Source organism: Jaculus jaculus, chromosome 1 (assembly GCF_020740685.1).
Source record: "Jaculus jaculus isolate mJacJac1 chromosome 1, mJacJac1.mat.Y.cur, whole genome shotgun sequence".
NCBI lineage: Eukaryota > Metazoa > Chordata > Mammalia > Rodentia > Dipodidae > Jaculus > Jaculus jaculus.
The window spans coordinates 148,167,470-148,297,076 of NC_059102.1; the positions used below are offsets into that span (position 1 = coordinate 148,167,470).

The following is a 129,607-nucleotide window of genomic DNA, read 5'->3' on the forward strand; positions in this document are numbered from 1 at the left end:
GCTCCAGAGGCGCTGAGCGGGTTAAAGTGTGCGCCAGGCCGGCTGCCGGCGGGCCGGGGCGGGGGAGCGGCCGGTGGGAAGTGTGAGTTCCTCCCCGTCTGCCTGACAGCTATAAAGGCAGCCGTGGCCACAGAGCCGCCACTGGGCTGCGCGCCCCCTCCCGGGAACCCCCTCCTTTGGATGCTCTTTGAAGTGGGAGAGGGAGCCGGCTGGGGAGGCGGGACAGAGAGAGAGAGAGAGAGAGAGAGAGAGAGAGAGAGAGAGGCAGAGCACTGCACGTCTCTGCACAGCGCCTCCCTGCAAGGCACACCTGGCCGCCAGCTCTCACCCCTTTCCTGGGGAGGACAACCTGCTGATCTCAGGCCAGGTAGGCCACCAGATCCCAAGCCTTGCTCACATTGCAGTCTCCTAGGGCCACGAACTGCAGCCCAACCCAGATCAGCCCGCTGCCCAGAATGGGGCTGGGGTCTGTTCTACCCCTCGGGGGAAGCATTCAGACACAAAGAAGGCAGGGTGTGTGTGTGGGGGGGGGTGCCAACATGTAGGGCACAATATAGGGTGTCACTAAGGCTCCAGCCTCAGATGCTGCCTGAGCTGCAAGTCTCTTTTGCTAGTTAGTCCCAGGTTGTGGACCCCAGGGAGGGATGGATCCTGCATAAGCTGGGCCTGGCTGTGAGCCAGTAGTGTCTGGGAGCCTTAATGAAAACCAAGTGTGAGGTCGGCTAGGCACCTGTCTTCAGCGGGAGGCAGGGGCTGGGACACCGTGAAGCCAATGGGACTGAGTGGGGTGGGGGCTCCGTGCTGGAGTGAAAATGGGGCTGCAGATGGAGACCTGCCGGGAAGGAATGGCCAGCTGGGCTGGGGTAGGTGGTGGGCAGCTGGTGGGATTGAAGTCCCAACGACGGTGGTGCTCCACTCCGTATGGCTGGCTTGTCTATGTGGGTGCAAGGGTGTGGCTGGCCTAGTTCCCACACACCTGCAGGTGCTTGGGGAGGGAGAGATGGGGACAGCTCTGCAGTTGGCTTAAGGGCTGTAAAGATACAAGCCATTTCTAGCTTTCCCTTCTGCCCTGGAATTATTAGATCTAGGAGTAAGTCCTTGAATTTGCTCTGGGGTAAGGGGGCCAATGGACTGCTTTGCTGTATGGCTTTCGGCAAATTTGTTTTCCTCTCTGGGCTGGGTGTTATCTTTTCTTAAAAAATAATATTTATTTACTTTGAGAGATAGATAGATACATAGACAGATAGAGGACAGAGAGAATGGATATATTAGAGCCTCTTGCCACTGCCAAAGAACTCCACACACACACACTTCGTGCATCTGGCTTTACCTGGGTTCTGGGAACTCATACCTGTGTCATCAGGCTTTGCAAGCAAGCTCCTTTAACCACCGAGCCAGCTCTCCAGTCCCAGGACTTGGTGTTTTCTGAAACCCCTTCTCTAACTTATTGGCAAGCTACACTCACCTGAGACAAAGCTTGGGTAGAGGCCAGGAGCTTGATCTTTCAGTCCAGAGTGGGGTCTGGGCTAACGCGTGGGGGATAGGACTGAGAGCTTGAAGGGCTGGCAGCACCCTTTGATTTAATGTGCTTTGACACCTGGTGAGTGTTTGGGCTGGGGGTGCTGCCTTGTCGAGAAGGGGTGAGCAACAAGGCTCCCAGCCACTTAGAGGCTGCTCCCTCCTGCCCCTTCCCCAGTTCCATGTCTCTTAAGAGGGAGGGGCCCAGACATCTAGACTAAGCTTCACCTGAGTGCCACACTGCTGGCTGCCAGGGTTGTGGGAAGGAGAGGCTGCCATTCCTTGAGGGCCATAGGGACCCAGGTGGGGGGGGCAAGCTAAGGCAGGGAGGGTCCTAGGTTCCCCTTCTGCAGCTCATACATCTAGGGGAGATCATTCTCCCAGGTGGCCAGCAAGCACCAAGCAAGGAAACCTCGTAAGGTGCTCTGAATGGCACAATGGGCTGAGCCTAAGCCATGGCTCCTTCATCCGTCTTCATGATGACCTTTCCACCAGCTTGGACCTCCAACTGTCCCTGGTCATCACTGTCATTCTCCAAAAAGCTTAGATAAGCAAAGCTTAGCAGAAGCCTTCAGATCAAAGGGGTCCTAGGCTTCACCCCTACCAGTTCTCTGTGGCTAAGCCTGGACAGACATCTGTAATTGCACACTGAGCTGATTGCTAAGCCTAGTCCCTCCCAACCTGCAGCCACTAACCATAGGATTCTAGATAACCTCACTGCCTGGGGCATGGATGAATCTTGAGAGCATGTCCTCAGTGTTGGGCCTGGGCCTGTAGTGACATTCGGTCTTGTTTCCTAGAATGGATGGCAGATGGCAGCATTCACGCTGGGCCTGGTCCTTGCTGGCCATGGCAGTTGTGACTGGGGGTACAGCATCTACTGAAGCCTTGGTGAGTAAATTGTTATTGTCCAGGGTCTTCACCAGGTCCCTCCGCTGCATACACAGCTCACTCTCAAGGGGACTGACTGGAGAGGCTGTCTGGCAGGCATTGGGCATGTGCCTGGTGGCTCTGGGGGCTCTCCCTCGGCTCCCTAGAGCTTGTTAGCAGAGCTGGTCAAACCTATCCTCCACCTGGAGCTCTGGCCACTCCAAAGCCCCTGACCAGATGGCAGGAGAGCAGACGTGTGTGGCCAGGTACCTCTTTTCCTGGCAAAGGCCTGGAGTGAGGTGTGTGTACAGGAGGTGGGGAGGGGTAAGTCCTGCAGACACAGGCATTCCAGGCCGTGTGGGAGAAAGCAAGGCTGCTTAGATGCAGCCTCAGGAGCCTTCCAAGCCTGAGATCTGTTTTGTTTGTTTGTTTGTTTTTCAAGGTAGGGTCTCACTGTAGCCCAGGCTGACCTGGAGTTCACTATGTAGTCTCAGGGTGGCCTTGAACATGGTGATCCTCCTACCTCTGCTTCCCGAGTGCTGGGGTTAAAGGCATGCACCACCATGCCTGGCAACTGAGATCTTCTTCTTTTTTTTAAAAAAAAATATTTTAATATTTATTTGAGACAGAGATAGATAGATAAATAGAGAGAGAGAGAGAGAGAGAGAATGGGTGCACCAGGGCCTCTAGCCACTGCAAACGAACTCCAGATGCATATACCACCTTGTACATCTGGCTCATGTGGGACCTGGAGAATTGAACCTGGATCCCTAGGCTTCACAGGCAAGTGCCTTAACTACTAAGCCATCCTTCCAGCCCCAAGCCTGAGATCTTAGGAACAAGGCAGATCTACAGTCCTGGCACCGATGGAGATGATCCTTCCAGGCCACAGGGAAACCAGAAGCGATTCTGGTTTACTCAGCTGACAGACCTTTCACGAGGCTTCATCCTCCCATCTAGCTGATGAGGGTGGTAGCCATGGGCTTGGGAGGCAGGTCTGCCTTTGGAGTGCTTAAGCTTTCTGTTCACTATCTGGGGGACTCCCACTCAGGATAACAGCCCCACATCCAACAGCCTGGAAGGAGGTATGGACGCCACTGCCTACTGGTGGGGGGAGTGGACCAAGTGGACAGCGTGCTCCCGCAGCTGCGGAGGAGGGGTGATGTCCCAGGAGCGACACTGTCTACAGCAGAGGTAAGAAGTTGGCATGACCTCAAGGGTGGCCTGAAGACATCTAGGTGGCCAAGGGTGGTGGTGGGCAGCCTGGCCTTTGGCTTGGTGGCTTCCCATCTTTGGGTGGAAGGAGGCAGCTTGCATTTGACATACATGTTCTTTTTTTTTTTGATTTTTCGAGGTAGGGATCCCACTCTAGCTCAGGCTGACCTGAAATTCACTACGTAGTCTCAGGGTGGCCTCCCCAGTGCTGGAATTACAAGGGCATTCTGCCATATCCAGCCCTTTACATGGGTGTTGGGGGGTCCAAGCTCGGGTCTCCATGTTTGCGTGGCAAGCACTTTACCCATGACAGTCCTTCCAGAACCTTTTATGGGAAATCAAAATCCATTTCTAGAGCTCTCGTGTCCAGGGATGAGCCCTTCTGGCCTGCTCTTTTGAGATCCCAGCTGCATCTGCAGGGGTTTTGATGTGAGTCTGGCCTCTGCTACTTCCAAATTATGTGACACTGGGCGAGTCGCCTAACCTCTGTGAAGTTTCTGGCAACTCGTGACACCATGCGTGTTCACATGAGCATGAGCATGGCTTGTTACTGTTCGTGCGTCCGCACACTAAGACCCTGTGCTGGTACTGAGAACATACAAGTGAATCAGATACCACCTCAGGGAGCCAGAGAGGCTTCTGGAAGCTCTTGCATCCTGGAACAGGTGTCAGGGCCCACGACCCCTGCTCCAGCCCTGGCTCAATGCCACATCTCCCCGCCAGGAGGAAGTCTATTCCAGGTGCGGGCAACAGGACCTGTGTGGGTACATCCAAACGGTACCAGCTCTGCAGAGTACAGGTAAGGCCAGCTGCCTGGTGAGCTTGACCTGCCTGCCCCTCTTCCAAGGCAGATCCCACCCTTGGGCCCTCAGTCTGGTCCCTGGACTCCAGCATTCTATGCTGAACCTTTCCCTTTGGGAAGAGCCCGGAGCAGGCTGGCTGATGCCCAGGCTCAGACTGAAGCCATTTGGGCATCGGGTCACTAACGGGGCTTGTCTTGTGCATGCTGGGTGGACTCACTCCTAGCCTTGGAACAATTGTGGCCTAGCGGTCTGGGGTCTCTGCCCGAAGCCTCACCCTACCTCGGACATCTGCATACCAACTGATGACGCCATGCTGTTCCCACCTATGAGACAGTCCTACTGGGCCTTTCCTGCCCTGGTCCTTTGGTGCCCCAGTGTTACGTTTTATTGCTAGCCTCCCTCAGCCTGACCCCAATGTTGGGGAGGCTGTGAAAAAGACATTGACTCTAGCTGTTATGAAGACTGTGGTTCATGGGACCAAAGTTAGGTTGATTGAAAATACCCATCCTAGGGCTTCCGGGCTTGGGGTGGAGATGCTGATTCCCTCAACCTCCTCTGACTTGCCTGGGCCTGGCAGCAGAGCTGCTAGGGTCTCTGTCCTCATGTATCTAAGACATATGTGCATGCATGTATGTGGTGGTGGGGGGCTGCCAGGGGTGAGTGACTACAACTTGTCATGATGTGCCCTGTCCAGCTGCCTTCCCAGGGATAACACTGCCAAGGTTTAGTGGACGTTTGTGGAATCCTGAGGTAGACAGACTCTAGCTGAATTTTTGCCCTAGCATGGCTAAACACAGCACCTTAGATGATCTTTCCCTTGGGCTTTATTTGCATGCAGTCCTATCTTCCTGATTCAGTTCCCAGGCACGGCCATCGACTGTGCTGGCCCTGTGGCGGGCACTTTGGTGACAGGTGCACACATGCAGATAGGCTCTGCCAGAGGATGTGAGTCGAATAAGCAGAGAGCCATGGCCGTCCTGTTTCTTGTGTCATATGGCCGGGGAGAAGGCCATACTGGTGGAGGGTTATGTCCAGAGCACGAGGGGTCTGGAAGTACTGGGGGGCCAGTCACTGCCCTTCCCATGTGGAAAAACGGAGGGAGATGGAGCGAAGGCACTAGGAGGTGGTGGTCCCTGAGGGGCAATTGGCTGCTACTGTTTCCTGCTCAGCCCCTTCTGGAGCTGGCCTGCCTTCCCCTTCCCAGGACTGTCCACCGGATGGGAGGAGCTTCCGCGAGGAGCAGTGTGTCTCCTTCAACTCCCGTGTGTACGACGGCCGGGCCTACCAGTGGAAGCCTCTGTATCCGGGTACCTGGACCTGGGGCGCTGAGTTGCTGGGGAGGGAATGAACGGGGTGGCTCTTCCAGCAGCCAGGATTGAGCCCTGTGGTAGGGAAGGCAGGTGGAGAAACTGAGGTCCAGAGGTCCTGACAAAGGTCAAAGTAGCTGGTTGCAAAGCTGAGAGCAGACCCTAGGTCTTCAGCAAAGAGGGTCAGAGTTCTGGCCCCTCCCCTATGCTCCATGACCCATAGCTCCCCGCGGGACAGATTTTTAGGGTTGTGTTCACTGCAGGCCTGCTGTCTGAGCTCAGGGTTCTCCCACATATCAGCTCCAGAGCTTGGACAAGAACCAGCCTAGACAACCCCAAACTAGGGGTGGACCGCGGTCCCATGGGGACCCAGGGTGTGATGCGGTCTCTTTCTTTCTCAGTCTCCCTGTTCCCCCCACCATTCTTGCTGTGTCTCTCCTGTAGAGAGAATAAGCCAGTTGTTCAGGCCACAGTGTAAATGAGATGGATACTCTCTTCCCACCCCTGGAGAAGTGCTGGGAGCTGGGGTACTTAGACCTTCCATAATGGGGGAAGCCCCTGTGTGAGTCTCAGGACTGACACCCTCTCCCAAGGAGGCCAAGGTTGAAGCTCACCAAGCGTGGGCTGGGCCAGACCACCTACATCTTGCTCCATTTCTGTCAAGACTTTGGGCAGGTCTCACTTTCCCCATCTTTGTAATGGGAAGGGTGCTGTTCTTGGCAGGATGGGGTGCAGCGGCACCTCTGCTCACGCTGAGACCCTTTACCTCACCCCCCAGATGACTACGTCCACATCTCCAGCAAGCCGTGCGACTTGCACTGCACCACTGTGGACGGCCAGCGGCAGCTCATGGTCCCCGCCCGCGACGGCACATCCTGCAAGCTCACCGACCTGCGAGGGGTTTGCGTGTCTGGAAAATGTGAGGTTGTTAAACGTTGTAGCACAATATGGCTGTCCTCACTAAGCTAGCCGCCTGCCCGCTCGTCCCATCTGAGGCAGTGGCACCCCGGGGGCGGCCACAGCGCCCTCGCAGCTGCCATCTATCTCCCCTTGCTTCTTACAGCCCATCGGCTGTGATGGAGTGCTTTTCTCCACCCACACACTGGACAAGTGCGGCGTGTGCCGGGGCGATGGGAGCAGCTGCACCCACGTGACGGGCAGCTACCGCAAGGGCAACACTCACCTGGGTAAGGGCGCACTTGGGAGCCGGGACGCTTTTGTCCCTGCCTGCTACTTGTGTGGCGTCTTGCAGCAGCTCCTTCCTCTTGCTCCCCTCCCCGCCCTCCACCCAGACGCAGGTGGGCTGGACAGGTCGTGTGTAAAGCCCCTTCCCACCAGCAACAAGGAACAGCTCTGTCTTCAGCAGTTACTGCACACCAGAGGGGCCTTAGCATGAGAGCACATTTAGCTTTTGAGGAAGCCTATGGCAAGATGGGAATGCTGGGTTTTTTTTAAAGGGGGAAACTGAGAAGCCAGATGTGATGGCGCAGACCTTTAATCCCAACACTCGGGAGGCAGAGGTAGGAGGATCGCTATGAGTTTGAGGCCAGTCTGAGACTACAAAGTAAGTTCCAGGGTAGCCTGGACTACAGCAAGACCATACCTAAAAAAAATAAAAGAAAGAAAGAAAAAGCAGGGCGGTGGGTAACTGAGGCACGAGTCTCAGGGCTGTGTGAGCCTGGAGTTTGGGCGTGTCAGATCCTCTCTTTCAGGTAGTGGCCGCCCCTTCTCACAGCTGCGCTTGTTGACCTCGTGTTTGGGTCTGGCCATCTGTGCATGTGATCAGCCTTCATACTTTTGAAAGCGTGTCACTTCTAACACCCAGTGTTCAACTGAATGCATTCCTGCTGTCTCAAGAACTGTGTGGCCGGGGGGTGGGGGGGGAGGGGTGTGCTGAACTTGATTATTGTGACTTCCAGATTAGGGAAGAAAAAGCTACTGGAAACCCACTTCGTAGATGAGAATATCAAGTCCCCATGTGGGAATGCCTGCTCAAGGTCTTCTGGTGAGGCTGGGGAGGGGGTTAGGACTAGTATTAGTCCTGATGGGACCACTGGAGGGTCCAGGAGGCCAAGAACACCATCAGCTCCCCACCCCCATGAGGGACAATCATGAAGTTACTGTAGGCTCCTAGAACTCTAGCAGGGGGTGCCAAGAAGAAAGACATGGGTGGGGGACTGAGAATAGAGACTGGCAAAGGAAGGTGTGGGCATTTCAGCTGGCTGGGCTGTGAACTGTGCATGCCAAGTGTCTCTCAAGTGTGATGGGCAGAGGGTTTTTCTTTGGGGGCCCCCTGAGGGGGGGTGATTCAGCAAAACCATGGCTGTCTGCTTATCCCTCCTTTCTTTCCACAGACCTGCTTGCCCAGATCTCTGCTGGGTTAGGGGTGTGGAGATGAGAGTCAGGGTTTAGGCAATGTATCTCTTCAGAGCATACAGCATGTGCTGGGCATCTTGGGCTATAGCAAGACCAACCAGACAGGAGCTTTGCCTTGGTGGAACTCCCTGTGTGGGGGGGGGACTGGAGATGATGTAAAAATGACCCCAGTTAATTCTGTGGTGGGGGATTCCTGGGCTAGGCACTGAGCCATGTCTTATCCATACTAAATCACATCTAGGGACATTGTCACAAGGCAGGTACTGCTATTGCTACCCAAAGCTTCAGAAACAGCAGAGGGGTGAACTGACCCAAGGTGCCATGGCCACAGGGGACTGAGTGGGCTCTGAACCTGTGTAGCCCAGCCCTGAGACTTATTCCTAACCACTGAGCCTGACACTGTGCTCACTGACAATGATAAAGGCCAGGTCACAGTAAGCAAGTGTTCATGGCTTGGGAATCTTGTGAACTTCTTATTGATTTAAACATTAAAACTGGGACTACAGAGTGAGTTCCAAGTCAGCCTGGGGCCGGAGTAAGACCCTACCTTGAAAAACTAAAAGCAAAAATACCCAGCTGGGCTGGGGAAATGGATCAGCAGGTGATAGTATTTGTAAGCATGAGGACCTGAGTTCAATCCCTAGTACACACACAGAAAGTCAGATGAGGCCATGCATACCTGTAACCTTAGTGCAGAGAGGGATGGAAGTCCGAGAATCTTTGGGCTCACTAGGTCAGCCCAGTCTGACCAAAACCAGGGAGCTAGCTCCAGGCTCAGTGAGGGATTTCCTCTCAAGGGAATAAGGTGGGAGAAAGATAGCAGAAACATCCGATGGTCCACATACATGTGCACTGGGCGTGTGCATCTGCACATATCCCATACAGACACCTTACACACCACACACACACACACAAACACACACAAATAAAGTTGGGCATGATGATGTGCTCCTGTAATCCATGCACTTAGGAGATGGAGGCAGGAGGAGCATTGCAAGTTCAAGGCCAATCTATTCTATATAGCCAAGTTCCAGGCAAGACAGGCTACCCAGAAAGACTTTGCCTCAGAAAGAAAAATAAAATAAAATTTAAAATTGTAGTTATAACATATATATATATCAATCTATATTCAAATAAGTTTTAGTCAAAACAAAATGGTTATTTTTCAATCCTTTGCCGTCATGAGTCCCTTTCCTGCTCTTTCCCTGGGACATCTCGAGAACAGTTTGCAGCATGTAAGTAGGCCAGCGCTACAAATCTGAGACCCTCACTCCTAGACCCCAAAGAGCCTGGTACGAAGCACTTATCAGAGCTACAGCCTGTGAAGGCCCGCTCTGGCTCTTCAGGGCCCTAGAAGACGGGGCTGAGGTCAGGGAGAAGACAGGGGCATCTGGCCACAGCTGATCCACATACACTCTGCAACCTTGCACAGGGAGCCCACGACAAAAGCACCGTCCCCCAGCAAACCCTCAGTTACTGAAACCCTCTTCTTCCTCCAGGAGATGGCTTTGCCCTGGGACTTATTGAGTCTCTTCCCTCTACTGCCTGCTGGCTACTTCCTACCCACCCACTCCCCCCCCCCCATCCCCTTCTTGGTCCCTATTTTGTTTGAAGGACTCTGGCTACCACTAGTGGGATCAGGGCTTGGATGATAGGGTCTGAGTCTGCTGATGGTGCCCTCCTGTAAGGCAAGTGCCCGGCTAAGGCCTAACAGAGTCCTCAGACCCTATTTGCAGTTTGCCCTGTGCTTTCTCATCTGGTCTTTGGATGCAGCAGGCCTTGGCAATCAGCATGATGCTGTGACAAGAAGGGATTTAACAATAGAGCAGTACCCAGAGTCCCTAGACACACGCTGCCTCTGTGACCAGATAAGAAAGCTATAGCAGCCGCCCAAGGCCTGTCAAATGATAAGGCAGGGCATGACTAAAACCCACAGACTCCTGTATGTTTAACATACCTCATGGTCCACAGTGACCCTTGGGAGGGGCTGGAACAGACACCCAGATGGGACATGCTCCTGGCCTGGGTGAGGAAGGGTACACACTGAGCAGGGGAAAACATGACAGTGAGCTTCTGGGACAGCACAGACATTTCGGCAGGCCCCACCCCCAGGTGAGCCCACGCAACTGTGGGTGGGCCAATTCCTACGCTGATGCCTCTCACCTACCTAGAGCTCAGTGGATGTTGCTGCCACCTAAGGGTCTTTTTACTGGAGAAGTGGCAGCTCCCACGGTGTCTCCCCCCTTAACCTGCGTCTGCTCACTGAGGTTCCTGTGTCCCCAGGTTACTCCCTGGTGACCCACATCCCAGCTGGTGCCAGGGACATCCAGATCGTGGAGAGGAAGAAGTCGGCTGATGTGCTAGGTACGTAGGTGAGACTTGGGGTTTTTTTTGTTGTTGTTGTTGTTTATTGAGGTAGGGTCTCACTCTAGCCCAGGCTGACCTGGAATTCACTGTGTAGTCTCAGGGTGGCCTTGAACTCACAGCAATCCTCCTGCCTCTGCTTCTCGAGTGCTGGGATTAAAGGCATGCCCAACCATGTCAAGCTCAGGGGTTTGCATTAAAAAAAATATTTTGTTTATTTTCTTTTTTGAGAGAGAGAGAGATACAGAGAGAAAGAGGCAGATAGAGAGAGTGGGTGCACCAGGGCTTCCAGCCACTGCAAATGAACTCCAGACACATGTGCCACCTTGGCTTACATGGGTACTGGGGAATTGAACCTGGGTCCTTAGGCTTTGCAGGCAAGCACCTTAACCACTAAGATATTTCTCCAGCCTGAGTTTGCATGTCTGGGGAGAGAAGGGACGCCTGACCCTTGATCCCTTCCATGAAGAAAGGGCCAGGCCAGGCGATGCAGGCATAGCTTCAAAAGTCATGCGTGAGTGGGAATCACACCCCACATGGAAGGTCCTTGACCTTGGAGCTGTTGGACATGGGATGGGCAGGTGTGGCATCACTACAGAGCTGAACGCAAGCTGGGGAGCCAGAGGTAGGCTTCCTTCAAGGGTGTGAGGAGTGAGTCTTAGAAGGTGATGGGCCAAGACAGATCTGAAAGGAGGTAGGTGACCAATCCACGGTTGTTAGCCAAAGAGGAAGGGTTTGGGCTCAGGTCAGGCTCTCATGCCATCCTGTCCCCACTCAGTCTCCAGTGGAAGTTAGAGTTCAGGAGCGGAAGCCGCCACCTTGAGCGTTCTGGAGTTGTTACACACAGTGACAGAAGGGATGAGGCCCTGTCTCCATGACAATCTTTGCATGGATTATGTGCCAGTCTGGAATGGCGGCCTGACCCGGTGGCTGAGGCTCTATGCCGAGACAGGCAGGTGTCAGTACCACTGAGCCACTTTGCTCTTAACCCCACCCTGGGTGAGCATGCCAAGGGCTCCGACTGTTTTGGGGAGCACTTTTCCGACGTGGTCTCCGTCTCCATCCATGACATTGCACCCCCTTCCTCCTGCCCCCCCCCCTCACAGCTCAGATAGCTGAGAGGGTTAGACCTCTCCACCAGGGGGTATGGAAAGGGTGTGAGGCTATGCCTAAGATCTGAGGGTTGAGTTCTCCTGCCCTCTGCCAAGCCCTCAGGGCACCGGAGGGCCCAGTCCCAGCAGGTCTGTACACGGCTGGCCACAGTCCCGCCCTGCTAGGGAACTTCTGTGGGCTGAGCGTGGAGAGCTGGGCCTCGGGCCAGGCCGGTGGCTCTGCCGCCTGCCCGCTCGCTTACTCGCCGGGGCTGCAGGGAGGCCAGAAAACGCTGTGTTCTCTGAGCTGGCTGCAAAGCGCTCATTCTTGAAGCAGACGCTGGAAATACCGAGGGCAGCCTGAAGTGCTGGGAAAGCCACAGGAAGGAAGGTCTTCACTGTCAGGAAACAGGTTTTGGATAGGGGCCTTGAGCTGAACTCTGGACGCAGGACCTGGAAGCTGAGCCAGGACAACCAGCCCCCGCCCCCCCCCCCCCCCACAGAGCTTGGACTTGACGATATTTTCTGACGTGATTACGTGAAGCGTGTGTTTTTGGGCAGACGCGTCCTGCTTGTTGCGTCTGTCTGATAATAAATTAATTGCCCCGGCTCCTCCGCTCGTATTGCATCAGGAACTCTGGAAGCTAGACTCTCTCCTCTGGCGGGCCAGTTCCAGGAACTGGCTTTAAGGACACCCTCTGGAAGACAGAGTGTCCCCTCAGCGCCGCGTCTGCCTCCTCCCTCCCTCCTTTCTCCAACCCTGGAGGCTCTGGGGGCCTCTGAGCAGCCTCCACACCTCCAAGGAGGACCAGCTTCTAAGCCAGCATTTGGTCTCTGGGGGTGGGGGGGGGGGGGACAAGGGGGCAGGGAAATGGGTCTCTGGGGAGTGCTGTGGGCAAATTCTTTTCTGTCCCAAGCTTCCAGCTGTTTCATGCATGACCCTGGGAGTGTCCACCCACACCACCTTAGAAGGAGGGTGACAGTGTGCTCAGGCCTCACTTTTCCCTAACGGGTTCCCCCAGTAGGTTCTGCTCATTTCAGTGGGGGTGGGGTGGATTCACTGAAGCCAGTGAAGTCTTTGCTATCATTGAGAGAGCAGTGGGTTAGCTCAGGGTGGTCCCGCGAAAGGCCTGGTAGACAGCATCAGCCAGACCAGGCTGTAGTGTCCCTCACTGTGGACCCTGCATGAGACACCGAGGTCCCATCCTTATGTCCAGTTGGGGGACCCGAGGGTAGTTCTGCATCCAGGGTCACATGGTTGGATACATGGCACAGCCAGGCTGAACCACCCATCCCATAGCTGACTGCCACCTGCTATCCACAGGTTCCAGACCCTCCTGTTCCAGACTGGCCACTTGGCCATGGCAGTAGCTCATCATCTTGCAGCCCCTTGGTCCATCTGAGGCAAACAGAAGGCCAGGGCCAGGCGTCCCTGCCAGCTCTTCCAGCCACCCAGACTGGACTTGTTTATTTTGGGCTGATAGGAAAGTGTGTTTGTGTCTCCTCAGCCTTCACTGGTCAGGGCCACATGCTGGCCCCAGGCAGAGTGTCTGTCTTATTCCCTGTGACATCAAGCTTCCTGTCTCTGAGGCATTTGGGGGAGGGAAGGACAGGGATGGTCCTGTTCCCTGAGCTGCTGGTTCTGGCTCTTCCCTGTGCCTCTGTCCCTCCTGCCTGGCAGGCCTGGCCACATGACTGGGTGGTTTTGCCTTTTCAGCTCTTGCAGATGAAGCTGGCTTCTACTTTTTCAATGGCAACTATAAGGTGGACAGCCCCAAGAACTTCAACATTGCTGGCACTGTAGTCAAGTACCGCCGGCCCATGGACGTCTATGAAACCGGAATTGAGTACATCGTGGCTCAAGGGCCCACGAACCAGGGCCTGAACGTTATGGTGCGTGCACTGTGGCTTTGGGGACGGTGGGGACTGTGGATGCTGGTTCTCAGAATCCAGCCACAGGTGTGTGTGTCGGGGGGGGGGTGGACCTTGAGGTGGGCATGCACACTGTAGCATATTTCCTGCCTCAGTAGGTCTCTTCTGTTCAGCCTCCTATTTATTTGCTGCTCACTTTCTCATTCATCCATGCACTAAGATATTTCTAAAAATAATTTTTCTGGGCATGATGGCATACTCCTTTAATCCCAGCACTCGGGAGTCAGAGATAGGAAGATTATCGTGAGTTCAAGGCCACCCTGAGACTACATAATGAATTCCAGGTCAGCCTTGTGAAAAAAAAAAAAAAAGGTTGGAATCTTTAACATCTGAACCTACTGTAAATTGGTCATATTCCTCCATTGGGTTATCCTCTGGTGTGCCTTCTCCCTCATAGTCCACTGAGGGCTCTCCTCAGTGGGGTTACCCATAATCACTGTGGGGTCATGAATACAACAGTTGGCTCTAATGGGGAGGACAATATTTCATGGTATATTTTCCCAACCTATGGTTCTTACATTCTTCCCCTGGCCCCTCCACAATGTTCCCTGGGCCTTGGAGGCCATATTGGAAGTCTCCTTTAGTGTTGACCTCTTAGCCACCTTCTTATTTTCTGCTTTGATGAGTTTTGAGTCTCCTCAGTGTCTACCGCTGTCTCCCCTCTGGCTAGCAGTGAGAGCAGGACTCATATTTAACATGCCACTTCCTCTATGTGTTCTGGGCCCCTGTGGGTGTGGCAGGGGTGCTTTTTACAGTGCCAGGAAAACACTTGGCTTTCTCTTCTTGTCGTTTGGATGGGTCTTGGGTCTCCCTGGCACGCTCTACCATCTGGGCCCTAAGCAGCCTCGTCCACCTGTGAGCAGGGCGGACCTACACACAGATTGTGATTTGTTCACTTAGTTTCCCATCAACTCGTTCATTCATTCATCTACCCAGTCATGTGCTTAGTTCCCCATCTACACCTTCACCACCTGTGACGAGTCATTCGTTCATTCATTCACTCATTCTGCACTCAGCATTGCTGTAGCTCCCCTGTGGACTGGCCTCATGGGAGACTCTGCGACAACCCATTCTGGGCTCCCTAAGAACCTCATGGAGAGCTTAGGACAGAAAGCCAGAGTCACTTTCCACTCCTCGGTGGGGGCTTGATACTCCCCCAGGTCCACGCTGTCCCCTTGATGCTACAGGGTTCACACTCGAGTCCTAAGGCCAGGGGTCCAGGCCAGTGCTCGTGGTCCCCATCCGTCCTTTACTCCTACCTCTCCAGGATGCTCAGGGCCCCCAGGGGCATTCTGAGCAGAAGTTGGGTTGATTAAGTTAGCCACGAGTTCTCCTGTGACTGCCACCAAGAAATGCATGCTGCCACAGCTTGGTACCTCAGAGGGCTTGTCTCTGAAATCAAAGCCATTAATTAATCTGGGCAGTTCTAGAGATCTTCAAGTCCTGGGAGATTTCCAGAAACCACCACAATGGGCTTTGTAGCCTCTTGCTAAAGTTGCAGAAACATGGGCCCAAGGAGAGAGTAATGTGCCCAGTCACACACCTGTAGGTGGCATGATTGGGGCTTGAAGCCAGCTCTTGTCTATTTCCTTGCTGTGCTGGAGGCACCTGCAATTAGGGCGCTGCCCCTCTGCACGCTGCCTCTAGGCTGAGGGCTCTCCTGGCGGCCCCAGCATCTCATGGGTCACTCTGCATTGGTGTCTGTATTACTCTGCCTTTTCCTAAAGCTGCCTCCTTGGGCAGACTGCTCCTGGCTGAAAGGTTGTGCTACAGGTCATTTTGTCCAGAAAACCGGTTTTGAGGTGGCCCTGTACATGCCAGAGAGACTGCTAAGAAAGGGTCTTGGGAGCGACATGGGCTCAGAGCCAGCTGAAGGATTCAGAGAAACTAGCTAGCCAGCAAGCCCCAGGGCTTTCCCCGTCTCTGCCTTCCCAAAGCTGTGATTGCAAAAATAGCCCACCATGCCTGGCATTTTATATGGGTTCTGGGGATCCAAACTCAGGTCCAGATGCTTATGGGGCAAGCACTTTACCCATCGAGCCATCTTCTCAGCCCTGCTATTGATCTATTGGCACAAGGTACCCTAAAAGGCCAAGTGTCTTGTGTGTGTGTGTGTGTGTGTGTGTGTGTGTGTGTGTGTGTGTTTGAGACAGTCACCATATAGCCCAGGCTGGGCTTGAATGAACTCAAGATCCTCCTGCCTCAGCCTCCTGAGTAGTGGAATTATAGACCTGTCCACCAGCCATGGCCATAGCTGACATTTTAAGGAGTGCCTCACTGTGTGTTTTGGTGAAAGTGGTCCCTCTTCTGTGGGATTGGATCTTGGGACCACAAACCTGAGAACTGGAAAGGATAATAAGCTCAAAAACCACAAGTGAGGCTAAGGATGTAGCTCAGTTGATAATTGCTTGCCTAGCATGCACAAGACCCCAAGTTCAGTCCCTAGCAAAACTAGCTATGGTGGTTCATACCTATATTCCCAACACTCAGGAGTTAGGAAGATCAGAAGTTCATGGTCATCCTCATTTACATAGGTGAGTTTGAGGCCAGCCTGGGCTGGATAAGACCATGTCTCAGAAAAAAAAAAATCCCTAAGTGGCTGCTGGGACTGCTAGCCCCGTCTACTTCTGTCTGCTCTTTCTTATAGAGTCCAGACAATGGAACCCAGCACCTTGTCATAGCAATCGGTTTAGGTGTGTCCATCGTGGGCAGTGCCCCAAGATCTGTCCCCTTGAAGCTACCACACAAGTTCCCCTTCCATTGCTATTGGATAGTGTATTCTTCATGTTGTAAAGGCCTGGTGGATCCCATTGCCCTGGGCCTTCTGTGTGGCAAGTGGATCCTCATCCCCTGGCCGCCCTGTCTCAGTGGGTCAGGTCCTCTGAGCCCTTGGAGACCAGAGCTGGCCTGTGTGAGTCTGCAAAGCCATTCTACATATGACCTGGCTTCTTCATGCCTCTTACAGGACAGAAGGCACTAACCAGTGTGTCCAGGGCTCCTTGTTTATGTCACCTCTTCATCCTGCACGAATCTTTTTCAGACCTCTTTCCCAGTCTTCTTATCTCCAACCCCCACCCCCCACCCAGGGCTCCCGACCAGTCAGCTAAGCTCTTGCTCACTCATGTTGCTGTCATCTAATTTTGGCCACACTGCACTCCATACAAAGGGGTTGATCATGCTGGGAGGGGTTCCCCTCATTGTGATTTTTTTCAAGACTGCCCCTAATGTGGCCTTGACGAGGCCCACTTTCAGCTCACACCCTGATGTCAAGCCAGTTGTCCTTGAATCATCTGGACATATTTCTCCACCTTCACTTTATCACTGGACACTTCCCTCCTTCCTCCTCTAGGGTACAGACCCCACTTTGAGCACAGAGGCATGCTGGTGCAAGAGTCTCAGATAGTGGCAGTTTAAGTCACCTGCTGGTGCAGCCTTCTTGTGCATGCTGGCCATGATGGTGATGCATGTTGCCCTGGATAATTCCAACCTGTGGTTGAAGGGAGCTGATAGAACTCACATCATGAGGTTGAGCTGTAGTTGGGAGGGTCGTCTGGCATCCTGGGGTCAAAGATTTCCATTCTTGGGCAGGCCCAGCAGCTCTTCATCAAATGATACGTGTTTCTTGACTGTAGTTGGCATGGTCTGGCCCCAGAACCCTGGGGCTGTATGCTAAAACCCCAATAGAGCACATAGAAACTCCATGACACCTCTTCCTTCCCACCCACATGTCCATCTCTGTCATTGTAGGGTCTGTGGCACCTATGGCCCAAGGGGAAAGCGATGTATAACATGGTCTAGGCCTGCACAGAGCTTTTTCTGCAGCATTCCAAGAAGAATTGGCAGGTGTGTGTGTGTGTGTGTGTGTGTGTGTGTACATGTGGAAGCCCGAGGACACCCTCAGGAATCAACATTAGGAATATCATCTTCCTTTTCTGATACAGGGTCTCGTACTGGCTTGGGGATCACCAGTTAGGCTAGACTCTAGGCTGGTCAGCAAACCCCATGGATCCTTCTGTCTCTGACTCCCTAGTGCTGGGATTTCAGGTGCAGGTGCACCCCACCCTGCCCACCCCTCCATGCCTGGCTTTTTTGCATGGCTCTGGAGGTTGATCTCTGGTCCTCAGGCTTGTCAGGCAAGCGCTTCACCAACTGAGTTCATCTCCTCAGCAATCAGCTTTTTAAGTCCCCCACTGTGATAATTGGACTGATATTGATATTTCTAGAGGTGGAACATGCTATGTCCATAATTTTCTCTCTCTCTCTTTTTCTTTATTTGAGGAAGAGAGAGTATTGGCGTGCCAGGTCCTCAGCCACTGTAATCAAACTCCAGACGCTTGCGCCACCTAGTGGTCATGTGCAACCTCGTTCTTGCCTCACCTTTGTGTGTCTGGCTAAAGTGGGATCTGGAGAGTCCAACCTGGGTCCTTAGGCTTCGTGGGCAAGTGCCTTAAGCACTAAGCCATCTCTGCAGCCCCCAGAATTCTTTCTTGTGGAGAAGGCTGTGAGCTGTAATAGTTTCCCCTTAGAGGAAAAAAACAAAACAAAACATAGTTATCCTATAGAATGTTCTAATCCCTTCAAAGTATAGTGTTCCCTGGGTCACGACTGGGCATGTATACTATTGTCTTCCCAGATGAATGAAAGCTGCCTCTGGGTCCCACCCTGGTAGGGCTAGAATAGCAATCTTTTCCAGATGAGTGGCTACATATGCTCAACCCAAGGCCATGTTCTTTGCTCTGGAAAAGTTACTGTACCAAAGGTGCAGGAGGGGGAATTTAGCTTGGTTGGGTACACAGTACCCAACTGTACTCTGATAACAGATCTGGTATGAGAGGTCAACTTGTATCTGTCAGGGAAAACTGTGGACTGGATGTGGGTATGAAGGGCTCTTCACCTCTGTGTGACTTAGGTCATGACATGTGGGTCTGTGATGTCAGGAGGCAATGCTGTCTTAGAGCTTGTCTCTTGGACGAGGCAGGGGCTTCCACTGAGGTTCACCCACAGTGACAGTTCTGGCCCCAAAGATAAGGGTCACACCAACAACCCGTCATGCATTTGGGGATGAGGTATACAGTGGACACACTGTAAGTGAGACCTGGCCACCCTTGTGATTGTTACCTGCCGCCCAAATGCTTGCACAGCAATGGGGGAAATGATATTTAGGATGCCCTGTCAAAAGTGACAACCCAGACCCTATTCCAGACTGCCTGGCCCTCTCTCCAGGGGACAGTTAACCAAGTAGACAGCTGTGGCCCACTGGGGAAGAGTTCAGACTCATCACTCACTGAGTGGACTTTGGGTCTGTAAACTAGCCCAGAAAATGGGGTGAGGGGTTGTATCCCTGCTGTCTACTCCTCCAGCCTGGCTTGGGCCCATTGAGCAGGACCTTTTCAAGCCCATCTTTCTCTTTCCAAAGGAATTTTCCCTTCTGTTAGCTGTGTGTCTCTATGGGTGGCAGTGCATCTACCTTGCTAAGGATTTTTCTTTTAATTTTTTTTTGAGGTAGGGTCTTGTTCTAGCCCAGGCTGACGTAGACTTCACTATGTAGTCTCAGGGTGGCCTTGAACTCACGGTGATCCTCCTACCTCTGCCTTCTGAGTGCTGGGATTAAAGGAGTGCACCACCATGCCTGGTCCTTTCTGTCTTTAAGTTTCAGGACACCAGTTTCTTTTCTTTGAAGACCCCTCTCTCTCTCTCTCTCTCTCTCTCTCTCTCTCTCTCTGTCTCACATGTGTGTAAGTGCAGGGGTGTGTGTGAGTGCAGGTGCACAACAGGGAAACTTTGAATGTCAGTCTTCACCTCCCACCTTGTTTGAGGCAGGGTCTCCTGCTGGCCCACAGACTTCCAGGGTTCTCCTGTCTCTGCCTCCTATCTCACTGCAGATGCACTGGGATTACAAATGTGTGCAACCATATCCAGTTTTCTGTGGGTTCTGGAGATCTGGACTCAAATAGTCATGCTTGTGTGGCAAGGACTTTTGCCCACTGAACCATCTCCACAACCCACAGAGTTTCTTCATGGACCACCACGTCCATTGCCTTCTAGCCTAGCCAGAAATGGATCCACCTGTCTCTGCCCTCCCTCTGCCTCCCCAAAATTACAGGTGTGCACCACCATGCCAGATGCTTTTATGTGGCCTTTGGGGATCAGAATAGCCCCTCTTTTGTGGTCTTTCTCCAGTGCAATGTCTTTCAAAGTGCCCACCTGTGGTAGTGACATTCTCATTGCCAGGACAAAACACTCGACCAAAAGTAGCTGATGGAAGGAAAATTTTTATTTTGGCTTACAGTCTCAAGGGGAAGCTTCATGATGAAGGGAAAAGGATGGCAGGAGCAGAGGCTGGACATCACCTCTGCCACAGCAGGTGGAAAACAGCAGCAGGAGAGTGAGCTGAGTTATGGCAAGGGGGAGCTGGCAATAATAGCCCTAAGCCTTCCCCCAACAACACACCTCCTCCAACAAGGCTCTGCCTCCCAAATTGCTACCAGCTGGGAACAAAGCATTCAGACCACTTACGTTTATGGGGGATTTCTGATTCAAACCACCACATTCTGCCTCCCAGCTGGGCTGCCCTGCAAACATTGATCTTGTGTCCAAATCCACCTTAGAGCCCATTTTCAAGGATGCTCCTAGGTCTTAAGGTGGTGTCTCTTGGCAAAGTCTTTGAAGTCTTTTCCTGGGGAGGGGGCGCAGCAGATGTCAGGGGAGAGGTCAGACTGCTCTGTCATCTTGGCCGAGGCCTCCATCATTCCGTGGGAGCTGGGTGGTTAGCCGACATGCCAGCACCGTCCTGAATTGAGGCCTGCGTCTTTGCACTCCACGCCAGTGGCTCTGGGAGACTAAGCAGAGAGCAGTGGGCCCGGTTTGGGATTTCCGGCCCATGATGACAGTGACAAGCATCCCCTACTGCCCCCAGTGTGGTTCATCCCTTTTTGATGCGCCACTGTCCACAGTGCCTGGACGCAGCTGCTCCCGGGCCCTTGCATGAAGCCACGTTCTTGGATCAAGTGTGAGTCCCTGGAAAGGACTCAGCTGGGGCAGCTTAGTCCTGACGGGCTTTCGATGCGAAGGCTGGAGGGACTGAGGAAGGGGCCAAAGTCCCACTTCTCATCCTTCCCCAGGTTTGGAACCAGAATGGCAAAAGCCCCTCCATCACCTTCGAGTACACGCTGCTGCAGCCACCACACACGCACCGCCTGCAGCCGGTCTACTACAGCCTCTCTGAGCCAGAGCCTGCCTCCGAGAGCGCCGAGAGCACAGAGGACCACGAGCTGGACGGCGCTGGGCTGCTGGGCTTTGTGCGACACAACGGCTCGCTCTATCGCCAGGCGTCCTCGGAGCGGCTGGGCCTGGACAACCGGTTGTTTGGCCCTTTAGGCCCTGAGGTGGAGCTGGGCCCAAGTCGGGGCCAGGAGACCAATGAGGTGTGCCAATCAGCCAGTGGTGGGGCCTGCGAGGGCCCTGCCAGGGGCAAAGGCCTCCGAGGTAATCAGGAGGAACCGAGGGGCGGGTGGGGGCAGGGTGAGGGATTCCTGGACACAGAGGCCTGGGGTCAGGGTCATCAATCAGTTCTCTTTGAAGTCTGCGGAAGAGGTCAAGAAGTGCCGAGGATTTATACATGCTCTCTGGGCAGGCCCAGTGTGAGCTCTTTGAGTTCTGTGAGTCCTCTTGGATACTAAAATGCTCACACACTCAAATCACTTGTATAAAGTGGTCTAGTACACTTGCATAGACCCTCTACCATCCTAAATATAGGTGACCTGAAACACCTGACCCTGTGCATGTACTGAGTAGTTACTACACTGGCTTGCTTAGGGACTGGTGGCAAGAAAGAAGAAGTCTCTACATGTGACAAAAAGCTATGGATCTGCTCCACACAAATGCAATTCTTTTCCAGTTTTTAATTTTTTAAATATATTTTCCCATTTTTGACATTATCACACACACACACACACACACACATACAATTTTTTGTTGTTTGGAGGTAGGGTCTCACTCTAGCCCAGGCTGACCTGGAATTCACTATGTAGCCTAAGGGTGGCCTCCATCTCACGGTGATCCTCCTACGTCTGCCTCCTGAGTGCTGGGATTAAAGATGTGTGTGTGCCACCACACCTGGCTTGTACATGTATATTTTGATCATATCCTGTCTAATCCTTTCCTCTTATCCTTCTCTCATTAACACCTTTCTTCTTTCCCATTAATTGCCATCTTACTTTCATATCTTCAAAAAAAAAAAAAACAACAACATTGAGCTAAATTAGGGTCACTTGCATGATCATGGGTGAAGGTTATTTAGGGGGTGGGCAACTTCCCAGTGGCTACACCAATGACAAACCCAACTCCCCTCTCCCAGCTACCACTAGTTGCCGTTAGGTCGGCTGGGGGGCCTGTCTTGGAATCACATATCCTTCCCCCACTGACAGGGAAGTATTGGCAGGCTCCATCTCGTGCTAGAAACCACAGGTGCTGTGAGTTGATGAGTGTAATGGCCACATCACATTAGATGATAGCATCGTGCAGCCCTCCTCCCTATCCTTCTGTTCCTATGTTCTTTCTGTCCCCTCCTCCCACAAGGTTCCCTGAGTCTTGGTGGGGGTGGTTTAGATGTCCTGTTTGAAGCTGAGCACACAGTAGTCACTTATTCTTGTCAACTTTTGCCAGCTATGCATCTCTGTGTTAACCACTGCCCACTATAGTAGAAACTTCTGTGAGCATGTCTTTAAGCAGGACTAATCTATGGGAACAAATAGAGACAATTCAACATGCTGTCCAGTTTCTTTCTAATTCATTTATTTATTTAACAAAGAAAGAGGGGAAGAGACAGAGAAAGAGAGAGAGAGAGAGAGAGAGAGAGAGAGAGAGAGAGAGAGAGAGAGAGAGAGAGAATGGGCTTGCCAGGGCCTCTAGCCACTGCAGAGGAACTCCAGATATGTGTGCCCCCTTGTACATCTGGCTAACATGGGTCCTGGGGAATTGAGCCTCGAACTGGGGTACTTAGGCTTCACAGGCAAGTGCTTAACCGCTAAGCTATCCCTCCAGCCCCTCTTTCTTCCTTTTTTAATGCTTGACCCTGAATCTGAGGATGTAGAGCCCACACTTGCAGAGGACTGACTGTCTAAATGGTTCTCTGAGTCTGAAGGAGGAGCAGACTGAGGCTCAGAGAGGAAGTGACTTGTCATTACATCTACCTTGAGGATTTGGGCCTGCCCCATGGCTCACTTTGTAGGGCACTGGGCTCTGGGTCCCAGACACAGCAGGGACAGGCTAGTAGTCAACCCGGGGCATGGTGGCTTGGCCATGCATCTCTCTTCTGGGCTGCTCCTCAAGCTCCGCATGTCTGTGTTCACTCTTAGAAGGACACCAAGTCATTTAAGGTCTACTCTAAATCAGATGCATCATCTCGTAGAAGGATCCTCTTTACAAATTACTTCATATACTGAGGTTGCAAGTTGGTGTGGATTCTGGGGACCCTATCCAACACATTGTAGTAGCTTTTAGATTACCTTCCACTTGATGTTGGCCAATTCATGTCTTGTGGAGTAGAGCCTGACCTTGGGAAGCTTCCTGTTTTCCTGGTCTCATGAAGACATTCCCATGACAAAGCTCACCTATCATACATAGGATTTGTGAAGAAAGTAAGGCAGTCAAGATGAATGTAATAGCAGCTATTCAATGTTGAAATAAATACCTGTCTTTCTCCACAGATCACAACACCACTGGGCCAGCTCTCTCAGGGGACAAGGACGACCAGGAGGAAGATGTTCATTTCACCTCCCAGGAGCTCCTCTCAGCCAATGCCATCTCTGACCAGCTCCTGGGCACAGGGTCCGACTCAAAGGAGTTCACTGTCAACGAGACCATCAATAGCATCTTTGCCCAGGGCGCCCCTAGGAGCTCCCCAGCAGAGAGCCTCTATGTGGATTATGAGGAGAACGAGGGACCTGCTGCTTACCTGATCAATGGGTCCTACCTGGAGTTGAGTAGTGACAGGGTCACCAACACCTCCTCTGAGGCTCCGTTTCCCAACATCAGCGCCAGTCTCCCCACCTTGGCCGGAAACAGGACTCACAAGGCTAGGTAGGAGGTGCTTTCCCCAGGGTACTCTGGGACAAGGGTCACTAAAAAGGGTTCTGGCCAGAAGGGACAGGGACCTGGAGGTAAGTGCAGAGAGCTACTCCACCCTAGGGTGCCCTCTTTGGCTACCCTGTGGATCTGATCATGAAGTCAAGGGCGTGGACTGTAATGAATCCTGAAAGTTAGGTCTTTGGGCTTAAGTTTCCCTAGCTATAATTGCTGGGGGAAGGGAGGGTTACCAGAACAAGTCCAGTTCGTGGTGCTGACCCTGAGAGCAGGGTGCTAACAGCCTCCTGAGCCAGGGATGGAGCTCAGCATTTTATTTAGTGATTGTTTTTTATGCATGTGTGTTGGTGCACATTCATGCATGTGAGCATGCTTGCAGAGGCCAGAGGATAACCTCAGGTGTCATCCTCAGGTACATTGACCACCTTTTTAAGAAACAAGGTCTCTCCTTGGTCTGGAGCTCACCGATTAGGCTAGACTGTCTGGCCAGTGAGCCCTAAAGATCTGCCTGTCTCTGCCTCTCTAGCGCTGGTATTACTAGCATGCACCACCACACTTGGCTTTTTCTTACTTGGGTTTTAGGGATTAAACTTGAGTCCTCATGCTCACAAGACAAGCACTTTACCAACTTAGTCATCTCCCCAGCAGGGGTTCAACATTTTACATGCATAAATCATGGAGTGGTCACAGAGATCCTTAGTATTAGTCCCTGGAGGCTCAGAGGGGCAGTGACATTTAGCTCACAGAGCCCGAGGATTTGGGTTCCCGTGTCTAAGTCTGGGTAGCCATTGAACACATGGCCATTAGGTGTTAAACGGGCTCCATACACAGCAACCTGGATGTGGAACCTCAGTACCAGACTTCACCCCAGACTTCACGTAGAGATGGTGACAGCAGAATCTGTGGGCTCCTCCCCTCAAGGGCAGGTCCTGATTCAGGGGTTAGGGACAAGCTGGAGCTGTGATGGTCCTGTGAGAGTGCACCAGGGTCAAACCTCAGAGTAACCACAGCTGGGACCATGAATGGGGACCATGGAAATTCAGGATGAGGACACCTGGAGAGTTAGGGACAGAGGCCTGGAGAGTCAGGGCTACGTGTAAAGGAGCCTGAGGTCCCAGCCTCCCTGTGTCAGGGTTGTTTGGGAACAGGTGGTCTTGACTGTTTTTAACAGCATTGAAAGGAAGATCCTTGGTTTTAGGTGCATGGGTGAGGGTGACAGCCCCTCTAGGTGCCAGTGCTTTTGTGTGCAGGAGCCCAGGTAGGCAGAAAGGCTGGTATAAACAACTGGAGCCCAGATCTTTGGCCTCTGGTGGTGGGTGGGGATTGGAGGTAAGAACTGGCCCACTGGCTTTTGTTTTACTCCCTGGAAACTTTCCTAAAACCTTGAGCTGAACCCCAGCCAGAGCAGGGGAAGCTGAAGTTGGAATATTTGGAGGTCACTCTTTTTTTTAAAATATTTTACTTATTTACTTATGAGAGAGGAAAAAAAGAGAGAGACAGACAGTGGATGCACTTGGGTCTCTAGCCACTGCAGACAAACTCCAGACACATGCATCACCATGTGCATCTAGTTTACATGGGTTCTGGGGAATTAAACCCAGCTCCTTAGGCTTTGCAGGCACATGCCTTAACTGCTGAGCCATCTCTCTCCATCCCTGGGGTTTACTCTTGAGGTGGTTGTGGTTTGGATCACCTTTTCTCCCATCCTCAGAGGCTGAAAATGGCAAAACTAAGAACCCTAGGGCCGCCTCCCCTCTGACACTGCCTTCTGAAACCTGCTTCTGAGGGCCAGCCAGGGCACATACCTGACTCTGCTGGCCAGGCTCTGGTGGAGTTCTTACCCTAGTCCCACGGGGCTGGATGCTTACCCTGATCTTGGCACCTTCAAAGCTTCCAGGGAGCTCTGCTCAGATTGTGGGACCCAGTGGATGGGAGAGAATGACACCCTTTGCCCTGGTGGCATGAACTTTGAGTGTAACAGGGGTCACAGACAATGGACATGGGCAGGAGGGTTGGGGTCAGTGGTTATCTTCTGTGTAGTCCTTTTCCTGTCCTGGATAACAGTGCATCTGGGTATGATGCTCAGTAGGGGCTCGAGACACAGAGGTTCCCAGTGAGACACTGAGCCTCCAAGGTAAGGGAAAGACTCAAGGTCCAAGCAGTCATGTGGCCGGTTCCCTGGTGCCCCGTGGAGGTTTACCAGGTGACCCAGAGGTCTCCTCTTTAGTTTGGCTGGTAAAATAGCAGTGTGGGTATGTGGGCCTTTGTGTGATGGAGTGGAAAGGCCTCTGTGGGAACTGAACACATCCTCCTCCTCTGGGCCTCAATTTCCCCATCTTTAAGCGAGGAGCTTATCAGAAGTCTGCCAGCCCAGATATGCAATGTTTCCCAAGCCAGGGTCATATCTAAGCCACATCTCTAAGTGCCTGCTCAGTCTTACCTCCTCTCCTTAGCTCCCGTGGGACATATTGGATTCCTAAAGACTGTTGATGAAATAGGTTGTCAGTACTCAGAAAAGCCCCCTCTCAGTGAGAGGCTACCAATGCCCTAGGCGGCTGCCATCAAAGGATGCTGCCCAGTTGGGACCAAAGATGGTCTGGGAAGATAAGGGGCCCAGGGAGGCCACTGGGGAAACTACCAGGCTGAAATAGCTACGTCTAGGCGGGTTGTCCAAACACAGGAAGTCGCGTCTGCTCTGGGAGCAGGCAGAAATCAAAGGGGCAGCCTAGAAAGGAAAGCTATTTTCATCTTCCAGAAATGCTTCAAACAATCCAGGGAGGGGCCGTCACCAGACTGGACTTTGGGAACCAGCCTCTGGATGCAGAGGCACAGATCCCTCTCTGAAGCCTTGAGGGGGCAAGAAAGGAAGAGGGTTTCTGGTGTGTTTATAAACAAACAAGGTCGTTTCAGAGCTTCTGCTGCCCAGGGCTTCCCGTGTCCCATCAGGTACAGGGCAAAGACCCCAGAAGCAGTGGCAAGCAAGCGGAGCCTCTCACAGAAGCAGGGTAGTTTCTAGGGTGTCACACTTCTTGGTGTGCCTTCCAACAAGGGACTGCACGGTTGTACAGATCTATACACAGCTTTGTTTGAGCAGTCTGCGCTTTTGCCCACGCCCCCACACGTGCTGGAGCGTAGGTGTAGACAGCCCCTCCAGAAATACCTTTGGGAATTAAAATCCAAAGGGTTATTTTGAACCTGGCGGCTAGCTCTTGAGTCAGGAATGAGTCACAGGGCCTGTGACAGGGAGTGTATAATTACATAAACATGGTGGAGCTTCTGCTCGGGCGCGGGGTGGAGGTATAAGGGTGAGATCTTTTCCTCTTTTTTGTTCTTAGGGAAAATTTAAGACGATTGCAAGCAGGGTGGGGGAACCCAATTGGGCAGCTCCACATCGTCTGCATTGAGCACTGGGGACTGATTTTTTCTCCCCCCGCCCCCCCCCGTTCTTCTCCGTGGGAGATTAGGCCCACCCTGAGTGTCTTAGATGCCTCTCTCTGTTAAAGCTTCATTTCATTTGTAACCAAGGAGAAGAGAAGAGGTTCCCTTCCCAGAGCTCAAGAGCTGGAACAGATTGACAGCTGGAACCCTTAGGAGAGGTGGCCCAGCCCCCAGCCCCCTTCTCTTCAGCCCACACCCCCACCTCCCCACAAAGACTTCATGGAGCCACATCAGTAAACTCATTACTGAAGCTCCCTGTGGGTGGATCATTTCCTGGGTTCTCAGTGTGTGAATTGCTATCAGGGAATGTTTTATCCCTAAAGCACCCTCCTGGGAAACATGAGCCAATCCCATCAAAACACCAGAGCAATCTTTATCCACTTGACTAACAAACAGTAAATTCCCAGTTCAATTCCAACTAATGTCTCTACCTCAGGATCAGCTAGAAAGCCTTTTAGCATGCAATGCTCTGCAACACCCACAGCCCTCAGATGACTGTGGTCGCCAGGAAAGAGGATGGTCCAGGTTTAAACCCTGTGAAGGGTGTCAACACACACCCTATGTTACCCAGCCCTTGTGGGCCTCAAGGAAAGTGGAGTTGGGCCATGTGGCCTGCTGCAGTCTCTAGCACAAAAGGGAAGTTGAGTCAGGAGGAGCTTCTGTCAATGGGGCCAGCTCCTCAGCTACCCTCTGGCTCTGGGGTGGGGTTTCACAGGACTCCATGGCTGCTTTCTGGCTGGCTTGAGTGGCTGGGTTGTGAAGCTGCTAGCCCTAGGATGAGAGAATAATGACTACAGCCACTTCCTCCTCCCCCTGCTGAGTCCCAAACAGTCCGCCTGAGGGATGCTGAGGCTGGTACAAAGAAGCCAGCAATCCTAACAATACTTGGCTGTGGTCACCTGAGTTCTGGCCAAGAATCATAGCTGGTGACTGGCTGGACCCCAGTGTGCCTCTTCCCGTTGAGCCAGCCTGCGCAGCTGCCGCCAAGTTGAACTGCGGTGTGAGGCATGGCCACTCTTTCGTCGGTAGGTGGGCTCTGTGATTTCTTTGTTTTGTTTTGCTTTTTGTTTTTCGAGTTTTTCAAGGTAGGTTCCCTTTCTGGTCCAGGATGACCTGGAATTAACTATATAGTCTCAGGGTGGCCTCAAACTCAGGGTGATCCTCCTACCTCTGCCTCCCGAGTGCTGGGATTAAAGGCGTGCGCCACCACGCCCGGTGGGCTTTGTCATTTTGATAACTGGAGGCAGAATGACTAGGGTCCCCATTTGATTAGAACCTCATTTAAGCAATAGGAGAGGATTCTTGAATAACTGAGGCTCTAAGGGCCTTCTGTGGTTCCTTATGGGGTGGAAAGAAGGAATCCGCTAGCCATTGTGAGAAGGCATGGTGAGGAAGTCTGCGTGTGTTGACAGAGCAATTGCAGTTCCCATTTTGCAGCACGGCCACCCTCCCTCCAGAAGGACAGCCTTCCATCCAGCCTGCTTAGCGGGGGCCAATGAGATGGGACATGCCTACAGCCGTTCAGTGCCAACACGTGTGCAACGCGCAGCCATTCAGTGTGCAATGCGTGTCCTGTCTGTTCCCGAGGGCAGGAGCATTGGTCTTCTTGAAGCAGGGTTGGAAGGCTGGGAGGGGGTAAATCTCTATAAAGATGCAGGGGATTCCCCCAGGCCTGTGAACCTCAACTTCGGGTCTTTGCCCAAGTTATCAAAGAATTGCAAATGCGGACTCAGAGAAGGGTAAATTATGAATGATGAGATTCATTTTAGGGAGAGTTAGGGTGAAGAGGGTAAGCAAAGCAGAAGGTCCCAAGCGAGAGAAATAAGGGGGGACCAAGAAACTCTCCCTCACCTAGAGAAATGTCTCTCTCTGAGGGGGAAGCCTCTGGGGAACATGCGCGCGCACACACACACACACACACACACACACACACACACACACACACACAGCATCCAAGCCAAAAGGGGGAGGGGAGACTAAGAAGATCTCCCTCCCTCTCATAGGGGCTAAGAGAGCACAATGAGAGGGGTCAGGGGGCCAGGAGAGGTCAGAAGAGCCAATACTTTCCAACAAAAGAGGGTTTATACATGTGGCCTATTTACATGAAACAGACATCCAGTTAGAAGGAGCCTCTCATCAGACTCAGGTGTGTAAGAAGAGACCTGATTGGTTGTGACTCCAAAGGCTGACTCAGGCAGGGCCAGCGCGCAGGTGTGCTGAGCCCAGCAAGAGTGGAGGAAGAAACAGCCGCTGCTTGTAGTCATGGGTGAGACTGGATCAGGTGCGAGTTCTCTCCTGCCAGAGCAGGCAAGGTGGTGATATGGGGGGGCTACAAACCCTTAGTTCATGTCTGCTTTGAAACCAAGAATTGGGTAAGACGGAGAAGGATCATGATTAAATCATATTTATTTACCAAAGTACAAAATCAAGAGAAGGAAAATAGATACACCCACGTGGTCTCAGAGCCCCTGTGGTGGGCCTGGAAGAAATGTAAAAAGAGAGTTAGAAAAGAAAAAAATAAAAAGTACACAGGGGCTGGAGAAATGGCTTAACGGTAAAGGCGCTTGTCTGCAAAGACTAAGGACTCAGGTTCAATTCCCCAGGACCCATGTAAGCCAGATACACAAGGTGGCACATGCATTTGGAGTTCATTTCCAGTGGCTGGAGACCCTAGTGTGCCCATTCTCTCTAACTGCCTCTCTCTCTCTCTCAAATAAATAAAAAAAATTTTTTTAGGAAAGAGAGAATAGAAAGTACAAGAACTCCTGCCATGTGGAGAGCAGAAGTGGGTAAAGAGCCCATGTAGGAATAGGGGTCAGAGGGAGACTCACCAGAACCTGGAGGTTCTAGAGTGGTGAGTGGGCCGCCAAGAGAGCTTTCCCTCCACTCCTAACTGTATTTCTAACCTTGTGGTGGTGGGCCCTACCTTCTGGCTCAGGTGAACCAGAGGCCGGCTCAGGAAGAGGCTAGCCACAAGTTCTGGGGGCTGAACTTGACCAACCAAAATGTCAGGATTAGATTTAAATTCTAGGAAAGTGGACCTCCCTCTCAGGTTGTTTGTGGAAAAACATATCTAGAGAAGAGATAAGAAGTTAGATCAAGCCGGGCGTGGTGGCGCACGCCTTTAATCCCAGCACTCGGGAGGCAGAGGTAGGAGGATCACCGTGAGTTCAAGGCCACCCTGAGACTACAGAGTTACTTCCAGGTCAGCCTGGACCAGAGTGAGACCCTACCTCGAAAAACCAAAAAAAAAAAAAAAAAAAAAAAAAAGAAGTTAGATCATACTTTGATTTCTAGCAAAGTAGAGACTGCAAGGATAGGCCCAAAGATATTCCTGGGTTTGGTTTTGTTTTGTTTGTTTTTCCTTCAGGAGCCCAGTCACCCTAACTGCTTAACAAAGCTATTTCACTCCCTCCAATTGGCATCCGTGTTTCTGTGAGCCAGTTCCCAGCTAACCACCTATCAGAACAAAGGCTACCTTGCTCCTTATCCGTATCATTCCCAGGCGGGTTCTGCCTGAAGCACAGGCAAGTGTGTTGTGTCAACACAAAAGACACAGCTCTCACCTCAAAGGGGACAAGAGACAGTTTACTCTGGAGCCAGATATGAGTGACCACGGACCAGGAATACAGAGTTAGGTTACCCCAAATTCCGTGTTCCAATGTGTTAACAGTTTCATGAAGGTTTTACAGTGACAGAACAAAAGAGAGTCATAAATGAAGGCACTTTTCAAATGCATTGGCTGACCATCAGGTAGGTGGGTTAGAGGGAAGTCTCCACCATAAGCCTCAGATGCCATCTGATGACATTCTTAGTTCTTGGATTGGTGGAAGCTGGGGGGTCTGTTCTTACATTCCAAAAAGGATTCCACCTCATCAACTGATAGTCACCAGGATGTTAGTTCACATGCGGAGGTGGGCAATAAATGGCTATTAAGGGGCTGAAGGCAGCCTGAGGTAATTTGGCTCCGACTTGCAACATTCCATCTCTCTTGTGATCACAGGGAGTTTTATCAGTCCATTCAGCCTTGCTGGAAGTAGGTGCAGCAGACAGAGCTGTCTTCTGGGAACCTTAGTTCACAGTTGTGAGGGTGAATGAGCCCTCAGGAGAACTGAGCACCCAGCTCTCTTACCGCCCTCTCTGCTCGACTTTGTTTCAGGACCAGACCCAAGGCGCGCAAGCAAGGCGTGAGTCCAGCCGACATGTACCGGTGGAAGCTCTCATCCCATGAGCCCTGCAGCGCCACGTGCACCACAGGTACTGGGAACGGGGGCTACTGGACACCTGCTCTGAGCCCACCTCCACGGTCACTGGGCTGAGCGCCGACGCACGGGCTTACGGCTCCAAGCCCCTGGGCTGCGGTCAGGTCCGGGTTCCTGTGGCCATCTCCAGCGTCCCAAATGCTACCTCTTATGGTACCATTTGTACCTCTCTCACTGGGGCAGGTGTCCTGAGGTGCAGGGAGAACTATCAGGTGCTGAATTTACTTTTGTTTATAGCAAGCGCTGGAGGGGAGAAGTAAACCCTGTGGTCCATCTTAGAGAGGAAGGGATAATCTGAGAACCTTATTAGCAGGGGAGAGACGAAGAGGCCCTTTAGGGTGTTCAGACAGATAGGCGGACGGACACATCTGGTTAGTGGGTGAGGAGGTAGGATTTGGGTCCCCATCTGTCTGGCCAGCCACCTGACAGTGTAATGCTCTATTTGGCCACTAGGGGCTACAGCTGTATCTGCTGCTTCTCTGGTCCCTCCCTGGAGGATTCTTGCTGGGTCAGAAGTCAGAGCCCAGTGCACTTGGGGTACTGGCAAGGGGGAAAAAAAATCAGGGAGATCTCAGAGGCCACGCTGTATCCATACTGTGGACTTCATGTTTGGACTTAACTGACACCTGGGTTGTCCATCAAAGTTTGCGATCACCTGGGACACCCAGCATTCCCCTAGCCAGCCCAGGTTTTGGATGCCCAGTGAGCATACCAGACAATGGGGGGGGGGGCGGGTTGTGTATCTTGGGAGAGGGCCCCAGCTTTGAGGTTTTGCTCATACTGGCCATGCCTCTCCGAGCCCCTGAGCACACAAGGCCCTGCACCTGTCATTTGCAGGGGAGCCAGCAACTTTGTGGGGAGTGGTGTGGTAACTATTTGAAAGGGGGCTCCCAGCAAATTGCTTCCATTGTCTGCCTGTGAATCGGAATGTACCTGTCGCAAAAGTGGCTGTGGACCAATGTGGAGTGCCAAGCAACCTGCCTGGTCGGAGCTCAGCCAGTGAGCACCCTTGGTGCATCTTCTCATGCCTCCCTCCCGATACAAGCCCACAGTGAGCCCAGGAGTAGCCCATCCACCGGCCATAGCGGGAGGCAACCCTGCTCGGGGCTCACCTACAGGGGGACAGGACTGAAGGCGGGCACTGAGGCACTGACTTCTCAGAACTTGTTGAAGTTGGATTGGGCTCTGGATTCCTCCAGCCATCCTGGCCTTGGAGTTGTCGAGGGGTCGGGGAGGTGACATCACTTGAGATGTCTCCAGGTCGAGGTGGCCTGATAAGATGAGCCCTGGTGAGTGATGTCTCCAAGGAGAACATGGCACCCCCCCCCCACTCCTCAACACCTACAAGAGCGTGTGGGACGGATAGCAGAGCTGTTCACTGTGGCCCACACAGCAAAGCAGGACACAAGACATGAAGATAGGACAGGCATGACACCTGGGCAAATGTGAGCCTTGCCTTAGATGAGGCTGTCAGGGGTGGAACACAAACATGGGCTCCTACCACTGGTGGCATGGGGCCAGATGGCAGATACAACAGATCCCATTCTACATTATGATGGCTTTCTGCCTTGGCTGCTCCTGGCCCCCCTGCTCCTCGGGCTTGTCTCTGCTGATCATGCTGCAGCTTTGCTGAAAGCCCCACATCAAGATGGCTGAGGGCAGGCCTGGGGGTATGGGGTTTGCCGGCATGTGCGTCACATGGAGTCGTCCAGCGTGTCATATAGGGTCATGGGGGCAGAGCAGCCCCCACTCCCTCCCCTGTGCCAAAATCCATTATCAGGAAGTGGGGCAGGTGGCTCAGTTGGTACAGTGGCTGGCGTGCAAGAATGGTGACTTGAATTCGACCCCAAGAACCCACATACAAAAGCCAAGTATAGTGGTGTACACTTATCATCGCAGCCCTGGGGAGGCAGAGACAGGTGGATCCCTGGGACTTGCTGGCCAGCCAGTCTACTCTTATGTGGTGAGCTCAAAAGAAAAAAAAAGTCTCAAACAAAAAATGGAGGCTGGAGAGATGGCTCAGTGTGTAAGAGCACTTGCTACACGCATGAGGAGTAAGTTCAATCCTCAGCACCCATGTAAAAAGCCAAGCGTGGCTGCACACATCTGTAAAACCAGTGCTGAGGAGAGTGGAGATGGGATCACCAGGGTTTGCCATTCAGCCATTCTAACCAAAAAAACACAGGGAGCTCCAGGTTCAGTCAGAGACTGTCTCAAGGAAGTAAGGCAGAAGAGGGATCGAGGAGGATGTTGGATGCCTGACTTCCTCCTCTGGCACAAGACATGCACATCTGCACACACACATACATATGCTGAACACACACACACACGTGCACACACACACAAAGCAAGACAGCAAGACAGACATTTCCTCACAGCAATGATACCCAAGGTTGTCCTCTGGCCTGCACATGCATGATCACATATGTGCATGTGCACCCATGCACACACTTGCACACACACAAGAACCCATTCTCAAGTTGTCAGGGAGCTAGCTAACAATCTTTGCTTCCCGTCACAGTGGGGCTTTTAGTTGTTTTATTTTTCCTTTTGGAGAAGAAGTGCCAATAGATGAGTTTGGACTCAGCATGAGTGTTAGGTGGTGGCTCCCAGATGGTCCCTCAGTCCCCAAAGCACAGCGGTATGGTGCAGGGAACCTGACAGGACCCTAACTTGGGAGGCTCAACCAATCCTGTGTGTGTCCCATATTGGGGTTCTCAGAGGAAAGGGTCCCATGGCTGAGAAGGTTTGAGGAGTTCTCTTCCCAAGACTGGCCTGGTAAAGAAGTACCCAGAGAACTGACACGTGACCGCTTGCAGCCTCTCTGGAGATGAGCAAGCAGGGGCTATGACGAATGTGGTGACCCTGCCAGGTGGGACTTGAATTCCAGTCTGTGTGATTGCTCTCCGTGACAAGAAGCCAAGGAATAATCAGACACTTGGGGGAGAGTCTGCAAGTCCCCAGCCCTGTCCGTTCCTCCCTGGGCCCCAGGACTGGTGTCTCTGAAGCCTGAAACATTCCAAGTGGACTGGCCAGGAAGCTGCCTCCCCCTTGAGGGGGCTAAAGACCGCACAGCCCAGCACTGGCAGGGGTAGGAACAAGTAATTGCAGCCTGGCTTGGCCTTCATGGAAAAAAGAGGAAAGGCTCCACGTGCGGGGCTGCTTCCCAGGCGCTGTGGTTTCGTGCAGGGCCAGGGGCTTCTGGAGAGACAGCGGCCACTGGCGCTTAGGTGTGCCTGGGATGGTAGAGACATCAAGAGGCTTGGTCTCACTATCAACAGCTCTGTTCTGGACTTCTCCCAGCTAATCACGCTCCTGACTCATCCTGCCCCCTGGTAGGGGCTTCCCACCCTTTAGTGAGCCCATGTGAGGGCTTGCCACCAGGTGAAGGGAAGAGGCCCCGGGAGGAAGGAGATGAGGTTCAGTGAGGGAATCCACACTTAGAGGAAGGCTGTCCCATTATCAGTCATCCTAAGTGGGAGTTCAGAGTCTGGGCAATCTAGAGAGAGCAGCACACAGAGACGTTCAAGACATTGACGAGTGCCGGTTAGGGGACATTGGCTAGGGGACGTCCCCCTAGACATCCGAGAAGACTGACAAGGGCTGCAATGATTAGATTTTCCACGCACACCTCTCAGATGGGGCTGGCTCAGATGACCGTGCATCCGTGGCACGTGGCTGCGTCTAACTCTGCCTCTGCAAGGCTGCTGTGGGTTTGTGTGACAGGTGACCTGGTTGCCCAGCCTGGCCTGGAGGGGGTGGGGTGGGGTTGGGTTCTGAAGAAAGTGATTCGATCTGGGACTCTGAGGGGTCATGTGACAAGGTCACAAGGTCACAGGCCTGTCTGCTGGTGTCCAAGGTGCTTGCTGCTAACCACACGGCTCACAGGCCCTTCCCTCACCCTGAACCCAGGGGTCATGTCCACGTACGCCATGTGCGTCCGATACGATGGCATCGAGGTGGATGACAGCTACTGTGATGCCCTGACCCGTCCTGAACCCGTCCATGAGTTCTGCGCTGGAAGGGAGTGCCAGCCCAGGTACCTGCGCCTGGGCACCCAGCCCAGTGTCTAAGTGTGCATGTGTGTTTGTGTGCATATGTACATACATGCACATGTATGTGCATGGCTGGGCTCTACTTTTTGTCTGCCATGGGCTGGGCCATGGGGGGTTCTGTGGTGGGAGGCAAGCAGAGAATACAGTCGTGCTCCATAGAGAACTACCATTGTGTTAGAAAGCCTTCTTTAGGACTGGAGAGATGGCTTAGTGGTTAAGGCACTTGCCTATAAAGCCTAAGGACCCAGGTTCAATTCTCTAGGTCCCATGTAAGCCAGATGCACAAGGTAGCACATGCGTCTGGAGTTCGTTTGCAGTGGCTGGAGACCCTGGTGTGCCCATTCCCTGTCTCTAACAAATAAATAAAAATAAGAAATATTTTTAAAAAAACCTTCTTTACATTATCCTACATTCGAGAGCTATCTTTGCCTCCAGGCCAACTTGTGCAGGTAGGATCTTTAGACATCAGTGAGGATTATCCCTGAAGCTCCTGGGGACTGGGTCCCTGGAATATTGGTACAACCCCACTTTTCTAACCCTCGAGCCTCCTGTCGTATCTTCAAGGCAATCGAGGCAGAGTCTTGTGGGGGGGCCACGGCCACCTGTGTGACCCAGCAGGACAAGCGGGGGGTCTGGGACTCTAGGGCACTTTGGCATGGTCTGCAGCGTTGGCATGTGGGGAGGAGGGCAAGGGAACGGGGCGAACAAAGGAACGAGACTTCAAGCCTGGGTTACCACCCACCCCCATTTAGGTAAAGCGTGTGGGTCTGCCTTGACCGCAGTCCCCACAGTTGGTTCCATGCCCTTCCTGTCTATATCATAGCCTGTGTGGTTCGGGGCCTTTGGGATGTGAGGATCCTCGCCACACAATGGGGCCATTGAGGACTGTTCTCACCCCTGAGGCAGGTGGGAGACCAGCAGCTGGAGCGAATGCTCGCGCACCTGTGGTGAGGGCCAGCAGTTCCGCATCGTGCGCTGCTGGAAGATGCTGTCCCCCGGCTTCGACAGCTCTGTGTACAGCGACCTGTGCGAGGCTGCCGAGGCGGTGCGGCCCGAGGAGCGCAAGACCTGCCGCAACCCGGCCTGTGGGCCTCAGTGGGAGATGTCCGAGTGGTCCGAGGTGAGCAGGCGCAGGCAGCGCTGGGGCAGAGGCCAAGGGCCTGAGCGTGTCCCCCACTGCCCCTTTACTCTGGCTTCCTTGCAGTGCACAGCTAAGTGTGGGGAGCGCAGCGTGGTGACCAGGGACATCCGCTGCTCAGAAGATGAGAAGCTGTGTGACCCCAACACCAGGCCCGTGGGCGAGAAGAACTGCACGGGGCCACCCTGTGACCGCCAGTGGACTGTCTCAGACTGGGGACCGGTGAGGGCAGGTTTGGGGACATGAGGCTAGTAATGGGATCAGAGCGCTCTGCCTTGCTGGGCCTTAGTTTCCCCATCTTTCTAGAGCAAAGATATGAGGGAAGAGGGTGGGATTGGCTGCCCTCCTATGATTATAAGGAATCAAAGCTCCACCCCAAAGCAACAGCTGGCGTCGCCTTTCCTTGTCCGCCCTCTGTGTCTCTCCTTGCATGTCTCTCTGTGTCTCGCTCTGTCTGCATTCATCTCTCCTTGTCTTTATTTTCTCTGTCTCTGTCTCTCTCTCTATGCCTTTCCTCGTCTCTATGTGTCTGACTCTCTTTCTCTCTCTATCTTTGTCTCTGTCTCTTTTCCCTCTCTCTCTCTCTCTGTACCTCTGTATTCGTCTCTCTCCATCTCTGTGTAGCTGGCTCTCTTTCTCTCTCTATCTTTGTCTCTGTCTCTTTTCCCTCTCTCTCTCTCTCTCTGTACCTCTGTATTCGTCTCTCTCCATCTCTGTGTAGCTGGCTCTCTTTCTCTCCCTATCTCTGTGTCTGTATCTTGGTCTGTACCATCTCTCTTTGTCTCTATGCGTCTGTCTCTCTTTACTCTCCCTGTCTCTGTCCCTGTCTCTTTCTCCTATCTGGAAGGGAGCCGCTCGGAAGCTTGCTGGGGTCACCTTGGGTGGTGAGGGTGCATCTGACCTTTGAGCTGTGCTTTTTTGTGTGTTTTGCATTGGGTCTGTTATTTCTGTAATTAGAACAGAAAATGTTCCTTTTAAAAGTGGTTGCCACAGCAACAGCTTCCCCACACTGTCCTGGGAGCTGCTCCTCTTCCTCGGGGATGACGGGGGTTGGGGGGCTTGTAGAATGGCCCCTCTGACTCTGTGCCCCCCGCCATCCCTTCCTGCAGTGCAGCGGGAGCTGCGGGCAGGGCCGCACCATTAGGCACGTGTACTGTAAGACCAGCGATGGACGGGTGGTCCCCGAGTCTCAGTGTCAGACAGAGACCAAGCCTTTGGCCATCCACCCCTGTGGAGACAAGAACTGCCCTGCGCACTGGCTGGCCCAGGACTGGGAGCGGGTGAGTGTTACCCAGGGTCTGCACAGGGTCTCCCTGTGTCCAGAGCACATGGGACCAGACAGAATTGGCCTAAGAGCCTACTGGCTGGTCACAGCGTGGAATTCATGAAAAATTACGAAGAACGATTGACCAAAAATTAACTTCAAAAAAGCTAGAAAAGCAGGAAAGCCCTACCATCTCTCAATCTAACAGCTTCCTCACAGTGATGTCTGCAGAGTCTCCAGCACCCTGTCACTGAGTCCAGTTCCCAGGGGACACAAAACTAAGGACAGGACACGTTGGCTGCAGGCACTCTCCACCAAGAGGGTCTGGACAACCTTTTGTTGTCATGGCCCATCTGTCTTCTGTCCCAACCTGTCATTGTTACCAACTTGCCATTTCAGACAAATTATTCTCAGCCAATTCTTTGGGGCAGACAACTATTAACCAAATCATCTTGGGCCAAATTGTTTTCTGTTGAATTGATTTTGGCCCAATCATCCTTGGCCAAATTGCATTAGCCAATTTGTTTCAAAACAGATGGTATGGGGCCTAATTGTTCTTGATCAAATCCATCCAGGGCCAAGTGGCTATTGAACAAATCATTCTCAGCCAATTTGCCAATTAATCTAAGCACTTGCAACCCAATTGCCATTGACCAAACTTTGTCACTGGAGACATCTAGTCAGGGTGTTGGCCTTTCTGGCCTCTGGCCAGTGACCCATCCACCTGCCCCCTCTCAGTGCAACACCACCTGTGGGCGCGGTGTGAAGAAGCGACTGGTCCTCTGCATGGAGTTGGCCAATGGGAAGCCGCAGACGCGGAGCGGTCCTGAGTGTGGGCTGGCCAGGAAGCCCCCTGAGGAAAGCACATGCTTTGAGAGGCCCTGCTTCAAATGGTACACCAGCCCCTGGTCAGAGGTGAGCATGTGTCCCCCTCTAAGGCTGCCTCAAGCCAGGTCTGACCTCTGATCCCACCTGGAACCTCTCTCCAAGACCCTGTCCCCCCACCGCAGCCCCCAGCCTCTGTCAGTCAGGACATGTGTCCCCGAAAAGTAGTTCAGTGAAGCCTTCTCTCTGATCTCACCCCTGAGCCTGGTCACTTCTGGTCACTAATTGCAGCCTTTAAAGTTGTCTGTTTGGTGGTAGTGTGTGCCATCACCTGTCTAACCACAGGTGTGTACTGGGGGTATGCCTGGCTGAGGCTCAGCCAAGGAAGAAAGGAACATGAAACTTAGAGATATGGGTATAGGATGTGAGTTCTGGGTCAAGACACTGAGCCAGTGGGCAGGGTAGCAGCTCTCCTGTCACGGGCCTGACCCTTGCTTGGTTCTGTGGGTTCCTTGGGTCACTGGAATGGAGCTAAAAATCTCATCTTTCTTTAGACAGGAGTGGAGTCCTTACTGTTGCCCATGTAGGCAGTCCAGGCCCACAGCTTGGCCCTAGGTCTCTTCCCTCCCAACTGCACCCCAGGGAGGGGCTCCTTTTCTTTTCTTTAAGCTTCCAACTTTAAAAAAAATTATTTATTTATTTGCAAGGAGAGACAGAGAGAGAGAGAGAGACAGACAGAGAGAGAATGGGCACACTAGGGCCTCCAGCCACTGCAAATGAACTCCAGACGCCTGTGCCCCCTTGTGCATCTGGCTTATGTGGGTCCTGGGGAATTGAACCTGGGCCCTTTGGCTTTGCTGGCAAATGCCTTAACTGTTAAGCCATCTCTCCAGTCTGAGGAGCTCCTTTTCCATTACTCATACTGGAGACTGTTAGACATGGAAGCCCAAACTTCCAGACATGGAAGTCAAACCCAGGGGCTGAGGAGTCTACAAAGGGATTGGAGGCCATAAGCCATCTCTTCCCAGGAACCCTAGGCAAGAAGCTCATGGGCAGGTGATGGGTGGTCAGCAAGGCAGCAGGGTGGGGAGCCCCCACCCCTCCAGTCTCTGGCCAGCAAAGCAAGATGACTGAATCTCAGCTTCCTACCCCCCTGCCTCAATCCCTCCTGCAAAGGCCACCCCAGAGCCCCGGGGCTTGTCAGCGTCCTGAACCTTCCTACTGCCGCAAAGGCCATTGCACCTACACATCAACTTTCATCAACTCACGTCACTGTTTACACTCCATCTCCTCCTCATCCCCTAGCAGTGGCACCACTCCTGAGCAAGGCCATAATCCCTCAGAAGAGGATGTAGGAAGCCCAGATGTGGCTCTGAGCATTGCTTGTGTGGGCCCTGAAGGACAGGAGTCCTGTGGCCGGGCTGGGCAGTCCAGAGACTCCGGCTGCCTATGGCTTCAGCTTCCATGCAGGCCAACTTTGAATGTTCAGTGACGGTAGGGGAGGGTCAGATAGGACTTGATGCCCAGAGTCTTTACTGATCCTTTCGATGTCCCAGACCCCAACGGATGAGGAGGTCTCCCTGGGCTCGACTGCTCCGGCTGGGTAGGTGTCAGATTCCAAAACCTGAAAACTCAAGGGATCTGCAGGATGAGTTCCCAGCTGCTTTCTCTTCTCAGGGCAGGCTCGGGATCTATAGGGCTCTCCTGGGTGCTATTGGCCCAGGCCTACATAGGACCCTTGCTCTTACATATGCTTGTTGAGAACACACAACCCCTTCCCCAGGTTAGAAGAAATGGGGGCAGGGCTAGGGTCACCCAGAGGAGGAGGTAGGGCAGAGCCAGTGCCTGAGGATCAGTGGGGGAGGTAGCTGGAGAGAAATTGAGGTGTGTCTGACACAAGGATTCCCCTCCGGTCTGGCTGAGCCCAGTTGAGACCTGACTGAGACTCGGGGAACCCAAGGGGACTCTGCAGAGATCTTTGCCTAAGGAAAATCGTCCGCCTCAGATAGGAGGGCAACTGTAGGGCCAGGTACCATCAGCAGAGGTACCATTCTAGGTGCTGGGCCATGGAAGGGAAGAGAATGGGAAGGAGGAGGAGCCTCAAGGTAATTGTAGGGGAGACCACTGAGGCAGGAGCAGATGGCACATGGGATTCCACCCCTTCTGCCCCTGACTGGGACAATGCCCCTTCTCCAGGGTTAGTCCCCACCCCATGATGCTGCACATCACAGTAGTACTTGTTTCTCCAGCCACTCCAGCCCCATCCACGACCCAGGGACAGAGGGGCGGGTGCCGGGACCTGCTGGAAGCCCACCCGTCTACAGGAGCACCTGTCAAAGGCAAATTGTCCTCTGGTTGCTGGTGGCAAGCCAACCACTCCTCCCCCACCCCAGGGTGGGAGGCCTCCCGCAAGCCTCCATTGATTCACCCCGTGCCTTGCGACCAATCTAGGGATGAGCTCAGGGTGGGGGCCTTCCTCCACCTCAGGGAACCCGAGGCTCAGGTCCCAGATCTACCCGGGTGATGTAGGGTCACTGCATCAGGGAGCCACCGCCTGTAGGATCTTGGAAGGAGGACAGTGGGGGTAATTTGGGGTCAGCAGATGTCTCTGGTGTTCTGGGCAGCTCATCAGGCTGGAGGGTGGGGCAGTGGCTTTGAAACTGCACTAATCGGCCTTTAGCAAATGCTTAGCATCAAAGACCCAGGACAGCTAGAACCATAGTATACCCACCAGGACACAGTCAGAGGAGGGGCTCTCAATGCAGTGCCGAGGAAACTGAGGCAGGGGTGGGGGTGAGAGCCAGTGTCTGACAACTGTCAGTGTCCTTTTCCTTTTCTTTTTTTCTTTTCTCTTGGTTTTTCAAGGCAGCGTCTTGCTCTAGCTCAGGCTGACCCAGAATTCACTGAGGTCTCAGGGTGGCCTCAAACTGACGGGTAGGAGGTTTCCTACCTCTGCCTCCCGAGTGCTGGATCAAAAGCATGCACCACCATGCCCAGCTTAGAAGTGCCCTTTCTCTCTGTGCTCAGCCTCAGCTATGGGCTCTAGGTGCCCAAGGCCTTCTGTGTCCTGGGAAGCCTGTGGGCTAGATGAGACGGGGAAGGGAAAATGCCAGGTGGTGAGGCTCCACCTTCGCCATCACGGTGGGAGCCTCGCCACGTGCCCGCCTGTGTCTCTCACATCAGTGCACCAAGACGTGTGGAGTGGGCGTGAGAATGCGAGACGTGAAGTGCTACCAGGGAACCGACATCGTCCGTGGCTGTGACCCACTAGTGAAGCCCGTCGGCAGGCAGGCCTGTGACCTGCAGCCTTGCCCTACAGAGCCCCCAGGTGAGTGAGAAGGGCGGGCTGGGTAAGGCCTGGGGTTGCCCAGAGGAGATGCGGCTGAAGCCAGGATGTGGTGGACCAACAGGCATCATTAGAAGAGGCAGCTGGAAAGACACACAGATGTGCCCGGTGCAAAGGTTCCCCTGCGGACTAGCCAAGTCCAGCCGAGGCCCAGCTGGTGCTCAGGGACAACAGGTCACTCCGCCAAGACCTGTACCTTGGCAAGAACATCTGTCTCAGATGAGATGGCAACTGTAGGGCCAGAGACTAGGTTGCTCCAACCTGAGCAACAAGGGTTGACTCTCAGGAATCATGGGGGTCAGATGGGAGCAGCAGGGTCTCTGGCTTGGGCACCCAGAAGACGGGCAAGGGTCCCGCTTCTGAGCTGAGTGCCAGGTGCAGGGGCACATAAGTTCTAGTTTGTGCATATTGAGTCAGGGGGAGGCATCTGCGGGCCCTGGGGATGTTCAGGTTTCTAGGAGAGAGAGTAGTGACCTCCTCCCACCAAATCCTTGCCCCTCGTATCTCACCCCACTGGGCGTGAGGATTGACCCACTTAGTGGGGATGCAGAGCTTTCTGGGCTGGGGCCAAGTTGGGGAAGTAGCGGCCAAGAAGTTGAGCTAGAGACCTACAAATGGGGAGCCCCTGGTCCCCGCATCTGGACCGGGGCTGAGGGGCTCACCTGTCCACTTATCCACAAATGGCATCACCCGGGGCTGCCCCAGCGGAGGAAGCTCCTTTCATTGGAGGGATTGTGTGGAGTGGGGACCCTGAGAGCTGTCTCCCCTCCTGACGCTCCCTCCTTCCCCTGCCCCCCCATGCTACGTTTCTTCTCCAGATGACAACTGCCAGGACCAGCCAGGCACCAACTGCGCGCTGGCCATCAAGGTGAACCTCTGTAGCCACTGGTACTACAGCAAGGCCTGCTGCCGTTCCTGCAGGCCTCCGCACTCCTAGGCCGGTGCCGTGGCCCCTGGGACCCAAGCCCCTCACCCTGTGGCTCTCCCTGTGACACCTGCCCCACAGGACATCTCGGGCTGTGAAGAAATGACACTGGGCCTCTGCTGATAAGAAGGGACTCTCATGCTGTGACCCTTGGCTCTACCCGGAGGGAGAGCCCTCAGTGCCTTGCTGGCCCAGCCCCAGACAGAGCCACCCTGCCGTGGGAGCCATACATAGAGCCCCGAGGAGCCTGTGTTTGTGCCTACCCCCGAGGGCCTTGAGCCCAAAGCCCAGGGCAGGTGACAACCCCCTCCCCCCCCACCCCCCGCCAAGGCCCAGGCCCTTCTCCAAGATGACAAGGTGGTGCAGCCCTTCAAGATGACTTGCAGATGGCTTAAGGGCAGCACTCCCTCCTTCAGCTGTCTTGGGTGAGGAGGGGCCTCGGGGCAGCCAAGGAGCCCAGGCTGCCCACCCTTCCCTGCTGGTTTTAGGGCGTATCCCTTCATGGTGCCTCCCTAGTGCCACGGCTACCTACCATACCTCCTTTCCCGGGGCTCTGTTGCGGTTTAGGAGGGGACAGCCTTCCTGCCATCCTCGCGGCGTCTGTGGTTCTGAGCAGTGGTGTCCCCGCCATCGTTCACGCTACTCACTGGTGTATGTTAATAAAGTGACTGTATTTATGGCGGCATCTGGAAGGGTCGCAGTTGCTTTTGGCAGCAGGCGCGAGGTGGCCCTTTCTCTCCCTTCCCCCTTCTTCCCGTTCCTGTCCTTCCTTCTTCCTCTTTTCCTTCCTCACCCACACTCCTTTCTGTATACCTTGGTTACTACATGCCAAGCTCTGTGCCAGGCACTTCACCAGCACTGACTAGTTTCAGCTTTCTGAACGCCCCATGATGTGGGTGGCATGACCGCCCTATCGTGTCGACGTTAAACGAGACCCAGAGGCTGTCAGCTACTTGCCCCAGGTAACCCAGCCCGTCATCCCTGATCTGCTGTCTGGATTGGTGGAAGCCATGGTGGGCACTTGTGGCAAACTGCTGGTACCCTTGCCAGAAAGCTGCTCCCAGGCCCTTTGGGGGAGAGCCAGACCTCAAAGCTGGTTTGGAAATTTGGATTCCCCCTGACACTGGGGTGTCTCCAGGGAAGATTTGTGTCTATGGGGACCCAAAAGATAAGAGACAAGAAATGGTGGTGTAGGAGACAATTTTATTGGCTTTTGTTTTTCTTAAGGTGCCAGACGGCTCCCTAGCACATCCCATGGTGGCACTGAATGAACTGAGAGGGACGGATGCTTTATTCATTTCAAAGAGGTCTAGGAATCTATACAAAGAGGGCGGCGGGCAGAAAGGAGGCTGGAAGACGAGACAGAGCAGCCCAAAGCGCCCCTCCTGCCCTCACCCCACCCCACCCCCCAAGCAGATGCGAGGGACAGACTCTAGGGGATGGGATGGCCCAAAGGAAGACAGGGAAAGGGGTGGGCCAGAGCTTCTGCAATTCTGAGGCTGGATTCCGTTAAGTAGGAGGAGAAAGGAAGAAAAGAGAGAGAGAAAAGGAAAAATGTCAAAGACAAGGCCTACCAGCCCCATTTAGCTGCCTGTGGTAACGTCTTGGCATTTTCCATTAACAGCCTGGAGTGTCCTATTGAGGCTATCCATTGGGGGGGGGGGTGGCTAGGACACTGCTCTTGTCCTATAGGATGGCTCCTCCCTGGGGCTCCATGGCAGGGCCTTGGAGCAAGACCCCCTGCGGGGAAGAAGCTGTTGGGGTCTCACAGACTAGAAGCTGCTTCTGCTACCCTCCCGGCGGCTTGGGGCATCTCTCTGGAGTGGCCACTGGGCATTATTTCCTCAACTGGCAGAGGATGTGGCATACCACGGGCATAGATGAGGCCTCCGCACAGTGGGAACAAGCTCTGGCCGCCTGGGCCCCTCAGGGTGTTGAACAGCAGCCGGGGCCAGGGCCTCGCTCCCAGCAAGAAGCAGGTGGAAGGGAGTGACCCACAGCTCGGTCTCTCCTGAGACCTCAGTTTCCCACTGAGAACCAAAGCTCAAGGTCTTCCTGCAGCCATTCCTTTACCGCATGGATGGGGATACAGGCCCCGGAATGAGAAAGCCTAGCCAAGACTCATGGCTCGTCCAGGGCCCAGGAACCCCTGAGCCATAGCCCTGGACCCTCTGGTGCCTCGGCAGCCTCTCTGGATGTGTCTTCCAGCATCAGCCCTCTAAACAAGGTCCCCCCCCCCCACCCCATACATGTCCTAGCGCCTCCCTCTCTCAGCAAAGGGCAGACAAAGGCAGCTGGGGTTGGGGGGGGGGGCAAACATCCTAACAATGCTGCCTCCACCTGACCTCTGCTCTCCAGGAGGAGATGTGTCCATTTGCAGGAAGCTCAGAGCAATGGGCAACTCAGGCCTGCACAGATGCTTGGCACCTGGGGCCAGGAGTCTGACTGAGATGGGCTGACGGGGCGGGTTGGCAGGAGGATCAGAGAGGGTTAGGCCAGAGAGCTAAGGAAGGGGAATGGGGAATGGGAGGCTGGGAGAATGAAGGCTTGGAGAAGCAGAGGAGGGAAAGGAGGCCCAGCTCAGGGAAGAAGGGCAGAATACTTGGCTCGTCGTCTTCCAGGGCCCTGGTCCCATGGGAGCCACCTCTCCCTCAAACAGGTGGGAAGCCCAAGGCCTGGGGAAACAGTGACAGGCTGAGGCCATGAATCCCGAGACAGCCAAGTTACTGGGGTTGTCAGAGGCCGTCTTCGCACTTCCTGGACATAAGACCTGGTCCCTGTGGCCCAGCACAGTCCTGCCTTATTTTACCAATCTCGCCAGCCCCCTCATCAGGCCCACCCCTCTGCCTTCATGCTGTCCCACCCTACTGTAGCCTCCTGTGCTCACTGGCTCTTACCCTTGCAGAGGGTCCAGGGGCTCCCCACACCCGGGCCCCCCAAGACAGAGATGTAATGAAGGCTTGGTGGAGCCTGGGTTTGGGTGTGGGGTCAGGGTGCGCCATGGGGACCCTGCCATGGTCTGGAGGGCCTCCCGGGGCTCGTCACACATCAGTGCTGACGCTGCGGCTCCTGGAGAAGGCCTCGCGCATGGCAGACAGGCGGTTGGGGTTGAGGGCCTGCAGGCCCCCGAAGGCCCCGGGGGGCAGCTCCACGTCCTCCTGGCTGATGCTCTTGTAGGCCACGCGTCCCCCACCGTTGCGCACGCCCTCAATGTCGTCGTCCTCCGGCTCCTGCAGGAAGAAGGTGGGGGGCTCGTAGTGGGAGCAGCTGCGGCAGAGGGCACGGGCCTGGGGGGACTTCTGGCTGAAGGAAGTGGCGGCGGCTGGGTAGAGCGCCGGCCCGTTGGTGAGAACGAGGTTGCGGTTGGAATGCAAGGGGGGCAGATGCGAGTGGACGGCGAAATCAGGTTCCTCCTCGTCTTCCTCGGACTCGTCTTTCTTGCAGCAGTAGTACTGTGGGCAGAAGGCTGGGTGACTTGCACTGCTCCCACCGCCCAGCGCCGGAGAAGGAGCCCTAAGATCACAGGGTGGCCCTGTCTGGGCATCTCCGCTTGCTCCGCCACCACCTAGGATTCCCTCAGCTCGGCTCTGCGCTGAGCTTCCTGTGGCTCCTCACTCATCTCACCCAGGGGCAGGGGCAGTTCTCACCTCCATTACGTAGGTGAGGAAACTGAGGCACGGATGGGTGGGCAGCCTGCAGGCGGCGAAGCTGGGTAAGGTCTGTCAAAGCCTAGAGTTGAGTCACAGGCGCTGGGTTCGCCCTGCACGCGGGCTTGCCCTGCCTCTCAGGAAGGTTTGGGGCCTTTGGTGGAAAACAGGACCCTGGGCGACCAGGGGCTTGCTGTTGCTCTCTCTACTTACTGCTGACTGCCTGAGTCTCAGTGGGCGGCTCATATTTGAGCCTCACAGGCAGGGGACACCGTTTCTGCCCACGGCTATCTGCTGAGCATCTCCTCTGAGATCTGGCTGTCTTCTCCCCTATACCATCCTGGACTCTGGCCCTCTCTGCTCTCTTGGGGCGTCTCTGCCTTTCTTCTTCCCTCCCTGAACAGACAGCTGCTCTTGGCACTCTGCCCAAAGGCGGGCAGTTACCTGGAGCCGACAGTAGCACAGAACTGCAATGATGCAGAGCAGAATCACAGTCGCCAAGATGCCCCCAGTGATGACCACGGTCCCGGCTGTCATCCGCCCACTTCTCCATCAACAGCCTGCAAAAGATTAACCTACGTCACTGGCTGCAGCCTTGTCACAGCCCCTCTGCAAGAGCCACTCAACCAGCTGGAAGGGAGAAGCACGTGCACACCACAGGCAAGGGCTCGGCCAGGGATGGAGCTGAGGGCAAGGTCCAGGCTCCGTTCAGCCTCAGCCAGCCTTGCTCTGTTTCCTAGCCTTAGTTTCCACATCAGATGCTAATAGCCTGGCGTGTTGTGAAATTTCTTGAGCATGCCTCTTAGCACCCTCTCAGGGAATGGAGGACAGAAACTCTTCCAAAAGTCTGGCTGAACAGGCTCATGCTTCTAAATATGTACCCAAAGTTAGGCATGGTGGCCCAAGTCTGTCATCCCAGAAGGAGGTTAGGAAGGTCAGGAGTTCAAGATCATCTCCACCTACATAGTAAGTTGGAGGCCAGCATGGGATCCTGTTTAAAAAAAAATCCAAGAAATGTACCCAAATGCAATTCAGCAGTTCATCTTCCTGCTTCTTCACCTGATATGAACGCCCTTATTTTCCAATCACTCTTCTGCAACGCAACTTGACAATATCACATTGCTTAACACAATCACTTCCTTTCTGTTACATATTTAGTGGTAGTAAAATGTACATCAGCCGGGTGTGGTGGTGCACACCTTTAATCCCAGCACTTGGGAGGCAGAGGTAGAATGATCGCCGTGAGTTCAAGGCCACCCTGACACTACATAGTGAATTCCAGGTCAACCTGAGCTAGAGTGAGACCCTACCTCAAAAAGCCAAAAAGTTAAAAATAAATAAATGAAATGTACAACACATGAAATTTTCCATTTCACCATTTTTAGACATTTACTTAAGAGAGAGAGGGGGAAAGAAGGGCACACCAGGGCCTTCAGCCACTGCAAATGGACTCCAATCGCATGTGCCACCTTGCGCATCTGGTTTACGTGGGTCTTGGGTAATCCGACCTGGGTCCTACGGCTTTGCAGGCAAGTGCCTTAACTGCTAAACCATCTCTCCAGCCCCCCTTTCAGTATTTTTACTGTATGTGTGTATATCTGTATATATGTGGATGTGTATGGTGTGTGTGTACAGATGGCATGCGTGTGTCATGGTACGTGTGTTGAGGTTTGAAGATAACGTCGGGGTGTTTGTTATCTTTTTTCTTTACTTTTGCTTGAGACAGGGTCTCCTGTGTGTGCGCTTGTGTGTGCATGGGTCAGTCTAGCTGCCCCACAGCTTCTGAATTCTTCTGGCTTTGCCTCCCATCGCTGTGGTTGCATTGGGATTACATACACGTGCACCACTTTCGGTCCAGCTTTATGTGAGTTCTGGGGAATCGAACTCAGGTCAGCAGGCTTGCAACCAATTACCGTTAACTTGAACCCATCTTCCCAATCCCCCTTTCACCATTTTTTTTTGTAAATTTTTTATTTATTTATTTGAGAGACAGACACAGAGAGAAAGACAGATAGAGGGAGAGAGAGAATGGGCGCGCCAGGGCCTCCAGCCTCTGCAAACGAACTCCAGGTGCGTGCGCCCCCTTGTGCATCTGGCTAACGTGGGACCTGGGGAACCGAGCCTCGAACCGGGGTCCTTAGGCTTCACAGGCAAGCGCTTAACCGCTAAGCCATCTCTCCAGCCCCTTTTCACCATTTTAAAGTATCCAGTTCAGTACCACTACGTCAATCAATTTGCTCTCTAGTACTTTCTCATCTCACGAAGATGAAACCGATTTCTTTTTGGTATTTAGGAAACTTATATTCAGCAGGGCGGGGGGGGGATACTTTCAGGGATGCTATGGGGAAGTGATAGAGACCCCCCCCCAGCATTACAGAACAGACCTCAATGACTCTTTTCAGGATAAATTCTCAGAGGGGGTTTCGAGGCTCATGGCCTGGTCTGTGTGTGCTCAGCACACAAATGCTGAGTTCATCCTTGTTGGGCCTGTGCTGACTTCCAGACGTCATCTACAGTATTTGCTTAGTTTTTACAGGGTGGACATTCCTGCCACAGCTAGATTCAGTTGAAGCAAGCCTTGACAGCCAGCCTACAGCCTGTCTTCCAGGGCCCGGGTCAGCACAGGAAGTGGGCGAGCATATCTCTTCCTCCACTTCCAAGCCTTGCTTTTCTTGTTGTTGTTTTAAATTGGGGGAATGGATGTTGAGGAAGTGATAGGAACATTACTTTTGAGGCAGGGTCTCAGTCCAGTTCAAGCTGACCTGGAACTCACGCTGTAGCCCAGGCTGACCTTGAACTCATGGTGATCTTCCTTTCTCAGCCTCCAGAGTGCTGGGCTTAAAGGTGTGAGCCACCATGCCCGGCATCATTGCATTTATCTTACAGAAATTTGCCCTTTGCCTCCTATTCCCTCCTTCTTGTGTGTATGCGCGCATGTGTACACGTGAAGTGGTAAGTGTAAGGTGGCATATGTGGTGCGTAGTGTAGGCACCTGGGTGTGCAGCTGTGCACACCCCACTGATACCGCCATGCATGTCTGTTTCCTCAGTCTACGGGGTGATGGGCTGAAACTAGGGTGTCACTGGGGCTCACTGATGGACAGCAGTTCCAGGCTGAGGAACAGACCCGGGCTCAGGTAACGACGAGGATGCGTGTCAGGACAGCCCCCATTCTGGTTTCCTCTGGCCTCCGCACTTGTGTGCACATGCACACACTATAGACGTGCACACGCCACATCTCACACACACAGGAAAAGACAGAACTAGGAAGAGTAAAGCACAAGTTCATATTGACAGCCCCACTTCAAATCGGGGATTGAGTGGGTCCCTTGTTAAAATTTGATGTCTTTTACTTTGAAAACTTTGTCTCTTGACATTCTTATTTGCTGTTTCCCTTGCATGTGTAGTATGTAACATTGCCAATATTTCTACTGACAAGTCTTCTGAAAGAGACCTCACATTTTTCTCTCTTCTGCTTGTTTTCACTAATGTAGGGAGAGTCAAAAGACTTTCAAAGTCACTAAAAGTAATTCTTTCTCCACCAACTCCTTACTCAAGTTTTGTTGCTGGTTGTCTTAAATTTTCATTTATTTATTTTTTAAAGAGTGAGAGAAAGAGACACACACAGAGAGAATGAATGTGGGTGCACCAGGGCTTTTAGCCACTGCAAACGAACTCCAGATGCATGCACCACCATGTGCATCTGACTTATGTGGGTACTGGGGGAATCGAACCCAGGTCCCTTGGCTTTACAGGCGAGCACCTCAACCATCTCTCTAGCCCTTCTGATTTGTTTCATAAAAAATAATTAAGGTTTTATTTCTTTATTTGCAAGAAGAGAGAATGAGAGAATGGTTGTGCCAGGGCCTCTAGCCACTGCAAACAAACTCCAGATGCGTGCACTACTTAGTGCATCTGACTTTACATGGGTACTGGGGAATCGAACCCAAGTCCTTAGGCTTTGCAGACAAGTGCCTTAACTGCTGAGCAATCTTTCCAGCTCTAAAGTTAGCTTTTTTTTTTTTGTTGTTTTTTGTTTTTCGAGGTAGGGTCTCAGTGTAGCCCAGGCTGACCTGGAATTCACTATGGAATCTCAGGGTGGCCTCGAACTCACGGCGATCCTCCTACGTCTGCCACCCGAGTGCTGGGATTAAAGGTGTGTGCCACAGCGCCCAGCTAAAGTTTGCTTTTAAATTATAGAAAGTGTTTGGTCCCATAGTCCAGAGCATAAATCTGGGTGCATTTAGTCTAGCTTATGTTCCCACTCCCCACCACTCTACCCCAAGGCAAAATTCTGTCTGAGTTCTGAGTTTATCCTTCCATAGTCTCTTCCTAAGCCTTTGAGCAGCTATATTTTCCCCTTCACTTGTAAAAGAAAGTGCATTCAACATACGTTTCTGTATCTTCCCTTGCACGAGGTGGCTGTGTGACCCTAGGTGCTGTGACAATGTCCTTGGGGTGTCCTCTGGGGTTTGTCTCCGTCCTCTGGTTGTATTGTGACCTTTCGGGTAGAAATGAACCCCAGCTCTTCCAGCCGGACCCCGTGGGTGGGCATGTGTGCCATTCCCCTCCGCATTTTGCTCTCTTACAGAATTGTACAAAGAGAAATGCGGCAGGGTGCACATTTCTGAGTTTGCTACACCCTGCCAAAGACTTTGCTAGTATTTGGGCCGATTTATCCTCTTCCAGGAATGTGTGAAACTGACAGACAGGGTATCGGTTCCAAGACTCAAAATCTAGGTGGGGAGGCAGGGAGAACGTAGGGATGCACCTGCATATCCCCACAGCTAGACTTGTGAGGGTCCAGTGGCCTGACGTGCTCAAGCAGGTACCCTAGTAGAGAAAGAGGGGACGTGGATGCTAAAAGGGAGAGGCTTGGTCAGATCATACTGCAAGTCAGGGGCAAACCTAGGACTAGAAGCAAGTATCCTAGTAGAGAGAAAGACAGATGGGTCCAGATAGATTCGAAGTGGCATTACATTGGGCAGAGACAGACAGAGAGACTGTTCCAGATACAGACAGATGGAGGTGCAGACAGGCAAGTCCAGACAGTCCAAAGCATGAGACGACGGGGTGCAGACACATTGTCAGACACAGACAGACAGACAAAGAGCCCCAGGGACCCTGCACATTCCTGGGCGCTCTGCCTGGCAGCTCCAGTCTCCCTCAGACTCCCCGGGGTGGCTGAGGCCAGCTGGCCCTGCCGGGGCTGCAAGCCTGTGGGGCAGGGACTAGGGGCAGGGGTGCGGTGGAGGCAGCGGGTGGGGGTGCCGTGGGGTCAGCAGGTTGTCCCAGTGCATGGAAAGTTTCTCCCGGTGAGATGCACCTGAACAAGGAGCCACCGTGGGCCCCGCTTTCATCATTTCTTTGGGTGATAAGAGATATTCTTGGGGCTGTACAAGGGATCCCGGAAAGCCCTCCTGAGTAGTCAGGGCAGCCTGGGGAGGTCAGAGCAGATGTTGAGGTACGCTGCAGGGGAGAGGACCGAGCCACAGGGCCTGGCAGGGACTACCCAGCACCCCATGAAGGCAAGGCTAGTATATGTGTGGCCTGTCTGGTAGCTGAAAGTCATGACAGCAGGGATGGAGTCCTACTGCCTGGGGGGGGGGGGGGACAGCACCTGCTAGACAAGGGTGCAGCTTCATCCTGCCTGGCACTTGTCACACAGGCCTTTCTCTCTGAGACTTGACACCAACCACCATGGCCACCTGCCTTCAGTGACGCATAAGCCATGGCCTGTGAGGAGAAGTGGCTTCCCGGGCCCAGCCCCAGAAAGACTGTGATAGGGTCAGAATGGAATCTGCCACTTCCACCCACTTTGGGGCAGGAAGGTGTCCTCCGCCGCACCCCCATGACTCTGAGCCCCAAGTCTCTTACATCCTATGGCATTCTCATGGGCAGGCATACTGTAGTGGGTGGTTTGGGGGTGCTGCCCGGCCTTGCTCCGGCCTTCCTTTCTGTGCCCTGCCCCTGAGCCAAGAGGCTGGTGGCTGCCTTTGTAATTCTCCTGCTGCCCTTGGGCCGCAATCTACAGGGCATGAAGTAGGCATGCATCTCAAGGTGGAATGGAAATGGAATTGAGACCCAAGACACCTGCTAATTAATCCCTGTTGGCCAATGGCCTAGGCAAAGATCTAAAAAAAGGCTGCAGGTGACGGGGAAGATGTGGAGAAGCCTCCCCCCCGCCCCACCCAGGGTCCTGATGGAGGTTCCAGGACCCTCTTAGTCTGAAGATGGCATTCTGTGTGTGGTACTGCTCTTCATGCCCAGAACAGGTCATTACAGCCTTACAGCCCACTGTACTATATTTGCTGCACTCAGAGAAGCCAGGCCTGAGTCCCCGGAGTGCTGCAAGTATGAGCAGGGTCTGAACTCGGTGCTCTGCAATGAACCACCCGACTACTAAGCACGCCGGGCCTCACAGCCAGGCTCACTTGCAGCTGTGGGGCTCAGGCCATCTTCCTGGGGCAGCATTACGCCCTGGTTGAGGGTGTCCATGGATTCTGGACCCAAGGGGAGAACAGAGCCTGCAGGATGTATGGCAAGGCCAGGGAGGGCGTGCCAGCCCGGCTCTGCTCTGGTTAGTCATAGGATGGTCTCTAGACCCCTCCATTTCTCTGTGCCTCAGTTCTCTCTTCTGTAAGCAGGGAGCTTTGAGGAGCAGGGTGGTGTCATGCTGTGACCTTCCTGGATCTGTCCTTCCTTAAGTCCTCTGAGGAACCTGTCCGCACTCACCACTGAGCCTCCACCGGGTCTGAAAACAGCCAGACATCCCTTGCTCTGCCTTGCCCCTGGAGCCCAGTCCATAGTTTGCTGCTCTTCAGGGCCTGGGACCCCTCCAGAGGCAGGCAGCCTGGCGGTGCGATGGGAAGGGTGCCAGCTCAGGCCAGGTGCCCAGGGCTGTCAGCAGCCACTGCTCCAACACCCGGGCTGTCCAGCTGGAGCGCCTCAGCCTCGCTTTGGAGATACACGCACGCCTGCGACAGGCGCCAGGTTCCAGGGCCCGGCCCAGCACGAACGCACACGCTGCTCTGCTCACGCCCAGCCTGACATCATCCACTGTTAACTCCCAACAGTCATGAGGGTGACCAAGGCCTCCCTTGGCCCTCCCCTCCCCTCTGCTCTGGCCGTGCCTCACCCTCCGGGATGCTTTTCGTCTAGATTGATGCTGCTGTCGAAGGCTGACATGCGCCTGTGTCCTCCCAGAAGCCTTTCAGAGCGTTAGCGCATATGCAGAACCGCGAAACGCCGGTGCTTGAAAGGACCATGTTGTGATCCTCCACCGGACGGGAGGCTGATTCTCTCTGCCTACATGCCGCTGCCTTTGAACCCTCCTTTCCACTTCCTCTTGACAGACAGGATTTTATGTAGCTGCACCCCCACCCTCACCCCGTACACCCAAAGTCCTCCTGTCCCCTTGCTGGTGACCTCAGTTCAGAGACCTCACCTCAGGCTTCGGCTTCCTTGCCCATAGTGCCAATATGGCAGGGCTCAGCCAATGACTCCCACCCACTCCACAGCGTTGGCATTTTTTTTAGTGTGTACATGGTGTGTGCACATGGGTACACGTGTGCATGGGTATGGGTGCGTGTGTAGGCCAGAGGCTGGCGCTGGGTGTCTTCTTAGATCACTCTGTGCTTTATTTACTGAGGAATGCAGAGTTCACTGATTTGGCAAGACTAGCTAGCCAGTTTACCCCAGGGATTCATTCCTTCTCTCTGCCTTCCTTAAGCTGGAGTCACAAACGGCCACTACACCCATCCAGCCTTTGTGGGGATGTTAGGGGTCCAAATGCTGGTTCTTGGTCTTGTGTGGCGAGGACTGTACCCACTGGGCCATCTCTCCAGCCCCAGTGCTTGTGTCTTTAACCAACCTTGCAAAGGGTCTTGGTGGTTCAGACGCATAGCCAAGTTTGAGGATCACGAACGTAAGAAGTGCCAGGTGGTACGTCTGCCAGGGAAAGCACCCCCATATGGGTTCTGAGAACCACCAGGCTATGTGCCCGAGAAAACAGGAGGCCTCTGGGGCTCAGGGATGAACTCAGATGGTAGCCAGTGGGAGAAGGAGTCAGGAGGCCTGCGGGGCGTGGACTGAGGCAGAGGTGGCCCAGGCAGGCCCAACAATCCCCTGGTAGGGGCCACCCTTCTGCCCGTCTGTAACCCCAAGGCAGTTCTGAAGTCTCCTGCTGCTGCCAGGCAACACAGTTTGCTGAGGCGCTCCCTGAATTGTCCATCACTCCCTCCACCCACCGCCACTACCTAGGACCACCAGCAGTTTTCAGAGCTTTTTAAAGAGCTTGGCTTCCCTTCCCCACCCCTGATTTGTTCAACAACACGCTGGGAGACAGGGTCCTCTGAGCGCCCACACTCGGGCCCTGGTGCGAGGCAGCCTTCTTCCCATAGCTGATGTCTCAGCAACCGTCCTGGAGGGTAGCCACTGTTGTGAGCAGTACGGGGTGGGGGCAGGGCAGGAAACACCTGGCTGCAGAACCAGACGTCTCTACCTGCCTCCCCCATGGAGCCCCCTCCCCTGGCAGGAGCCCCCCCCCCCCCACACACACACTCCCGCCCGCCTTGTGGCTGCCATCTGGACCACATGTCCTTTCTTCACTCCCTTCTCTTTGTCTCCGCTCTGCCCACTGCACCCGCTTTGCCTTAACACCTCAGTACCTGGGAGCCCTTGTGCCCCCAGAAAGGCTTGCTAAAGGCTTCTGTGTGCCCCTCACTGGAGAGCCCCATCACTCAGTAGGAATTGAGGAAAATCCCAGCTTTATCCCTCCAAGCAGTTCAAGCCAGCTGCCTCCCTGAGCCCAGGGACTTCCAATCCCAGCAGACACCAGCATGGAGGGACTGGTAGCTATTCAGGCCACAGTGGGGCTGTGTGGACCCTGGGACCTGCTGGGTGGTACTGATCACATTTCTAGACTGGGAAACTGAGGCTGGGACAGAGAGGGTTGGCTCTGGCTGGAAGCCCAAGCTGGCTGCCTTGCAGCCTGTTTCCTGTGCCAGCGTCTGGGCAAGGGCTTACGGGGACTCAGAGCCCTTTTCCTCCCCAAACACATCTGTCTGGTTACAAATGCTCCCACTACCTGGAACCCCGAGGGCCCCGCAGTCCTGAGCCTAGCGGAGAGAAGCCTGCAGAGTTCCTGTCTAGACCTCCTCCACATTTGTTCCTCATTTCACGCTCTGCGGGCTCCCAGATTCCTGTGTTCGGGCAATAAATAGACAGGGAAGTGCTCAGCGGTACTGTGCAGCCTGGTTGGTCTCGAGACATTATCCAGAGCCGGCTGGGGGTGGGCCGGTGGGAGGTGGCTGGCTGGAGAGCAGCTCCCAACAGCGCTGGAATGTCTCCTCCAGGCGCTGTCCTTGGCCCAGCACCCCCTCACCGCAGCTGAGCCCTGCCAGTACCTAGAGGGTCCAGGCAAGTTCCCAGAGGTTTGCAACTGGTCGGGGACCCTACCAAGTCGCCTATAGCAGGGGTATGAAAGCGGCCAGGTCCCAGGTACGGTGGGAACACACTAGCCCAGGAAACATAAAGATGCTCTGAGCTCGTCTGTTTAGGGGCCCAGGCTTCCTGAAGGTCCCCCAGGAGGAGGATAGAGACTCAGACATTCCCCCAGCCAATTCCACCAGCCATTCCCAGGGCACCGTAGTTGTGTGGACACTCTTCCCGGACTCCAGCTGAAGAGCCCCAGGCCAACCCCAGAGTGCGGAGTCTCACCCACAGTGCAATACCCCTGGACTGAGCCCACAGTGTGTGCACAGCATGAGAGCATGTGGATGAATTATTTCTGAACCTTCAGCTCCAGGTAAGTCCCACCATGGACCCAAGAGAGCTGAAGGAAGGGGGCTGGGACCCCAGCAGTGTCAGGGTTGATGGGAACAACCATGAGCTCTCTGTATCTCGGTGCTGGGCCTGTCTGATGTGAATTCATTTTATCCCAGCACTCCCTCTAGGTCAATGACCTTCCCTGATGGCTGACTCAGGAGACAGACAGACACACACACACACACACACACACACACACACACATCCCTTTACAAAGAGATGAACTGACTCACATTCTCAAAGAGTAAACTGAGGCCAGATGGGTGAAACTACCCACAGAACAAGCAGAAAAGCTCACAGATGATGCTGTGTCCCAAGGAAACTCACTGGAGCTCACAGCCAGCCACCACAGTGCAGAGTCCGTGCTGAGAAGCCACATTCTAACTAGCTCTAGCTGGCTTGATGCCAGAGAACCACACCGCCACAAGAATCCCCAGGGCATAAGCCCTTTCTGGCTCACATTGGTACAGCTTAAGCTGGGCAGGGGAGCCTTGAGGGAGATGCAAACGGGAAGGAACATAGCCCCAGCAGATGCCTGGGCCGATTGAGAGAAGCCAAAAATAGATCGGAGCAGGTGTCTGCTCACCTGGACTGGCCAGATACCTTAGCCTTCCTATTGCCTAAGCCCCTCCCCTCAGCTAGGGGCTGCTCCATACCTCCTGCAAGGTCACTGCCCAGTGTGGCAGCCTCTATCCTGCTTGGGCCCCTTGATCAGACTTGGGCAGCAAATCCCACAGGGCCACTGTGTCAGGCCCAGGCTTGGGTGCAGATGGAGAGATAGTTGGTGGGGTGCAGAGGAGAGCAGGTCACTGGATGAGGACTGCTGCCAACTCCCTGAGCCTTCTGTTGTGGCCACTGTTCCCAGAGGCACAGCGCGAGCCGGAGATGTCTGTTTGAGGGGCTCACCCCAAGAGTCAGCAGGTCTTAAATCTGAGCATCTGCCTCACCTAGATGTCAGTTTCCCAGACTGGAGCCTTTATAGTCTTCCCTGGGTTCTCTCTGGGGAACAGAGAAGGAAGGGAGAGGTCAAAGCAGTGGAGGTAGGGAGTAAGAGGAAAGGGGAAATATGGGCTGTCTCTCCCAGGGTCTTCCCACTGCACACGATCAGGGGAAAAGGTGAGAAGATGAGAAGCCTCCGCACATTAGTGACATCACACAGAGTGAGGCTTTGAGATAGAAAGATCACTTGTTGGGCTGGAGGGATGGCGTAGCGGTTAAGGCGCTTGCCTACAAAACCAAAGGACTCAGGTTAGATTCCCCAGGCCCCGCGTAAACCAGATGCACAAGGTGGCGCTTGTGTCTGGAGTTTGTTTGCAGTGGCTGGAGGCCCTGGTGCACCCATTCTCTTTCTCTGCCAAGTAAATAAATAAATAAATTTTTAAAAATATTTAAAACAAGAGAGAAGTTGCTGGGCATGGTGGCTCACGCCTTTAATCCCAGCACTTGGGAGGCAGAGGTAGGAGCATCGCCATGAGTTCAAGGCCACCCTGAGACTACATAGTGAGTTCCAGGTCAGCCTGAGCTAGAGTGAGACCCTACCTCAAAAAGCACCCCCACCCACCCAATGAAAAGAGAGAGAGAGAAAGGTCCTGTGTTGGAGCACCTGCTACAAGGATGAATCAAGTTGTTGCTGGCCTCTGATTGAGGGATCAGCCTGGGCTCCTCTTGCAGGGCTCGGTGGCCCTGGGAGGGTATAGTAGTAGGTGACCCCCCCCCACCTCCCACAAAGAACACTGCTTCACAGTGACAGTTATGGTGTGAGGACGTGCAGGGGAAAGCAGGGTGGGGCCAGGCTTCTGGAAGCTAGGCTCAGCTGTTGCTCATCGAAGTAACCAGACACCTCCTTGTTCCACTCCTGTTCTGAAGCACTCATGTCCGTCCACGAACAAGCACGCAGTCCGCTCCCCTCTCTATGGCTGACCCTCTGATCCCAGTCAAGTGAGAGCCATTCTTCAAGAGAACGATGCTCAGAAATTTACCAGCCCTGTGTAAGTCTCCTGACCAGGCGCTCCCGCACCCTGCCATCCTGCGTTTCTCCCTGGACTTCCTGAATCCTCACGTCGGAACAGGCCATAGTTTCACTCAAACACCCTGGCTGGCTCGCCAGGTTCTTAGTAATACCAAACGCACATCCTGTAGCGAACCTCTGTCCCAGAAGGGGTGTGACACCCTTTAACTACATCCTTTAGTCCCTAGGACATCCACCCTGGGCTTTTTTTTTTAAAATTAATTATTTATTTATTTGAGAGCGACAGACACAGAGAGAAAGACAGATAGAGGGAGAGAGAGAGAATGGGCGCGCCAGGGCTTCCAGCCTCTGCAAACGAACTCCAGACGCGTGTGCCCCCTTGTGCATCTGGCTAACATGGGACCTGGGGAACCGAGCCTCGAACCGGGGTCCTTAGGCTTCACAGGCAAGCGCTTAACCGCTAAGCCATCTCTCCAGCCCGACCCTGGGCTTTTATTAACCCATTTTGCAGACAGAAACAGCTGAAGGGTGGTCACGGGTGACAAAAGCACACGAAACCAAACAGTTGAGGTGAGGGTGGCAGGGGGTGAACAAGTCATACTCCTCTGGAGCTGATTCCTTTTCATTTTCCTCATTCCCAGACCCAGCTGTCTGTCAGTGAGAAGTCACAGGTCTACTGTCCCCTCACCCTCACCCACCCTTATCCTTGCCCCGTAAATCCCAGAAAGAAAAACCTGGCTTTCTACCTGACAGCAGTTCTCTGGCCACCAGGGGTCAGTAGAGCAGCAGACAGTAGGGGCCACAGCTAGACCGGAGTGGGGATGGGGTTCATGGATGCAAACAAGGCAGGCTCTGGGCATGGGAGTGGCATCTGGTATAGGGAGAGGCCTTACCCATGCAGCCCTACCCCTCACCAGCCTGTCCACCAGGAGTTCCTTCGGGGTAGGTGGGGCCAGGGCCTCGGCAGGCCCAAAGTTGCAGAATAGGCTAGAGCACAGGTCAAAAAAGCTGCTACAGGGCTGGAGAGATGGCTTACAGGTAAAGGCACTTGCCTGCGAAGCCTGAGGACCCCAGGTTTGACCCCTCAGAAACCATGTAAGCCACATGCCCAAGGTGATGCATGTGTCTGGAGTTGACTGCAGTAGCTAAAGGCCCTTGGTGCACCAATTCTATCTCTCATAAAAGAAAAGAAAAAGCAAAGCTGCTATGTAGCCAGGCATGGTAGTGCACATCTTTTTAAAAATATATTTTTTTATTTTTATTTATTTGGCAGAGAGTCAGAGAGAGAGAGAGGCAGATAAATACATTTTTTAAAAATATTTTATTTTTAGTTATTTATTTGACAGAGAAAGAGGGAGAGAGAGACAGAGAGGGAGAGAGAGAGAATGGGCACGCCAGGGCTTCCAGCCATTGCAAATAAACTCCAGATGTTTGCGCCCCTTTGTGCAGCTGGCTAGCGTGGGTCCTGGAGAATTGAACCTGGGTCCTTTGGCTTTGCAGGCAAACTCCTTAGCTGCCAAGCCATCCCACCAGCCCAAATAAAAAATATTTTTTAAAAAGTGTGAACAGAACCTAAGGAACAACATCTGAGGTTGTGCTCTGGCCTCCGCATACATATGCATGCACACCACACACACAGAACACAACATGCAAACACATGCCTGGTTTAGGGGCTGGGAGATGGCTCAGCATTTAAGGCGCCTGTCTGCAAAGCCTAAGGACCCAAGTTCGATTCCTCAGTACCCACATAAAGCCAGATGCACAAGGTGGAACATGTGTCTGATATTCATTTGCAATGGCTGGGAGGCCCTTGGCACACCCATTCTCTCTATCTGCCTCTTTCTCTCACTCACTGTCTTAAATAAATAAATTAAATTAAGTGAAAAATTTGCTTGGGGGGAGCCTGGAGAGATGGCTCAGCAGTTAAAGGCATTTGCCTGCAAAGCCTAAGGACCCAAGTTTGATTCCCAGTACTCATGTAAAGTTCAATACATAAAGTAGCACGTGCATCTGGAGTTTGTTTGCAGTGGCTGGAGGCCCTGGCATGCCAATTCCCTCTCTCATTCTCATTCATTCATTCTCTCTCTTGCAAATAAATAAAAATATGTAATCTTTGGTTTTTGGAGATGGGGTTTTGCTGTAGACCAGGCTGACCTGGAATTCACCATGTAGTCTCAGAGTGGCCTCAAGCTCCTACCTCTGCCTCCTGATTGCTGGGATGAAAGGTGTGTGCCACCATGCCTGGCAAAAACATTTTTAAGAGACCACTTAGTGGCTGTGCAATCTCATTGCATGCTATGTATAAATGCATGAAGGGATGGGGTGGGATGGAGTTAGAGAGTCAGATGAGCCCCTTTTAGCTGAAGAACAACTTTTTCCTTCCCTTAAAAATCACAAGGTAGGGGCTAGAAAGATGGCTTAGCAGTTAAGGCACTTGTGAAGCCTAAGGATGTACGTTCAACTCCCCAGAGCCCACGAAAGCCAGAAGCACAAGGTCACACATATACACAAGCTGGGGACATGCCTGGAGTTCGGTCACAGTGCTTAAAGGTGCACCAATTCTCTTTCTCTCTCTTGTTCTCACTTTCTCACTAAAAAAAATAAAAATAAAAATCATAAGGTATAGAGGTTGGGTTTCTGCTGGAATGAAGTTTGATTGTTTTGGGACTTAAAAAAAATTTAACTTCCTCTCCTAAAACCTGAGCGTGGCTCCTGGTTCCAGTTCAGGTCCTGGAATGCGGGCAGGAGAGGTGCCAGGCCCAGCTTGCTGGAACCCTCAGCGTCCCATTTTTTGACGCACAGTACACGCCAGTATTCAGTTAACCCTCACAGCACAATGAGTAGAGCTTGGGTGTCCTCTGGTTAAGATGAGGAAGCACAGAGTCCAAATCTAGGTCTTTGCCCACCACCCTTGGGAGAGGAGGGAAATCTCATGTTCAAATTTGACTTTCAGCGAAGTTCTCACTGACCACAGAAAGGAGGAGACAGAGACACAAAGACTTTGCAGGGCTGCATCCCAAGTTCTCAATAATGCAAGGCTTAGAGGGCTGGCTCCGAGTTGGGCTCCTGGTCCTCGGCCACATGGCTGTGCAGAGTGAGGTTCCAGGCTTGGGGGCAAGGTGGGATGGTGTGTCCATGCTGGGTAGGCCTCCATTCTGGAGATTTCCCTCTGCCCTGGTCACTGTCCTAGCTTGAGAGCCTGAGATGGATGGATGAGTCATGTACCAGGCCTGCAGTGTCCCTTCTGAGCTGGCATGGCCTCTTGTATGAACCTACCTGGGCACCCTGTGGAGCTAGGATATGAAAGCCCGCTGGACACACTCCTTGCTTTTGAGAAAGGAAATCTTTCAGGATCCTGAGAGGGGCTGGCTCTGAGGCCCATCACCATGCCTCCTGAATGCAGATCCCCTCCCAGGCACATAGCGCCCTGTTGAGGGTGTGGCCCAGGCACTGGGGCATCCTTGTCTGCTTCCCCTTTACTCCTCCTCCCCAAGGAATGGCCAGGCCCTTTGGGGGGCCACCTAATCTTATAGGCAGCAGCTACATATCCGCTGCCATTTCTCTGACAAATGGTGGCGCCATCAGGCCAGCAGCCTCTTAAGCAGCAGTAGGTTCCCCTGCACCTTACTTTCAGCCCTGGCCACCACATCCTCCTTCTGCCCACCGCAATGGGCTTTATGTTACTTCATGTCACTTAGGATGGAGTGCCCGACATGTGTAGGGCACCGTTCTGGGTAGGGGAAATAATACACGCGGTCTATCCTCAGTGCAGTGCCCACCCAGGTAGCTTGGGGCAGTCACCGTGGATGAGACACACAGGGCCATGAGCACTGAGCTCCATCCTGACCTTCCCAGGTTTGCCCACAGCTTCCCAGCCAGGGCACCTGGGTCTGTCTACTCCTTTTCCATACCAGGAGTGACTGATTGTCCCCAGGAGGGCTCTGGATCCTAGCTGTTGGCTCCACCCTGGGGACTTCTGAGCCAAGCTGGGAAAGCTGAGGATGATTGATATAGCCAGCCCAGGGGTATACTTGGAGATCGTCATGCTAAATGAAGAGTACCACCCCCCCCAAAAACTACAAACAAGCCCGGCCCAGCAGTGCCCCTAAAGAAAGCCCTCACTGCTAGAGACAAACCCTGAACTGGCGGGGTTGTTTCTGCTTCAGGAAAGTACTGCTGTGGGAGTGCAGGTGGCTCTAGGTCCCCTAGATCCTTGAAGGCCATGGCAGGTGGTCTCTCCCTGTGGCCACTCTGTGTTCCTGGCCCTTTCTTTTCATGCCACCAATGTCAGCTCGAGCTCTTTCTGGTCAAGTTCCCCAGGGCCTAAGGGCCTCCCTGGCATTGTACCACCAGCCTCTTCTTAACATATAGGCCCTGGTAGACAGTAAGTGCTTCTTCATAAATACCCACTGGTTGTAAGGCAGAGCCGCTGGACGCTAAGCACAGCAGGGTGGGGGGTGCCACCACACCCCCAAAGACTTCTGTTTGCAGAAGGGAACACAGCCGGTACCTCTCTGGCATGTGGGAAGCCTCAGCATGGCCTGGCCATGGGCGGCCTTGTGGGAAGTCCTGGAATGTGGGATGTTAATGATGAATTCAAGGCTGTGGCATCCCAGAAGGGGGAGGGGAGGAGGGAGGCTGAGCACTGTCTATCTGCCTTGGCTCTCTGCCTGCTGTGTGCCCTGGGGAACCCCGGCCCCCACCAACCACGCAGGATGCTTCACTTTACCCATCTTCAACACTGGCATACTAACCATGCCAGTCTTCATAGTGCTGTGAGGAGAATGCCCACAATATGTTGTTTAAACCTTATCACCCTCCCTGGAGCTAGAGGCAGCAACCCCATTTTACAGGCTATGAACCGGGTTCCTGAACTAATGTCATTTGGGGTGGTGGTTTGATTCAGGTGCCTCCCATAAACTTAGGTGTTCTGGATGCTAGGTTCCCCACCTGATGGCAATTGGAAATTAACGCTTCCTGGAGGGAGTGTATCATTGGGGGCGGGCTTATGGGTGTTATGGCCAGTTTCCCCATGCCAGTGTTTGGCACACTCTCCTATTGCTATTGTCCACCTTATGTGGGCCAAGAGGTAATGTCCACTCTCTGCTCATGCCATTGTTTTCCCCTGCCATTATGGAGCTTCCCCTCAAGCCTGTAAGCCAAAATAAACTTCTTTTTTCCCAGAAGCTGCTCTTGGTTGGGGGATTTCTACCAGCAATGTGAACCTGACTGCAACAGTAAAGTGGTACCGAGGAGTGGGATTGCTGCTAGACACCTGATTGTATGGTTATGGCCTTTTGGAGCTTGTTTTCAAGAGGAATGTGGAAAGACTTGAAACTTTGGCCTAAGAGATGCCTTGCAGTGCTGTAAGTACAGCTTGATGGACTATTCTGGTAAGAGTTGAAAGCCCTGAATGCAGTAAGAACTATGGACTGTGAGGTTTGGCTTATGAAGGTGAGAAAGAGCTTTTCTTGGAACTGGCTAGCAGTTTATGTGAGAAGCTTGCTATTATGCCCATGTCCTGAGAACTTGTGCAGGGTTGCTTTGTGTAGAAATGAACTGGTGTGAGCAGAGGGATATGGCACAGAAAGAAATCTTTAAGCTGAAACTGCCATATTTTGCAGTATGAATGTTATTCTGTGCCATTATGGGTTTTGGGGAGGATATTTTTTGGTATTATGGCTCAGTTAAAAGATCTTGGGCACGGGCTGGAGAGATGGCTTAGCGGTTAAGCCCTTGCCTGTGAAGCCTAAGGACCCCGGTTCGAGGCTCGGTTCTCCAGGTCCCACGTTAGCCAGATGCACAGGGGGGCGCACGCGTCTGGAGTTCGTTTGCAGAGGCTGGAAGCCCTGGCGCGCCCATTCTCTCTCTCTCCCTCTATCTGTCTTTCTCTCTGTGTCTGTCGTTCTCAAATAAATAAATAAAAATTAAAAAAAAACTTAAAAAAAATAAATAAAAGATCTTGGGCTATGGGGAGGTATGAACATCATCGGAATTGATAAAAACTATGGAGACTTTTAAAGTTGGACTGGATGCATTGCATTTTACATCATGGATGGTTATGGGGCCTGGGGTGAAATGTGGGGGTTTGATTCAGGTGTTTCCCACAAACTTAGGTGTTCTGAATGCTAGGTTCCCCAGCTGATAGCAATTGGAAATTAACACAACCTGGAGGCAGTGTATTGCTGGGGGTGGGTTTATGGGTGTTATAGCCAGTTTCCCCATGCCCATGTTTGGCACACTCTCTTGTTGCTATTGTCCACCTTATGTTGGTCAGGGGATGATGTCCACCCTCTGCTCATGCCATCATTTTCCCCTGCCATCATGGAGCTTCCCCTCAAGCCTGTAAGCCAAAATAAACCACTTTTTCCCAGAAGCTGCTCTTGGTTGGGTGATTTCTACCAGCAATGCAAACCTGACTGCAACATTTGCCAAGGGCATGTGGCCAAGAAATAGCCTGGCTGGGGGTGGCTGTGTGACTTCCCTAGATATGCTTCTGCCCCCAGCATCTCCTAGGAATCCACCTCATTTCTCTAAACAAGGACACAGTCAACCACTGAAGGTTAGCACAGAGCCCCTGCCCTGGCGCAACATCCTATCCAGAACCTAGAAGTATGTTGGGGAAGCTGGGGAGGGGCAGATCCACATGGGGTGAGGGCTTTGGCTGGTCAGGGCACAGGGTCAGTGAGTCAGGCAGGCAGGCATTGAGAGGAAAGCCTGCTTCAGATGAGGCCAATGGTGGGTAGGAGCAGCATGGGCAGATAGCGTGAAGTCAATAAATGTTGCCATGGGGACCAGCCCTGTTAAGGGAACAGACCTCTCCCTGTAGCCTTGTGCAAAACCACACCTGTGCTGGGCTCGTTCCATGCCTTCTCTTCCAGGCATGTTCCAGTCAAACCTATGGGTTCCATCTCTTCCAGCACGGCCTGGATCTCTTGACGCCATGTCTGCCCAGGAGCCAGAAAGACAAAGGAGGGAACTTAGACGTTCTTCCTTCAGGACAGGGTGAACTTGCACTCTGATCCCTCACCTTTTGTTTTGCTTTGTAGCCCTGGCTGGCCTAGAACTCACTATGTAGCCCAGGTCGTCCTCAAACTCATGATCCTTCTGCCTTGGTCTCCCAAGTGTTGGGATGACAAGCATGTGCCACCATGCCCAGCAGAGACCTCATAGTAAGACAGGGCAATTGTGTGCTCTCCAGCCCACCTCTCTCCCTTCCGAAGCATCTATGGAGTGCCAGCTATGTGCTGAGCCCTGTGTTTGGAATCTGGGGAGAACCAGGTCAGGAGCCAGGAAGCATCATTGTTAGGTAGGCTCGACGCTCTTCTGGATCACACTACACGCACGGCTGTGATGTAGTGGTGCTGGTTGGCCTTGGTGGCACCCCACTCACCTCCCCTCTCTATTTCCCTGGAGAAGTCTGAGCTCTAGGCAGACCTATCTGTGCCCCAACCACTTTCCCCTGGCACCCAGCACAGGGTCACTGTAAGATGGTCTGAGTGGACATGTGACCACAGGGGCGCTCCAGCCCCAAGGAGTCTGTGGGGCCAGGGAGGCCCTTCTCAGCCATACGAATAGGTATTCCAGGTGGCAGTTCACTTTCTTGTTCTTGTTGGCTCCCTGGACCCGGCCTTTCTAGAACAGCTCCCTCAGTTTTCTCTGCAGCATTCCTTAGCTTACAGGATCTCCACCAACCTCCTCGAGGAGTCTCTGGGACACAGCTGTGAGTGCAGCACTCCTGGTCCCATGCCCAGACACCTATGGCCTTGGTCTCTCCATGGCCCATGGCCCTTTTGCCCCAGTTTGTATCTCAGTAGCCTCCAGGACCGCTTGAATGTATTTGGAAGCTTGCCACCTCCCAGGCACAACCCTAGATATGTTTTCTTGCCTCTGGGCCTTGGCTAGTGTCAGGAGGCTCTGACTCTCTCTAGTTCTGCCTCTTGAGATCCCAGCCATCCCTCGCAGGCTCCTCCAGCAAGCTTTCCCATCCCTATCCCTGAAGACAGTTCCCCCTCTCGGGTCCAGCAGCACTCTCCATGCATCACGCATTTGGCATTTACATGCTAGCCACAACTCAGCAGCAGACGTTCATTGGGCTCTCGTGCATCCCGAGCCTAGCTCTGGATCCCTACCTTGTGGCATTTTCACACATCCTTCGGGAAGAGGGGAAGGAACATGTGCATGATACCAGAGGGTAGAAGGAGGGAGACTGGAGGTTGCTAACAGGGGAAAGAGAGGTCTGCCAGGAGACTGAGTTCTGAAGGATGAGTGAGGGTGAGCTGGAAGAGAGCATCACACAGAGAAAATGGTAGCTGCAGGGGCCCAGGGGGTCGTACAGCTTAGAGGATTCGAGTGCCAGAAAAACACATTCTACTTGGTATGTGAGAACAGAAGGGCGAGGTCAGCAGAGCCCGGCCAGGGAGCGGCGAGGCCATGGCTGTGCCGCCTTTCATGGAGGAACCCTTGTCCTCGCCTCCCTCCACAGCAGATTGGCCCTCCTCCATGAAAAGCCCTTCAAAGGAGTCTGCCTCATGTCTTCATGGGTGTGGAGCTGCTGGGAGGTGGGTTTCTGGGCTGCTCATGTCCCCAAAAGCTACAGATCCCTGGACCACACTGAGAGGTCAAAGGGCCAGAACCTCAGCTACCAGCATAACTCTCTCCTGCCCTCCTCCCACAGTGACAGTCTTCTCAGTCTCCTTTGCTGTTGTCACCTCCTGCTAGGAAGAAAGACTCGTGAATTGAAGGTCACAAGTAGAAACTATCCAAAACGAAGCATAGGGAATTAAAAAATTAAGTAAATAGTCAACAGAGCCTTGGTGAGATGCGCGACATGACATGTAGCCTAGTGTGCATATCACTGGCCCTCAGGGGAAAAAAATGATCAGATGACTACTGGAAGATTTTCCAAATTAGATGATAGCTATAAATCTACAGATCCAAAGAGCTCAATAAGCCACAACTGGAAGAAATATGAAAGAAACAATAGCCAGGGGTATGATCATCAAATTTCTGAAAACTAGTGAGACAGGGAAAAATCTAAATAGCAGAAGGTTCACAATATACAGGGAGGAAGGCAAGAATGACAGCAGACTTCTCACTGGTGATAATGGAAACTGGGAGGTAGTAGAACAATGTCTGTGGGTTTTTTTTTTTTGTTTGTTTGTTTGTTTGTTTGTTTGTTTGTTTTGTGTGTGTGTGTGTGTATGTGTTTGTTTTTTAGGCACCAACCTGGAACATTTTATATGTGAAGGAAAAAAAAGGCTTTTCCAAAATGAAGGGCTACGTTAAGGGACTGGGATTAGCCTTAGTACTGTTTCGCCTCATAGGCTACAAGGTCCTAGAGAACAGGGCCACAGCTCAGCTCCATGCCAGGAAACAATGATCCAGCTGATCAGTCACTGGCAGAGTCTTACTTTCTCCCTGAGTTTGAGTTCCTGGCGATCTAACCTGGCTGGGGACAGGATCTAAGTGAGCCAGTCTGGGACTTCTTACTGGATGTCAAACCTCACAAAATCCCACCCTCCCAGTTCTCTAAGTGAGAGAGGCACTCTGCTCACTGGGAGCTGGGTGCATTGTGGCCTGTCCTGGGGGAGACCCAGCTGAGGGCAGCAGTTCTGCGGGGGTTCTCCTCTATGCTGAGGACCCCATCCCCTCGGACCTGGGTACTTAGAGACAGCGTGGAGGCATCGGGGCTGGGGTGCAAGGTGTGTGCTGGGCACAGTGACCCTGTCCTTGACTTCCACCATTTGTATGAGAGCAGAAGAGAATCTATGGTTTGTTTGGTTTTTTTTGGTAAAGAAATCAACAAACCATAAAAATTATATTTTAGCTATTTACAAGGTCATAGGCAGTTTCCATGGCTACACTGGTGCATGGGGTGCTGAGATGAGGAAAGTGGGGCTCTCTTTACCCCCACACGACCCTGAATGAGAGAAAGCGGGAAATAGAGGGAGAGAGCTGGTACCAGGACTGCGATTTCCACGGTTAGAGGAACAGCGTCATTTTCAATTCTCCAAAGTCCGTGATGAGTTTTCAGGCTAACATTCCCCAGACAGGACAACACTGACAGCCCCTGAGCCAGGGATCTTGGCCTTCTTTGCCAGGTGGGGCCCTGGAGAGAGGTGCTCAGGTCACTGGGAAATAGCAGAGGGGTGACATGAGTCTCAAGTCCTTTTAGGGTCATAGCTCTGGCTACTTAGGCTCAGACAGAGATGCGCTGAGATTCCTGTCATAGCAGAATGCCCAAGACAAGTGAGTTGAGAGGCCGGTCCCTGTTAAATCCCTGCTGGAGTTGGAAGCACTGCTCTGTGCCCAGATGCTTTCCTTCCTGTCCCTTTGAGTAGCTCTGGAATCCTTACTGTCTGCTCAGGGTCCCTGCCGCTGCCTCCCGTCTTGGCTGAGCTCACACCCTCTCCCACTCTCTGGACCTTCAGGACCTCGCCCGTGCTGAGCACTCTTTCCTTGCTCTTTCTCCCCATCTCCCTCGAACTACCACAGCCCTCAATGCCATCTCCAGCTCTTGCTCAGGTCTCAGCTTGGCCCAGGCCTCTGGGGGCTCACCTGCCCACTCGCCTACACATTCTCTGTGTACCCCTCCCAGCACAGAATCTATCCATCTTGTGCAAAGGGAACTTGCCTGAGCTACCACCCAAGCCCACCAGTAGCTAACACCTTCACAACGCCTGCCCTGTGGTAGCAGATAGGGCAAATCCTCCACCTTTCCAAGGCTCTTCTCCCTGCTTTATACACATTTAAGCTACCCCAAACCCTCCTGCCTCCCTGCCAGGCTGCCTTCTTCTCCCTCTTCCTCCCCTGTGACTCCCTCTTTACCCTCCTGTCCATATGTCAGCATGGTTGGGGCTGATCAGAGCCAGGTTAGGGGCCTCCTCACTCCTTTCCTACCTAGGCTGCCCCCAGTGTCTGCTGGGCCTAGGGAAGTAACACCAACATTAACTGGGCAAGAATGTACAGAGTGGGCCAACCCGTAAGATGAGTAGGTGGGACAACTATGCCCAGTCTATCTCCCAAGGTGGGGGAGTGGGAAAGAGACCAAGCAGGAACCTACTTTGTGCACCCGCCCCTATTGCTTCTCTGCGCTTCAGCAAGACTGGGACAGACCAGATCCTAGACATGAACTTTCAGCTCTGTAAGGTCCAGAGCATGGTCACAGTGGCCCAGTGGGCCACATGGGCCCAGCTCCTTCTAGGAGGTCTCTAAAATCCCAAACCTGGGAGGCTTGTCCTCCACTCCTCATGGACTCTGCAATATAGTTGGCAAGGTAGAGTCTCACCCTGATGATCTTGGCATTGACCATGTGACTTGGCCAATGGAGCAGGAGCAGAAGGACGCCAAGTCCTGGAGGATCCTGCATTCCTGGGATCAGGACGATGCGCCTCGGAAACAGCTGCTCGAAGAAGTAGAGCCCTGGAAGAGCCCCAAGCACCTGGCTCGTCCATTCCCAGTGAGTCCCTACAGGCCTGTGAGTAAGAAGAGCCCTGCTTGCTGCTCTTTGTTGCTGGACACTGGGGCCACCTGTTCCACAGTCGCCGGGCTGCTAGCTGATGAACACATACACTAGACATCAGCTCTGACACTCGGGCGGAAGCACAAACAACACTAAGTGCGATGTGTGTGTGGGGGGGATGGAGCAGCGGCCGTCTCGTTTCTGAGACAAGATACCCCATCAGAAGCTTCTCACAGAAGGAAAAGGTTTATTTCAGTCTTACAGTTTTGAGGGGACGTTTTGTCATGACAGGAAGGCATGGCAGAGCAGAGTCTGGGCATCCTATCTTGCCACAGCAACGGGCAGAAAGCAGCAAGACAGTGAACTGAACTAGCACTGGCAAGCTAGGCTAAGAAACCTCAAGGCCTGCCCCAGTGATGTACCTCCTCCGTCTTCCAATTCGTCATCAACTGGAAACCAAGCATGAGGCTTAGCCCAAAACACATGAGGCCATGGGAGACATTTTACACTCAAGCTGCTATGACCAATAAATGAGGGGCAACCAAGTGCCCAGCTGTCCCGTGTTACCCAACGGGCCAAACCCAACTCAGATCATGGCTCTTCGGAAAGAACCAAAGAAGCTTCCCTTCATCAGAGAACAAGAGAGTGCCATGCTAAGAAGTGGCAGAGTGGAAGCAGTCCTCCAGGTAGATGTAAGAATGTTCCAGAATCCTGGGCCATGTGCCTACAGAATGGGGAGCTGTATAGCATCTCCAAAATGACACTGCTCCCTCCTGCCCAACGGCTAAAAGGACACACATGTGGGTACACACGTGTCTCTCTGTGTGTTCATTGTTTTCTTGTAGTGCCAGGAATTGTACCCAGGGTCTCCTGATGCTAAGCACTCTCCTGCTGAGCCGCACCCCCTGTGTGCATGTATGTGTGTCTGTGTGTGTCATGTGTGCATCTGTGTTTTGTGTGTCTCTCTGTGTACATATGTGTATTTGCTCTCTCTGTGTATTTGTGTGAGCATGTCTGCGCACTAGATGGCTAATGCGAAGTGCTCCATCACCATGCCATCTGCCTGCCACGTCCCTCCAGCCTCACCCTCATGCTCCTTCGGTCAACCAGCAGTGGCAGGCCCACTGCCAGACCTCCCTGTGGGTGACTTTACCACCCTAAGCAGTTCTAAGCAATCAAGGCTCAGCAAAGCCCCTTCTTGGGGCATTTTCTATAGTAATTTTTCTTTTGACAAAAACATACAGCTCTGCTGGGCATGGTGGTACATGCCTATAAGCACTTGAGAAGCAGAGGCAGCAGGATTGCCACAAGTTTGAGGCCAGCCTGGACCACATAGGAAGACCCTGTCTCCTAAATAAATAAATAAAATTTAAAAGCCAGAAACAAAATAGGGCTCAGAGATTGCTAGGAGAGGGAAGGTGTGGAAGGATCCATTTTGCAGAGTAATGATCTCTAAACTGTGTAGTCAATCCAGAATGGCAGCATTAACCCCCAGGCACTGAGGGAACAAGGCTCCCCTACTTTAGAACCACCTGGCATACTGTGGCCAGCATGCTGACAGCAAGCCCTGTGTCTCCAGCCTTGACTACTTCCTGTACCAGTCCCTGTGATGCTGAAGGAGCCTAGATGCCAAAGACGTCTGGAGGGAAGTCCAGATGGCAGCAGATGTTGCTCTGGGTTCTAACAGTAATTGTTCCAGTTTTGGGGACCACATGGTGCCACCCACAGGCCACTGCACTACTCTGGGGACAGGGGGTTGGCCCTTGGGCTGCAGGAAAATGTCCACTGTGTCTTCATGTACCAGGTACATGCTGGCTGTTGGCCTTGGGGACTCCCAGGGCCAGCAGCTATCAGGCCTCAAGGGTTCCCAGTCTGACCAGAGATGGCACTGGAGGGAAGCAGGCCTCATCTAGCAGGCAGAGAAAAGCAGGAGGAAGGTTTGGCGAGCTCCAGAAACGAGAAGGAAGCCAGCACACAGAACACAGAGAAGAGTGGGGCAACCAGCAGAGGTTGGGCAATGGGCCTGTTCCACATTGGGCTCCACCAGGGGTTTCAGTTCCAGCTACGGCTGGGACCAGCTTTAAGCAAAGACCCTCTACCACACATGACAAAGACCCACTCAGCAGCCTCCAGCCCTGCTCCATGCCCAGGTTCTAGAATCTACCATCACGCTCCACTTATCATGCTCGATTTGCAGTTAAAAGGGCCTGAGATCTTCCCTGGTGATCAAAGGGGGAAATTAGGACTGTTTTTATGAGCTAGGAAACTGGGACACAGAGAGGTTTAGCAACTTGTCTATCTTCACCAGCCGGGAAGAGCCTGAGTCAGGTCGTAAATAACTGCAGAGCATGGCCGACTCTGCAGGACCCTGTTCCCCACCCTCCCTGCTTCTCTCTCCCTCTCTTGACCTTGCCCTCCCACCAACTCCTAATCAATGAACAGGATGCTCCCAGGAAGAAAGGACGACACAGCTCGATGCGGAGACAAGAGTGATTACTTAAGACACTGTGTCATAAAACAGCCCTTTTCTGAGACAGAGACCTGTTCGGTAATTAGGGATGTCTCGTGTGGGAAGCCCCACAGAGGTAAAACCATAGTTGAAGATACTTTAAATTTTGTAAGTGGGTTTGCACAGAGTGGGGGACGTAATGAGTGTTTTAACCAAACAAACTCCAGATGCTGGTAAACACTAGCAGTTTTGGAGTCGACCATGTGGCAGAGGCAGGCTTGCTAGAGAAACAGATGCAATCCCCTCCCCACCCCGCCCTGCTTCCTTCTATCCAGAATTGGGCCAAGCCCTCTGCAACAGAGGGGAGAAACATGGGACCAGTGCTGCTATGAGCCACTCTGGCCTGGGGGACCCCAGGCTGAACTCCCAGATAAAGGGGAGGCCCCAGCCCCGAGCAGGCATCTGCCTTTGAATTAGAAACGCGAACATCTTTATTTTGCTTTAGGAAAGTTCCCTAATGTACCAGTGAGACTGTGTTTGCCAACCCCAAGTGGAGAGATTTGGAAAATATGGTGTAAACACGACATTTCAAACACCACAAGGTGAGGCCCTTGACAAATGCTGCCGGGAGCTAATGATGCTCCCGGCTACCGCCGCCTCAGGCTTAGGACCCCCCTTCCCCTGAAGAGTTCTTCTGGGGCCTCCTGCGGCTCCTGGCACAGCTGAGCTGAAGCACGAGGAGACGCACTGGAGGTGTGGGAATCGTCCAGAGACTGGCAAGCTGGTTGGGGCAGAGCCACGGGAGCCTACAGTGAATCACCCTTGGCCAAATGACACCTGCTTCTGAGGATTTAAAAGCCACTGAGATGCCTAGGAAGGGACCCAGCTGGTGTCTTCACCCCGAGAGGGTGCAGAGAAAATGAAGGGGTGTTTCAGTAGGCCACTGATGACCAATCAACGTTCCCAGATGATATCTCCTGCCTCTAGCAAAGGCAACAATGTTTGGCCTCTTTGTGACACTCCCCTCACTTCTGACTCACCCTTCAGGGTTCAGCTCAAACTCTACCTCCTGGAAGCCTTCCTTGACTGCCCCAGCCTGGGGTGGCTTCCTCTGAACCAGGGGTGACTGCCTCCTTGCCCAGTGCTGCCATCCACACAGAACCATCTCACACTAAAATATAATCCCATTGGAATGTGCGTGCATCCCTCCCCAACCTGCCCCAGCCTGGGTCTGAGGCCTTCTGCATAGTGTTCCCCTGATGCTGTCAGGTCTATAAAAACCCAAACTTGTGGGCAGACGCCATGCTCTACAGATTTGGTCGGACGGATAGGTCGGGTTGGCTCTGGGGCTCTGTAGCACAGCGTGGGGCCTCATTATCAACAACAATAATAATAATTAAGGCAAGAGACAAAGGAGGAGCATACATGGACAAGGACAGTGAGGCCCAGTGTGGCTGCAGGCAAGTGTGTGGACCACTGTGAAAGACTTGAAAGTTTGTAGTTTGTAAAGCAGCAAGCCAAGAAAAGCTAGGTTGTTTAATTTTCCTTTTCCCTTTTAAAAAATTTATTTATTTATTTATTTATTTGCAAGAAAAGAGAGAGAGAGAGAGAGAGAGAGAGAGAGAGAGAGAGAGAGAGAGAAAGAAAATGGGTGCACCAGGGCCTTTTGCTACTACAAATGAACTCCAGATACATTTGCCACTTTGTCCATCTGGCTTTACATGGGTACTAAGGAATCAAACCTGGGCTGTCAGGCTTTGTAAGCAAGTGCATTTAACCCCTTAGCCAACTCCCCAACCCTGGCTTGATTTTAGTTTTCTGGCAAACATGCATTTATTTTAATAGAAATTAGTTAAACATGCACATGGCATAGAAGAGACAGAGTCACCTGTCACCGCTTGTTGTAAGCTGGCCAGGTTCCTATCATGATGGCCAGCATGTTTCTAGAATAGAGTGCAGTTACTGGGAGCTTGCTAACCTGGGGTTGGGGGGCTGGGGCGCTGTGCTCCCCACATTCCCTGTCATGCAGCATGCTTCCCAAGCAGGGCAGCTGGGAGTGCCTCGGGGCTCATCTCTGCCAGTGTGCTGCTCTGGGGAGCCTAGGTGGGAAAAACCAAGCCGCAAGGGGTGATGGCTCTGCCAGTATATGCCAGGGAGCTAATGCCATCCCAGGATGGGCTTTGTTTGCTTGTCAGGGCCGTCCAAGGCTGGGCTGTCCAGAGGCCACCTTCTGGCTGCCCAGGAAGGAAGTAAGCCCAGGAAGGCTTCCCAGGGTGCACTTGGCCTAGAAGATAGACTAGCAAGTGTGTGGATTATCCATTTGATCAGCTGGCATCTCATATAACATGGGTAGAATGATTGTCACTTTATGCATAAGGAACCTGGGACCCAGAAAGGCTGAATAACTCCAGTAGGGACACACAGCCCGCACACAAGCAGATCAGGGCTAAAGGCTGTGTTCTTTGTCACTCCACCACCCTGCCACCCTCAGTAGCTCCAGAAGATGACAGAGATGGCCACAGTCCTAGCAGCCCAGCTCATTCCTGGGCCACTGCCCAGGTTGCTGTACAGTCCCACACCCTCACTGGACCCAGCACTGGAGAAGCAGGACACACATACAGGCGAATAGCCAGAGCCTCTCCCTCCAGGTCAACTGGGGAGCACATAGCGGACAGGTAAATAACACCCTGCCAGGGTGCAATACACAGTTGGGCCTGACATGGGTGCTGAAGTTTCCACCAAGCCCACTGAGGCTGCCTCACCCCATACACACACAGCTTCTCCCTGTCTCTACCAAGGTCCCGGTTAACCAGCCTGGGCTCCATTGAAAGATGCTTTTCAGAAGTGATGTTTGTTCAGTCCTGGGCCACCCCCCCCCCCCACACACACCACCCTAGCATACCCCAGCACCTCACCATGCTGGCATCTGCCCACTGCCCACCATCCCAGTCCAGATGTGTAGGGTAGCCTCCACTGATGTCTCTGCCCCATATGTTCTCTCTCCACTCTCCCTCTGCCTTGTAGCCCAGAGCAATCTTTGAGACCATTGCCCTCCAGTATTTGGACTTTTGTATAAGGTCCCCACATAGAAGAGGACCTGACATTCTCCTTGCACATCTCCACTACTCCCCTGCAAGACCCCAGGGCGGTCAGGGCATAGTCCGCATGTCATAGACCAGGAATGTCACCAGGAAGCCACAAGCTTCAGCTCTGTACCCCAGTGTTCCCCTGAATTCTGTGCTCTGGCCTCAGCCCACCTGTGCCCCGGGGGGCAACAGAGATCATCCCTTCCCAGGCCTTCCAGGGCAGCTCTGAGCAAGGGGAACTGGGCAGAGACACAGGCTAGAGTGGCTTCAACAACCGGAGCCTGTGCAAGGACCTCATTCCTAGGGGAAACAAAAAGCACCTCTGGTTTATAGCCTCTTCCTCAGAGGGGAAAGAGGGGAGCCGGCAGGCAGCAGGGCGCTCACCTGCACGAAGCTCTTCTGAAGCAAACCAAGAGCCGCCGACCCCACTGGAAAAGCCAGAGAGGCCACGAGGCCTGCCAAAGCCCCCTCTCTGGTCCCCTGTGCCTCGTGAGGGTCCGGTAGCTTCGGCTTGAGAACACACCTGCACAGATGCTGCCAGGCACCCACAGGAAGGCAAAGTCACCCCTACTTGTGCAGATGAGGACAGTGAGTGATCCCCCCAAGACCTGAGAACAGAACCCACCAGCACTCTACCTCAGTCAGCCACATTCTGGAAGCCTCCATCAGGGACTGTGGGGTGTGGAGTGGGCTGTGGGAGGGACAGAGGAGCAGGAGCTGAGTGGCCAGCTTGGGCAGTCTGCCACTGTCTCTCCTCATGCCCCAAGAGTTTTGAGCCCAATATCATTGACTGAGATGTGACAAATCTCCCCTCTGGGCACAGTCATGAGTCCCCGCTGGAAGACTGGAGGCCACATTGCAGGTGTGGGTCCCCAGGCTGTGAAGCCTCGCCCAGAGCCTGCACTAGCCCCAACACTTAGATAGAACCCCAAATGTGAAAAAGTGGAGTGACCACCTAGGTGAGGGGTGGAGTTGGCAGGAACAGTGGTTTGAACTTGATCTCAAAACCTTTCTGCACTCCTTCAGAAGCAGGGCAACAAAGGAAGGGCTGAGGCTTACCCAACCCATGGAGTTTAGGGGAACAGAGCTTTAGGAGCCCCCTGGGGCCATGAGATGATCTGATCCTCCCATCTGTTCACAGATAGGAAACTGAGGTCTGGAAGGGGAGTGTGGCCAGTTTTGGTGGCACCCATGGGGAGGAAACTGCTGAAGAGGCAGAGGCAGGAAGAATTATGAAGGGAAAGTGACTGGTCCAAGGTCACTCAAGACAGTGGACAGAGCTGAGCCCACCTTCTTCCCAAGGGCTCTTGTCCATGCTGGCATAGCAGTGGAAATTTGGGGGTCTGAAGAGCCTCCCACATGCTGGAGGGAGGGAGGAAAAGCCATGGCGCTTCCTGTACCCCTGTGCCCTATGGCAGTGGCTTGCCCAGAGCCAGTGATGCTCCCCAGCTTTCCAACCCTTCCTGGTGGGCATTCCAGGTGCCTGCCATGGGAATGTGACTTCTCCCCAGATCCCAGGAGGACACACAGGAACTTGGGTGACGGAGACCAAGACCTGGCCACAGAGACCATTGTATCTGTCTCTTCCACAGCACTGACAGATATACCACCTCATGCAGGGGAGGGACTGAGCCCCTGGCCTCGGGGGGGTGGGGGAGTGGGTGGGAGGGATTTCTCCCTGGCAGGCAAAGTGCAAAGCTGCTGGCACTCAGCAAGTCTGTAGCAGGGGTCAGGCCAGCCTCCCACAGCTTGGAGGTATCAGGTGAGTAGAGCTTGGGCATCGGCTCTGTTAGGAAGGGAAAGATGGGGGGGTCTGCTCTCCCACTGGTCTGGACTTTTTGTGGGTAGGGGGGATGGGGTAGATGGAAGTTTTCATTATCCCCGGAAGCTTGCCAAGAGCTGGCTTGGCATGGGGAGAAGGGACTTCAAGGGGAAGGCTAGCCTTGTCCCTCTGACCTCCTGAGCTCTAGTTTCCTGGGAAGGGGCAAGGAGCATGCTGGGATTCAGGTCTCTGAGACTCTTTTATCCTAGAGAAGGTGCGTAAAACTTGACCCTCAAGTTTCTTGCCTCAGAGTCACAAAACGTAACATAACATAACATAACTGAGAAAGCGGAGCTGGGAGGGTGGACATGAACCTGTGCTTACAGATTGTAATTTCTGGCTGGTAAAACACAACAGCCAGTTTGCTATGTCCCTTACATCCTCACTCTTTAAGACGAACAGACAAGGTGGACAAAAGATGGTGATCTGGGGTGAGAGATTAAACTTCCCTGAGCCTCAGTTTTCTCATCTGTCAAATGGAGACCTATGACCCCCTTTTTTAATGGGGATTTGTAGACAAGATGCGATGTCAGCCCGGGTCAAGCACACTGAGTGGAGCTGGAGGAAGGAAAGTCGGCGCTTACAACAGAACCATCTCAGTTTCAGGTAGCAGAGCAGTGATGAGACCAGGTTTTCAGTCTTCCCACAAACTTTCCCTCTCCAAACCCCTGCCCCCCACCCAGGCCACCTTTGGGGAGAAATGAAGACTCTCTTCCAACAGTGGGTCTCCCACCTCTCCCATGAGACCCTGTTGCCCATCTCAGATCACTTAGCAGGAGGATCATGATGGGATGGGTCACACAAGACAGGCACCTGTGTTAGCACAGGAGACCTGATGCAGGTGGCCAGGGCAGGCTGCAGTAGATACTCCAGACAGATGGACACAGATCTCAGGCTTCCCAGCCTGCGTCGCTTGCCCCCACACCGTGACCCACACGTCCGCTTGGCCCTTACCTTGAACCATGGGAACCACGCTGCCCCGGCTGGCGGAGGACTTAGGCGCACGTGACGGGGCAGGAGTCCCTCCGTCCCGGGCACAGCTAATAGCCGCTGCTACAGCCCAGGCCACAGTGGCGCTTGCGGGGGGGCCAGGCTGGTAAGGAGAGCGCCGTGAAGCCCCAGGAGGCCCCCCCGGGGAGACGACTGCGTGGCCAGGCGGGAGCCCCTGCCAGCTGCGCGCTGCGGCCGTGGCTCCGGACGCCCGGCTGCCTCCCTGCGTGTGGCACGCGCGCGGCTCTAGCCCAGTCCCGGGCACGGGGCGCGCGCTGGCGGGGAGAGCGCGCGCCAGAGCCCGGTGGGGAGCGCGCTCCGCAGCCCCGCGCGCGCCGTCGGCGGGGGCTGCCGGGAGCGGCCCGGGGAACTGTCCCTGGTGCTGACGGCTCGTCCGAGGTCTCCCGGGTGGCAGGCCCACCCGCCGGAGAAGGGGCGTCCTCCGCTCTCCTCCAGACTGTTTCTGTTTTGGCATTTGGTCTCCCGCCGCTTTGGGATTCGCCGGTGGACAGCGCAGTTTTGGTGCAAGTCCCTGGATCTCTTTGAGTGTGTGGGTGTTTTTGTTTTGGGGAGGGGTGACAACAGCCATGCTGGTTTGAGAATGAAAGTCAAAGACATCCAGATGCGTAGCACATTTAAGTAGTTAATAAATGCACAGCCTTGCTATTAATTGATTCCATTGTCCGAGTTTGACTTCTTACAGAGCAAAATGGAGAGGAGAACAGTATGGACTTTGCACTGGGCTGTTGGGTGTTTGAGGCCTGCAGCCACCTCTGTGTCTCTCTGGTGTCCAACAGGCGAGAGAGGCAGAGTTCTTCCATCCAACTCCCAAGAGCAATGCTAGGCCAGAAGCAGGACCAGGCTGGTCTGAGCTGAGCATGAGGAAGAACTTTCTGCTTGAGAGATGTGCCTCTGAGGCAGGGCCCCATCCATGCAGATGCTGAAAGGGGAGCCACGACCATAGACCCCCACGCCAAGGGAAGTGGGCAGCAGAGGAAGCTTGGAGGTACAGTGCACAATAGTCAGGGAGCTGTGCCGCTCACGGGAAGCCTCGTGCAAACATGCCCTTTTATTATTAGCTACCTGACACTCTGTAAGATTCTCTGTCCTGGTGGGAAAAACCTACATGTGCCCATTGTGTAGCGGAGAATAATGGCAGTCAGGGGTGAGAAAACTGTTGGAGTTTGATCCCCCTTTGTGCACAGGCTGAGCACACGATGGACAACTTGTTCCCACGCGTGTTGCGGGACTGGGGAGAACTGAGCCAGAGAGTTTCAGGTCCCCCACCTGCTGCCTCTCCTGCAGGGCCCTCACACAAGGTCCCTGCTGGGTTTCTCAGAACTGCTCAGATCTTTGGCCCTGGAGCTTCCTTCATAGAAATTGGGAATACCCTGTATTACACTTAACTAACAGAAGGGAGTAGAGCTGGTCCCTGGCTCTCTGAGTATCTCTGCCCCTTGCTAGCTGGATAATTAAACGTCACCTGCCTCATTTCCCCAGGGACCAGCGGCTGCGTTTGATTCATTAATTAACTGCACTCAGAGCCTGCTTCCACCAGGCACTTATCTTCCAGTCAACATCACTCATTACATGCTCAACGAGATCCAGACACAAGGCCAAACACTTGTGCACGTTTGCCTCATCCAGCCTGCTCGGCGAGGCGGTGTAGATCTGGGCCAGAGCCCTGCTTTGCAGGTGAGAGCACCTTGTGGGCAGCAAGCCTGTGCTAGGACTCACGGACTCCCAAGCAGGGGCTCCCCATCCTGCCTGCAGATCTCCCATGCTCACCAAAGCCCCCACCCAGAGACTGAACAAATGGACGCTGGCAGTGACTGCAGATGCCGGGAGAGGAGAGGAGAGACCACCCGAGAGCAAGCAAGCCAGTCAAACAACACCTGGGAGTTGGTCTAGGAGCCCTTTAAATCAACATTTTTACTCACAGTCCCCATCATGACAACTTGGTTCGGGTTGTTGTCTCAGGATCGCTTTGATCCTAGCAGATATGTGCCAAGAATTTCAATAAAAATCAGCGTCCCTGCCAAGCCCCGACCTGGCTCAGCAGCCCCGATTCCCATGTCCAGAGAATTGACCAAAGAGCTCCAACAATTCCTTGGTCTTGGTCTCTGCTCCAGGGTGGCTTTTCCAAGATCTTCCTTTCCCACACTGGCACTGGCACTGGCACTGGCACCAGGCCAGAGCCCTAAAAACAAACAAACAAAAAAAAACAAAGAAAAAACACCAGAGAGTTGTGTTCTTGGTACTTGCAATAAAGCAGTCTTCTTCAAGTCAAATTCATTTTATTTAAACCAAGAATAGTTTTTATGTTGTATGTGAGTATGTATGGTGTTTGCACATGTGTGTACAGATGCATACATCCTATGTTCATGCATGGACATGGGTCTGTGCTTATCTGTGTATTTCCTAGAGCTGGAGGAGACTCTCACTAAGCCCAGCGCGGCCATTTTGGTCAGGCTAGCTGATCAGAGAGCTCCAGCAATTCCTGGGTCTCTGCTCTTCCCGGGACTGAGGTTACAGAAATGTGTGGCCATGCCTAGCTATTTATGCTGGGAAATCAAACTCAAGGTGAACCAGGCCCTCTCAGGCCTTCATGCTTGTATGGTAAGCTCTCTTACCTGCTCAGCCATCTTCCCAACCCTAAGACTACTTTTCATGTTTTGTTTTAAGGTGGGAACTCATTCTGTAGCCCAGGCTGGCCTTGAACTCATAGCCATCCTTGTACCTCAGCCTCCCTAAGTGCTGGGACTAAAGACGTGAACCATCACACCTGGGCCAGTTTTGATGACCTGCAATGCATACAGGCGATGCCTTCTTCACCCTTACTACATCGTAGTACCAGAGAGGTGAGGTGCTTACCCAAAGTCACAGAGCCATCAAAGAAGAGCACCGAGCAGCTTGGATCTGGATAATGATGCCAGACGGTCACCATCCAACTTGTTCTTTGGGTACAGAAGCATGATCTGGTTTTAAGCAAAAGCCCATTTCCAAGAATAGAGATGGGGGGAGGTGAGGAGGAGGAGTCTCTGATCTGACTTCACAGAAACAACACGCCATCAGGCTTCCTTAAATAGCAAGTTTTCCTAATGCATACAGAAAGAAGTCTAGCTACACACATTTCTCCCAGGCGGGCCGGCAGCGGGCCGGGGGCGGAGGAGCGTAGCCCTTCCACTACAGCACGCTTTCCAGTTGCATGGCAACCTCAGTTGACGGCAGCAGCGGCGCCATCCCATCACCGTCATCGGCATCTTTCCACAACACAGAGCTTCGTGGCTGTAACTCAGACCCAACAGATGGTGATGTTGGTTGAAAAAATTCTCCAACACTAAACATGTGCTGCACTTGACGGAGGCTCACTTTCCACCCTGGGCAAAGAGGCTTGCGTAAGATCAGCTCAATGCTGTGAAGATGGGACCACTGGGTGTGCCAGTCTCTTGGAGATAGGTGGCGATGCCTTCATGGTTCAAAGTCGACATCCTCTTGAGTTCCTGACAAAGGCACGAGCTGTACAAATTTCCAAGCTCAGGGTAGGCTCACTGGCCAGATATATGGGGGGAAAACCCACTGCTAGTGATTGTGGGGTCATGTCTCTACCATGCTAAGCCATGGAAACCTCTTATGGAGGGCACCAGGTCTGTAAGAGCAAAAGACATGTACCCAGCTACTGCTCATGACTAAAGTGCCAATCTTTAGAAAAAGGAACAAAGTGCTCAAGGGAGGAAGTTTAAGAATTGTAGCCAAGAGCATTTCCAATCCTCTTTCCAGGAACCTTCTGGAAGGGGTAAGGTTGTAGCATCTTCTTCTTCTTTTTTTTTTTTAAATAAATTTGGCCAGGCCTGGTGGCACATGCCTTTATTATTATTTTTATTTATTTGAGAGCGACAGAGAGAGAGAAAGAGGCAGATAGCAAGAGAGAGAATGGGCACACCAGGGCTTCCAGCCGCTGCAAACGAACTCCAGACGCATGCACCCCCTTGTGCATCTGGCTAACGTGGGTCCTGGGGAATCGAGCCTCGAACCAGGGTCCTTAGGCTTCACAGGCAAGCACTTAACCACTAAGCCAACTCTCCAGCCCTGTAGCATCTTCTTTTTTGGCTTCCTGGGGACTCCAGGGCCCTTGACAGGGGGCTCCAGTGTGACTTTTCCACATTATTCCTGGCAACAGGCCAGAGGCCTAAAGTGTTTGCTTTTTCTGCTCACTGTTATGGAAAGTACCTAAGCTTTGGGTAATTTCTCCATTTGTCTCTGTTGGGCCATTGCCTTTTCTCAGTCTGTAGTCGCGAGGAGCTCACGAATGGGCCCCGTGGCAGAAACGTGTGTGCTGCCCAGCACCAGATGATCTGTCCCGCTCAGACCCATCCAGGCAGCAAATGAATTGAGATCTTCCGATGGAGGCTATGGAGATGCATCCTTGAAGTGTGAGGACCTGAGTTTGGGACTCTGGCACCCAGTAAATGCTGGATAGTGTGATGGCCTGTTTTGTAATCCCAGAACTTGGGAGATGGAGGCGAGACCACCAGGCAAACAGGCTAGCTAAAAGAGCCCAGTCGATGAGCTCTGGGTTTACGTGAGAGAACCTGCTTCAGTAAGTGAGGTTCAGAGTGATCCATGGGAATACTTGACAACAGTCTCTCTCCACATGCTTGCTTACCTGCGAACACATGTTCACACACATGCACATGCATCCATGCACACACATTGCAACCACATCTATGCAGACATAAAACAATTTGCTGAGGCTCAGAAATCAGGACACGGTGGCTGTTTTGTGATAGGAGGAGGCATGTGCCCTCGTGTCCCCAGTTAAGAGTTGTTATGTTAGCCATCCCTTCAGCCCAGCCAGGAATACCATGTGGCATCATGTGCAAGGGAGAGGGTAGATGGCAAGTGTGCAAGAGAACAGAGATGTTGCGGGGGGACATGGGAGGATGAGACGTGCTTCCTTTGCTCTAGTTCCCAGAAACAGCCTTGTCTGTTTGAAAAGCTCTCGTGGTGGTGTTTAATTACCTCCGTATCTTAAAACATTGTGACAGTGAGCTCCATGCACTTGCTCTCGCGGGATCATGAACATGATGGATGAGGAGAGCACGCAGGCAGTGGCTTGGAATCCCTTGGGGCTCCTTATTTGAATCACAGGCCATGCTGGTAAGTTCCACGCGGGAGGGATGGGGGGAACAGGAGTCCCAGGGAGAGCACTGTTTCAGGACGTTCAGTGGTATCAGGATATTCTTTTCACTGCAGAGAGGCCTTACGTGGGAGGCTCTTCATTTCCACAGGTAAGCTGCTTCCCACTGCTCAGGACAGAATTCATTCATCCGCCACACGCCATGGCCGCAAAGGCTAAAGATGAGAATCCTTGAATTTTGGAAGCTCAGAGTTAGGTGAGGGTCTTAGAAGTTGACAGGAGCTGGGTGTGGCAGGGCACACCTTTAATCCCAGCATTCAGTAGGTGTGAGGATCACTGTGAGTTTGAAGCTGCCCTGAGACTACATAGGTCTAGGTCAGCCTGGGTTAGAGTAAGACCCTACCTCAAAAAGAAAGTTTTTCTTTCTTTTAATTAAAAAAATGAAAAAGTGCTGACAGGACAGAATTCCTTGGGTTGGATCAGGGACTATTCAAGTGACAGCCAACAACTCTCAGGTACTGCTCTGTCACCAGCTTTCCTGACACAAATCTTTTTCATTTGACCAGCTCTCAGTGAAGTGTCTGACTGACAGTGTCCAGGACTCATCGGCCTCCAAAGTCCTCCCTGGCCATGTCCCGGGGGCCCAGGGATGTAGAGCTGCTCAATTGTGAAGCTGGGGACATGCTCATTGGATACAGTGCTCACAAGCACGAGGACCTGAATACAGATCCCTAGAATCCACATAAAATGCAGTGAGTGGCGGCACACACCTGTCATCTCAGCATATGAGAGGCAGACATGGGAGGATCCCTGAGGCTTGCAGAGCAGGTAGTTTACCTGGATCAGGGAGCTCCCAATTTAGTGAGAAACCTTGTCCAAAAGATGAGGTGTTAAACAATTGAGGAAAACACCCAACACTGACCTCTGGCCTCCACGTACATGCACACACACTCCTGTGTACCCCCGTATACAACACACACACACAGCAAAAACGTTATGAAAATCAAATAAAAGATTGACATTTTGGACTGTGTAAAGCCATTACCTTTTTCTGCTTTTGTTAGTGAGGCTTGTAAAGGAGGCGCCCCTGCTCGCTTTAATAAAAGGGTGACGCAGAACACCTCCTGTGATTGACATATGCAAACATGATGACATGACAAAGATGACATGTCAGACTGAAGCCCTTTCATTTCAAGGCAGGGAAGGACTGGATCGGCCCCTCAGGGGGGGAAGTCTCAAGGAGAATGCTCAGAGGCAGCTCTGTCCCCCACTCCAAGACCATCTCCTAGTCCCATGACCCTCTTCAGGCACAGAAAATGAACAATGGGCCTGTTCCTGTCTCTCCCGTCAGAACCCATCACTGCTAGCAACCTGACACCCAGCTGACAGTGGCAGATTGGGATGGGGGTGACAGGAGGGAGGGCGTGGGAGGAGAAGGGGAACAGTGGGATTATGTTGGGGAGCAGAAAGGAGCATGGCAGGCCAAGGATGATTGATGGGGCAAGAGGGAGCCTAGAAGCTCATGGCTCCCGCAACTCACACTCACACCTCTCTCCAGGGTAAGGGGATGGTGTGCTGGTGTGAGTTGTGGGAACCCTGGCATTGGGCACTGCCTTCCTCTCCAATCAGCGGCTTGGGACAGCTGAAAAGCATTGGGCTCGGGACTGTGTAGGAGCAGATGGTCCTGATAGAAAGTGGGGACATGGGCGTGGCCAATTATGTTCAACCACGAAGCCTAGGGGACAAGCAGCATGCCTAGGATTCCCTCGCTCATCTCTATCCCGACACCTGTGAATGCTCATCAGGACCCGAAGCTTTCTGAGAGCGTCGTCATTCCCAGCTTCTGCGCTGGAATGGCAGAGCTAAGAGGCCCAGGTTCTTGCCTTCTGCTGGCTCCCAGCACCAGTACCTGGCCGTGTGTTGCAAGAGCAATAGACTTTTGTGGGAGAAAGCACTTGCTGGAGGCTCTGTCAGCTGTGCAGCTGGCCCTGGATGCCAGCCTCACAGAAAAGGCGCAATGGGCCACAGAGCTTCTCCTGGTCCTTGTGGCCACTCTGAGGCTATCAACCATCAGGATGCCTCCTGTGGGATTGGCTAAGCTGAGGGGCAACTGGCTGGCAAGCACCCTGTTGGGTGCCATGTGGCAGACTGAGCAGGTGGCTTGTCTTGCTCTCCCAGGATGAGAGTCATCGGTTTTGTTTGGTTTTGGTTTTGGTTTTGGTTTTTGTCAAGGTAGAGTCTCCCTCTAGCCCAGTCTGACTTGGAATTCACTATGTAGACTCAGGGTGGCCTTGAACCCACAGCGATCCTCCTACCTCTGCCTCCCACATGCTGGAATTAAAGGCGTGCACCACCATGCTTGGCTAGGATGAGAATCATTGGATCTGCCATTATCCTCTGGGCCCATGGCTAGATCTGCTGTCTGTAGCCAGGGCAGGTCTGGAGTGGAGGTGGCTGCAGAGTGATCCTCCACTGCCCAGGGCCAGACAAGGAGCGGATGCAGACTTGCAAGGGATAGAACAGGGCTCAAGCCACCAGCAAAAGAGTGAACAGGGGCTTCCACTAGCATTCTTCAGGCCTCAGTTTCCTCATGTGTGGCATGGAACTGCAAAGATCTTCCTTACATGGGGGTGAGGGGAGACCCTTGGGCTTGCTGGCTCTGCTAAGCCTGACCAGCAAGTGCATTCTGTGGGCAAATAGACTGGTGGTCGGGAGGTACAGGCATCATAGGGCCATGGGTCTTGCTCTTCCTCTAGGAATTTCTACCTGCCCCCAGGATTGGTGCTGGAATCCCAGTCCTTCTGCTGAGGAGAGCAATGGTGTGGCGCAGGGTGGTGAGCGAGTGCCCTGGTCAGACAGCCTCATGAAGCTGGGAGGGAGGCCGGACTTCCCAGGATGGACAGGCTGGCCCTCCTCCCTGCCCATGGCCCTCCACAGCCAATCACCCTGTGGACTTCCCCACCACCACCACCAAGGTGTCCCTCCTCCTCAGGGCTGAGAAACTACTTTGTATTCTCCCACTTCCCCTTGGCAACCAACGCTCTGGTTCCTGGGAGGCTGGGGGGTGGGGAGCGGAGCGAGCTCAGGCTCCTAAAACAGCAGCTGGAGGCAGCAGCCCATCTGCAAGCAGCAGATACCCGGCTCCCTCCAGGCCCATCCCCGGGGGTCTCTGCCCATCCATGTCTTCTCAGAGTCACAGCAGGCAATGTGGCAGGAACGCAGCTGGAAACACCCACTCCTGCCCTTCACCGCATCCACTGCTGACAGTCAGCGAGTTGGGGCTGGGGGGTGGCGGTCAGCCCCCCTCCTGAGCCTCTGCTCAAAGCTGGATGCAGCGAAGTTCCCAGTGGTGGCGGGGCCCCTGGCCCAATCCTCGCTACAAAGCCACTGTCCCACTCATGCGGCGCCGTTCCTGATGACTGTCCGGCTCTCCCGTGTTTGCTTCCCTTCCTTTTATTGTGATGAGATGTTTGGGGTACATGTGACTTTGTAAAGCCAACGGCATGGTAGCTTGTGTTGTACCTATCAACTGTACTCGGGGCCTTTCTTGGAGGTCAAGCTTGGGGTGGGTCTCAAGAGCTTGGGCGAGGGTGGGGCTTCCCTGGGCTGAGTGTTCACTTCTTCCCTAAAACAAGGCACAAAGGGCCTCACCCCACCCAATTAAGGGGCTCACCTTGCAGCTCCTGAAAGTGAGGGAGGATTTCGTGGAAAGGCACCTCATCATCTTATCCCAGATAAGAAACAGAAAGCAGGGACTGGAGAGATGGCTTAGCAGTTAAGGCACTTGCCTGCATAAGCCTAAGGACCTAGGTTCGATTCCCTAGGACCCAAGTAAGCCAGATGCACAAGGTGGCACATGCATCTGGAGTTCATTTGCAGGGGCTGGAGGTCCTGGCATGCCCATTCATTCTCTCTCTGTCTCTCAAATAAATAAATAAAATATTTTTATTTCTTTATTCATTTATTAGAGACAGACAGAGAGAGAGAGAGAAAGAGAAAGAGAATGGGCACACCAGGGCTCCTAGCCACTGCAAATGAACTCCAGATACATGTGCCACCATGTGCATCTGGCTTACGTGGGACCTGGAGAATTGAACCTGGGTCCTTAGGCTTCTCAGGCATGTACCTTAACTGCTAAGCCATCTCTCCAGCCCTATTTTTTTTTTTTAAAGAGGAAAAGAGGATATCTCCTGCCCAGGTGGGACTGTGGACTTCATAGCTAGCACCCCTGGCTTCCGGGCTCGCTCTCCATGGGACTAATACCCCTCCTCCTCCTCCTCCCCCTCTGTTTCCACAGGGAGGAAAGGAAAGGTAGGAGAGTTGCAGATTCTTCTCAGTGGAGTTCTGTCTGATCTGCCTCCTGGACTCTGGAGAAGTTCCACCCTCGGGCAACCCCTGTAACCGATGTCACTTATACCTTTAGCCTCCTAGTCCACTTCTCACAGGAAGCTCCTTTGATTAAGGGTTCTCAAGGACTCTCATCTGAATGGCTGGCTAGCTCCATCTCCTCACACGGGGGCTGGACCTTTCCTGTCCACACAGCTCCTCCAATTCTCACTTGCCTGGTAGTGAGAGACGTTGGGGATTCGTCCCATGCTGGTGTGCCTCTGCATCTCCATGTCAGCCTGAGGTGTTCTTCACGCATTGTAAATGTGAAGCCTTCCAGGGCTCCTTTGACCTCGGTTTAGGATCCCCAGGGCGCATGGGCCAGCGTCTCTGTAATTTTGATTGTTTTCATCCCATCTGGAATCTTGGGGGTCATGCATGCTTCTGCCTCCCTTTGTCGTGAAGCATGAGGAACCAGCTAACACTCTCCCTGTCCCGTGTGCAGGGTCTGTTTCTGGGTTCTTTGTTGACTACTTACCTGTCCCTTAACAGATACATGACAGAGATCCTATATATGTGACACAGATTTTTTAACATCCCAAAGCTAAGTTCTTTTCTGTCATTTTTCTTTTCTTTTCTTTTTATTTATTTATTTGACAGAGAAAGAAGGAGGGAGAGAGAGAGAGAATGGGTGCGCCAGAGCCTCCAGCCACTGCAAATGAACTCCAGACACATGTGCCACCTTGTGCTTCTGGCTTACGTGAGACCTGTTAGCCTTCACAAGCAAGCACCTTAACCACTAAGCTATCTATCCAACCCTATAAAAACGATTTTAAAAATAAGAATGACATGGAGCTGGAGGGGTGGCTTCACGGTTAAGGCGTTTGCCTGCAAAGCCAAAGGACCCGGGTTCAATTCCCCAGGACCCAAGTAAGCCAGATGCACAAGGTGGCACATGTGTCTGGAGTTCATTTGCAGTGGTTAGAAACCCAGGCATACCCATTCGTTCTTTCTCTCTCTCTCTCATAAATAAATAAATCTCATTATTTTTATTTATTTATGAGAGAGAGAGAAAGCGCACCAGGGCCTCTAGCATCTGCAAATGAACTCCATACACATGTGCCACCTTGTGCATCTGGCTTATGTGGGTACTGAGGAATCAAACCTGGGTCCCTCAGGCTTTACAGGCAAGCACTTTAACTGCTGAGCCATCTCTCCATCCCTGGGTCATTTCCTTGAGTACTCAGTGGAATGACCTTTATAATCAGCTTTTGGCTGTGAGCTGAGGAGATTGCTCAGTGGGTAGAACACTTATTATGCAAGCTTGAAGACCAGAGTTTGGATATTCAGCACCCATATAAATGCTGGGTGGGCACAGCAGCCCCCCTGTAATCTCAATGCTCATGAGGTAGAGACAAGATCCCGGACAAGCTACTTAGCTGAGCTAGCTGAGTTCAGGAGCTCTGGGTTCAAGTGAGAGGGGAATGACAGAAGCAGACCCCCAATACCAACCTCTGGCATCCACATGCACCAGCATTCATGTGTGTCCACATGTTTAACACATGCATGCATACTACACACATACACACACAAAAAAACAAAAAAACCTCGGACTTTGGAAAACTTGGCTTCAGTCCTAGATTATTTGGAAGAAATTAGACCTGTTGAGAAGCAGGGCCAAGTGGCAGCAACTCAGGCGATCTCACCTGGGTTCCAGCTGGCATTCCACACTATGTGTATGATCTTGCACGAGTTGCCTGGCCTGTCTGTGCCTCAGCTCCTTTACCCATAAAGAGGGCTAATAGGACAGATGCTGCTTGTAAGCCTAGTATAGACAACGAGCTAAGTATATATAAGGCACGTAGCAAACCAACATCTCATTTAAGATAAATCACTATTGTATTTACATTCAGAAAGGGGAGAATTGGGACCAGGTGAGTTATGATATGCCTTGATTGCAAATGTATCAGTTTTGGAGATGTTCATCCATGCATAATGTGTGCTCTGGGCCACTCCAGTAGATATTCACTTTATGATGTGACAATGCCTTCCTACAAGGAATATTATCTGCATTTAAAAAAATTATTTTTTATTGGGTTTGGGAGATGGCTCAGTGGTTAAGGCACTTGCCTGCAAAGCTTACAGACCCAAATTCCTGAGTATTCACATAAGCCAGATGCACAAGGTGGTGCATGTATCTGGAATTCATTTGTAGTGGCTAGAGGCTCTGGTATGCCCATTCTCTCTACCTGCCTTCCCTCCCCTGTCTCCCTCCGTCTCTCTCAAATAAGTAAATATTTTAAGTATATTTTTTAATTTTTATTTATTTATTTGAGAATGACAGACACAGAGAGAAAGACAGATAGAGAGAGAGAGAATGGGCACGCCAGGGCTTCCAGCCTCTGCAAACGAACTCCAGAGGCGTGCGCCCCCTTGTGCATCTGGCTAACGTGGGACCTGGGGAACCAAGCCTCGAACCGGGGTCCTTAGGCTTCACAGGCAAGCGCTTAACCGCTAAGCCATCTCTCCAGCCCTTAAGTATTTTATTTATTTATTTAGAGAGTATGGGTACACCAGGGTCTCCTACCACTGCAAATGAACTCTGGACTTATGCATTACTTTGTGCATCTGGCTCAAACCTAAATTATCAGGCTTTGCAATGTAAGCACCTTTAAATGCTGAGCCATCATTCCAGCCCCTGTATTTTTGTTGAGGCATTTTTTCTTCATTGTGGTCTTCATGTGTGCTCTGTATGTGTGGCATGCACATGCAGATCCATGAGCCCCATGTACACATGAGCAGAGGCTAGAGTAAGATGTCACGTGTCCTTCTCTGTCACTCCTCTGCCCTTTGAGGTAGAGTCTCTCACTGAACGTGCAGCTCTCCATTTTTTAAATTTATCTATCTATCCACCCATCCATCCATTTATTTGTTTGTTTATTGTTTGCAAGGAGAGCGAGAGAATGAACACAGGGCCTCTAGCCACTATAAATGAACCCCAAACACATTCTCCACTTTGTGCATCTGGCTTTATGTAGGCACTGGGGGATTGCACCCAGGCTATTAGGCTTTGCAGGCAAGTGCCGTAACTGCTGAATCAGCTCTTCAACTCCCCCCCCCCCCGCTTTGTTGTTTGTGGTTATACTAGCTGACCAGCAAGCTCCAATGGTCAGCCCAACTCCACCTCTCTCAGTGCCAGGGTTACAGGTGTACGTGGCCATGCCCAGATTTTTACTTGGAAACTGGGCATTGAACTCAGGCTCTTTTGCTCTTGAAGGAAGCAGTTTTTCTTGCCAAGTCATCTCCCCAGCCTTCAGTGATTTTTTTTTTTTTGGAAGGCAATGGACTCCTGAACCCAAACTCCTTGAAAATCAGGGCCAGGTATTGACGGAAAGGCAAGGAAACCTTCAGAACCTCTTCAGACATGCTGAAAGAGCAGTTAATCAAAGTGGACGTTTTGAAGATGTCACCTCGCAGGCCTGTGAAAGGCATCTAACAGATCGGCAGCAGGCACCCTGCAGAGCTCACAGGAGCCGCTGAGCTGCGCATCCTCATGCCGCGGCCACCGCCCCCCACTCCGTCAAGGGAGGTCGGCACGTCCCAAAGGCAGCAGGAAGGAGTCACACGTTTACCAGACCGAAAGACACTTAACTCTGAACATTCGGTGACACTCAGAAAATTCCACCTGGTAAAGTGGAATGAATCTATCAAAGATTTGTTTGCATAACTGCAAGTTTAGCAAGCTGGCCATATACAAAATAAACACACTGTGTAGGTAAGCATGTATATACGTGTAGTGTGTGTGTGCATGAGTGTATGTCTGTGCGTATGCAGGGGTGTGCATATGTGCAGGGGTGTGTACATGCATGTATGCACATGTGTGTGGAGGCCAGAGGACAACCTTGGGTGTCATCTTCAGGAGTGTCGTCCACCTTCTTTCAGACATGGTCTGTTATTGCCTGGAACTCACCAACTGAGCTACACTGGCTGGCCACTGAGCCCCAGGGGTTCTCTTGTCTCTATGTCCCCAGAGCTAGGATTATAGGTGCACACACCTGCCCTGTTTTTGTTTTTATTTTTATTTATTTGAGAGAGAAAAAGGAGAAGAGACAAAGAGAGGATGGGTGTGCCAGAGCCTCTAGCCATTGCAAACAAGCTTGCATGGGTACTGGGAAATTGAACTTGGATCCTTAGGCTTTGCAGGCAAACGCCTTAACCACTAAGCCATCTTTCCAGTTCTGGGGCTCAAACGTGAGCTCTTATGCTTACGTGGCAGGTACTTTACACACTGAACTATCTCCCCGGCCCCAAGGTAAGCTTTTTTGGAGGGGAGGAGTGAGGTAGGGTCTTGCTCTATCCCAGGCTGACCTGGAATTCACTATGTAGTTTCAGGCTGGCCTCAGACTCACAGTGATCCTCCTACCTCTGCCTTCCCAGTGCTGGTATCAAAGGCATGTGCCACTATTCCTGGCTTTATTTTATTTTAATTTTTTAGAAGGTAACTTTTTTTAGAGTTTTTAAAATTTTCTTTTTTGAGAGAGAGAGAGAGAGAGAATTGGCGCACCAGGGCTTTAGCCACTGAAATTGAACTCCAGACACACGCACCACATTGTACCTGTGTCACCTTGTACATCTGGCTTATGTGGGTTCTGGGGGCGTGGAAAATCTGGGTCCTTAGGCTTTTCAGGCAAGCACCTTAACCACCAAGCCATCTCTCCAGCCCCAAGATAAACATTTTTAATGATTTTTTTTGTGCTAATGTCCAAAACCCAATTGTTTATGTGATTGTAAAAAGCTGATTTCATTTGAGAAGTTCAAAAGGACCTTAGACAAATATGATATTTTTATAAGGCAAATGTAGAATAATAGACAACTTCTGGGTAGTTAGCTAAAGAGTATTTGTGATATAATTCTCTCTATTTTTCTCATGAAATCTTTTATAAAACAAAGAAGGCAACAGATAGATACCTTTCTTGACATTTACAAATTACTTAGACTTGACATTGTTTTATTTGATTTTTATCATCCTCTCATTTCCTCTGCCCTTGCTTTCTTCTTTTATGGGTTAAGGTTTTTGTTTAGTCAAAACACACCCTCAAGTAATCCTTTCAGAAAGGACAGTAGTGGAAAATACTGGAGCCACATTCATATTGTGCTCTGGAACTAGCAAGCTGAGTTTGGGGTAGGAGTACTGACATTTTTCCGGACACTGGCATTCAGAGTCACCAGGAAGACACTGGCATGGGTCCAGGTCCTGCCCCCGCAGGACGGATCCTCTCTCGTGCCCATCAGCACTCTCTCTCCCACATGGACTTCATGAGATTGCCCTCTGGACATCAGACTCCTCACTCTGTTTTGGGCTAAGTGTGGGTTTCTGTCTCAAGGGTCTGGCCTCCTGTGGGTTGGGGCCATCAGGCCATTTTCTGCCTTCCATTCCTGCTGCTGTCCCTTTGGGACTATCTGTCACACGAGTGGGGGCTTCTGGAACTGTCCCACGCCCCTCACCTTTCCCCTTCTTTCCCTCTCTCTGCCCTTCGCACCAAACTCAGTGGCACCTGCCCGATCTTCCAGCTCACTAATTTGCTCTTCACATGTCTCCTTCTGCTTTCAGACTGCCTATTTTAAATCCCCACGACCTCTCATTAGTTCTTTTATACAAAAGCCCATTCTTGCTTCATGAATAAGATAACCGCATCTCTCTCTAAGGATAGTAATTATGCTTATTTTAAAGTCTCCTTCTGTTGACTCACGCGTGCCGCTTCCTTAGGCATGGGCTTGCTGCCTCTGCGACGCCGCCTCCCTCCTGAGCAGCTTCTGCTCACACGTTTGGTCATGTAGGCAGGGTGCCCAGTTCCACGCTTGGCACTTGGGATTCTCTGTTCATCAGTCTGCCACTGCGGTACAGTCACCCCACCCTGCGTTATCTGAAGTGTCACCTTCTGTGGTTTTAGCTAGTAGAGGTAACCCAAAAATAGCACGTGGAGATTTCAGAAGTAAACAATTCATACGTTGTAAATACCCTTCTTTAAAGTGTATGATTATAATCATAGTATTTTAAAATATTTCATTTATTTATTGATTTTAAAGAGAGAGGAGGGAGAAAGAAAAAGAGAGGCACATAGAGAATGAGACTGGGCACTCCAGGGCCTTCAACCACGGCAAACGGACTCCAGACTCATGTGCCACCTTGTACATATGGCTTACGTGGGTACTGGGGAATCAAACCTAGGTCCTTAGGCTTTGCAGGCGAGCACCTTAACTGCTAAGCCATCACTCCAGCCCCCATAGTATTTTTTAAAAGATGTTTTTACTTATTCACTTGAAAGAGAGAGACAGAGGCAGAGAGAGAACGTGAGTATGGGCACTCCAGGGCCTCCAGCCACTGCCAGCAAACTCCAGATGCATGTGCCACCTTGTGCATCTGGCTAACGTGGGTCCTGGGGAATTGAGCCCAGGCTGTCAGGCTTAGTAAGCAAGCACCTTTAACCACTGGGCCACCTCCCTTGCCCTAATCATAGTATTTTGTTATTAGCTGCTATCAACCTTGTCCTATTCGTGACTTATAAATTAAGCTTTATTCTAGGTATATGTGGGGAATCACTCGAGGTTCTTACACATGTATGGGACACTTGCAAGTGCACTTGCCGCAAACGTGGGGTACACTGTGCACGTGTCCATGTAGGATGGCAGGAAGTTTCCTCTCCTTGGGTTCAAGGATCTTTGCTTTCCTACAGTAGCTGCCTGCCCACTGCCAAGTTGAGGCTACCCTGGGCCTCAGCCTGGGGTCACAGGCCCTGTTAACCCTCGCAGGCAGGAAGGAGAAGTGGCCAAGTTGCTGGTCGCAATGTAACAGCTCACCCTGATTATTGTCACTCTGGGCACCTCACCATTCACCCTACTCCATGTCCATCCCATGCCCACCATCCATCCCACCCTGACACTTGTACATTCTAGCCCATGGGCACCCTTCCCCCACCCCTTGGCCACTGTTCACCTCACACTGACCACTGTTCACCCCCACCTCATGGCTGCCAATACATCCCTGCCTTGACCAGTGTCCACCCCAACCCATGGCTACTGTCTATCCCACCTGACTGCTGTCCACTCCACCCCATGACCATTGTTCATCCCATCCATGGTCACTGTCCAGTGTGTCCCGTGGCTGCTGTCTGCCCCATCTTATAACCCATGACCACTGTCCATCCTACCTCATGACCATTATTTGTCCCTTTCTCCTGTGGCCACTGTCAATTCCACCTCATGTCCCCTATCTGCCCCCACTCCATGGCCATGATGGAGTCTGATCTGCTGAAAATACCTTTTTTTTTTTTTTTTTTTTTTTTTTTTTTTTTTTTTGAGGTAGGGTTTCACTCTAGCTCAGGCTGACCTGGAATTCACTATGTAGTCTCAGGGTGGCCTTGAACTCACAACAATCCTCCGACCTTTGCCTCCCAAGTGTTGGGGATTACAAGTGTGCACCACCACACTTGGCTTGCTTGCTTTCTTTCTTTCTTTCTTTCTTTCTTTCTTTCTTTCTTTCTTTCTTTCTTTCTTTATTTCTTTCTTTCTTCTTCTTTCTTTTTTTTTTATACTTTTTTGTTTGTTTGTTTTGAGCTAGGTAGGGACTCATGCTAGCTCAGGCTGACCTGGAATTCACTCTGTAGTCTCAGGCTGGCCTTGAACTCACAGCGATCCTCCTACTTCTGCCTTCCGAGTGCTGGGATTAAAGATGTGTGCCACCATACCAGGCTTTTTTTTTTACTTTTAAAATATTTATTTATTTAGTTGCAAGCAGAGAGAGATAGAAAGAAGAGAGACTGACAGAATGGGCACGCCAGGGCCTCCAGCCACTGCAAATGAACTTGAGGTACATGTGCCACCTTGTGCATTTGGCTTTACATGGGCAGTGGGGAATTGGCTCAGGTCATTAGGCTTTGCAAGCAAGCACCTTAACTGCTAAGTCATTTCAGCCTGAAAATACCTTTTTTTATTGTGATACCAAGGATGAAACTTGGGCTCTCATATATGCTAAACAAGCATCCCACCACAGAGCCACACCCCCAGCTTTTCTTTTTATTTCATGACAAGGCCTCACTAGGTTACCAAGGCTGGACTTGAACTCATTCCATAGCCCAGGATGACTTTGAATGACAATGCTAAGTGCTTCAGCTTCCCAAGTAGCTGGGATGACTGGCCTGGCCCACCGTGGACCACTTTTAATTGTTCATTTTATTTTAAAATATTTTATTTATTGTTTATTTACAAGCAGAGGTGGAGGGAGGGAGAGAATAGGCATGCCAGGGCCTCTTACCACTGCAAACAAACTCTAGATGCATGCCCCACTTTCTGAATCTGGCTTTACGTGGTTACTAGGGAACTAAACCTGGGCCCTCAGGCTTTACAAGTAAGCACCTTTAACCACTGAGAAATCTCTTTAGTATCCACATTTCATGTTTTAAAACCAATGATATTATGATTTTTTCTTTTAAAACTTTTTTTTTTCTGGGAATGGAGAGATTGCTTAGCAGTTAAGGCACTTGCCTGTGAAGCCTAAGGACCCAGATTCAACTCCCCAGGAACCATGTAAGCCAGATGCACATGGTGGCACATGCATCTGGAGTTTGTTTGCAGTGGCTGGAGGTCCTGGTGTGCCTATTCTCTCTGTTTCTCTGTCTCTCTAAATAACTAAAAATAATTTTTTTAAAAAAAATGGATGATTCTGCTGGGCATGGTGGCACATGCCTTTAATCCCAGCACTCAGGAGGCAGAGGTAGCAGGATCACTGTGAGTTCAAAGCCACCCTGAGACCACATAGTGAATTCCAGGTCAGCCTGAGCCAGAATGAGACTCTACCTCGAAACACCCCCCCTAAGATTTTTTTAAATGGATGATTCCATGGGTAAGAGCAAACTTCAAGACCCATGCTTTCTCTCTGTCTTTCTTTTCTTTCCTTCTTTTAAAAAAAAAAAAAAAACCGATGTGTGTAACTCTAGTACTGAGGTGGGAGTCAGAAACAGGAGGATCCCTGAAGCTCCCTGGTCTAAGTGGAAAAAAAACATGTTCCAGGTCCAGTGAGAGACCCTGTCTCAAGGAACCGAGGTAGAGGAGAGAAAAGGACACGCAACATCATCCTCTGGCCCCCACACGATGCACCCTGGGCATGCACGTCTGCACACACACGTACACACATATACCAACACATAAGCAAACAAACAAAGAAACACTTTTTTTTTTTCAGACACTCTAGGGTAGAGTATTCTTACTTCACCATTTTCCTGAAGCCTTAAAATGCCACTACACACGCACTCACCCCAGCTTCCCCAAAGCTCCTCTCTGGGGCAAGCAGTGCAAGAACAGGTCTTCTGAGTCTGGCACGGGATATGTGTCTATCTAGGTGTGGGAGGGACAGCTGACACTTTGGTTTGAAAAGAGTTCCTTCCACTCCAAGGAGAATGCTGGTGGCAGCAGATGATTTTGACCAAGGGGACAATCACATGGGCTCAAGGTGGACACTGGCATCTCCTGGGATGTGCTCACCTATATCCTCATAATGGACCAGGAGCCCTTAGCAGGGAGCACGTGGTGGCCTCAGCCATCCCCTGTGCTGGAAGACATGACACACAGACAGACCGACCCTTCTGCTGGCATGGAGCAGGCCTCTGATGTCGCCTTACCAAGACTCCTGTCCTTCCAGATAGCTTCCGTGCGTCACCCAGAAAGATGTCCTCATCAGTGGCCCAGCTCTGTGCCTCTTTGCTTCCTCCATGCATGCGAAGGCGTCTATGTTCTGGTCGTTTTGATTTGCCCTTTCCCTGCTGCCTTGCGGCCAAATCTCTCCATAACCTGATCAGCAGCAGGGAAATTGGATCACAGTGCGCAGCCCGCAGCTACTCCTGACTGGGTGAATGTCAGAGCCCCCCCCACACACAGCCCCCGGCATGGTGACCTGCTTGTTTCTAAAGCCTCATCTCTGACAGGCAGATGGCAAGCCCTGGTGGGCCTTATTGAATTTGTGTTATGGAAATGGAGTATCTGATAGTTGCCGGAGGGAAGTGGCCCAGGCCAGTAGCTAAGTGGCCCATCAACGGGGTGAAAATCTACTTTCCTGGAAGAAACGATTTGCTCCACAGGGACAGCTATGTCTTTGCCTGATGGCAGAAGTTAGTGACTGAACACTGTTTCCTTGACCATGGCCTTGCGACCCTGGGGCTGGCTTTGGTTAGGAGCCCAGAAGCCTTCAAACCTATGATTCCAGCCCTACAAATTGATTCTCAAAAATCACAGGAGCTAGGGCCTTAGGGTTGCCCCACACAGCCGCAGACCATCATCACTAAGAGTAGATATTCGGGAATGGATAACCCACACCGTCATTCCCTGTCTGGTCTGTGCAAAGTGCATCTTCACGGACACATGCACACACCACACAGGCTCTGCACATGCACACATGCAGAGAAACAAATCAGGGGTGACGAAACAGTTGGGTGGGAGAGCACTTGCTTAGCATGCACAAGGCCATAGGTTTGATCCCCAGTATCCCCTCTCCAATTAAAAAATAGATCCACATGATCTAGAAATCCCACTCCTGGCTATAAACCCAGAAGGATTGAGAACAAGGATTCAAAGAGGTACTTACACACCGCTGTTCAAACAAAATTATTCACAACAGTCAGAAAGTGGAAACGGGGCTGGGGAGGTAGCTCAATGGGTATAAAGTGTTTGCCTCGCAAGCATGAGGAGTTGAACTTGATCCCCAGTACCTATATTAAAAAGAAGGAAAGCTGGCGTGGCGTCGCAAGCCCATAATCTCAGCAGTGGGGAGGTGGAAAGGAGAGGATCCCTGAGGCTCGCTGGCCTGCCAGTCTAGCCTAACTGGTGAGCTCCAGGCCAATGAGAGGTCCTGTCTCCAAAACAGGAGGATGGCTGGGGCTGGGGAAATGGCTCAGCAGGTAAAAGCACTTGCCTCATAAGCAGGAGGGCCTGAGAGGTTCTGAGACCATCTGAGCTTCATCTCCAGCACCCACACGAGCAGCCGACCATGGCCACGCACACCTGGGATGCCAGGTCTGTGGGAGACAGAGAGCGGAGAGTCACTGGGGCTCACTGGTCTGCCAGTCTGGCTGAAACTGGCAGCTCCAGGTTCCATGAGACCATATGGCGGAAGCATGTGGAAGGGCCATCGAGGAGGACACTGGACATTCTCCTTTGGCCTGTGCATGTGTGCTCATGGGGTGTTTGCATTTGCACACATACATGCATACATACACCACACGATGCATATTACATGCACATGCAAAAAAGCAGAGTGGGGGGCTGGAGAGATGGCTTAGCAGGTAAACACTTGACTGTGAAACCTAAGAACCCCAGTTTGAGGCTCGACTCCCCAGGACCCACATTAGCCAGATGCACAAGGGAGCACACATGCCTGGAGTTCATTTGCAGGGGCTGGAGGCCCTGGCATGCCCATTCTCGCTCCCTCTCTCTATCTGCCTCTTTCTGTCCCTCTCTGTCTCTCTCAAATAAATAAACAAAAATAACAAAAAAAATTTTTGAAAAAAAAAAGCAGAGTGTGTGGTATTCCTCAGAATAAGAGCTGAAGTTGTCCTCAGGCCTCCAGATGCACGCACGCACTGTATCCACACATGCACACATGCACAACACATGAAATCGATTTTTTTCAAAGTGGAAACCTCCCATGTCCAGCAACAGGCCATGAGTGATGCGTTCACACAATGGAATATTACTCGGCCTTAAATAGCAATGTCATTCAGACTCCTGCTAGAGCATGGGAGAAACAAATGAAGTAATCTAGCCACAAGAAGCGCAAGTTCTCCAAGGGTCCACTTACATGAAGATCACCAGTCTATATATCAGAATGGTGGGTACCAGGGAGAAGAAATGAGGAGGCGGTGTTGCAGGGGAACAGAGTTTCAGCGTGGCAGTAGAGAAGTCTGGACGTGGATGGTGGAGGTCACTCTGTAATCTGAATGTGCTGAGTACCCCAAACTGTGTTTCTATACAGCTAAGACACTAAAGGTGGGCTGCGGAGATGGTGTAACAGTTAAAGGCATTTGCTTGCAAAGTCTGTCAGGCCGGGTTCAATTCCCCAGAACCCAGGTAAAGCCAGATGCAAAGTGATGTGTGCATCTGTGAGCCTAAGGAGTCTATGACCATGGGAGGCAGAGCCACGGCAACGCAGAGCTCACAAGGGGCCAGCTAGTCTGACTGTCACTTGCAATGACAAGAAACCCTGTCTCAAAGAAGGTGGAGCACAGACACCCCAAAGTTGTCTTCTGACCCCCACAAACCATGGCATGCGTGCCCTTCCCCCCACATACATAATAAGTAAACAAATAAATAATAATAATCAAAGATACTAAACGTTACACTATGGGATCAACATAGAAAATAAATTAATGTAGCAAAAGCTTCAAAAATTTCACTCTGGGGCTGGAGAGGTGACTCAGCAGTTAAGACATTTGCTTGCAAAGCCTAACAGCTTGAGGTTCAATTGACCAGTACCCACATAAAGCTAATGCACAAAGTGGCGCATGTGTCTGGAGTCATCTGCAACAGCTAGAGGTCCTGGGACACCCATTCTCTCTCTCTTCTGTCTCTCTGTTTCTCTCTGCTTACAAATAAAAAAATTAATTAAAGATGTCACTCTGGGAATGATGGAGCTTGTACTCCTAGCACTTGGGAGGGTGAAGCAGGAGAATTTTTAACTCTAGGCCAGCCTGGGCTACATAGTGAGTTTTTGTTTCAAAAGCAGGGTTTTCTTTTTTGTTGTTGTTGTTTGTTTGGTTGGTTGGTTTTTCGAGGTCGGGTCTCACTCTAGCCCAGGCTGACCTGGAACTCACTATGTAGTCTCAGAGTGGCCTCGAACTCACAGCCATCCTCCTCCTACCTCTGCCTCCTGAGTGCTGGGATTAGAAGGCATGTCCTTCATACCCAATAGCAGTTGTTTTTGAGCCTGAGATTCTGGGACTTGTACTGTCATTTCAGGGGTGTTTGCAGGTTTAAGATTGCCAACTTGATGGGATCCTTACTGCAGGTGCATCCCAGCCTCCTGAACTGAGTCACCTCACACCCCTCACCCCTGCGCATGCACCTGTCATGCCAGCTCCGACATCGCCCTGTAAGAGGAGACTTCAGCCGGGCATGATGGCACACACCTTTAATCCCAACACTTGGGAGGCAGAGGTAGGGAGATCACCATGAGTTCAAGGCCAGCCTGAGACTACATAGTGAATTCCAGGTCAGCCTGGGTAGAGTGAAACCCTACCTCAAGAAACCAAAGAGGGAGGGAGAGAGAGAGAGAGAGGAGACCAGAGCAGGGAAGTAACAGCATGTGGTCCTTCCTCCTTTGGTCTGGGCCACTTCTACTCCTGGAGCAGGGTGAGTACCAAGGCCTCCCAGCTACACTCACTTCATTGTCAGGAGACAGCAGTGCTTCCAGTTGGCTAAGGCTGAGCGCTGTGCACTGAGCTGAAGGCTCTGCCCTGCTGCTGTGGCACCTCAGCTGTCCCATATCCCTAGCAGGGAAACCAGAAGAGCTGCTGAGGCTGCTGCTGGCCCTTCAGCATCCAGCTGATCAGGTTTCCTAATCTGCTCTGCCCCAAAGCCATCGAGGGGAGGCAGGGCTAAGGCTGGTGACAGCTGTGACCTTGGGGCCTTGAGTCTCCTTTTCTCAGCCTGTGCAGCTGGACAAGTCAAGGATCCTGGGCTGAGTAGCATCATGCTATATTCACAGTATGAGGCAGCAGCTGGTGGCAGTGGACATCTGCGTCACATAGGTATGGAAGCCCCCCCCCCCCAGCAAGATTTGGAGGTAATGTGGCCCAGGAACTCTGAGCAAAGGTCTGGGGTCATTGTCCACTGACTATGAAGCCCTGGAGAGTCATCAGGGCTTGCAGAGAGCAGCCAGGACTCAAGAAGGCTCTCCTTTCCCCAGTCCCCACCCTGTCTAGCCGACAACCTGAAGCCAGTTCTAGGGCAGCACCTCACGGGACTGATTGGTCCCAATCAAAAGTGGGTGGATGGTTCCTGGAGAGCTGGCGACCTCTGCAGACTGTTGACCCCCATGTACTCTGTGTGGCAGAGTGGAAAGGCATGGGAATGTGTGTATTCTTTTTTTTTGTTGTTTGTTTGGTTTTTTTTTTATTTGTTTTTTCAAGGTAGTGTCTCACTCTAGCCCAGGATGACCTGGAATTCACTATGGAGTCTCAGGGTGGCCTCGAACTCACGGCAATCCTCCTACCTCTCTAGTGCTGGGATTAAAGGCGTGCGCCACCACGCCCAGCTCAGAATGTGTGTATTCTTGCCCTACAAGGACAGCTTTGCCGGCCTGAGGGTCCACACCCCGTCCTTGTCCTGCTTAGTAAATTCCGAAGATATGAACCCATGGAAGACTGTCAAGGGCCCAAGTCGCCCACATTTCAAGACAGTCCAGGCCTTGCTCATGAAAGGCTACCTTGGGCAACTTGGGGGTGGCTGGGCACCTCCATGCAGGAGCTCTGTGCACAGAGTGCTGCTCCTGGCCCTGGAGGGCACCCGGTGCTCCTGGCTCCCACCATGGCTCCAGAACTCTGTAGCGGCGGGCTCCACAGAGTGGTCCACCCAGGCCTTCTGTTTATCCCACTGTGGCCACTGTGTCTAGTGCCCCAAACCCTATTCATCTCAAGCCATGGATAGCCTATGTGTTCACGATTTCAGGGTCACTGTCATTTATCCTGGGTGGGGGCGGGGAGGACATGTCTCTTCAACTTCACACCAGACCCACTGTGCTGGGGATGAGGGACAGGAAGCGAGCCCCCCAAGGGTGACGTCCTCCTCATCACAAGCTGGTGTACCGGCTGTGGTCAGCATAAGTGTTGATCTTTCCTGCCACAAAGAGGTCTCCAGGAGCATGGGCCTCAGGCTGGGAGGTGTGTTCCTGTCCAACCCCTCTTCCCCCTCAACCACCACCATCATTGCTAGGAAGCAGCCTGCCCAGGCCTCTCTGGCTCAGGTCTCCAATCCAGCTTCTATGCCCCAATTCCGATCGCTCCACTGCTGGTTATCAACGCCCACAGTCCCGAAGTCAGCCACAGCCGGCCTCACGTGGCAAAGCCGATGGGGGATTACAGCTCCCGAAGGCCGCCAGCATCAGAGAGCTGCAGGAAAAGCAAGGGGCTTATTAAAACGCTGAAATTGGTTCTAAACGAGGTTAGCCCTCGATGAGCTTGGAGGGAAGCCAGGCACTGAGCGGCAGCAAACAGGGCTTATTTCCTGACACCGTGACAGTGACACTCTGTGTGCCACCCCCAGTCCACCCCCACCCACAGATAAACCAGAGTCAGCAGGGGCGGGGGTGGGGGAGAGAGCAAGAGAGAACAGTAAGCTCCAACGCTGGACCCCACCCCCAGCACCACGAGGAAGTGTGTCCCGCCAGCTCAGCATTTGCGGGCGGCCAGGCAGGTGTCACCTCCGATGAGGGCACAGACCGGGACAGCTGAGTGATGTCTCCTATCCAGGGTCAGATTGCTCCTTTCCAAGATCCATTTATACGAGGAAGGGCACGGTACAGACATCCATGGGCCTGCTTGCTCCCCCTTCCCCGGCCTCTTGATTGTCTCCCAGGTTCCCTTTCCAGTCTGCACGGCCTCTTGACTGCTGTGGGATTTTCTTTTTTCGACCTTGGCCACTGAGGTGACTCCCGTTCCCATGTGGCTGAGAGCACCCTCTCTGAGGTCCCTAGGTGCCGTCTGGCCCTGACCTGCCCCTGATGGCTGTGTGACCCTGGGTGTGCTGTTCTCGTCATTGTATGGCTTTAGCTCCTTGTGTGACAGGCGTGGCTCTGAAGGCCAGCAAAGCAGGCCTGCTTCTGTCTTCTGCAGCTACTGGGACTCAGTACTTCTGAAACCAGCTGAATCATTTGTGTCACATGCGGAGGAAGGCCGGTGGTGCAGCCTGGTTCTCATCTGGAGGAGGTTAAAAATAAGCGTGTGTGCGCGGGGCACTCTCCTGTTTACTAAAGGGTTCACCCACCTCCCTCCTTGAAGGCTCTCTGGAGCTCCAACCAACTGTTGCTCCCTCTCTTTCTGTCTCTCTCTCTCTCTCTCTCTCTCTCTCTCTCTGTTTCCAAGAAAGGAACCAAATCTGCTATGGTCACCCTCTAGCTCCTGCCCAGGATGCCCAAACCTTCCCACTTCTCCAAGGAAGCTTGGTTCCCAGGAGAGCAGAGCAGGATTAACTCAGAGCTCGGAGCATCTCCCAGTGCCTCCCCGGCGCCCCACGTGGCCCGCGGGGGGCTCGCTGAAAGCGAACTGCCACTGAGCTGAGCAGCACCCTACTTCTGCCGCCCGGGCTGGCTCGTCCCCATCTGTATGGAACAATGTGCCTGCTGGTTCACAGGATCTGCCTGTCACAGCTCCCCAGGGGAAGGCTGGGGATGGCTCCAAATGTCCCCTGCACACAAGGACACGGCCCCTTCTGCTTTCTGTGGAACAGAGCTCAAAGCAGAAAGCGTCTCCCTACCCTCAGGCTCAAGCAGGGCTGTGAGAATGTGTTTCTATGGATGGATTCCTCATTCTCCCAAGGAAAGGAGGAGTAAGAGGAAAAGGGAAGGAAGAAGGGAGGGAGAAGAGCCCAGTTAGAGACACATGCTGGTCTAGACAGTGCAGGGGTAAGTGACTTGGGATGGGAAGCAGGAGGGCGAGCAGAATCCTCTGGAGGTGACTGTATATCGGGCTGCTAGACATGAGAGGGACAGGACTGAGAAGCAGGGAGGTTGACATTTCAGCCTAGTAAGGTCTACGCAAAGGACCTGTGGTCAGTGTAGGATGCATAGTGCTGGGGTGAGGGGGCAGCTGGCCTGAGAAGCAAGAGGAGGTCACGGATTGGAGAATTTCCGAGATGGGGAGAAGGCACGCCTGTCCCCCAGCTTTCTCAAAGGCAGTCCCCACGGCCACATGTCCTCCCAATGCTCACCTCTCCATGCACCTCTCTCTCCACCTGTCTGTGCACTGTGGTCCCTTAGCAACTCCCCATGTCAATCTGCACCCCAGTGATGTACCCACTCCTTCTGGAGCAGCCAGGTGCCAGCTGGAGCTGGTAGAGAAACAGAAGAAAAAGTGGGAACAGCAGGCCATGGAGAGAGTGTCTAAACACGGACTATTTGGGGATTATCTTTTATTTTTAACTTGAAGCAGCCCACCCTTCAGTATTGTGGAAATAGCAGCCAGGGGCCCACCACTCACTGTCCCCCAGAAAAGGGCTCCTTGGACCTCAGTAGGCTTGTGTGAGGAAGAGGTGGAAACTGGCAGATGGCCTGCAAGGCTGTCCACAAGGGCCTGGCTGGCAGTGTCCACAGGGCCTGTGGCTGCTTTGGGACAGTGCTTCAGAGCCGCTTCTAATGACATTTGCTGATCAATTTCGATTGGCCTGATGATGTCCATGTGTCATTAGTACCAATTAGGGGATGGGGAAGCACATCCTTTGCCCCGGGGCTTGGGCTGGTGGGAGGGCCACTGGGACAATTGAATTCCCCACCAGACAAATGCAATTAGATACAGCCTAGACCCACCTCCACAGGGCTGGGCATAAATGGCCCGGTGGGTCAGGCAAACTTAGGGCAGCCATGCAGGGCCCCAGCCTCAGCATGCGCGAGGCGGCTTCCATGTACGGCACGGCTGTGGCCATCTTCTTTGTCATCCTGGTGGCCGCACTACAGGGCTCTGTCCCTCCCAAGAGCCCCTTCCCCTACCACATCCCCCTGGACTCCAAGGGAGTCCTGAAACTGTCATGGAACATCAGCTACGTCCAGGAGACTATCCACTTCCAGCTTTCCGTGCGGGACTTCAGGGCCGGGGTGCTCTTCGGGATGTCGGACCGTGGCGAGCTGGAGAACGCTGACCTCGTCGTGCTCTGGACAGATGGGAACAGAGCCTACTTCGCAGTGAGTGCTCTCTCCCGGGCCCACTCGCCAGTCCTCCCCGCCCCTATTTGCAGTGAGTCTTCCCTCCCTGGCCGGGCTTGTTCTCCCATATCCAACCCCCAGCCCTCCACCCCCCATCAGGCCCTTTTCCTGCTCTCTCATCCTCTTTGACCAGTGAGGGAAGCTTGCCTACTGCAGCTGAGCACTTAAGCTCAATCTGATCTGAGCCAGGCCCACGTCCTTGGCTTCAGTGTCGCGGGGTCACCAATGTGAGGATGAAATGGGACGCAGGCGTTTCCTGGGTTCCTTAACTGCGCCCCCAAGTAGCAGACGCAGCCATCCCAAGCACACGGACCACTTGCGCCGCACAGCACCCCCAGTTGCATGAGCACAGAGCGCACCCCTACTCTTGCCAACACTCACCATCACACTGACAGTGCTCTCACACCTGTGGCAGGCCAGGTGGCGGCACACGCCTGGGCACAGGACTCTTCTGTGCTGCACGAGAGGGTGGTGGGAACAGGTGCGAGCACCCCCACCCTCACCCCACAAGCTGGACCCAGGACATCAGGATGCGCTTGGTGCCTCACTTGGCAAGATCTACCCTCCACTCTTGCCTGCAAAGGTGGTAGAGGGAGAAGGTCACCCTAAAAGATGGAAGAGCCTTCTTAGCCCCCCCCCCACAAAATGCAGAGGGTCACTAGAAGAGGGGGAGCTCTTCCCCACAACTCCTAGATCACAGCTCTTTCTTCCTCTGCAGATGGGATTGGCCACCAGAGTCTCTCCGGGAGTGAAACTCAGCTGTCCCCACATACAGGGCCGGGGGCAGAGGGGTTGAGTAGAGAGAGGGAGAGTTCAGATTCTTCCATATCAAGTCAGGAGGTGCTTTCTCCCACCCCGGTCAGTCACCCTCTGAGGCTGGCCTCAAACTTGTGACAATCCTCTCATCCCTTGCTTCCTGAGTGCTGGGATTATCAGCGCGAGCTACTTACTAGGGGTGTTTTATTTACCTGAGCAGGGCCGCCAGCTCCCAGCCTGATGGTGGCTCTCCTCACTGGTTGAGTTCACACGCACCCTGGTTACCAGTTTGAGTCTCTACCCTAGATCCCTACAACCTGGCTCAACAGCCCCTCTACCTGCTTCGCAGTGAGGCTGGAGCCATTTGCCTGAGGCGGGATGAGGTGGAGCAGAGCTGGCCGCACACTGGCTCTGAGATGCAGCTCCCTCTGTGACCTGTGAAGTGAAGGGCACGGTCCTGTTGCATCCTGATGCCCAGGAAGCCCCTTGGTTGACCTTTTCATACCCTATCAGGCTCATTGGTGCAACAAATTCCTCTGACAAATGTCAACGCTGGGGCTCCCCCCTTAGCAAGATGTTCAACTGGTACATTCCACCTTTCCAGAGAAGCACCCCCAGGAGGGTGCCCCCAGGAGCCTCAACAGGCTGCATTCCTCTAGGGAAATTTTTCACAAACTTCGAGGGTTTTCTTTTCCTCAAGGAAATAAAGCAAACACGTTACGGGGGGCCCTGGAGGTAGGACTAAGTAGAAACAAAACACGAAAGCCTTACAGCAGAGGCCCATGGCGCTCCTGAACCCAGAAAGAGTTCGGCTTGCGGGGAATGGCTCCTGAGTGCCCCCCCCCCAACACACACACACATAGCCCATCTGCCCAGGTGAATGGCTGTCCTCTGCAGTGGCCTGGAGCCCTGGCTGGGGAAGATGAGAAGCAGGAGGGGGATGGGTAGTCCAGGTTTTAGGAAACATCCTGGGGGAAACATAGTCATCTCTCCATCCTGGGTCTCCATTTACCCATTCCAGGAAGATTGGGGCTTGGGTGAGGTGAGCGATGCCTAGGGCGCAGTATTTAAGAAGGCTCTCTGTATTATGCAAGTGCAGAATGGGTCCCTGGGAGCGAGGGCCACCTTTAACTGGTTTTCCATTCTCTTTCCATGCTGGACGTTCCCTCCCCAGTGGCAGTAGTACAGGTCTAACCAAGGTCTTCCCAATTCTGGTGTGTGATCCTACTAGACGCCTCATGCATCCTATTAAAGGTACAATATAGGTCCTGTTAGACACATTGGCCTGGCTATCAGCCCCTAAGGGTATCAGGCAAGTGGATCAGGCTGACATTTGACCAGTTCATGGCCACAGAGGAAGAAAGCAGGATTGGGGTTCAACTCTACTGCCTGCAGGCCCAGACGGGCCATAGACAGTGACACAAGGGGCTGGGGATATGGCTCAGAGGAGGAACACTTGCCTTGCATAAACCAGGTCCTGGGTTTGATCCACAGCATTGCAAAAAAGAAAAGGTAAGAAAAGACCAAGAGAGAATCTCTGACAGGGAGTAGGTGGAGAGAAGCTCAGCGCTGAGTGGCTCCACACTGCAGACTTGAGCCCTGCGGGGGAAGAGAAAGCACTCGTCCGCCCCACAGGCATGGGCAGGGGCTCCTTCAAGCTCACACTCCAGATCTTCTCTGCAGGACACCTGGAGTGACCAGAAGGGACAGATACATCTAGACACCCAGCAAGACTACCAGCTGCTACAGGCCCAGGAGACATCAGACAGCCTGTCCCTGCTCTTCAAGAGATCCTTTGCCACCTGTGACCCTAAGGATTACCTCATTGAGGTAGGGGCTCCAGACCAGAAACCAGCGCTGCCTGGACCTTGTCTGCATTGTACGGTGTTGGGCTAAAGGCCCCTCCCTCCCTGGGAAGCCTAAGGTGGGGCTTAGGCCCAGAGAGAAAGCCAAGCAGGGGTGGCCAAGGGGCACTGGGCAATTAGAAGCTGTTTGAAAGCTGCTCTTCTAGCAGCCTCCAAGTTCCCAAGTAAGTTCTTTGGACACACAGTTGATATGGTTCTCCCAGTGTGTGTTGTCCATGGCTCTCTTACCCTGGGACCGGATCTTGCACCTGGGTATTTCTCTCCTGGTCCCATCACCATCATGTGGAATATTCTGAACAGAGCCCAACAGACCTGACTTTCAACTTCAACTTCAGTGTGTTGTCAACCTGCCATGAGGCTCAGGGCAGTCCGCCATTTCCTCCAGACCCCAATTTGCCCATCTAGAAAACAGACACAGGAGCTGTATGATGCCCACCATGGGAGGCCTGTGTACAATTCTTTGTAGTTCATAGCTGCGAAACCTGGGCCTCTTAGCTGTCCCAAGACCCAAGGACAACCGGCCTGTCTTGCCTTCTCAACCTTCTAGAGTGCCTTGACCTTTGTCAAATTTTTTGCATATGTGTATGTGGCATATGCATGAATGTTCTTAGGGTGCGTATGTCACGAGTGTATGTGTGTGTGTGTGTGTGTGTGTGTGTGTGTGGTGCACCTGTGTGTGCATGCATGTGGAGGTCAGAGGTCAACATCAGGTGTCCTCCTTTCCACTTATTTTTTCTCTTTTGAGACAGGATGTCTCACTAAATCTAGAGCTCATGGATTTGGCTAGATGAGCTGACCAACGAGCCTTAGGGATCCCCTGTCTCCTCTTCCCCAGTGCTGGGACCATAGACACGAGCCACTAGCTCCAGCTTCGATGCATGTGGGTGCTGGAGGACCAAACTGAGGCCCTCATGCTCACGCAGCAAGCACGTGACTCACCGAGCCAGCTCCCGTGCTCAATCTCCCGTCATCTTGTGTAATCCTTTCAGGTGGCAGTCGCAGGGGCTGGCAGTTATTTGCCCAGGACTTACCTTATTGCTGTGTGAGCAGAAACGCTGGTGCCATAGAATGCGTCTGCTCTCAGTTCCCAGAGAGGAGCGTCCAGGTCACATAGGCCACACAGGGAGCACGAGGCTCAACTTCTATGGCAAAAGTCAGGCCTGGGAAGCTGGAGTCTGAATAAGTCTGGCTGTTACAGAGCAATCTGTGTTTACCTAGTCTTGGCCCTGGGATGATTTAGGGCAGGAGCAATACTGGCCCGGAGTGTGAGGCTCACTTCAGGATTGGGCAGTGAGGGATGCAGGCTCACACTACGCTGTGAGGCGAGAACCCGGAATTTTAACCCATGCATGAAGACTGGATGGTGGCAAGAGGAACATAACGCTGACCACCTGCTCAGGCCTGTGAAAGATTAATGGACAAATCTAGAATCTAGGAAAACAGACCAGCTTGCTCACTTGCCAGATGAGGAAACCAGAGCCAGAGAGGGATGGACTTATCCGTGAACTGATGATGGCATGCTGGAGACAGAGCAGGCCCCTGGAGAGTGGGTTTCTGAGTCACCTGGCTCCCTACCCTCCTGGCCAGCCCACTTTCCCCATACACGAGGCAAAGACAAATGGAGAACCCATAAGAAGACTGGCATAGACCATGCCAGTGCCCACGTGTGCTCAGCCCTGAGCCTCCTGGCTGGCCCAGAGCTATAAGTTGCCCTATCAGACTATGGGGTTCCCGACAACTCCAAGTTCACTGTCCACCCACTGCAGAAAGTGACCGCAGCCTGCATCCAAGGACACTGGCTTCCTTTCATCCACGACAGCCTATAAGGAAGCCAGACGCGGCCCCGCCTCCATGGGTCTGGCTGGGACCTCCAGTGTGGCGTGGTGTTGACCTACAGGCCTTTCATGCGCATGTCCAGCACTTAGAGCTGGTGACAACTCTGGTGACCTAGATCATTATCATCCTCAAGGAGCCTCCAGCAGGCTTTTCCACTTCCTTAGGTAGAATAACCCCTTAGCCTAGGCCAACCAGAGGAAATGACCTCTATCTGGTCCCAAGCAACCTAGAGGTTAGGGAAGAAAGTGACTGTCACAGCTGGGCCTGGCTCACAGTGGAGCCACAAGTGGGTGGAGGAATGAGTGTGGAGGAAGTGCGTGAGAAAGACATAGTGGACTCGGTGCCTAGTGCACACGGGGTTTCAGGAGGGCCGGTTTAGGGCCAAACAGAGCCTCACATTGTCTCTTTGTGTGCAGGGCTGAGCATTGAGGTGTGTGGCCTTGGCAGGAGCAGGTGGGCAGGGACATGGTCCCTTCCAGTCTGGGCTCTGAGTGGGGGATTGACTGGTTCTGTCTGGGCTGCAGGACGACACCGTCCACTTGGTATATGGGATCCTGGAGGAGCCAGTCCAATCACTGGAGGCCATCAATACCTCAGGCCTGCAGACGGGTCTACAGCTCGTGCAGCTTCTGAAGACGGAAGTCCCTACACCGGCCATGCCTGAAGATGTGCAGAAAATGGATCTCAAGGCCCCAGAAGTCACCATTCCTGGCGAGGAGACCACATACTGGTGCCATGTCATAGAGCTGTCCCAGAGCTTTTCTCGGCATCACATCATCATGGTATGTGGGGGTCTGGGCCACTCTGCCTTGTTCTTGTTCCTACCGTTCTGGGGTCCTCTGAATCACATGTCCCTTCCTGTTTGAACTTGAGGTGCCAGCCTGGCCTCATACATCAGCAGCAGCAAGTATGTGCTTCCCTGTAACTCCCCCGCCCCCAGCCCCACCGCGCTCTTCCGGTTTCTCTGTGACAGGTCTTGGTTTCTACCTTTACCCTGGGGATCGGAACTGTTGTCTGTCGATTTGTCTGGCCGCCTCCCTTCATGAAAAAGCAGCTCAAATTAATTGCTTTGAAGCTGTGACTAGGAACAATATCATAATGGTACCCAGGACTGGAGCTTCCCCTATGCCAGTAAAGAAAGTATAGCCAAGAGGAACACAGGATGTATGTACCAGGGGATGACCTGGTCACGTAGCTGTGCTCAGGGCCCAGGCTTCAACCTGGAGGTCATCATGCCTCCCAGTGGAGCTGCAGGGGTTCCGTGTCCTCGCTTAGAAGTTACGTTACACACGCGAGGTCTTCCTGTCTCCACCTTATCTGGGATGGTCACTTTCTTTCTCAGAGCTCTGTGTGGATTCTAGAACATGTTTCCTGGCTCTGGATTGGCAGCTCTGCAACATCTGAACAGATGGGGGTCCAGCCATCACCCTCGGTAGAGTGGGTGGGTTAGGTGGGTACCAGCCTCCCAGCTCAGGGTGATCTGTTCCTCTACAGTATGAGGCCATTGTCACTGAGGGCAATGAAGCCCTGGTGCACCACATGGAGGTCTTCCAATGTACTGCTGAGCTGGACAACCCTGACTTCAGTGGACCCTGTGACTCCAAGATGAAGCCTGACCGCCTCAACTACTGCCGCCACGTGCTGGCTGCCTGGGCCCTGGGCGCCAAGGTGCCTGCATCTCGTGTCCCAGGCCTCCTCTGACATCCTCAGAGCTAACTCCTTACACCTGATCCCCCAAGACCACCACCTAAAAAGCCCTAAGAGGAAGATGGCCAGGGGACTCGTGAAGCTACCAGCAATGGTTCCTTAACAGCCCCTAGGGCCTGGTGGGCTCCTTCCAGCCTTTGCCATTATCTATGAAAGTGCACATGACCACAAGTGTGTGTTCCACATGCGTACTGATGTCACTTCAGGAGTCTAGGTTCTGTGCACAGAATGGCCTGGGGTAGCTGCCTGTGTGGCCAGGACGAGCTGTCCAAAGTCTTAGCTTGAGGTTTCATCAGCATTTCCCCAGGCCAGAGGATGGTGAGCATGGGGCTGGAGGGCCAAGAGAAAGGCTCAGCCTGGGCCCCACACGATCCTGATAGGACTGTACTAGTAGAACCTTCCTTGTGAGATGGCAAGGGCCGCTCTGCCCCAAAACAGCCCCCTTCTAATCCAGCCACCCACCACCACCCAGCACTCAGTTCCCAGCAGTAAGGCAAGCTTATCTCAGGCCCCCGAGGGTCCCTTGTCTGACAGTCCTGTCCCCCACAGCCTTTTTACTACCCAGAGGAAGCTGGCATCGCCTTTGGGGGTCCAGGGTTCTCCCGGTATCTCCGCCTGGAAATTCATTACCACAACCCTTTGAAGATTCAAGGTAAGAGCGCAGGGAAGTGTGTCTCGGGGCCCTGTGTCTTCCTTCTAGATGCCCTCAGTGTAGCCTGTCCAGACAGGAAATGGGGCCTGCTGGGTTCAAGGAGTGGCACCCACCCCAAAGCCTCAGCTTTCATGTGCGACACCCCACCGTCCGCAACCCTGGTCTCCCTTGTGCCCCACACTCGCTTCCCACCTTCTCTGACGGCAGGTCCCAGGCAGACCCCCTAGGGACTTACTGCTCACCAATCACACCCAGATGGCAAGGAGTCCCCCAATCCCTCAGAGACAAGGCTTGGTAGAGGTTTTCTGTGTCCCCACCATGCAGATGATGAAGGCACCAGTGCCCAGAGATGAAAGGACCTCATGGGGGTCCCAGAGCGAATAGGGACTCAGAGCTAGGAGGCCTGGCTCTGGCCCATCTCAGCCATGTAGCCTCGTGATGGCTGAGTGTGTACTGAACCTGGAGACGGCCTGTCCTGCTAAGGAGTCCCTGAGACGTCAGGTCAGCGTCACTGCAGCTCCGCCCTGTCACTGCACAGTGCCAGCCAGACAGGAGGCCAGTTTAAGGGTACGCTAATTCAGAGTTCAAGGACAGTGGAGAGAAGACAAGTGGGCCCTATGTACCATTTTTTTTTTCCCTCAGAGTCTAAGTCCCGTGAAGCTGCTCAGCCGTATCCCTGATCACCCCTCCCTGACTGGGGACCTGTCAGCACCCCTGAGCCTTGGTTCTGTCCTCTAAGGATAGGCTGGGCTGAGACAGGGCATCAGGCAGGTGGCAGAGTGACAAGCCATTCCAGAGCCGGCAGACATCCTGTCTGACAGGCTGATCAGTGAGAGGCACTGCCCCAGGCTGTCCTCGGGGAAGGGCAGGGCACTGGGTCCACTGTGACATATCTGTCTGCGGCACTGCATGTGAGAATGCACATGGGAGTTTCTATTTATGTGTGTGTGCTAGGGGTGGGACAGAGATGTTCCCTAGAGCTGCCTTATTGCCATCAGCAGTCTGAGCAGTGTCCAGACTGAGATTCTATGCCTGCTCCACGGGCCAGTGCTGGAAATGATTAATGGGGTTTGTCCTGGACCCTAGAGACGAGGCTTAGTGCGGTGCTACTGAGCACTTCAACACTCAGTGAAGAAAGGTTACTCAAACCATGGCGATCTCTGTTCCCAAAGTCCTCATTCCTGGCCATGGGGTGGGCAGGAATGAGGTCACTCAATCCTCAGGTCACTGCAACAGACCTTAGGCCCTGAAGACAGAGGATTTTGCCCATGCTTACCTCTCCACGAGCTGGTGGCGCTGAACCCGTTTCTTTCTCCAGCCCGTGTCTTAGCACCGTGCTCAGACGGCAGCCCACATTGTGCAGTTAGCTATGGACTGCCCAGGGCAGGACCATGCCTGCCTGTCCCTTCCTCACCGCCCTGTCTGTCACAGAGCCTGGGAAAGTCAAGTGAGCCTTTCCTTCAATAGATGCCTGTTGAGGACCTGCAGGGCCTGAGCCATTAGTTTAGGTTCAGAGGGGAACCCAGAGGGAGCAAGACACAACCATGCCACACAGACTTCTGAAAGAGAGATAAGACACAGGCATATGTGTGTACATGAGCGTGCACGTGTGTGTGTGCACACGAGGGAGGAGCAAGGCTGAGTAAGAGGACTAGGGTGTCCATCTGATGTGGGTGGCGTTTAATATGGACCTTGGTGTTTTCATCCTCCAGCATCGATGTTAGCGGGCTGTTGTGAGGGGCATGGCTGGAGAGTGGCTGCATCGATTCCAACTGACCCAACATCCCAAACACAAGGAAGTTGTCAGGTGCTGGAGTTCAGAGACAGGGGACCTTATGCACGTGGAGGGAGGCTACAATGTAAGGGGCGTGGACGGGGAGCAGAGGGGGCAGTAAGAAGAGCTGGATCACCTTGCACCTGAGTGGTGACAATCAGACTGGGTCGTAGAGATAGGATTGCCAATCAACACTGTCAAAGGCTAAATATGTCAGCCAGGCGTGGTGGCGCACGCCTTTAATCCCACCACTTAGAAGGCAGAGGTAGGAGGAGCACTGTGAGTTCGAGGCCACCCTAAGACTCCATAGTGAATTCCAGGTCAGCCTGGGCTACAGTGAGACCTTGCCTTGAAAAACCAAAAAAAAAAAAAAAAAAAGACTAAATATGTCTTCTCTCTTACACATTCTTGTCCACCAAATGTGACCTCTTCCTCCCTCCCCATCCTTCTCTCACTCCTTGCTTGCTTCCTTTTCTCCCTTTCCTCCTCTCTGTTTCTGAATAACACTTAAGAGTCATGTATGCAAGCAAGAGACAGAAATGGCTGCCTAGATCAGGGCCATTGTGAGGTGGGGAGATTCTCCCACACCGATGCTCTCACTTGGATATGGACACGGGCTATGCTCATCTAATGCCTCCAATGGCTTTCTTCCCGGTTGCATAAGCAATGCTTCTGCTACCAGAATTATCTACAGTGTGCACGGGAAGGCGTGAAGAGGCTCAGGCATTAGCATGATAGGGGATTTATTGGTCATTTAAAAGCTGAAAGCAAATGGATTTTCAAAAACTCCTTAAGCGTCAGGGAAGTCTGTCTTCCTGATGATCTGCTCGTATTCATGGATTCTGTGCCAAATATAAGGATGCTCCTGTCACTTCGTGAATCTAAGACAGGCTGCTTTTCTATAAATATCAAAATTCCACAGTTATCTCATTATTTATTCCCCATCAGAATTAACCAATTATTTCTCATTTGCTTCTGATGTCATCAGTCCAGAGATACAAGGGCTGTTTGAGTTTGATGTTGGTGGAAGGGACCTGGGGAAGGAGGGAAGACAGAGCCAGAGAAGATGTCCTTGGCTTCAAGAGATGGCCAGAGACTCCAGCAGTGTTCTGCACCTGACCCGACCCTGCTAGCCCTGGGTTCAAGGTCCAGCTCAGCTGCTTCCCAGGCCTGCAGTCTCGGGCATTCAGGGTCCAGCCCCAGTATCCCTATCTGTAAATGGGAACAATGGTTGTCACTATCCAAAACTTCCGTGGATGTGAGCAGTAACCTATGAACAGCTCCCAGCACCAGGGAAGACACTAGCCAGACCCTGTCCCACCCCCCCACTCTCTCCTTGTCCCTTCCATTAGAACGGCTGTCCAGGCACGCTGTCACCGAAGGGTATGGTGGGGTTCTTGGCTCACTGTGTGCCCCTTCCTAGGCCGTCAGGACTCCTCAGGCATCCGCCTGTACTACACGGCCACCCTGCGGCGCTTTGACGCGGGCATCATGGAGCTGGGTCTCGTGTACACACCCGTGATGGCCATTCCCCCACGGGAGACCGCCTTTGTCCTGACGGGCTACTGTACGGACAAGTGCACCCAGCTGGTGAGTGGGTCAGGCCACACCACCCCCATTGCAGGCACCGGCTGGGAAGGGTGGCGGGGGGGCCTTGGTCCCTTGACCTGGAATCAAGACTATCGGTACTTCCCCACCTCCTCCCCCAGCAGCAGCTAGCCCACGTCTGCACCTCCATATGTTGCATTTAAACTGCAGTTTCAGTATGGGAGTACCACATGCATGCGTTCGTAATGCGGTTAAGGATGAAATGCTCCCCACCCACCCGGGGATACCCCTCCCTGGCCCCTTTGACCTCCCAGGCTTTCCTCCTTTACATTTCCACATAGCCTTAGAGGCCATCAAAAGATACAGGTTTTTTTACATGAGTTTTTTCTTTATTTTTATTTATTTATTTGAGAGTGACAGAGAAAGAAGAAGAAGAAGAGAGAAAGAGAGAAAGAGAGAAAGAAAGAAAGAAAGAAAGAAAGAAAGAAAGAAAGAAAGAAAGAAAGAAAGAAAAAAGAAAGAAGGAAAGAGCGAGCAGGCACGCCAGGGCTTCCAGCCACTGCAAACGAACTCCAGACGCGTGTGCCCCCTTGTGCATCTGGTTAATGTGGGTCCCGGGGAATCGAGCCTCGAACTGGGGTCCTTAGGCTTCACAGGCAAGCGCTTAACCGCTAAACATCTCTCCAGCCCTGTTTTTTTTTTTTATACATGGATGTGTACATGTTCGTGTGTGTGCTTGTGCATGTGGGGGCGGGGGGCAAAGGGTAACTTTGGTTGTTGTTCTTCAAGAACACCATCTCACCAGCCGTGGTGGTGCATGTCTTTAACCCCAGCACTCGGGAGGCAGAGGTAGGAGGATCACTGTGAGTTCGAGGCCACCCTGAGACTACATAGTGAATTCCAGGTCAGCTCGGACCAGAGTGAGACCCTGCCTCATAAAGCCAAAAAAATGAGCACCATCTCTCCTCCTCTGTACAGGGCCAGGTCTCTCCAACCTGCCCCAGGAGCCTCCTACCTCCATCTCCCAAATGCTATGCTTACAGGCATGTGCCACCATGTGCAGCACTTCTACGTAGGGAGTGGGGACCAAACTCAGGTCTTCATTTTTGTTAAGACAAGCACTTTACCCACTGAGCTATCTCCCCAGCCCTTGCTCTGTGTTTTCAAACGACGTTTTCATATAGCACTTGCCTTTGAAAGACTGGAGAACATCCGACGATATGGGGTTCCACTATGTACTTAACCAGGCAGGTTTCGGGGAGGCACCCAGTGTCCTTGAGGTTGTTTGAGTTCAGGGCACAGCCACAGGGCAGAGAAGATGGGGACCTCAGCTTCCAGAGTGAGTGGGCAGCGACCCCTGACTTGTGCCCATGGTACTCCACTGGCCTCAGCTGGCCCCCACTTTGGTTTCACTCCTTGTCTGTTGTCCTGGCTGGACCCACTTCTCACCTGGCAAGAATCTGCAGCAGCTCCTGTGTGGGGAACACCTTGCCAAGGAGATGGAGAAGGCCAGAGTCACTAGCTGAGCACCAGAGTGGACGTCCCCAGAAATCTTGCAAAGCCTTTGCCAGAGGGTCTGTCCATGGCTTCTTCCCACTCGAGAACGGACTTCATGACCTCTGTGTTGTGGACACTTGTGACGTTTCTCCGTGGTTTGGGAGAAGAGCATCTGAGTACTGCTCAGTGTGCGTGGAGCTACAGGCTCTCCTTTCCGCCCTTGATCCCCCCCCAACCCCCGCCATCTATATCCTGTGAACATCTGTCTTTGCGCCTTGCTCAGGTCTTCCGGTGCAATTTACTCCTACTTTCTAGAAACCTTTCTGATATCAGGTTGTGACTTCATATTCTCTCCTGGGCTGCCTCTGCTTTCCACATGATCTTCCAGGGCAGTGTGGACACACCCCTTTTACAGACAAGGAGCCTGATGCCTGCCTAGCTCCCAGTGGCAGCAGCGTAGACAGTGAGAACGCAGACCCAAAGATGTGCCCATAGCAGCAAGCTGCTTTGCAATGTGGTCCACAGTTGATCTGCCTTCTCAAGAGAATCCACAGAGTAGGTTTTGTCCGAGGGTAACCTTCTCACCTGAGTAGCCAGTCTTTCAGGCATTAGCTGGGCTGAGAGTCCTGAGGAGACAGACCGATCCTTGTCTGTTCCTATAGTCAATCAGCAACCTTCACCTGAGGCTGGTGTGAGGACCTGAGTTCAGATCCCAGAACCCATGTAAGATGCAAGGCAGGACAGGGCAGCTCACCTGTAATCCCAATGCTCTGGAAGCAGAGGCAGGGTGATTCCCCTAGACAAACTGGCAATCTACAATCTAGGCTAGCAGAATTGGTGAGCTCTGGGTTCAAGTGAGATACCCTGCGTCAGCAAATAAAGTGCAGAGCAGTGGAGGAAGACACTTGATGCCAACCTCTGGCCTTCACACGCACCCACAAACAGATGTGTGCCAAGCATGTGCACGCAGAGCACACACTGCCCCTTCCCCCACCAAAAACAAACCAAAAGGCTACTTAGAAAAGTGTGCTGTCTGGGACCTTTATCCCCAGAACACCATATTCCTCCCCTCCACATGTCACATGCCAGTGGAGTGGCCAGTGTCCAGCCTCTGAGTTATTGTGGGGCCAGAAGCCCGCTCATTAGCAAGGGTCCTGGCCCAGCATAAAGACTGCCACAGATGTGACCGCAAGGACTCCCAGTATCAATGACAGCAAGTATCAAGAGTGATGAGGGCAGGGACGGGATCTGGAGAGAACGAAACAGAAGATGCAGAGGTATACGTAGGTGAGTTGTACAGAGTTCAGCAGCCAAGGCGGGGCATCCCTGCCAGCCACCAGCCCCGGAACCTCCCTGGAAGCATCAAGGGAATAGAGGGGAGATTGGCAGGGTGACAGGGAGTTGACAGAGACATGGTATGCATTGCATCTCAGGAAACCAGGATCACTGTCACCTCAGAGAGAAGAACACAGCCTCGGGCAGATGACGCAGGTTGTTACGCAGGGCACTTGGGGCTTGGCCCAGGCACACGGTGGGCACTGCAGAGCTCTCGGAAGCCCACCAGGCACCAGCCTCAGAGGTCTGCTGGCAGAGGAAAGGGAGAACTCAGCCTTCAGGGTCCCAGGGGACACGCAAGGATAGAGGAGTCATCTGCCCTGAATGGGCCCCCAGTCAGGCTTCCGGATAGAGCTGTTACTTTGAGAGTCCTGGGCTGGGGCCGCCACCACCACTCAGACAGGTCACTCTCTCTGCGACGTACATGATGAGGATCAGAGAGAAACATCTAGAACAAAAAAAAGAAAAGAAAGAAAACAAATGTCCTGGGAAGCCAAGGAACTTTGTCTGCATTCTTGACCAATGTCAGGTCCCTGTGGGGTCAGGCCTGAATCCGTTCCCCCTGCTTCCCCCAGGCCCTGCCACCCCATGGGATTCACATCTTCGCCTCTCAGCTCCACACCCACCTGACTGGGAGGAAGGTCGTCACCGTGCTGGCCCGGGATGGTCAAGAGAGGAAGATTGTGAACAGGGACAATCACTACAGCCCCCACTTCCAGGTGAGGACCTGCCACCCCCACACTGCCACACCTTCCCTCTCCAGTGGCATCCGGAACACCCCTGCTGAGGCCTAGATCTCCAGTCCTCTCCCATGGTGCTGGATTACGGGGACCACTTCTACCGGTGGGCCCTAGCCAGTCATTACCTGGGTGACATTTTGCTCTGATTGGTCTCCTCCCGGCATGAGTCCACACCTAGCCATCCCTGACTCCAGAAGAGCAGCTGGGGTACAGAGCTGATGCTCCCGGGGAAAGAATGAGGACAAGGCTCAGGTCCCATGGATCTCTGATGTCTCCTCTCTTTCCCCAGGAGATTCGCATGTTGAAGAAGATTGTGTCCGTCCACCCGGTGAGTACCCCACCCAGTAAGGATGGGGAGTCTGAGGCCTCAGTCAAACCCTAACCCATAGAGAATCAAAAGAGAGATGGGGTGCTGGGGTATGGTCCCTCTCATCCAGAACTTGAGCCATGGCATGGTCAGTCAGTGCACACAGCCGCTGATGGGTCACACCCGGGGGGGACACTCAGACTGTGACTCTTGTTGGAAGGGGGCACTGCCAGGCTCCTCATTAGTGGGTGCTGACCCCACGTCATACACAGGTGGATGGCCTGAGTGTACTCACCTGTCAGCTCCGGGTGGGAAGGTGCTGACGTGTATCTGCCTGTTTACTCCCCAGGGAGACGTGCTCATCACTTCCTGCACGTACAATACAGATGACAGGGAGGTGGCCACAGTGGTGAGTCTCTCCCTGGTTTGTCCCGCTGCCTGCCCCGGGGAGTAGATGAGCCTACATCTTATTGAGGAGCTCTAACGTATTCCTGAAGCTGAGGCTGAGCTCTTCGGTGGGCAGCCCGTTCCCTCCGGCATTCCCCAAATCAACCAGCCACTCTCTCTCTCAGAGTGTGGTTCGTGAACCTGTGGCCTCACAGCCCCTGGGAGCTTATTACAATGGGCAACACACTCAGAACTCACACTGACTCCACTAAGTCAGACATGTGGAAAAGACACAGGCAAACTGGCTGCACACACTCCCAGCCCGAGAGCCACTACAGCGATGGCACCTGTATGCCCAGCACTAGACTGGCATGGGGAGGAGTCAGGAGCTCCCAGAGCCCAAAGCCCATATGGGGAGACAGACCTACTCATCTGCTACCGGCAATAAGCAAAGTACTGGTAAAAGTTAAAAAGCAGCCAGGCAGCCAGGGCGCAGGGGCCACAGTAGCCTTGCTGGAGAAGTAGCATCAACTACAAGTGACAGGAAGGGGAGGGGAGGAGAGGAAGAGGCGGGGAGAAGCAAAGGATCTGACTGGGAGCACTGTGCTGCAAGGCCCAGAGGATAAAGCCCATTCTTGGGGTGGGGAGGTGTTCAGCCTAGAACAGTGTAAGCATGGAGAGGGCCAGGTGGGGGCATGGCCAGCTGCTCTGGAGATGTGATAGAGCCCTGTTTGGGCCAGACTGTGGACAGTCCAAGGAGGAGGAGCACCCAGTCAGAAGACCATCCTCAAGGGGAGTGTGCAGGTAGCAGAAAGAGAGCATGATGGGTAGTATGTTATCCAGCGAGGGCACGTTGGACATGGAGAGGGCTGTTCTCCATGATCATCCTGGACCACCATCACCCAGCTATTGATCCTGCCCTTGCAAGGAGAGGGGAGAGAGAAAGTAAGAGAGTATGTCAGGTCCTCTTGCCTCCATAAACTCCAGATGCATGCGCCCCTTTGTGCATCTGACTTTACGTGGCTTCTGGGGAATTGAACTGAGGTCAGCAGTCTTTGCAATCAAGTGTCTTTAATCACCAAGCCATCTCCCCAGACCCTGATAATCTTGTATTTATTTAATTAACTTATTTATTTGTGAGCAGAGGTAGAGAGAAAAGAGAAAACTGGGTGTGTGAGGGCTTCTAGCCACTGCAAACCTTGTGTATCTGGTTTATGTGGGTACTGGGAACTCAAACCTGGATATTTAGGCTTCCCAGGCAAGCACCTTAACCTCTGAGCCATCTCTCCAGCCCCCTGATCTTTTTTTTTTTTTTTTCATTTTTATTTATTTATTTGAGAGTGACAGAGAGAGAAAGAGGCAGAGAGAGAGAGAGAGAGAGAGAGAATGGGCACGCCAGGGCTTCCAGCCACTGCAAACAAACTCCAGACGCGTGCGCCCCCTTGTGCATCTGGCTAACATGGGTCCTGGAGAATCGAGCCTCGAACCAGGGTCCTTAGGCATTACAGGCAAGCGCTTAACCGCTAAGCCATCTCTCCAGCCCTGTAATTTTTAATTTATCATTATTATTATTAAGTAGAAACTTTGAATGGACACATCATACGTTGGTACCATCATTTCCCTCCACCCTGTCCCCACTGCACTGAGGGCCCTCCTTAGTAGGATTGCTGGTATTCACCATGGAGTGGCAGGTTATGAGTTGTGAGAGCAGCAGCCAGTCATTTCTGGGGAAGGATCTGCTGATTTATTGATCACTGAAGCAGCTTGTGATTAACTATAGACCATGAGGTTTTGAGTGGATCACATCTGGAGCTCTGTCCTACCCTGGCACCCCCATGACCCTGGAACTGTGGTCTTGATCACAGCTGTGGACCTTTTCATCTTTTGTTTTTTTTTCAAGGTAGGGTCTCACTCTGGTCCAGGCTGACCTGGAATTCACTCTGTAGTCTCATGGTGGCCTCGAACTCTTGGTAATCCTCCTACTTCTGCCTACCGAGTGCTGGGATTAAAGGCTTGAGCCACCATATCCGGCCTCTCTTTTTTTTTTTTTTTTTTTTTGAGGTAGGGTCTCACTCTGGTCCAGGCTGACCTGGAATTAACTCTGTAGTCTCAGGGTGGCCTTGAACTCACAGCGATCCTCCTACCTCTGCCTCCCGAGTGCTGGGATTAAAGGCGTGTGCCACCATGCCCGGCTTTTTTTTTTTTTTTAATGAGAGCGAGCAAGAAAGAGAATGTGAGACAGAGAGAGAGTGTGCAAATTGGTGCACGAGGGCCTGCAGCCACTGCAATCGAGCTCCAGATACGTGTACCATTTTGTGCACTTGCGTCACCTTGTGTATCTGGCTTATGTAGGATCTGGAGAGTCGAACATGTGTCCTTAGACTTCGCAGGCAAGCACCCTAACCACTGAGCCATCTCTCCGGCCCCTCTTCCACGTCTGTCAGTGCTGGCTCATCATATCTGAGAGGGGGAAGTCAGTGGTGGGGACTTCGCCAGTTCTGTCCCCCCCTAACCATGGCTGAATGGCCTGGGGAGCAGAGGTTGTTGTGACAACCTCTAGGCACTGACTCTGCTGTCATCCTGAGGCGACGGGTGCCAGTGAGCGTTTGCATTATGAAGGGAGGTCAGCTCCCACTGAAGACCACAGGGACCACTCCCAGCCACCACAGGCTTGCCATTGCTGTGCCCCTGAAACAAGAACAGCACTGTCCCCTCACTGACACTGTTTCTGCTTTCTTAACAACACACCGCCTGCTGAGCGGAGCCCTTGCCGGTAGGGGTCTTGCTTCCAGCTCCATCATGGGGGGCTTGCAGCTCTACCTGGCTGTGCTGTAAGCAGATGAACACACTGGAAAACAACTAGACGTGGGAACTCCGCTGGGTGATAGCACCCAGGAGTGATGGGCTCGGGGCCGATGAGGGGGTCTTCTTCCGCCTTGCAGGGGGGCTTTGGAATCCACGAAGAAATGTGTGTCAACTACGTGCACTATTACCCCAAGACCGACCTGGAGCTCTGCAAGAGCGCTGTGGACCCCGGCTTCCTGCAGAAATATTTTCACCTGGTGAACAGGTGAGGCGCTGACCTATGTTCCGTCCCAGGCGACCCAGCATGCACTCGGAGAGGAGTCGGGGTGGCCAAACAAGAGGAACTCCAGGCTAACTTCCTGAAGTAAGGCTAGCGCGCATGCCCTCAGACTTCCACGGCCTTGGAGGAGGCCGGCAGGCATCACTAATCAATCTCATCACCACTCAGATCCAGAGCCACCGTTATCCACGATCCAAGGTGACAAAAGATAGCAGACAGGTCCAGGACAGCTTCTCAGGAAGTGGATGGAGGAGGCCGGGCCGGGGAGGTGACATGAGGGTGACTTCTAGGAGAGCCTAGCTGTGCTCTCTCTGTGCCACACTTTTTTGTTGTTGTTTGTTTTCGTTTTTGTTGTTGTTGTTTGTTTTTATGAGGCAGGGTCTCACTCTAGCTCAGGCTGACCTGGAATTCACTATGGAGTCTCAGGCTGGCCTGGAACTCACAGCGATCCTCCTGCCTCTGCCTCCCGAGTGCTGGGATTAAAGGCATGCGCCACCACGCCCGTCTTCTGTGCCAGTTCTAAAGTGAGCCCCGACCTCTCCCTCCAGGTTCAACAGCGAGGAGGTCTGCACCTGCCCTCAGGCCTCCGTCCCGGAGCAGTTCACCTCCGTGCCCTGGAACTCTTTCAGTCGCGAAACGCTCAAGGCTCTCTACAACTATGCGCCTATCTCCATGCATTGCAACAAGTCCTCAGCCGTCCGCTTCCAGGTAGGTATGCAGGGGGGGTCTGTGCGGAGGGCTCAGTGCATGTGGGCTAGTCTGCTCTCAGGACCCACTTGCCTCTTTCTACAACAGCAAGCCCTGCTGCTACCTGGTACCAAGGAGGACCCCAGGTGGGTCAACAACAAGGTAGAAGCAAAGATTGACACCCAGGGTTGTCATCTGACACACACGCGCGCGCGCGCGCACACACACACACACACACACACACGCATGCAGAAGCACTCACACAAGACAGTTGGTGAAAACAAGCAGATGGTGGCATACGAGCCAGCCAGACAGACAGACTGCAGGGGGACAGGCAAGGAGGCCATCACCTCTCCTGGCCACAATTCAATAGGGGGACTGATCTTGGCCCTGTCTGAATGGCGGTGTGAGCAGGCGCCAGCAACCTCCCCGGAACCTAAAAATAAAGTTCTAGGCAGGGGAGGCAAGCAACCAACAGTCTGTAAAGGCCTGCTGGCTTCTCCCTCCTTATCTGAGGCCTGCTGGGATTCAAAGGCACCTAATTTATTCCCCAGCCAGGCAAGCCAGCCAGCCAGCCGGCAGTGCCAGCCCAGGGAGTGATCGGCAGACCTGGGCCCGCTGAGTTAGGCAGGGGAGGCAGGCACTGCAGCCAGGGAAACGGGAGCAGACCTTCCTTGGCAGTATTTTTTTTTGGGGGGGGGGTTAATGGCTAAGTCACACACCCAATACCAAGGGAAGAAAAGAGTGGCTCGTCTCAGAGCAGCTTGGGGTACTGTCAGATGTGGAGAGTGGAGGAGTGGGCTAGAGAGGTCTGGCTGGCTCTCCCCGGGCGGCTACAAGAAGAGGTATGGACCCCTAGGAGTGGCTTGGAAAATGGGAGGAGTTCAGTTTGAGTCAAGGTGAGTTTAAGGGCAAGAACTCAAGAGGCTGTTACAGTGACCAGCGAGGCGGCACCCCGCCTTTAATCTCCCCAGCCTCAGTTGACCCAGTGGTCCCTTCTTTGCAGGGTGAGTGGGATCTGCAGCCCCTGCCCAAGATCATCTCCACACTGAAAGAGCCCACCCCGAACTGCCCAGCTCATCGGGCTCCGGGTCCCGCTGGCCCCACCGTGGTTAACATCGGCTGAGACAAAGCCGCAGAGGGGGTTGGCCTCTGCCCCTTCCCCCCACCGCCCGTCCCTTCGGGGTCACGTTGACTCTGTGCACGCCTATGCAAAGACCCCCAGGCAACAACGTGCTCTGTGCCCAGGAGGCAGGAACAGGACCAAACCCCTCCTGAGGCCACGGTGCCCCTGAAACCCTGCATGGCTGAGACTGACCCCAAGAGGTCTCCCTGGACAGGGCAGACCATGACCTTGTGCACCCGCCATTGCCCCAGTGTAAGGATACCTCACGGTGGGAACCCAGGGTCCAGTGCTGCAGACCCCACCCCTAGCTCCCAGGATGGGCACGCCAGGCTGGGTACAGACTGCTTGAGTCATGCGGTCCCCACCCTGTTGGTCCTCCACAGTGGCTCATGTTGGCGTGCGTGGTGACAGAATGCTACTTAAACACCTCCTTGCACAGTGGCTCGTGTTTCCCCGTGGGCGGCTTCCCCGCGATGAGGCAGGACAAGTCATTTAGCTCGTTAGAAGCTCGAGGGGAGGAAATCACTCCACGGCACAGTAAATAGACATTTGCGCCCACCTAAAGGGAAACCCCCAACAAGTAGCTCCTTAAAGAGAGCCAAGAGGACCGCAAGCGGCAGGAGGCTACTGGGTGCTGGTCTATGGGGAAGAGGGACCATCAGCACTAGAAGCTTCTCTCGGTGGAGGACCCAGCTGTGGCCGACCAGGCTCTAGAGCCAGAGGGGATGAAAGCCTAGTTCCTCTGCTTAGCGGAGGTATGACTTGGGTGGGCCACTTGACCTGCCTCACCCATCTTATCTGCAAAATGGGCAAAATGGAGCTCATGCCAGCTCACCCTCTGCAAGGAAGGTCAGCTCTGCTAACACCTATGGGTGGCCAGTGCTCCCTTCCTTGATGTTGCACCTCCTCTCTGGGCCACAGGGTGCCACACACTCTGCCCTGTGTCCAGCGAAGGCCTCCTGCCGCGGGTAGTCTGGTAACGGCCACTGACCTCCTGAGCCTCCTCCTTCCTGTCTAGGGACCAGCTCAGCTTTTTGATGGCTGCGGGAGGGAGTAAGAGACTCAGCTCTGTTTAGCCAGTTCAGCAAAACCTAGTCCAGGTTCCTCTGGGCAGAGGGTGATGGATGGGCCTCGCGTCCCGCAGCAGACATCAGCTAAGCGCTGCCTTCCCTTCGGTGAAGTACTTCATTACCAGGGAGTGAATGTGCCTTGACGCTCCGCGCCGCATCATGTGAATCATGGCTCTGGGTGGCCGTAAGTCATGAACGTAATCGCTGTGAAATGCCAGGTCCAAAAGCCCAGAGAGCCGCTGGGCCCTCCATCATCTTTACAGCCTCAGAGACAGGTGGAGGCAGCCTTTCTTGCGAACGCGCCTTCTCTCTGCTTCTGCCTGCCTGGCAAACAACCCAAGAAGGGTTCTTCTGTGCAACACGGAGCCCCGGGAAGGGTGGAAGGAATGCTCGCAAAGCTCCGAGTAGCCTGGTCTCCTCCAACACACTTGCTTTTCTCCCAGTGGGGTGCTAATTCAAACAGGGAAACTGAGGCTCACAGACATGAACCTTGCCCAGGGATTCCCAGAAGACCCCAAGTTTCAAAACAGAGCTGCCCACTGTGACAGGTCCGGACCCACAGTCCCCTGCCCCACTCTGAGCTGGTCACACTCTTCCTCCTGGGACAGCCGTGTGGGCTCCTCCTACACAGTGACCACCTGGATCCCACCCCCACGTTTGTGCCCAACAGCTCCTACCAAGGTGACCAGGGAGTCAGTACAGCAGCCACACAGCCTTTCCAGGGCCGGCTATGTTTCTTCTCCTGGACAGATGCAGAAACTGAGGCTTGGGGGTTAGACAAGGCCCCGAGAGTGCGCCACGGAGCCCAGAAGGCCTGTCTGGTCTCCCCGCCTCCATCTCCTTATTCACTAAGCAGGAACCCCAGGGGGGCGGGAACTACAGGGATCAAACATGGGGACATGAGACAGCATTGTTACCTGTTGGGGTGCTGGATTGTTGGCATGTCCTTCCCACGTGCTCTAAGCCAAGCGAGGGTCCAGGCCCACCCCTCCTCTGAACGGCTGGAGTGGAGTCATTGCTCCTGAGCCGTTCTGACCTCTACTGTGCCACTCTGGGTCATTGGCTTCCCCTGGCTGAGCGTGGCCCTCCCCCGGAGAAGAGGGCTCTCAGCCTTCCAGGAGCCACGCTGCTAGGAAGTGCCAGGGTCCCAGGCTGTGCTTTATGCGCTCTATGTCAATATTAAGAGACCCTGGGGTATAAGTAAGGTGTCCCCAGGCCAGGGCTAAGGTCTGTCTAAATGAGTCCTTGGGCACTCCAGGGCCAAATTGCCTGTTAGCTCCTGGCCTCGGGTATCTATTTAAGCTTTATTTAACTTAATTAAAATGATAAATGCAGAGGGGCGGAGATGGGGCTCAGTTGGCAGAGTGCCTGCTTAGTATTCGTGAAGCTGTGGGTTCCATCCCTGGCACCACATAAAAGCGGGCACTGTGGCGTATGCATATAATTTCAGTACTTGGGAAGTACAGGCAGGAGGATCGAAAATCCAAGGTCATCTTCAGCTACACAGCAGAGTTCAAGGTCAGCCCCAGGAGCCACAAAATGGTGGCACTCCCTCCAACCAGGGCTCTGCAGCTGTGTGTGGCCCTTGGCTGCCTTCTTGGACGGTTTGGCCATAAAGCGATCACACGAGTACAAAAAGCTCTGGGTGATGTTGCAAGGGGCTGTCCCCGCTCCGTCCCAACACACACACACACACACACACAGACACAGGCTGCATAGTCCAAGTATGGCTGGCCCTGGATAGCCACCTCCACTGCCATGGGATACAGGTATTTCTCACAAAGCACTTGTGGTAGGACTGTCTTTGAGGCGAAGGAGCACCCCTCATGAAGGGATGATGGAACCTCTTTTTCCAGAATAATTAGTAAGCACAACACCAGCTGTGGAGAGCCCTGACATCCCTCTCCCCCACAGGCTCCTCATTCTTCTATGGAGAACAGCTGGGGGACAGAGACTCCGGGACTTGCCAGCTGTCTAAAGCTCCCCTGATCCCTGGCTGCCACCACCAGCCTGTTAAATAGCAGGAACCTCAGCCCCAGGGCACATGTGCAAATGATATCATGTAGTCTTTGGTGGGACAGGAGGCCCATCACACTCTCAACACCCGGGCAGCCCAATACCTGGTATTTAGATGCTCACATGGGAGCCGCCTGATCTCAGACTTGTTGGCAGAGACTGAGGAAGGAAGGGGATGGGGACCAAGGGTGTCCTGTGGCCCGAGAGTATTCAGAGACCCTCTGGAGCCCCAGGATCCTCCACTGGCCAGGATCAGTGAGAAAGCATACCAGTAGTTTTGTGTCTTGGTGGAATGGTAACCCGGTGAATGAGATGACCACTTGCCGTGCCCATGCTCCGCTGCCCTTTGCGGATGTCCACAGTGTCCACATCTCCCCATGACCCCAAGATAACCTGTTTATGGTGCCTCCGCTCTGCCTATGAGCTTCAACCAGCTCCCTTCTCAGAGACCCAGGATCAAGCTGCTTGACCCCCCATCATGACAGGGCTGGTCATCAAGCCCTCTGGCCTCTGAGTGTCTCCATGGGATGAAGGAAGTGAGATGGGGGCTAGGGCCAGCCAAACTGCATGGTGTGCTCCTAGGGGGCAGGGCTGGTCTTCAGGGAGAGGCAAAGGGAGGGAGCCCAACCCACCTGTCCCCACTGCAGTGGAGTGGCTGGGACTACGCCAGGACACGCTACAGGTCAGACCCACCCCAGGCCTATGGCACGTGACGGGCTCACAGTACACCACTGCTCGTCTGTGCCTGGCGCCTCTCCTTTGCCAAGTGCCTCTGCCATTTACCAGCCAGGCAGAAGGGGTGTGGCCCCGTGCCAGCCCTGGGCATAAGAGGCCTCTGGGATATGTGGGAGGGAAGGAGCTGGAAGTGGCTTGCATGTTTTGCTGCCAGGGCCTTGGTCCTTACTGGGAAATGGGTACTGCACTCTGCCAGTGGGCTCCACTCCTACCCCCACAGGAAGGCAAGTGGCATGGCTTGTTGGCCCCGCTCTGAGGCCAGCATTCTTGCTCAGTGCAGTGTGGAACAGGACAGGGGCAGCCAACCTGGGCGCATGCTTGAAGACAGGTTGGGTGAGAAGAGACTTGCCAGCTTGTCTCTGGCAGGGGCAAAGCCTCCTTACCCAGAGGCCTCTCAACGCCAACACTGCTACACCGACCAGGCTATCTGAGGGTGCGGAGACCCCTGTCTCTTCCCTATGCCCTTCATACACTTCTGACACCTTCAAAGAAGTTGTTTTTTTTTTTTTTTTTACAGGATTTCCAGGCAAAAGTCAGCCACAGTAAGAGACATGGCACTCAGTTTTCCAGAAGGCTTGAAAGCAGCTGTGGAATGAAGGGTCTCTAGATGAGCAGTAAGGAAAGCCTGGCCTGAGGTCTCTGTGACCCACCCATGACAGCGTGCATGGGGCCATGGTATGATGGGGACCTTCCCAAAGAGCAGATGAGCTTAGAAGGCAATGCCTGAGGGGTGCTCTCGCCCAGTAACCCCACACCCTCCCAGAGAAGACAAGGGCTATATGATAAGAACGCAAGCAAGTATGGAGGAGTCACATGACGCTTCTCCCAGCCATGGCCCAGGAGAAATAAATGAGTTGGACTGGAAACAAGATTCCACTTCCCTTGTCCTAAGACTTCCTCAAAGACAGGCCTTGAGATTCTTGTAGTTCCAGGCTCTACTCAGGGGTCTTGACCAAAGCAGAGCATGTTGGGTGGGGGGGAGGCAGTAGGCTGGGC

The 129,607-nt window shown here is 53.0% G+C and overlaps 3 protein-coding genes across 3 annotated transcripts; 2 read left to right on the forward strand and 1 right to left on the reverse strand.

The window, feature by feature from the left end:
• Nucleotides 1-212: 212 nt before the first annotated feature.
• Adamtsl2 (ADAMTS like 2) lies at nt 213-43,497 on the forward strand. The gene is made up of 19 exons (XM_004654058.2): nt 213-367; nt 2,319-2,409; nt 3,440-3,582; nt 4,327-4,402; nt 5,611-5,713; nt 6,492-6,637; nt 6,777-6,900; nt 10,373-10,453; nt 13,262-13,437; nt 20,598-20,961; nt 23,184-23,556; nt 31,157-31,254; nt 35,172-35,298; nt 36,221-36,434; nt 36,519-36,674; nt 37,562-37,732; nt 38,455-38,631; nt 41,725-41,869; nt 42,706-43,497. Exons 2-19 carry the CDS (start codon nt 2,320-2,322, stop codon nt 42,822-42,824), a joined length of 2,883 nt encoding a protein of 960 aa, XP_004654115.1. The 5' UTR covers nt 213-367; nt 2,319; the 3' UTR covers nt 42,825-43,497.
• Nucleotides 43,498-43,998: 501 nt separating this feature from the next.
• Nucleotides 43,999-78,269, reverse strand: Fam163b (family with sequence similarity 163 member B). Its single transcript, XM_045136069.1, has 3 exons — nt 78,031-78,269; nt 46,904-47,019; nt 43,999-46,264 (listed from the first exon to the last, which is right to left on the reverse strand). Exons 2-3 carry the CDS (start codon nt 46,994-46,996, stop codon nt 45,854-45,856), a joined length of 504 nt encoding a protein of 167 aa, XP_044992004.1. The 5' UTR covers nt 46,997-47,019; nt 78,031-78,269; the 3' UTR covers nt 43,999-45,853.
• Nucleotides 78,270-105,149: 26,880 nt separating this feature from the next.
• Nucleotides 105,150-124,790, forward strand: Dbh (dopamine beta-hydroxylase). The gene is made up of 12 exons (XM_004654060.2): nt 105,150-105,467; nt 107,928-108,074; nt 110,470-110,727; nt 111,440-111,613; nt 112,202-112,304; nt 115,502-115,668; nt 119,034-119,177; nt 119,488-119,526; nt 119,855-119,914; nt 122,835-122,962; nt 123,526-123,685; nt 124,671-124,790. The coding sequence occupies exons 1-12, from the start codon at nt 105,150-105,152 to the stop codon at nt 124,788-124,790; spliced, it is 1,818 nt and encodes a 605-aa protein (XP_004654117.2).
• The last annotated feature ends 4,817 nt before the right edge of the window (nt 124,791-129,607 follow it).

What these genes read in the sequence shown, in the direction of transcription:
- Fam163b (XM_045136069.1), bottom strand. Translation starts at nt 46,996, where the DNA reads ATGACAGCCGGGACCGTGGTCATCACTGGGGGCATCTTGGCGACTGTG. An exon ending in TGTGCTACTGTCGGCTCCAG is followed by an intron (nt 46,265 to 46,903) that starts GTAACTGCCCGC and finishes TTCTGCCCACAG; the next exon opens with TACTACTGCTGCAAGAAAGA.
- Dbh (XM_004654060.2), top strand. Translation starts at nt 105,150, where the DNA reads ATGCAGGGCCCCAGCCTCAGCATGCGCGAGGCGGCTTCCATGTACGGC. An exon ending in GGAACAGAGCCTACTTCGCA is followed by an intron (nt 105,468 to 107,927) that starts GTGAGTGCTCTC and finishes TCTTCTCTGCAG; the next exon opens with GACACCTGGAGTGACCAGAA. An exon ending in CAACCCTTTGAAGATTCAAG is followed by an intron (nt 112,305 to 115,501) that starts GTAAGAGCGCAG and finishes GCCCCTTCCTAG; the next exon opens with GCCGTCAGGACTCCTCAGGC.
- Adamtsl2 (XM_004654058.2), top strand. Translation starts at nt 2,320, where the DNA reads ATGGATGGCAGATGGCAGCATTCACGCTGGGCCTGGTCCTTGCTGGCC. An exon ending in CGACACTGTCTACAGCAGAG is followed by an intron (nt 3,583 to 4,326) that starts GTAAGAAGTTGG and finishes TCTCCCCGCCAG; the next exon opens with GAGGAAGTCTATTCCAGGTG. An exon ending in ACCAGCTCTGCAGAGTACAG is followed by an intron (nt 4,403 to 5,610) that starts GTAAGGCCAGCT and finishes TCCCCTTCCCAG; the next exon opens with GACTGTCCACCGGATGGGAG.